At 49.4% G+C, this 121,896-nt stretch overlaps 2 protein-coding genes across 3 annotated transcripts; one reads left to right on the forward strand and one right to left on the reverse strand.

Annotated features, from left to right (window-relative positions):
• Window positions 1–24,605: 24,605 nt before the first annotated feature.
• On the forward strand, window positions 24,606–25,715 carry LOC146338640 (G-protein coupled receptor 12-like). Of its 2 annotated transcripts, XM_084813367.1 has the most exons (2): window positions 24,606–24,712; window positions 24,794–25,715. In XM_084813367.1, exons 1-2 carry the CDS (start codon window positions 24,606–24,608, stop codon window positions 25,713–25,715), a joined length of 1,029 nt encoding a protein of 342 aa, XP_084669493.1. The 2 variants fall into 2 exon arrangements, with proteins under 2 accessions (XP_084669493.1, XP_084669492.1); XM_084813366.1 differs by having other exon boundaries at window positions 24,606–25,715.
• Window positions 25,716–53,634: 27,919 nt separating this feature from the next.
• Window positions 53,635–121,448, reverse strand: LOC146338641 (actin-binding protein WASF3-like). Its single transcript, XM_084813368.1, has 9 exons — window positions 121,229–121,448; window positions 76,066–76,225; window positions 71,270–71,404; window positions 64,838–64,991; window positions 63,656–63,773; window positions 61,980–62,155; window positions 60,822–61,085; window positions 56,093–56,466; window positions 53,635–53,792 (listed from the first exon to the last, which is right to left on the reverse strand). Exons 2-9 carry the CDS (start codon window positions 76,196–76,198, stop codon window positions 53,635–53,637), a joined length of 1,512 nt encoding a protein of 503 aa, XP_084669494.1. The 5' UTR covers window positions 76,199–76,225; window positions 121,229–121,448.
• Between the last annotated feature and the right edge of the window lie 448 nt (window positions 121,449–121,896).

Consider the following 121,896-nt stretch of genomic DNA (forward strand, 5'->3'; position numbering starts at 1 on the left):
AACACACACTTCCACACCAGTGGGACTCTGCTTTTAACCTCTGCTGAGTAGAGGAGCAGGCACAGGCTAGTCTAGAACAATCACAAAGCTAGACACAAAAAGGGAAACGGGGCTATGGAAGGACAAGACTCTCCAGTGGTGGTGACCTGCAAGGTGTGTGCAATGTTTGTTTTCTTGCCTGAGAACAACTTGGCCTACACCTGCAACAAGTGCAAGTTGATCACGCTGCTGGAGGAAAAAGTAAGTGGACTGGAGCGGCGACTGTCGACCCTCCGGGGAATAAGAGAACACGAAGAGTTCTTGGACAGAATGGGGGAACTACAGCAGCAAAGGGAAGACCAGAAGCTTGAAGAGCAACAGCAAGATGAGGCAGTGGGAAATGCTGAGGTGAAGAAAAATGGAATAGAGGATACTCCTTGGAAAAGGGTGACAGTTAGGAGAAGAAGAACTAGATGCCACTCTGCACCAGTGGAAGCAGTGGAGCTGTGGAACCGATTCCAGGTACTTGTGGATGAGACTGGAGGACAGCCTGCAGAGGAAGAATCACAGGGGAACCTGCATGAGAGTGAGCAAGAGGCTAAAGGTCAGTCAAACAGAGGCGATGAAACCCAGGCCTACAAGAAGAAGAAGAGAAGAGTGGTAGTAGTGGGAGACTCCTTGCTGCTTGGGATCGAGACCCAAGTATGTCGCGAAGACCCATGGACTCGCCAGGTATGTTGTCTCCCGGGAGGACAGATTAGAGACGTGACTGAAAGGTTGCCTGCACTCATAAAGCCCACTGACAGGTATCCCTTTCTTCTCATCCACGTGGGAACAAATGATACCGCCAAGCGGAGCTACGAAGAGATCACGTCAGACTTTGAAGCTTTGGGAAGGAAACTCAAGAACTTTGGGGCCCAGAGAGTTTTCTCATCCATCCTTCCAGTAGTTAGAAGAGGGATAGAAAGGGAATGAAAAATACTCCGGGTGAATGACTGGCTACGAAGGTGGTGCCGACGAGAGAGATTTGGATTCTGGGACCACGGGCTATACTTCCTGGAAGATGGGCTGTTGGCTAGGGATGGGTTGCACCTCACAAAGGCTGGGAAGAATGTGTTTGGCCACAGCATGAAGAACTTCATCAGGAGGGCTTTAAACTGAATCCTACGGGGAAGGGAGATGTAACGTTGGGGGTAACAATGGACATAGGCGCATGCACTGCAATGGAGAGAACAGCTCTGATAGCGCCCAATAATAGTCTTCAGACACATGTAGGAAGAAAGCCAGACTATGAAGCACATGGTCTTCGATGTCTATATACTAATGCCCAGAGTATGGGAAACAAACAGAACGAACTTGAACTGTTAATACAAGAGGGAAATTATGACTTGATAGGTATAACTGAGACTTGGTGGGATGACTTTCATGACTGGAATACAGCAATGGAAGGATATAACTTGTTCCAAAAGAACAGGAGGAACAGAAAGGGTGGTGGGGTTGCACTGTATGTGAAAAATACATATCTCTGCACAGAAATACAGGAGGAGGAGCTTGGTAGCCCCATCGAGAGCATCTGGGTTGAAATAAATGGAGCAAAGAATAAAAGGAACCTGGTGGTTGGAGTCTACTACTGGCCACCCAATCAAGGAGAAGACAAGGATGAAACTTTTGAAAAGCAAATAGCCAATGTTTTAAGGAAGCATGATGTAGTAGTAATGGGGGACTTCAATTTCCCCGATATTTGTTGGGAGACAAATTCTGCAAAACATGGCCCCTCCAGGAAATTCCTGACTTGTGTGGCGGATAACTTCCTCCTACAGAAAGTAGAGGAAGGAACTAGAGGATCGGCTATCCTTGACTTGATCCTAACCAACAGAGATGACTTAGTGGATAAAGTAGCAGTTACAGGAACTCTGGGGGAAAGCGACCATGTTGTACTTGAGTTCTTGGTTCTAAGGGAAGCAAAAGCCGAGTGTAGTCAAACGCGTACCCTGGATTTTAGGAAAGCTAATTTTAATAAATTAATTTAATAAACTCAGAACAATGATCAGTAAGGTCCCATGGCAAGCGATGCTAGCGAGAAAAGGAGTCCAAGATGGGTGGGAGCTTTTAAAAAAGGAAATTCTCAAGGCACAATCACAAGCAATTCCAACAGGAAGAAAAGGTGGAAGACAACAGAAGAAGCCAATGTGGCTTCACAAAAAGCTTAGGGATGACCTGAAAACAAAAAAGGACACATATAGGAAGTGGAAAGAAGGCCAAGTAACAAAGGAAGAGTACAGGCAGATAGCACAGAATTGCAGGGATGGAGTCAGGAAGGCTAAAGCTGAGAATGAGCTGAGGTTAGCAAGGGATGTTAAAAACAACAAAAAGGCTTTCTTCAGCTACGTGCATAGTAAAAGGCAGAGGAAAGAAATGGTGGTTCATCTATTAAATAAGGATGGCAAAACGATAACAGATGACAAAGAAAAGGCAGAGGTGCTCAATTCCTACTTTGGCTCAGTCTTCTCCCAAAAGAGGGTCTATGACCCCCCTGGCAAAGGCGAAGTACAGGCTGAAGGGCCAGAATTGCAGCTTGAGATCGACAGGCATATGGTCAAGGAAGACCTCATTACTTTGAATGAGTTCAAATCTCCAGGGCCAGATGAACTGCATCCTAGAGTCATAAAGGAACTGGCAGAAGAACTCTCAGAACCGCTGTCTATTCTCTTTGAGAAATCATGGAGGATGGGGGAAGTGCCAGGTGACTGGAGGAGGGCTAACATTGTCCCTATCTTCAAAAAAGGTAAAAAGGAGGAACCTGGGAACTACAGACCAGTCAGTCTGACATCAATCCCTGGGAAAATTCTGGAGCAGATCATAAAGCAATCCATCTGGAAGCACCTTGACAACAATGCCGTGATTACTCGAAGCCAACATGGATTTGTCAAAAACAAGTCCTGCCAGACAAACCTGATCTCATTTTTTGATCAAGTCACCTCCCTTGTAGACCGTGGGAATGCTGTAGACATCATATACCTCGACTTCAGCAAAGCTTTCGACAAAGTGCCCCATGATATCCTGATGAGCAAACTAGCTCAAAGTGGGGTAGATGAAACAACGATCCGGTGGATCCACAGTTGGCTACAGAATCGGACTCAAAGAGTGCTTATCAATGGGACCTTCTCAAGCTGGGGAGAGGTAACGAGTGGTGGTACCGCAGGGCTCAGTCCTGGGCCCAGTGCTCTTCAACATTTTTATTAATGACTTGGAGGAGGAGGTGCAGGGAATGCTGATCAAATTTGCAGATGACACAAAATTGGGCGGGATAGCTAATACTTTGGAAGACAGAAACAAAATTCAAAGTGATCTTGATAGACTGGAGCGCTGGGCAGAAAACAACAGAATGACATTTAATAGGGACAAATGCCAAGTTCTGCACCTAGGAAAAAGAAACCAAATGCACAGTTACAAGATGGGGGATACATGGCTCAACCACACTACAAGCGAGAAAGATCTTGGAATTGTTGTCGATCACAAGCTGAATATAAGCCAACAATGTGATGTGGCTGCAAAAAAGGCAAATGCTATTTTGGGCTGTATTCATAGAAGCATAGCTTCCAAATCCCGGGAAGTACTAGTTCCCCTCTACTCAGCACTGGTTAGGCCTCATCTGGAGTACTGTGTCCAGTTCTGGGCACCACACTTGAAGAAGGATGCAGACAAACTGGAGAGGGTTCAGAGGAGGGCAGCAAAAATGATCAGGGGACTGGAAACAAAGCCCTATGAATAGAGACTAAAAGAACTGGGCATGTTTAGCCTTGAGAAGAGAAGACTGAGGGGAGATATGATAGCACTCTTCAAGTACTTGAAAGGTTGTCACAGAGAAGAAGGCCAGGATCTCTTCTTGATCACCCCAGAGTGCAGGACACGGAATAATGGGCTCAAGTGACAGGAAGCCAGATTCCGGCTGAACATCAGGAAAAACTTCCTGACTGTAAGAGCAATATGACAATGGAACCAATGACCTAGGGAGGGGGTGGGCTCTCCCACACTGGAGGCCTTCAAGACGAGGCTGGACAGCCATCTGTCAGGGATGCTCTGACTTGGATTCCTGCATTGAGCAGGGGGTTGGACTCGATGGCCTTGTAGGCCCCTTCCAACCCTACTATTCTATGATTCTATGATTCTAATGGCAGAAAGCGAAGAGGATCTAAACAGCCTCTTGTTGAGGGTGAAAGAGGAGAGTGCAAAAGCTGGTTTGAAACTCAACATTAAAAAAACGAAGATCATGGCATCTGGCCCCATCACTTCCTGGCATATAGAAGGGGAAGAAATGGAAGCAGTGACAGATTTTATTTTCTTGGCTCCAAGATCACTGCAGATGGTGACTGTAGCCCTGAAATTAAAAGACGCTTGCTCCTTGGGAGGAAAGCTATGGCCAACCTAGACAGCATAGTAAGAAGCAGAGACATCACCTTGCCGACAAAGGTCCGTCTAATCAAAGCTATGGTTTTCCCAGTAGTAATGTATGGCTGTGAGAGCTGGACTATAAGGAAGGCTGAGCGCCGAAGAATTGATGCTTTCGAACTGTGGTGCTGGAGAAGACTCTTACGAGTCCCCTGTACTGCAAGGAGGTCAAATCAGTCCATCCTAAAGGAAATCCACCCTGAGTGCTCATTGGAAGGACAGATACTGAAGCTGAAGCTCCAATATTTTGGCCACCTAATGCGAAGAGAAAACTCCCTGGAAAAGACCCTGATGCTGGGAAAGACTGAAGGCAAAGAAGGGGACGGCAGAGGATGAGACAGCTAGATAGCATCACCGATGCAATGAATATGAATCTGAGCACGCTCCGGGAGAGAGCGCAGGACAGGGAAGCCTGGCGTGCTATGGTCCATGGGGTCACGAAGAGTCGGACACGACTGAACGACTGAACAACAACAACAATATTGTTGTTGTGTTTCTGTTTCTGTTTCTGTTGTTGTTGTGTTTTGTTTTTCTTTTAAAAAATATTATTAAAAAAAGACAAAAAACAGACTGACTCAGTTTTTGAGGATCACAAGACAGCTAGTGAGGTGTGTGTGTGTCTCTCAGGGGAAGGAATTTTGTGTGGGACCTCCCGTCAGCCCAAGCATACATTTCGCACCACATCTTAATTGCTTACCATGGGCTGGATCCAGATTTTAGCTAGATCAACTGCACTGATGGAAGTAAACTTCCCCACCTCCTCCTTCCCATGGCAGCTCCTCCAGCTGCCTGTAAATGTTACATTGAGTCAGGAGACCAGTGGAGGCTGGTGGCTCTGATTTCATTGCAGCTGTGGATCCATGCTGGGTTTCTGCCAGAACCAGTCAGTCTCTAAAGGAGCTATCCAAGGTGCTGAAGCTATTTTGGGGCTAGGGTTTGGCACCTTGGATAGCTCCTTTAAAGTCTGGCTGGTTTTGACTGAAACCCAGAATGGATTCACAGCCTCCCCAAAATTGAAGCCATCCAACGCCAGAGACTGTGCTGAATGGGGTGAGATGTGGTGTGTGTGAGCATGGTGTTGGGGGGAAGTGGGATTCCCCAAGCCAGGAGGGATTTCCCATGAGCAGAGCCTTTCTCTTTGCATGTCGGTAGTGCTGCTGCTGCAAGCCACCTTGGGTCAGACCACACCCCAGTCCTGGGTCCAAACCCACCAGTTCTCTAGCATCAGGGTAGGCAACTCTTGTACCTTCTGGGTGCTATTATTTATTTAAACTATTTTTATCCCACTCCTCAGCCAAATGGACTCCCAGAGCCACGTATGTGCCACCAGTAAAACAACCCAGTCCCTGCTCGCAGGCTTACAATCTAAAAAGACACAACACACAAGGAAAAAGGGCAGGGGAGGGAAGAGGAAAAAAATGTTTTGGATGATGACTCACATTATCCTTGACCATTGGCCAGGCTGGCTGGGGATGGTGGGAGTTGCAGCCCAAAACATCTGGAGGGCACCATGTTGCTATTCCTGCTTCATGCCCCATTGTGTTGATTCATCTTTAAGGTGCCATAGGGCTCTGGGCCCGACATAGGTGTGATGGGGGATGGCTGGTGCATAGGGGTGTGTGGCTCCCCCACCCCACCTTAGCTCACTTCATTTAATTGCTTCGAGCACTCCACCCAACACCCACACCAGACCAGTTCACTTCCGGTATTGGGGGTGGGGTGAGGGAAAATGACTTGAAGGATAGCGAGGGAAGGTGCTGGAGGGAAGATAAGACAAGAAAGTTCAACCCACTCAAGTGCTCATTCTCGTGTATGCAACAGAACACACCCATCCCATGCCTTGCCTTACATGTGAGTAGGGCAGACAGGTGCATAAACACATAGCTGCTACTCTGGCATCTACTTTGGAAATCATATGACCATATTGTTGTTGTTGTTGTTGTTCAGTCGTTCAGTCGTGTCCGACTCTTCGTGACCCCATGGACCATAGCACGCCAGGCCTTCCTGTCCTGCGCTCTCTCCCGGAGTGTGCTCAAGTTCATATTCATTGCATCGGTGATGCTATCTAGCCATCTCATCCTCTGCCATCCCCTTCTCCTTTTGCCTTCAGTCTTTCCCAGCATCAGGGTCTTTTCCAGGGAGTTTTCTCTTCGCATTAGGTGGCCAAAATATTGGAGCTTCAGCTTCAGTATCTGTCCTTCCAATGAGCACTCAGGGTGGATTTCCTTTAGGATGGACTGATTTGACCTCCTTGCAGTCCAGGGGACTCGTAAGAGTCTTCTCCAGCACCACAGTTCGAAAGCATCAATTCTTCGGCGCTCAGCCTTCCTTATAGTCCAGCTCTCACAGCCATACATTACTACTGGGAAAACCATAGCTTTGATTAGATGGACCTTTGTCGGCAAGGTGATGTCTCTGCTTCTTACTATGCTGTCTAGGTTGGCCATAGCTTTCCTCCCAAGGAGCAAGCGTCTTTTAATTTCATGGCTATAGTCACCGTCTGCAGTGATCTTGGAGCCCAAGAAAGTAAAATCTGTCACTGCTTCCATTTCTTCCCCTTCTATATGCCAGGAAGTGATGGGGCCAGATGCCATGATCTTCGTTTTTTTAATGTTGAGTTCAAACCAGCTTTTGCACTCTCCTCTTTCACCCTCAACAAGAGGCTCTTTAGATCCTCTTCACTTTCTGCCATTAGGGTGGTATCGTCTGCATATCGGAGGTTGTTGATAATTCTCCCGGCAATCTTAATTCCGACCTCTGATTCATCCAACCCGGCATTTCTCATGATGTACTCTGCATATAAGTTAAATAAGCAGGGTGACAATATGCAGCCTTGTCATACTCCTTTCCCCATTTTGAACCACTCGGTTGTTCCATCTCTGGTTCTTACTGTTGCTTCTTGACCCTAAAACAGGTTTCTCAGGAGACAGGTAAGGTGGTGTGGTACTCCCATCACTTTAAGAATTTGCCACAGTTTGTTGTGATCCACACAATCAAAGGCTTTAGCGTAGTCAATGAAGCAGAGATAGACGTTTTTCTGGAATTCTCTTGCTTTCTCCATGATGCAGCAAATGTTGGCGATTTGATCTCTAGTTCCTCTGCCTCTTCGAAACCCCGCTTGTACTTCCGGTAGTTCTCGGTTCGCATACTGCTGAAGCCTAGCTTGTAGGATTTTGAGCATCACCTTGCTGGCATGTGAAATGAGCGCAATTGTGCGGTAGTTTGAACACTCTTTGGCGTTGCCCTTCTTTGGAATTGGAATGTAAACTGACCTTTTCCAGTCTTGTGGCCACTGTTGAGTGTTCCAGATTTGTTGGCATATTGAATGCAGCACTTTAACAGCATCATCTTTTAGGATTTTAAATAGCTCGGCTGGAATACTGTCATCTCCGCTAGCTTTGTTTGTCAGTAATGCTTCCTAAGGCCCACTTGACTTCACTCTCGAGGATGTCCGGCTCAAGTTCAGTGACCGCGCTATCATGGCTATCAGGGACATTCAGATCTTTCCTGTATAGTTCTTCTGTGTATTCTTGCCACCTCTTCTTAATCTCATCTGCTTCTGTTAGGTCCCTGCCTTCTTTGTCCTTTATCATGCCCGTCTTTGCACAAAACATTCCCTTGAGATCTCCAATTTTCTTGAAGAGATCTCTAGTCTTTCCCATTCTGTTGTTTTCCTCGATTTCTTGGCATTGTTCATTTAAGAAGGCCTTCTTGTCTCTCCTTGCTATTCTCTGGAACTCTGCATTCAGTTGGGTATATCTTCCCCTTTCTCCCTTCCTTTTCGCTTCCCTTCTTTCGTGAGCTACTTGTAAAGCCTCATCAGACAGCCACCTGGCTTTCTTGCATTTCTTTTTCTTTGGGACGGATTTCGTTGCTGCCTCCTGAACAATGTTACGGACCTCTGTCCATAGTTCCTCAGGCACTCTGTCTATCAGGTCTAATCCCTGAAATCTATTCCTCACCTCCACTGTATATTCATCAGGGATATGATTTAGGTCATACCTGAATGGTTTAGTGGTTTTCCCGACGTTCTTCAATTTAAGCCGAAATTTTGCAAGAAGCAGCTCATGATCTGAGCCACAGTCAGCTCCAGGTCTTGTTTTGACTGACTGTATGGAGCTTCTCCATCTTTGGCTGCAAAGGACATAATCAATCTGATTTCGATATTGACCATCTGGTGACGTCCATGTGTAGAGTCGCCTCTTGTGCTGTTGGAAAAGAGTGTTTGCTATGATCAGCATGTTCTCTTGGCAAAACTCTATTAGCTTTTGTCCTGCTTCATTTTGTACACCAAGGCCATGCCTGCCTGTTATCCAGGTGATTTCTTGACTTCCTACTTTAGCATTCCAATCCCCTATGATGAAGAGGACATCTTTTTTTGGTGTTAGTTCTAGAAGGTGTTGTAGGTCTTCATAGAACCAATCAACCTCAGCTTCTTCGGCCTCAGTGGTTGGGGCATAGACTTGAATTACTGTGATGTTGAATGGTTTGCCTTGGATTCGTACTGAGATCAATCTATCATTTTTAAGATTGTACCCCAGTACTGCTTTTCCCATCCTTTTGTTGACTATGAGTGCTACTCCATTTCTTCTAAGGGATTCTTGCCCACAATAGTAGATATGATGGTCACCTGAATTAAATTCGCCCATGCCTGTCCATTTTAGTTCGCTGATTCCCAAGATGTCGATGTTTGACCACCTCCAGCTTACCTTGATTCATTGATCTGACATTCCAGGTTCTTAAACAATGTTGTTCTTTACAGCATCGGATTTTCTTTTCACCGCCAGACACATCCACAGCTGAGTGTCCTTTCGGCTTTGGCCCAGCCGCTTCACTCTTTCTGGCGCTACTTGGAAATACCCTCTGCTCTTCCCCAGTAGCATATTGGACACCTTCCGACCTGAGGGGCTCATCTTCCGGCGTCATCTCTTTTAGCCTTGTGATAGGTTCCATGGGGTTTTCTTGGCAAGAATACTGGAGTGGGTTGCCATTTCCTTCTCCAGTGGACCACATTTTGTCAGAACTCTCTGCCATGACCTGTCCGTCTTGGGTGGCCCTTCACGGCATAGCTTATGGCTTCACTGAGTTACGCAAGCCCCTTCGCCACAACAAGGCAGTGATCCATGAAGGGGATATGAGCATATAAAGCTTCCTTATACAATTGTCTTTGCCCATATGAACCTGCCTGAGCCTTAAGATCGGCTTTTGAGGATACAAGGCAGGCTTGTGACAAACTGCTTGTTCTGCAGAGCACTCCCAATGTTCCAGCCAGCCATGCCCTTTTCAGTGTGCACCATTCCTTCCCCCCTACCTCTAGTTTTCCAGTCTCCCTACCCTCCAAAATGCAGTATTCTGTGCCCACTGACCATGATCAACCCCTTTGAGGCTGTTTCTGAAGGGGGGGTTGGCCCCCTTATGGTTTCCTTCCCTAAAGATGTGTTGTCCTTCTGCAAACCTTCAGGTTCCTCCGTGTCTGCTTCTGGTACTTTCCTCTTGTTTCTCAGTGGCCCTGTTTCGTTTACAGACCACCAGGTTTGCTGTTAAAGGGAGTGATTCCAGGGACAGGTACCAGTGGCAGGGAGCTGGATTCAGGATCTGCCTTCAACAAGAGGAAGGGCTCAGCTCACAGAAGTTCACTCTGCCTGATTTGGGGGGGACCCCTCCTCCCCCACACCACGGCTCACCTCATTCAGCAGGGCCCCCAACTCTGTGTAGCATTTTCAGGGGGCTGGAGGGGCTGCCCTAGGAGGAAGGGGTGGGGATGTCCACTTCTGCCAGTGTGGTGAGTCCAACTTAAAACTGGACCCAACCCAGGACCTTCTCTGTGGTGGTGCCACAGTTTTGGAATCCTCATCTGGTGGGTGGTGGGTTCTCCTTCGCTGGATGCTTTTAAGCAGAGGCTGAATGCAGTGGAGGCTGGTGGCTCTGATGTCTGTGGGGCTCTGGGTTTCAGCCAGAACCAGCCAGAACTCTAAAGGAGCTATCCAAGGTGAAACCTGGCGTGGACCCACCGCCCCACTGACATCAGAGCCACCAGCCTCCGCTGTCTGAATGGCCATCTAGCAGGGACACTGTGGCTGCAACTCGCACTCCAAGCCCGCATTGAGCAGGGAGGTGGTCTAGATGATCTCCAAGATCCCTTCCAACTCTATGGTTTTATGATAAGGCCCTGTCCTTTGCTAGAATAAAAGACACAATGGAAGAGATTCTCCGCACATTCCGCAGGGGGCAGGCCCCACCGCACGAACTCCTGGGGGGGACTTCTGAGCGGAGCTGCCTGGGACCGGGCTGCTCAAGGAGGCCGCCAGCTCTATCTGGGGAAACCGGCTGCTGCTGCGTCTTCGCCAGGCCGAGCTGGCAAAGCACACGGAGAATCCTGACCCGGCGCCGCGCCGATCCCGCCCGAACGTGGGGATGAAACCAGGGGATGAAAAGAAAGCGCGCCGCGTGCCGGTGTCTTTCTCTTCCCGGCTGAGCTCGGAGAAAGCAGCTGGGGGCTCACCATCCCCAGGTCTTCAAGCCGAGGCGGCCTTTATTTGTTCGACGGAGCCCAATCCAAGCAGCCCACAAAAGCCCGCCAGGCCGTCCTCGGGGGGGAGCGGCGCTCGGCGGGCTCGCGAGGAGGGGAAGAGGCGGCTGATCTGATGCTCACGGCAGCTTGAGCTGGGCGAAGGCGCGGGGGGCAGCGGGAGGCAGTCAGGCGACGCTGTTTTCCCTGCCACGTGCGTTTTTCAGATGGAGAACAGCTCAGGAGCCGAATTAAAGGCCCCCCGGCAGCAGCGAACTTCCCACGCTGCTTGAGCGCTGCGTTCTGGAAGTGCCGTGGCGGGGCCGGGGGCGGCACGGCTTTCAGCATCCTCTGGAGGGATGTGGAAGCCCAGAGAATGCCTCTGCAACGACAGAAAGGACGCGGCTTCTGCAAAGAGGGAGGGGGAGACTGCGGGGAGCGGGGCCGACGGGGGCGCGGGGGGCGAGGCGGGTCTGTAGACAGAGCCATCGCACCAAGCCAGACCGGGTTTTCTACCGCCCAGAGCCCGAGATGCAGGAATGGAGGAAGAGAGGGGAGTGGTCGCAGCGCCATCCAGGTTAGGTACGTGAGAGGAGCCTGGCTCAATCCCCTCAGAGGCCTGTCGAGTCCGGCTTCCCATTTTGACAGTGGCCAACCTGAAGCTCACCTAGGGATGGGAGGAAATGGCATCCCAGTTCGGTTTTGACCGGAATTGACCAAAATTCGCACATTTCTCCCTATTCAGGGTGGAAAGAACTGAGATTTGAAAGACCTGAAATGTGGGAGAAACCAAACTGAGCGATCCTTCCAGGCTGGGGGCGCAGAGTGCTTAGCACTTCCGAGCCTGGGCCGTAGTCCTGTGCATCCCACCCGGTTACCGCTGGATCAGAGTCGCCCCCAATTCTCTTCCGACAGGCTCCTCGTCTTCACCAGCCACGTGGCAGGCAAGCGCAACGTGACCCGCGCCATGCTGGGAACAGCTGTGCCCATTCGATTTGGCCAGTGCCAATAGTCGAGAATTTCGTTTTTAATAAACTGCTTTGAGATATTTTTAAAAAGATACGCTAAGCAGTATACAAATCTATTCAATAAATAAAAGAGAACACGGCATCATTTAATGTTATTTTAATCCCTGTCAATATATGACATGGCCTTTGATGCCCATTCAGTGGAGGCTGACAACACTGATGTCAGTGAATCTGCTCTGGGTTTACAGTCAGCACCTTGGAAGCACCTTGGATAGCTCCTTTAGAGTTCTGACTGGTTCTGACGGAATGGAGCAGATTCACTGCTCCACCGCCATGGAGCCACCAGCCTCCACTGTGTCTATTGGGTGGATTCCCTGGTCCAGGTTGTGCCCCGGTCCTCTGACCCTTTCACTGTACTTTGGGGACTGTTGCAGATTTGCCATTGTTCCCTTAGCTCCTTGGAGCGGAATTGGCTAACTGTCCATAATTGCATATCATTATCCAAATTAGCTTTCCTTCTGCAACCATAAACATCAGCACCAGCTTCTGAAGGCACTTCGCTCCAACGCCCACAATGCAAAGACGACAGCTGTTCCACTGAAGGTCTCCTGACACTGTTTCTGTATCTCTCTTAAATGCCAGGAAGCCAGAAATGCAAATGGGGGGAGGGGAGAAGAGAGAAATGAAAAGCCCACGCTATTCTTAGATGAGGTAGGATGCTTCTATAATTGTCAAAGCAGAGCATTATGAAAGCCAGATCCCCCATGTAGCCACGGGAAGGCTTGAGGCCTCTTGATGTCAGTTTGTGTTAATGCTCCCTGGCAAGCCGGCTCTGCCGTCAGCTTTCCGCTGCCAAGACGAGAGGCTGCCTCCATGTTCTCCGTCTCTGCTTGAATGCCCCCTGCACCAAATGTATCAAAAGTGCCGCTTCTGGATCTGGCTTTTCCTTTGGCACCACCTCTTTTAAGAACATAAGAAGAGCCCTGCTGGATCAGACCAAGGGTCCATCGAGTCCAGCATTCTGCTCACTCAGTGGCCGACCGGAAGTCGACCAGGAAACCCACAAGCAGGGCATGAGTGCAACAGCAGCCTCCCGTCCATGTCCCCCAGCAACGGGTGTACATAGGCTCACTGCCTCTGGTACTGGAGGTAGCACATAGCCATCAAGACTAGTAGCCATTGATAGCCTTTTCCTCCAGGAATTTGTCCAACCCATTTTTAAAGCCATCCAAATTGGTGGCCATCACTACATCTTGTGGTAGTGAATTTCATAGTTTAGCAATGTGCTGTGTGAAAAAGTCCTTCCTTTTATCTGGCCTGAATCTCCCACCCATCAGCTTTATGGGATGACCTCACTGGGTTCTATTATTGTGAGAGAGGGAGAAAAATATCTCCCTGTCCGCATTCTCCACACCAGGCATAATTTTGTACACCTCTGTCATGTCTCTCCTTCCTCGCCTTTTTCCAGGCTAAACAATCCCAGCTGCTGTAACCTTTCCTTACAGAGAGATGCTCCCGCCCCATGATCATTTTAGTTGCCCCTTTCTGCACTTCTTCCAAATGTACAATATCATTTTCTTCTTTTAATGTGTCTGAAGTTATGTGTTGAATGTTAACCTGTGTATGTTTTTAGAGCGAGTGAACATAGGCCTTTCAGGATCCTTGAATTACTCCAGCTCACTCAGCCCCACCCCCGGGGTATCATCCCTCAGTTAGCTGCTGCTTTTGAGCCATTTCGTGGTTGGAAGCCTGGCCTTGGGTCAGGGAGACCTGGCTTCAAATCCCCACTGAGACATAAAGCACAGCAGCTGGCTTTGGGCCAGTTGCCTCCCCTTAGCCTAAACTACCTCACAGGGTTGTTGTGAGATTACAATGGGCACCGGGAGGGCCATGTATGTTGCAAGGGAGGAATGCTGGGATAAAAATGTAGTATTTTCCCCCCCACACCAAAAGACCTTCAGTGTTATTCTGCAGTCCAGTGATGATGCTACATAGCCAATCAGACAAAGCCAATTCAGAAGGAGGCCAGTGCTTCCTGTGTTGTGTTACACTCTCTCTGAATGTGTGGATACTTTGTGCTGTTGAGCCCCTTCCTCCCAAAAGTCACCAAAGGGGAGGTGCTTTTCATAGCAGATGGACGTGTTTGTGAAAATCTCCTCCCCATTTTGTTTCAAATTATTACCTCTGATTACCTCTCAAGTGTAATCTGGAAGACATACTTTTAAGATTTCCCTCTCCTTGTTCTTGCAATGTTCACCAAGTTTCTGTTCTTTCAGCAGCTGATGCTATTGTTGGAACATGGAGTGGGTATTCTTTAGCGATTGCCCCCATTCGTCCTATGAATACATGAGGCTGCTTTACTCTCAGTCAGAACACTGGTCCATCTAGTTCAGGGGTGGGGAACCCACAGCCAGTAGGCAGTGGAGGCTGGTGGCTCCGATACCCATGGGGCAATGACTCCACTCTGGGTTTCAGTCAGAACCGGTCAGAAGCCTAAAGGAGCTATCCAAGGTTTGGAAGTGCCTTGGATGGCTCCTTCAGAGTTCTGGCTGATTCTGACTGAAACCCGGAGCAGATCCATCGCCCCAGTGGTATCGGAACCACCAGCCTCCACCGCCTACTGGCTGTGGGTTGCCCACCCCTGAACCACATGTGGCCCCCACCATCCTCCAGTACTGCTCCCTATTACCCCCTGCTACGCCACTGTGAAAGAAAAAATAGGGGGGAAATTGGAGTTTCTCCACCAAATTTCAGCAACAACTTGCTACCCCCCCTTTTTTTGCCAGTGGTAGTGCCTGCCACAGCAGAGGCGGCAGCGGGAGTGTGGCCTGTGGCAGGTCAGTGTGTGTGTGCTGAATTGGCCCCTGGACCAGCTGAAGTTGCCCACTCATAACCTAGCTTACTGTCTATGCCTTTTAAAAAAAAAATTATTTTTATTGTGAAATTCCAACAAAACAAAACAAAACAGAGGAAAAGAAAAAAAATGTGGCTACATAAACTTGAATATATCAGTTTCAATGCATGCATATGAAGTGTGTGTGTGTGTGTGGGGGTACATATACAGGGTGGCCCAAAAGTAGGTATACAGTTGTTTAGAATGTTGACGGGAGGGGGAGAGAATTTCCAGTCTTCCAGTACTGCTTTAGAATCCACTTTCTTTGTTCTTGACTCAAGTTTGCTGCCATCATTCACAATATCAGTAAAAAAAAATAACTAAACAACTAAATAACTGTATACCTAGTTAAGGGCCTCACTCCCCTCACTCTCTACACTTAACTGATTTAACTGTCACTCCCTGTCACTCACTCTTCCCAACTGTCATTCTGACTCCACCCACACCTCTTCTACTCACACATTCTCCTCCCCTCCCATCAACATTCTAAACTACTGTATACCTACTTTTGGGCCACCTGGTGTGTATGTATATATATATATATATATATATATATATAGAGAGAGAGAGAGAGAGAGAGAGAGAGAGAGAGAGCTTTCTAAGAATCATACATAAACTTCAACAAAGCAGACCAAATATCCATAGACGTGTCCATTCGCAAGTGGCATTGTGGCCCAACTTCGTGTCATGCTAGATGTTATCTGATTACAGTTCTCACCATCCCTAACCATTGGCCATGCTGTATAAGTATGATGGGAGTTGTAGTCCAACAACATCTACAGACTCAAGGTTGAGAAAGGCTGATCTACATCACTTGGTGGTGGCTCTCCAAGGTTTCAAAGGGAGTCTTTGGCATACACACATGCACACACTGCATGTATTAAAAGGTAACCAAAATGTTCACACAATTGCATATATGTTACTGCACAACTCAGATCAATATAAATTATGGCTGTTGCTTGATTAAAGACATTCTAATTGAATAATGGCATGAGTTTTAGTCCATTAATTGAATGGCTTCTAGTGCAGTCCTATGGATGTCCACTCAAACGTGAGCTCCATTTAGTTCAATGGGACTTACTCGCAGGTATATGGGATTTCAGCCTTAGTCAATTAATTGCCTCAACCTCTGAAGAATTGCTTCCCCATGTGGCTGCCTCTGAGGACATCAAAACCTATGTGGATCAAGCTAGTAGAACTGGTGAAGAATTTTTAAAGTTTTAATATGGAGACATGGATAAAAGATACCAGGTGTCAGTCCAAGGCTCTACCTGGACAAAGGGATAGTAGTTTGGAATTGGAATGCAATATCTGGGTAAGAAGCACTGGCTGATTATCTATCTATCTATCTATCTATCTATCTATCATCTATCTATCTATCATCTATCTATCTATCTATCGTTGCGTTCTAGGGAGTTTCAGGTGTTCTGCTCAATGTCATACTATCTGGCCATTTCTTGATGAAAATCATCAAGAATTCTGTGACAGTCTGGCTAATCAATTTCACTTTGAATAGAATTTTAGTCATAAGTGGGGGGGAACCTTAATATTCAATCTGAATATTTTATGAAGTAATTACTAGAATGTATGTCCCCACTTATTAAATTATCAGGATGGCTTACAATAAAATAATGAAAATACAATAAAGTAACACATATCAATAAGCTAAAAAAGCAGCATAAAAGTCTAGGAGACAAGCTGGGTTGACCATTCAGCGAGGATGAAAAGCCTGGGTAAATAAAAGGTGTTTGCCCAGCACCAAAATGGCAATGAAGTAGTCTCCAGGCAATAAATATACTTGGGGAGAATGTTCTAGAGTCAGGGTGTTAACCACTGAAAAGGCCCTTTCGCAGTAGCTACCCTTCATACCTCTGATGGGAAAGAACCTAGATGTATTGGTTCTTTATCAGAAATACTAGCAGTTAGGAGCCAGTGAAGCTAGTAATTGAAGATGCCTCCCTCCATGGCTAAATCCCACAAAACCATGTTCGTCTTTCTCTCTGGAGTAGCACTTCATGGGTATATTTTCTGGACTCTGGCAGTAAAGGCAGAAAATGGGAAATACTTCCTTAGACCTGGAAAGTCAAAATCCCACTTTGACAACTGAAGGGGTCGTGGTCGGAGTTACATAGTTTTCTTGGTTCTCGTTCTTCTAAATCTGAATGCTTTGTGCTACTCTGGGGTAGAAATAGGTTATTATGCCTCATTCTATGTCCAAACATCTTATTTCCTGAAGTTCCTAATTATTGTTATTATGCCACTTGTTTTGTCCTGTGATTGTACGTTGCAGGGGTGAAAAATCTTTTATGGGGGGAGGGGCAAAAGAGAGGAGCTGTCTCTTAGGCAGGTAGCCATGCCGAATGCCGGCACATCACAAATACCTTCTGGGGTATGTGTGTGTGTGTGTGTGTGTATGTGTGTGCCTGTACCTTTCTAACAGTTGTGTGCCATTGCACAGCAGCCATCCAGGACACCCAGCATCAAGGCTATTTTTAAAGTCAGAATCACTCACAAAAGGAACTTTCTGCTCCCGAGCGAACATAGGAACGGATTCTTACAAAGGCAAGTGGTCATGTCACATGGGAGGGTGATTCAAAAGCCTTTATTGCCGGCCTCACATGCTTCCATTCTTTGGGCAGGTTTCCTCTCCTCTCTCCTGACATACTGGTCAGAGCTTTGATTTTATGAATCAGCAAAGCACTATCAGACCTCAGCATCACACCTTCACATCTCAGCAAAGCACTATCAGACCTCAGCATCACATGATCTCTCCCTCATCCCACTCCCAACAATAAGGTATTTAAGGGTGCAATCCTATGCATATTTAGACAGAAAAAAGTCATACAACTCCCAGGATCCCTCCAGCCAGCCATGCCGTATGACAATTTTTCTGTATGACAATACAGAAATTGTATGACAATTTTTCTGTCTAAGCATGCCCTCAAAGTCTCATTCATCTTGAAATAATAAAAGTCTAAATAATAAAAGTGTCATTCATGTCTAAATAATAACGGTCTCATTAATCTCCATTTAGCACCACTCAGCTACTCACCAGCAATAACAAACCATCAAACAGAGAGACAAACCCAAGAACGAGACACTGCAACAAATCCAGATGCCAATTCTGGCCTTGTCATATGTAGTTGAGCAACATCATTACTGGACTGCATAACATCAGCCATACCACTGAGGGGTCATTTACTTCAGGGGTGTTGAACCTCTTTCACCCTGAAGGACAGATTTAGCCCCCAAAAGGCCAGATTTGCTTGGCTGGATTGTTCCCCTCTATTGCTTGGAAGGCTGGAGCAGGGACACTGTGTAAGTGAATAAAGAGACACAAATCAACCATGGACTGAAATGGTATCATTCAGAAGCCGACAGGAGGAAATGTCGATCTGTGAGATTTCACGCTTAGCTGCAGAGACTGACAGATCTGGTCTTCACTGAGCAAAAACTGCCAGCTCTCTTCCAGATTGTGATGCCAAAATGTACCAGAATGAGGAGAGAGTGAGAAATCCCCTCTTGAGGCAGATGATTAAAATGACTTATTTCTGCTAGAGTTGCTCAATATGAGCATGTTCTTGGTAGTTCTTCAAATCTGTCCCTGTGAATCTGGACTGAAAACTGCATATTGCCACTCAGTAAAATGTATGTCTAGCAACTAATTAGCTTTGATTTCTACATTTTAAAAATATTTGGTACACAGTGCTGATTATTATGCACCCTGGGGTATTAGAAGAAAAAAATGGGAAATCCAGTCCAATCCAAGAATTTCAAATGTGTTCAGGAATTGCATTTGCAAGAACATTCAAGATGTTCTTGCAAGAGAAATTGGTTTTGTACTCTGGACCCCCCCAAACTAGAGGCTACCTGACAACGGAGTAGCGGCTTTAGAATCATAGAATCATAGAATAGTAGGGTTGGAAGGGGCCTACAAGGCCATCGAGTCCAACCCCCTGCTCAATGCAGGGTCTCAATGCAAGTGTCTCTCTTTCTTAGAGACACTTACAATTATACTAAAATTAAAATCCTGTGGCATAAGACCTATGCAGTATTGCATACGTAGTTGGGACTACACTCTACTGAACTTAGAGGATTTAGTTCTGCATACAAATGTGCAAGATTGGGTCGCATGCATGTCCTGCCCCTTCATAGCCCTTAACAATCTCCAGTTAAGTCAGTGTTGGCAAAATCAGCATGCTTATATTTGTGTTTCAGTTTGTACATTCCTGATGTAATGCTCTTGCTTGCTTCCCTGTATAAACCCTTTTCTTCGCTTAAGATGACGCATTTTACATGGAGTTTGGACACCTCCTGTATTTTCAGGGGCAACTGTGTTCTCCAGAAACTTAGGAATGAGCCCACAATCCTCTCTTCTTTTCAATGACAAGGCTGTTCATTAAACCTAGGACCACTAAACAGGTATGAAGCAGCACATGCTCTCAAGTGGTAGCAGGTCCAAATTGGGGCACTTAATTGATGCCATCAAGTGGGAGACTGGCTATGTTTCTTCACCCTTCCAAAATGCCCGAGAGAGAACAACACAACATAATGTATATGAAAGGCACATACGTAGATTCCCAGTGTATATTTTCCTTACAGGTGTAATTGTGAGCAAAGTCTCTTGACACACCTTTCATAGAAACATTGGGGATCAAATCCATTTTTAGGCAATTTAACTTGATGGCCGCCATGGTCAAAAGCTTCATATTTCCCCTTCTTTGACACACTGGAGGAAATGTCTCTGGCATCACATGGGGATGCATGCCTGTGGTACAGAAAACAACATCCCAGAAGAGTTTTCCCTTCTCTCACATGAAAGAGGGAGCTGCTCCTGTGTCACTCCTGTAGTGCTGGATGAAGATGCGCATTCCTGTCACAGCGGCAGCCAGCCTTCATCTTAGAAGAGGCATTCCTTTGGTGAGGGAGGAGGGAGAGTGCGTCTTCTAGCATGGCACCTCCCACCCAAATGTTTGTAAGAAAACTTGCATTTAAAGCAAAAAAACAGAAAACCCTGCTGCCCTGATCCATCGGGTGGAATGTTGCTGTTGCTTTTACAGCACAATCCTATGGATTTATACTTTAAAGTAATTCTCAGGGTGTTATTCCCAGGTAAGTGCACATAGATCTGTAGTCTTAAAGTGCAATCCTATGCATGTTTAGACAGAAAAAAGTCCTACAACTCCCAGCGTTCTCCAGCCAGCATGGCTGGCTTGGGAACGCTGGGAGTTGTAGGACTTTTTCCTGTCTAAACATGCATAGGATTGCGCCCTTCATTATTAGTTCATATTGTTTTTATCTTGTATTACATATGCATTTTAGTGTGAACCACTTAGATATTTTGTTATATTAAGCAGTTTTGCAGTATTATAATAAATAAATAAATAAATTACTATTAAACAAAAGACTTACAGAAAAGAGCAAAAGAATGAATGCAAGGCAACTGCAGTGTCTAGAAAATTCCTTTGGCTGGGGAATGCTGGCTGGGGAATGCTGGGAGTTGTAAGACTTTTTCTGCCTAAACATGCATAGGATTGCACCCTTAATCAATTAATTTTAACTGGACCCTGCATTCTGCTCAGTGGTGTAGTGCAGCCAGACCTTGCCACACTTTGTTTTTATTAGCAGGGACACTGATGTCATCTGCCCCCCACCCCTTGCTCCTCTGAGCTTAACTTTTGAGCATTCCTCACAGTAGCTGGGGGGTGGGGGATTACTTTTCTCGGCAACAATACATTGGTCCCTGCTGTGTTGCAAAATATTGTAGGTTTATTTCTTTATTAGTAATACTTATATGCAGCTTCATAGAATAAAATCCCTAAGCAGTATTTGGGGATGGCTTAGTTTTGAATGGGCACTTAAGGCCCAGTAGCTCCTGGTGGAGACGAAATGTGACAGAGCTGGTTTGTTGAGATGGATCCACACAGCAGCCTGAAGTTTGGGACTCTCCTTGGGGACGTGGCTCTCAGGACTGTTATGATGAACGCCTGCGCTTCCAAACTGACCACTGCACCACTGGCTCTGCTGTTTTTGTTGTTCTGTTCTGTATTGGGTTTTCATGTGATTGACTGAAATCAACTCATAGGAGGTGATAGATCAAGTTTTAAAAATAAGTAAAGCAACGGAAGTGGGGCTGTAAACAAACAGTCTTGTTGTCTGGTCCCAAGGGCCTGGGGGGCGCGGGGATGTGTTGCCCCCAAAGCAGTGGTGGCTGGTGCCCACTGGGGCTGGTGGGGCGGAGGACAGGGCAGATACTCAATATTCCACGGAGATGGTCGGAGGAGGGCAGGGGAAGCTCATGCCTGGTCATCGGCAGCTGCGTGCTATGCACTGGAGCACATCTACCTGGTTAGGGCGGCATTTCTCTGCCACGAGTGGGTAGGGGGAGGCAGAGGGCCGCCAGCCTATTTGCCCCCAAAGTAGAGCCACCTCTGCCCTAAAGGGTTTCCAGCCCCAGGAATTGTGTAGCTTTGGGCAGCTACCTGTACTGCCCATTGCGTGTCCCGCTTTGTTTAAAGACATGGGGAGTGTGCGTGTGCGCGCGCGTGTAAATGTGGTTGTCCTTGAATTGCTCTTTTCCCTCGCAGGACCTGACGGCGCATGCGGTTCGGTCCGGTGACCCAATCTCCAAGTGCAGCTGAGTTGAGTGACCCGCAACTCACTTCCATGCTGCAGGAAAATGAAAACGCGTTCCGATTCCCCACCCCACCCCCGGCGTGGTTTTGCTTTTGTTTTCCAGTTCATAGGGCACGGATCTTTGCCACGCTCCGCTTCCTCTCCCACCAGGCGAAGACGTGGATTTCCTGACCTTGGGAGAGGAGGCGGCGGCGGCGCCTCTCGGAAACTTTATGAATGAAATTCCAGAGGACGCGCGCCAGCGAGAGAGAGGGAGGGAGAGGGAGAGGGAGAGGGGGGGGGTGTCTGCTCGTCTGTGCGTGTATGGGGGGGGGGAGCGCGCGCCTCGTTGTTATTCTGATCACGGCTCCTCTGATTCACAGACTTGGAGCTGATCGTGAATATAACTGAAGACTTTTGACGTCAGAGGGGAGATTTATCAGCAGACCGAAGGGGGCAAGAATACTAAGAGCAACTGGGTTGCCAGCAGCGACCTGCCACCGTTATTAGCCATGTTAACCAAGGAGAGAAGCTTCGACCGCAAAGGCTGAAGGAGGGCTTGGCGAGGAGGCGGAGGGAAACTGACCGAGGCATTAACGAAAGGTAACCCGCCCCCACCCACAAAACCCCAGACCCAACCAGCAAAACTGCATGCCTGTTTCTTCATGGCGCATGAGTTGGCTGGGTGCCCTGTCCCGCCCCCGCCCCCCCGCGCGGCAGTGAGCTAGGAAAGGCGGGGGGGGACTTCGCGTGGCACGCCGGCTCCAGCGCCGCAGGGCTCCCGGCGCGGGTGTGCCGGCTCGCCCCGTCTCCCCTCGGCATTTCCCCTGGGATGCCCAGCTGCACGACGAGCAGCCGAGCCCCCCGCCCCCCGGGTCGCCGCGGTGCCCAGGCCAAACGCCCGCCGGCCTTCGCGCCACTGTCGGATCGCGCTCGCCCCCGCCCCCGGCACGCGACCGCGCGGCGCGGCGCGGGGCTCGAGCGCGGCCCGGGGGCGCGGGCGCGCCGGAGCCACACGGCCGGGGCGCCATGCGCGCGTCGGCGGCCGGGCGCCTTGGGCGCAGATCCCGCGGTTGGCGGCACGCGCCCTGCTCGCCGCCGGCGGAGGAGGGCCGGCGCCGCGGAGCGGACGGGCCTCCCCGCTGCGGGACGGGCCTCCCCGCGCTTCACGGGCGCCTGGCCCGAGCGGCAGAGGGGCGGCGTCTCTCCCGCAAGCGCCGCTCTCCGCGCGGCCGGGCCGGGCCGGGCCGGGCCGGGCGCTTGTCCTGCTCTGGGAGAGGCCAAGCCCAGCCAGTCCGGCGGAGGCCGCTTCCGAACCCGCCCCCAGCCCCGCCTGCCGCCTGCCCGCCCGCCGCGCTCCCGCTGCCCCCGCCGCCCCCCCGCGCAGGGAACTGCCGCGCCGGACGCCGCGCCGGCCGCGATGCGGGAGCCGCTCCGCGCCCCCGCGGGGGGAGGAGCCGGGCTGGCACGTGGCACGGGGGGATGGGCGGGCGGGGGCGCGCGGGGGCAAAAGAGCATTGGGGGCGGGCGCCCGGTCGAGGCGCTCGCGGTCCGCTCAGCTCGGACACGGCGCATTTAAGACAAAGGTCGTGCCCGCTGCGGAACACCCCCCCGCTCCCCGCACCGGCACGCCTCCGCCCGGGGCGAAAGCAAACGCGCGCATCAACAAAGAGCAGGTGGTGACCGGGACCAAAGTAGGGAGGGGAGGGGTCTCAGAAGCCTTCCCCAGTCTGGCGCCCTCCATATGGAAGGACCAGGACTCCCATCGCTCCACGTTGCCTGGAGACGTCTGCGGGGACCCAGCTTAGGGAAAGGCTGCCCCACGCGGGCCCCTTGGCCGTTAGTTGCCACTGGGGTGAAAAATCACGATGGGGCTGGGTTGCGGGGATGTCAGGGATAAGGAGGGATCTCCCCACCCCCCACCCCAACCGCAGGGTGGCCAAGCATACTTTACCCAAACTCAGCGGAGGCTGGTGTCCCCGATGTCAGCGGGGCTGCGAATCCACTCTGGATTCCAGTCAGAACTCTTAAGGAGCTATCCAAGGTGCTGAACACGTTTTGGGGATAGGGCCTACTATCCTAAGAAGCCAACCTGTTCTGAGCCCAGCGAAGGGGCCTTTGCGAGTGGCAGTGGTGCCAAAGTCCAGAGCGCTCCAGCCCAGGGGACCCGCAAATGGGCACCCAGAGATCAGGCGCTGGGGCAGCCGAAGCAATCTCCATTTTATTCTCCTCTTGCTATGATTTAAGTGAGTTTAAAATGCCGAAATGCAAAACTGCACATGCTCAGTGTGTGTGTACAAATCAGGGTTGGAAAACAGTTGCGTGTGCGCGCGTGTGTTCTTGTTCTACCATATCAGGAATATAGAAGCAGTTGTAAAGCGTGGAATGGCCGGAGGGAGGGAGGGAGGGAGCAGAGAGAAATGCAAGGTGTATGCTTCAGAGCAGAAGTGATACACGTGGCCGTCTGCAGCCCCCGCCCCGCCCCAGGGTGTATAATTACCTCGCTGCATCCCTCGCAAATGGAGGCCCCTAGCTGCCGGAACGTTGGCTGGAGGCAATCCCATCGCTGAGGTGGGATGACTGGTTTGGTGTCCAATTCAGGTGGAACTGACATCCCCGACTCCGAGGAATGGTTCAGGGGTGGGGTGGAGGGGACGCCTGCGTCCTCCAGTCCATTGGTGTTTGAGCCAGGGGAGGCTGGAAGCCCTGATTTCGTTGGGGCTGTGAATCCATTCTGGGTTTCAGTCGGAACCAGCCAGGACTCTAAAGGAGCTATCCAAGATGCCGAACCCTATTCCCCAAATGGGTTCAGCACCTTGAATAGCTCATTTAGAGTCCTGGCTAGTTCCGACTGAAACCCAGAATGGAATCACAGCCCTACCGAAATCGGACCCCCCCCCCCCGCCTCCAATGGTTGGAGCCTCTTGCGGTCGGCCAAGTCGGGGGCGGGGGGTGGAAATGCCTCGGATCCTTCCCGTCCCCTTTCCAGGTTAAGGGCCAAGATGTCGGGGGAGACAGGCGGCCATCCGCGACGCCCCTTCTCCCCCCACCCCCACGCACCCCCCCTGCTGGACCTCCCCAGGGCCTGGTCCGCCCTCTGTGCTTCCCCCCGCTTTTCCTCCCGCTGACAGCCTCCCGTGCCTTTTCCTCCCTCCAGCGAATGCTCGGCAACCCTGCAGCAGCCGCGGCCGCCATGGAAGAGCAGTGGCGGCGGCAGCGGCTCCTGGCGCTCCTGCACGCCTCCTCCAGGCCCTTCGCCAGCACCTGGCAGCCGTCGAACACCTCCGCCGCGGCCGGGGGGCCCTCGGACCTCTCCCGCGCAGCAGCGGCGGCGGCGGCGGGAGAGGAGGCGGCCGGCGGCGGCGCGGCCGGCGGGGGCAGCCCGGGCGGCGGGGGCGCGGGCAGCGCGGCGGCGGCGGTCAGCCCGTGGGACATCGCGCTGTGCGCCACCGGCACGCTGGCGGCGTGCGAGAACGCGCTGGTGCTGGCCGCGCTCTTCTACGCGCCCGGCCCGCGGGCGCCCACGCTGCTGCTCGTGGGCAGCCTGGCGCTGGCCGACCTGCTGGCGGGCCTGGGGCTGGTGGCCAACTTCGGCGTGCAGCACCTGCTGCAGCCGCCCCGCGCCGCGGCCACGCTGGGCGCCGCCGGCCTGCTGCTGGCCGCCTTCTCGGCCTCGGCCTGCAGCCTGCTGGCCATCGCGGCGGACCGCTACCTGTCGCTCTCCAACGCGCTCACCTACCGCGCGGAGCGCACGCGCCGCCTCACGGCCGCCGCGCTGCTGCTGCTGTGGCTGCTGTGCCTGGGCGCCGCGCTGCCGCCGCTGCTGGGCTGGAACTGCCTGCGCGCGCCCGGCGCCTGCAGCGTCCTGCGGCCCGTCGCCCGGGCGCACGCCGCCGCGCTGGCCGCCGCCTTCCTGCTGCTCTTCGCGCTCCTGCTGCTGCTCTACGCGCGGATCTGCCGGATCGCCCTCCGCCACGCGCAGCAGATCGCCGTGCAGCGCCACCGCCTCGCCCGCGCCCAGGCGGCGTCCACGCGCAGGGGCCTCGCCACGCTCGCGCTGGTGCTGGGCAGCCTCGCCCTCTGCTGGGGGCCCTTCGCCGTCTACGCCCTGGTGGCCGACGCCAGCTACCCCGCCGTGCTCACCCACGCGCTGGCCCTGGCGGCCGCCTGCACCGCGCTCGCCAACCCCGTCATCTACGCCTTCCGCAACCCGGACGTGCAGAAGCCCCTGTGGCTGGCCTGCTGCTGCGGGCGCGTCCCGCCGGGCTTCCGCGCCAGGCCCAGGACCTCCAGCGACGTGTGAGGCGGGCGCGCGGGGCGGGGACCCGGCCGCCGCCGCCGCCGCCTCGCCCTCATCATGCCCGGCAGGAGGACAGCAGGCGAAGCAGAGCGACAGACAAACCCCTCTCCGGGAAAGGGAAGGCGGCGCCCGCGGAGCTGCCTCTGCAAATGGTTACTGTCGTGCACGTGGTTTCACTCTGATAAAACATGCACACGTCGGGTGTGTCTGACATGCCCCCCTCCCCCGCTCGGCTGGGTGGTCGAGGCGGGAGGGCCGGAACGCTTGCCGGATCTGTGGTCCCCACGGACGTCGTGGGAAGGCAGCTGGGAAAGGACGCTTGTTTGCTTAAAAACGCAACCGTTGTTCTGCTTTTTAAAATTCCTTCTTTCCTTTATCAGGTTGCTTCATGTCTGGCCGAAGGCAGGATCTCAGGAAAGCGCGTGCGTGCGGTTTTTAAAATGCTGCTTTAATTTATTCTGCAGATGCGGGGGGGGGGGGGGTTGGGGCGGTGTCAAAATGGGAATTCAGCCTTTGGTTTTCCTCCAGTTTTGGACACTGGTATCTGAGAAGAGGAGGCGGTATTATGCCTCCTCGGTCTGGGACACCTCACCGCCCCTTTTAAACGAAGCACAGTTTTCTATACGGAAGCAGAGGTGGCTATTTGTTTACTTTGTACCCCACCTTTCTACCAGGAAATGGCACGCAGGGCGGAGTGCCTTTTAATGGCGAGGCCTAGAAATAAGACCCAGATGGCCGAACGCTTGCTTCTCTTTAGCGTGATCCTGAATGTAAAGGTGTTTAAAAACAACCACCAAAACACGATGCGTCTGCACGGAATATCCCCGAGGGAAAGCGTGGCTGGTTCAACTTGGACTTCCTTTTCCACAACAATCAAGTTTCGTTCTGCTATGCAATGACAACAATCGTTTAACGACACAACACAGCAAAGCACAGAGGCTGGACGGGATGCGTCGAGTCTGCCAGGTGGCCTCTTCTCATCCCAGAGACGGCTCAGCACCACCAGGGTTGGACAGCTCCACGGCCGCTCAAGCCGCACCCGTGGAGACGACGATCTTATTTAAAGCGGCAGAGGGGTGTTTATTGGGGAAAGGTGATGCGTGTAATTAGCCCCGGGCTAGCGTGGAGGATGGGCCCGGGTCAGATATACATAGCTGCCATTCCTCGGCATTGCCTGTCCTCGCAGCTCCCAGAGGGTTGCACTGTCCATAGGATGGCTGAGCAGGTTGAAGGGCTGCTCCCATATCCTGCTGTGGAGTAGTTTGTGGGAGTCTACAGAGCTGAATGCACTTTAAATTCATATATCACTGTGTGAGATGATGGGACAACCTTTTATTTCCAGCACATGCACTTAAAGTGATCCCCCCCCCCCATGACTGTTGGGGTGACATAGACTGGCCTAAAATGGCTGCAAAGACAATGGGGGCGGGATGTGGAAACCACTGTAGGGCTGGTATGATTAGGAACCCCAGTTTCTTTCAATTTAATTTAAGGAAGAGGGGAGCGTTGATCTTCAAAACGATCAACTCTATTTAAAAGGAGCAAAGGACTCAAGATATTATTGCAATGAGCTTGGCCTTATGCGTTCTATACCTGAAGTTACTGGAATGACACGTTTGAAAGGGCACAGTTTGCTAAACACACTGTCCTCTGTGCATGATGGTTTTTGTGATCTGGAATGAGAGAGAGAAATGGTGTGTCCTTTATCATGTGTGTTTTATTTTGGCAAGTACAATCCTTGAGAAGGTATCAGTGATGAGACCATGCCAAAGAGGGGCTATAGTTGCTGAGGGAGACCTCACACCACACCAAATTCCCGAATGGCCAGTGGAGGCTGGTGGCTCCAATTTCAGTGGGGCTATGAATCCATTCTGGGTTTTAGTCAGAACCAGCCAGAACTATAAAGGAGGTATCCAAAGTGCTGAACCCTATTCCCAAAATAGGTTCAGTACCTTGGATAGCTCCTTTAGGGTTCTGGGTGGTTCTGATTGAAACCCAGAATGGATTAACAGCCCCACCAAAATCTGAGCCACCAGCCTCCAGTGCCAATGGCTTGCATGAACTTCTTTGTGAAGGCTGCAGTCCTGTGCCATTGAAATTAATGGGGACTTTGCCACTGACTTCAATAGGAGCAGGATTGCCCCCAAGTGTGCTGCTCTTCTTAGAAACAGAATTTTTGGATCAATGAGTGTGCATGTCAAGTATCTAGCTCAGCGGTATGTTGCAATTTCCTAGAAAAGAGACAGAGCATATATAATGCAGTTTTGTGAAGGTCAGGATGTTTTCCCTTCCATATGATATCTGGTTATATCATCACCTTTTACATGCACACAGTTGCAACACTGTTTTATATGCAGATTTGTACCTCTTACATTTGGATAATTCCTTTCGTGGCACTCACAAGCAAATTCCCCAGCAACTCCTGTGGCAAATTTTTACACCTATGGCAGACAATGTTTGGTCTGAAAATAGGTGCCTTTGGCATTCTTGAATATGAACCCTAAATGTTTTTCCTAGACCCAAATTCTATGTACTCCTCCAATACTGCATCCCTGCAATGTTTGCATTGATCAGTTGTTTACACTCACAGCACCCCTCTCAATGTTATCACATCCCAAATGAAGCAGAGTCATGAAGATGCACACCACTTAGGGGAGTCTCTGTTTACTTTGCATTTTCATGTTTATTAGCTTTACTGATAAAACAAATGTTCTCTGTGAAATCTACCCCAACATTTATTCGGTGCAAATGGGGGGATTTACTGGATTATGACATGGGAATGCAGTGCGGCTCTGTCTGTGCGCTGGTGTTCCGTTTCTAGTTCAATGTCCACAAGAAAATACTAATGCCAAATGCATGCAGCAGATGTGGTTTTGGTTTTATAGACATCTGTCTGCAGGTGTCTGTGTAACTGCAAAAATGGCAGTGTGCACAATTTGTAAAGCTGATTTTTTTAAAATAATGTTATATAATATGTATCTGCTCTACTTTTAACCATTCTGGTTTGATTAGCAGAATCAAATTCTTTTTTCCCACCCTGCAATTCCACCCCCTTCGCCCATCTTTATCTGGTGCTTTAGGCAGCACATTTTATAATTTCCAAATCAAGATCAGCAGCATTTGAAAAATGAGCTCTTGGCAACATGTTTAAATGGGATTTCCACATCTTCTTGGATTTCCATCAAGGGGTGTATGAAATCATTCCTGTTCTTACTCAGCATGTCAGTGGCTGTCCAAGAGGGGCAGAGTTAGCTCCCTGCATTTTTTTACCCAATGAAATCTTGACTCCATTAAAGATAATCTTCCACACTGATGAGAATATGGATGTGTATCTGGATACACATCTTTCCTCACTCACACTGCGATTGAACAGTCTGGGATACGCATGCCACTCATTGTTTGGTGCAGCTAGACCTGGATTGGGACCACACATTGTTGTGTGTGTCTTTTTCAAGTAATAATGTCACTGATTGTGCCCTGGTGCTACTCCCACTGGTTTTAATGGGTCTTGCACAGGAAATCTTCCAGGTGGGTTGTACTCCAGTCTGCTGCAAAGCAAGCACACACTAAGAGTGCAATTTTATGCATATTTAGACAGGAAAAAAACCCTACAATTCCCAGCATTCCCCAACTCCAATGCTGGGAATTGTAGGACTTTTTCCTGCCTAAACATGCATGGCATTACACCCTTTATCTATGGGACAGTTTTGCCACTTCTGATCAGGTGCATGAGGTGGTGAAACTCTCCTCGCCACTTGGTAGGATGGTAGAGATGGTTGTCACATCTGTAGGTATGTCACAGTTTAAGGGGCATTTCTTAATCTCACCCCACAACCCTTGTCCTACTTTTGCTCCATTTTAACCAGGACTAAATGCGTTACCACCCTCTCCGTGAATGACAGACTTCATGGGTGGCTCCTTAACAAGAGACTATGTCACTGCTGCTCAGACGTCTTGAGAACTGAAGCCTGAATCAGCCCCCTGTCAGTAGCCATGGATGTAGACAAAACACACTTGAGTGGTGGGTTAGGAACAGACCTTACTTGAGATATAACAAGCTTAACAAAGGCGCACCTTTTCTGAATTAAAATTGGGGGCAGACTTCACTTCTATGCACAGGGTGGAAACTGGTCAACCCAGCATGCATGGTACATTGCCCGGCCAGTTGCTTTCCATCCATGTGAATGCTTTCACAAGAGTAACAAAATGTGTCACTTTCACAAGTATCACTGAAGTGTCTCTCACAAGTTCTTTGTTTATTTGTTTAAACCTTGTGAATATAATCACGGGACTGGTAATGTGGGTGAGAGGATAAAGTCTCTTGAAATGCGGCCATTTGATTTGAGTGATGTGGTGTGCTTGCCCATTCTTGTAGACACAGTCTTAAAGATGCATAGTATTGATTTTGTTCAGTTGTTCAGTCGTGTCCGACTCTTCGTGACCCCATGGACCATAGCACGCCAGGCCTTCCTGTCCTGCGCTCTCTCCCGGAGCGTGCTCAAGTTCATATTCATTGCATCGGTGATGCTATCTAGCCATCTCATCCTCTGCCGTCCCCTTCTCCTTTTGCCTTCAGTCTTTCCCAGCATCAGGGTCTTTTCCAGGGAGTTTTCTCTTCGCATTAGATGGCCAAAATATTGGAGCTTCAGCTTCATTATCTGTCCTTCCAATGAGCACTCAGGGTTGATTTCCTTTAGGATGGACTGATTTGACCTCCTTGCAGTCCAGGGGACTCGTAAGAGTCTTCTCCAGCACCACAGTTCGAAAGCATCCATTCTTCGGCGCTCAGCCTTCCTTATAGTCCAGCTCTCACAGCCATACATTACTACTGGGAAAACCATAGCTTTGATTCGACGGACCTTTGTCGGCAAGGTGATGTCTCTGCTTCTTACTATGCTGTCTAGGTTTGCCATAGCTTTCCTCCCAAGGAGCAAGCGTCTTTTAATTTCATGGCTACAGTCACCATCTGCGGTGATCTTGGAGCCCAAGAAAGTAAAATCTGTCACTGCTTCCATTTCTTCCCCTTCTATATGCCAGGAAGTGATAGGGCCAGATGACATGATCTTCGTTTTCTTAATGTTGAGTTTCAAACCAGCTTTTGCACTCTCCTCTTTCACCCTCAACAGGAGGCTCTTGAGATCCTCTTCGCTTTCTGCCATTAGGGTGGTATCGTCTGCATATCGGAGGTTGTTGATAATTCTCCCGGCAATCTTAATTCCGACCTCTGATTCATCCAACCCGGCATTTCTCATGATGTACTCTGCATATAAGTTAAATAAGCAGGGTGACAATATGCAGCCTTGTCATACTCCTTTCCCAATTTTGAACCAATCGGTTGTTCCATCTCTGGTTCTTACTGTTGCTTCTTGACCCTCGTACAGGTTTCTCAGGAGACAGGTAAGGTGGTCTGGTACTCCCATCACTTTAAGGATTTGCCAGAGTTTGTTGTGATCCACACAATCAAAGGCTTTAGCGTAGTCAATGAAGCAGAAATAGACGCTTTTCTGGAATTCTCTTGCTTTCTCCATGATGCAGCGAATGTTGGCGATTTGATCTCTAGTTCATCTGCCTCTTCGAAACCCCGCTTGTACTTCCGGTAGTTCTCGGTTCGCATACTGCTGAAGCCTAGCTTGTAGGATTTTGAGCATCACCTTGCTGGCATGTGAAATGAGCGCAATTGTGCGGTAGTTTGAACACTCTTTGGCGTTGCCCTTCTTTGGAATTGGAATGTAAACTGACCTTTTCCAGTCTTGTGGCCACTGTTGAGTGTTCCAGATTTGTTGGCATATTGAATGCAGCACTTTAACAGCATCATCTTTTAGGATTTTAAATAGCTCGGCTGGAATACTGTCATCTCCGCTAGCTTTGTTGTTACTAATGCTTCCTAAGGCCCACTTGACTTCACTCTCTAGGATGTCCGGCTCAAGTTCAGTGACCGCACTATCCTGGCTATCAGGGACATTCAGATCTTTCCTGTATAGTTCTTCTGTGTATTCTTGCCACCTCTTCTTAATCTCATCTGCTTCTGTTAGGTCCCTGCCTTCTTTGTCCTTTATCATGCCCGTCTTTGCACAAAACGTTCCCTTGAGATCTCCAATTTTCTTGAAGAGATCTCTAGTCTTTCCCATTCTGTTGTTTTCCTCGATTTCTTGGCATTGTTCATTTAAGAAGGCCTTCTTGTCTCTCCTTGCTATTCTCTGGAACTCTGCATTCAGTTGGGTATATCTTCCCCTTTCTCCCTTCCTTTTCGCTTCCCTTCTTTCGTGAGCTACTTGTAAAGCCTCATCAGACAGCCACTTGGCTTTCTTGCATTTCTTTTTCTTTGGGACAGATTTCGTTGCTGCCTCCTGAACAATGTTACGGACCTCCGTCCATAGTTCCTCAGCCACTCTGTCTATCAGGTCTAATCCCTGAAATCTATTCCTCACCTCCACTGTATATTCATCAGGGATATGATTTAGGTCATACCTGAATGGTTTAGTGGTTTTCCCGACGTTCTTCAATTTAAGCCAAAATTTTGCAAGAAGCAGCTCATGATCTGAGCCACAGTCAGCTCCAGGTCTTGTTTTTACTGACTGTATGGAGCTTCTCCATCTTTGGCTGCAAAGGGCATAATCTATCTGATTTCGATATTGACCATCTGGTGATGTCCATGTGTAGAGTCGCCTCTCGTGCTGTTGGAAAAGAGTGTTTGCTATGATCAGCGTGTTCTCTTGGCAAAACTCTATTAGCTTTTGTCCTGCTTCATTTTGTACACCAAGGCCATGCCTGCCTGTTATCCCGGTGATTTCTTGACTTCCTACTTTAGCATTCCAATCCCCTATGATGAAGAGGACATCTTTTTTTGGTGTTAGTTCTAGAAGGTGTTGTAGGTCTTCATAGAACCGATCAAGCTCAGCTTCTTCGGCCTCAGTGGTTGGGGCATAGACTTGAATTACTGTGATGTTGAATGGTTTGCCTTGGATTCGTACTGAGATCATTCTATCATTTTTAAGATTGTACCCCAGTACTGCTTTTCCCACCCTTTTGTTGACTATGTGTGCTACTCCATTTCTTCTAAGGGATTCTTGGCCACAATAGTAGATATGATGGTCACCTGAATTAAATTCGCCCATGCCTGTCCATTTTAGTTCGCTGATTCCCAAGATGTCGATGATCAATCTTGCCATCTCATGTTTGACCACCTCCAGCTTACCTTGATTCATTGATCTGACATTCCAGGTTCCTAAACAGTATTGTTCTTTACAGCATCGGATTTTCTTTTCACCGCCAGACACATCCACAGCTGAGTGTCCTTTCGGGTTTGGCCCAGCCGCTTCACTCTTTCTGGCGCTACTTGGAAATACCCTCTGCTCTTCCCCAGTAGCATATTGGACACCTTTCGACCTGAGGGGCTCACCTTCCGGCGTCATCTCTTTTAGCCTTGTGACATGTTCCATGGGGTTTTCTTGGCAAGAATACTGGAGTGGGTTGCCATTTCCTTCTCCAGTGGACCACATTTTGTCAGAACTCTCCGCCATGACCTGTCCGTCTTGGGTGGCCCTGCACGGCATAGCTTATGGCTTCACTGAGTTACGCAAGCCCCTTCGCCACAACAAGGCAGTGATCCATGAAGGGGATAGTATTGATAGCCAATCATTTTTCTTGCTCTCTAGAAATACCTTGGGATTTGGGGGAACCTTGGGGGAGCTGGGGGTGGCGAGGGCTGACAGGAAGCTCTGGCGTGGGCTGGTCCATGAAGTCATGAAGAGTTGGAAGTGACTGACCGAATAAACAACAACAAATAGAAATACCATCAGGGCTGCCTTCCTTGACAGATAGAAAACAGATGTTATGGACCCTATTAGCTGTTGCTAAAGGCAGCAGTTCTGTGTCTCTTCCTAATGCCATTCCTGCTTCATTCCTTCTAACAGCAGACTCAGGCTGTGAGTGCCAAGAAGATTTGGAGCCAGGCTGGGCCACTGAGAAACAAGAGGGAGCTATCAGCATGCTCAGCCATCCCCCCGCCCCCAATTTGCAGAAGTAGGAAATACACTTTTAAAAAACCCCTGAGGTTACAAAACAAAAACAAATACCCAACAACCAAACAGCCCAATGAGAACTGAGCATGCTCAGTAGCTGTGGAATGTAGATTGTCAGTTGGAAAAGATGACTGGAAAACAAGGGAAGGAGGTGGAATGCCCCACTAAGAGGCTGGCTTGAGTGCACAGGACAGGAGTGCTCCTTGTTAGGAAACACACTGCAACGTTTTGTTGAGGTCCTGCTGGTGTTTTCTAATGGAAAGCCTGCATGATATGATATCACATGCACTGAGAGATTCTGCACACTTGCAAGCAACAGCAATGAAGTTGGGCTAGAAGAGGGAAGTCTGCAACGTGAAGGTATCACGTCATGGATTTGGCCGTACACGATGTTATGGGGGAAGAGAGGAAGAGGAGATGTGGGGCTGCTGTTTTCAGGAGTGGCAGCTGACGTCTTCCTCTAGAGCAGGGGTGTGCAACTTCTGGGGGTTGAGGAGCACTTCACCCTTCCCAGAACCTACCCCAGTCCTGATGCTGAACGCACTGGCATGGTGGCGGTCAAAATTGCAGCAATCAGGTTGCAGAAGCAGGGCCCGTGGGGAGTGTACCAGAAGCCCAATTCAAGCAGAATTGGGCTTCTGGGAGCTGAATCCTGCTTGCCAGCAAGGTATGTGCTCCCTGCTACATCTTGATGGTTTAAAAAGGTAACGAAGAAATGCAACGTGAGCTGGTACGGCGTCACTGCAGAATTGAAATTCGACGGTGCTGCTCTAAAAGTGTCCCTGTGGTTTCGTGTGTGGGAGCGACATGTGTTGCCATCGCCAGGCATGTGACGCCATTTTCAGCTGGGTTCCTCACGGGGCTCGAAACCGAGGCAGCTCCCATTTCCCGTTCTCTGTCTTTGCTTCCTTTGCCTCCACTACCCAGTTTAGACAAGTCCCCTCTGTCAGAGGATCAGGAATCCCACACTATGGGACACAGATACCCAGGCCATCTGCATAGAGAAGGCTGCCATCCCACCTGCGTATGAACATCTCACCTTTGGGGGGGAAAAAAATCTACCGGAAGGCCTTAGCAAGAGGAGCACTTTCTGATCTAAAAGACTGGTGTCAAAGGGCTTGGCCATATGAGCACATTGGAAACGGGTGGTGGCGTATACAGGTTGCCCTTTATGTCAGACTTCCTCATGTGTTGGGCTCCAGCCCCCATAATCCCCAGCCAGCTGCATGCTGACTGGGGATGATGGAGATTGTAGTCCTGCACATTTGGAGAGTGCCAGGATAAGGAGGGCTGCCTTATGGTCTCACATCAGTGGATGGTGGTGGCCCCAACGTTGGTGGGGCGGTAAACCTGCTCTGGGTTTCAGCCAGGATGTTAACAGAGCTATCCAAGGTGCAAAAACCTTTAGGGCACAATCCTATGCATGTTTAGAGAGAGAGAAGGCCTACACCTCCCAGGCTGGGGAATGCTGGGAGTTGTAGGCCTTTTCTCTGTCTAAACATGCGTAGGATTGTGCCCTTAGAGTACTGACTGAAATCCAGAGCAGATTCACCACCCCACTGACATCGGAGCCCCCAGCTCCCAGCGGCTCTCACTGCTTCACCAATGACGGTTGAAAGGGTAAAATGGTATGACAACGCAACGGTTTGACCTGTAAATGTTCCTTTTTGAGGGGGAATGGGCACATTCATCTGCCAAAGGGAAATGTAGAGCCACCATTCCACCTGGGCTAAACCAAGCCACTGCAATGCACTTTATGGATGAGTGGGAGAAACAAGAAATCAATGCTGTTTTTGCACTGCATCTCTATGGTGTACAATATTATACATTCATCTGTTAAGAGTAATTTATTTTTAGTACTGTACATAAAATGTTTGTGAATTGTCAAGATGATATTCAAAATTATTTTAAAAAAATTAAAAAGCAATGTTAAGTTCTGGGGCATGGTCCCTGGTATGTGCCCAAAGGGTTGTCGCCTCCGTCCTTTTTCAGATAAGACTATCACTGCCAAGCAAGGCCTTGTGCTTCGTGTGGCTTCCCACATCACAGCAGGAGAGCGCGGTCGCAGGGTGCTATAAGCAACAGCATTGGTGAAAAGCCCGACGCGTTTCGGCCTCTTGCTAGTTTGTTAGGGTTGTAACAGTGTCTGCCAAGAGTTTACAACAAATTGGTTTGTGCTGTAGACACTGGGAACAGTGGTTTTGGGAGGCCCTTTGAAGAAGGCCTAACAAAATAGCAAGAGGCTGAAACGCGTCAGGCTTTTCACCAATGCCGTTGCTTGTAGCTCTCTCCTTTTGTTTTTGAAGAGATTTGTGTATATGAGTTACATTCAGCTTCATGAGGTAAGCTATGAAGCTGCCATGTTATACTTTAAAACCACAAGACACACTCCTGGTTATATGCTGTAAGTAGCGAACAGACCCGGATTCACACGGGTGGTAATAGCCCTTACATTGATACCCTGAAGCCTTTGAGCAAACTTAACTGTAGTCAGAGTTGGACACGTTGTGCCTGCTGCAAGCCACACCCACTGACACCCACAGCCCCTGCCCTAGTGCACCCCTATACCCCCCTGAGGGAGGGGGCTGCCCCACAGCAGGGGAGGGTCAGACTGATATAACTGTGTCCTGCTAATCTGCTGCAGCTTCAAACTGTATGAAGTGCAAAGCTATATGCTAGTTAGTGAAGTCTGTCCCTAGTGGCTGAAAATCTAACTGCAGGCTTCAACCACATGGACAACCTTAAATTAATTTAAATCAATGTGTTTTAAACACAAAATAACCCTGAAGCGCACATCCCTAGGGTCCCCTTAGTATACATGCCACATTTCAGGTGTCTAGCTTTCACCGTCTTGGAGCTATGGTGATAACGGACAGACAGACAGGGACACATCCTCTTTCACGATTATAGATAATCATGTGGTTAAAATGTATGGTTAAAATCTATTTGCCGCAGTGCTGCATCACGATGCAAAGTTTGGTTGAAATGGACCAAATGGTATTAAAGCAGTACATCTTTTAAGAATTTTGATTGGCTGCCATTTTGTTTCAAGATGGGGAGGGAATTTTAACTATGCCTGTAACCTTCCCAGACTGAGGCAGAACAAACCCTGAAAATTTCATAACAATTGGATGTATGGTTTTCGAGTCCACTGAGCACGTACAAACACTTCGTTTTATATATATATATATACACACACACACACACACACGAGAATAAGTTATGCAGGAGACTAGTCACAGAGCCGCTGCAATTGCAGGATATTCATAACAACTCAAGAGTGTCTATGAATCCGTTCCACCTTACAACATTATTCATAAGACTGACTTGCGTGGAAGATAAGGCTATTAATGGCTACTAGCCATGATGGCGACATATTACCTCCAGAATCAGAGGCAGAATGCCTTACAAATATCAGTTTCTGGGAGACGTTTATGGGATGGTGCTGTTGTGCCCATTTCCTGCTTGTGGGCTTCCTGAAGGCATCTGGTTGACTGCTGTGGGAACAGAATGCTGGGCTAGAGAGGCCTTTGGACTGATCCTACAGGGCTCTTAAGGGCTATAACCTTGATGAAAAATCACAACAATTCAAAAAGATAAAAATCAATCAATAAAAATCAATCAATAAGCTAGAACTCTTCTTCCTGAGAAGTTAATTTCTATGTGTGAGGACATGCACACACACACACACACACACACCACCTTTCTCCAACTTTGTGCACTCCAGATGTTTTTAGACTACAGTCCCCATTGGCCCCAGCCAGCATGGCCAAGGATGATGGGAGTTGTACTCCAAAACATCTAGGGAGCACAAGGTTAGGGAAGGCTGGTTGAGACAGAGGTTGAGCCCCTCAGTGAGTGCAAGGCCAATCACAAATGAATGTGCACCTGGCCTCCACTGGAAAGCATGGCCTCTGAGAGAGTGGAGTGATATGGGAACTGTTCTTGCAGTGCTCATGTCACACCCACGCAAGGCACTGTGCCATTTGCCACCTCCAAGCAGGTGGCATCCATCTCTGAACTCACCTTTAGGCTGCCATCCTACGGTCCCGGGGAGGGCCTCCCAGGGGCCTTAGGATGCCTTAGACCTCCCCCTCTGAGGGCAGAGGGTGTGGCCTGACCTTGGAGGAGGGGTCCGTCCTCACAATCCTCCTTCCAGCCACCATGGAAACATCGACACTCCTTGCCTCTCCAACATCAGGAGAGACAAAAAGGGCGTGTTTTGTGGGCATGTCTGGGAGGATCAGGGGAGGAGGGGAGGAAATGGATTTGCAGGACTCATAGCCTTCCCAAGCCCACTGCAACCGAAGGGAGGGAAACTGTAAAAGTAAAACATACATACATACATACATACATACAAACCTATATACACACCTACATAAAATGGGAACCGGGGAGAAAGATGCTCTTCCTCTCTTTTGCACTGCTGGCACAAGCTGGAAGAGCTTTGGAAAATGCAGCGGCTTGGCTTTTGGAACTCCCACCAATCTATCCACCCCCCTGCAGGATTGCTGTGCCCGTCCAGATATTAGGGCAGCAAAAGGTCGTTGATCAATCAGTTAGTTGAATCAATATAAAACTTTGTATCAATTAAAGAAGTACCTCCCCATTAGTTGGGCCATAGCATTGCCCCAGACCCCCCTCCCCCCACACATATGCAGTTGCCCACCCCTGGTCAATCTGCATAGCCCCCTTGCCCTATGCACCACCATTTCTCAGCCATGCTGGAACATGCAGCAAAAAGACAGAACCCAGGACCTGAGACAGATTGTGAGCTAAAGGTCTCCCACACTTAGAGTAGAGGAATGGCCATTCGAGTCCAGTTCCTAGTCCCACTTCCCCACTACGCCACCTCATTTCCAGCTCTCCCACCCTCCACAAATACACATTATGGAAAAGTCCCCAGGTCAAATCGCAGCTCTGAGCCGTGAGCTCCCTGGTTGGCCTTCTTCGGCGAGCTGCTGTCTTTCCATCTTGGGACCTCCCCCACCTCGCAGCTCTCTAATATGAGGATAACAATACCAGCCTACCTTACAGGGTTGTTGTAAGGATTATTGAGATAATGTATGTGAAGTGCTTTGAACACTTTGGAAAAGCATTTTATAAATACTAAGTATTATTATTATTATTATTATTATTATTATTATTATTATTATTAAGTTGCAGGAAGAGGGGGGGAAAGGGCAATGGATCTTTACCACATGCGAGATCATGGAACATCCTTGCTGCCACCACCTTCCTTTTAAGGTGAGAACCACTCAGTGGTGAGAATGGGAATCACTGCCATCATTCCCTGAACTGTTTGCTAGAGATGTCCCGTGCAATCTTATGGATGGCTACTCAGCAGGAGTGGTTCAATGGATCTGGTTCTCAAGGAAGTATGTACAGGTTTGCAGCCTAAATCCACCATGTTATGGCAAGCTCCTGTGAGTCTGAATATCCCCCACCCATGTGGGAGGCTGCCCACTGCCTCTCTGCATGTTTTCTTTCTCTGGCCTGCATCATGCCAATCAACCTCCATTCTGGGATGGGGGGCGGGGTGTCATTCTTCCACATCTCTATATTAGGTGTGATGGGATCATTCCTCCTGAGACCTACCCAGAACACAGTGACTCATGCAGAGACACAGGATTGGGTGGACTCCTCCGAGGATGGTCAGTTGTTCTCACCCTTACCTATTCTAAAAGTATACCTTGATGGGTGTCAGAATGAAGTGTAGCTCCAATTTTAATTCAGAAGTAGTGTGTCTTATGTTGCAGAAAAGAAACTCCAGCAGCTTCCCCCCCACCTGGCGCTCTCCAGATGTGAGGGACTACAACTACCATCATCCACAGCCACCACACTCCATGAACATGCTGGGAGTTGTAGTCCCACCCATCTGGAGAGAGACAGGTCAAGGAAGGCTGGCCTACAGTGTCAGCCTACAGCTGAACTTTGCAGGCCAAGATGATTTTGGCAGACTGGGTTGAATGTGCAGGTCGATGGGAGCTCAGTACAATATGAGCTGGTGTACCAAAGCGGAACACTGTTAAATCCCACCCATTTAATGGGAGCATGAAAACAAATGCCTTCCACTGAAATCAATGGGATTTAATCAAAATGCTTCACTTTGCGGCTGGATCCTACTCTTGTTTTTCAAGATTTGCACTGCTGGATTGTGTAGTTCCACGCCCCCCTCCCCATCTGATTGCAGTGGGACTCCAAAACTTGTTAGGGCCAAACTAGATGTGACAGGTTTTTAAGAATGGAAAACGGCATGAGATGGCGGGGTGGGGGATAATTTTCTTCAGATCTGCAACAGGAAGGAGTCAAATTCCCTCTCCATGCCTGTTCTGATCCCATTAATTATCAGCCTTATTCCTCCCACACACGCACAAGCGCACACACACACAAGCGCACACACACACACAGAGCTCATGCAATTTCCATTTTTAAAAAACCTAACAAACCTGCACTTAGATGCAAATATGCATTTCAAGTCTTGTTCAGAAAGAGAGAAAGCCAATAGCCACAAAAACAAAAAACCTCTTAAAATGTTTATTTTTAATTTTTATTATTGTTATTATTACAACATGCATAAAGTGTCAACAGCTTGGGTTTATGTTGTACAACATGTCTTGAAAAAATAAAAAGAACCATAATTCATTACAAGCATTTATTTATTTCTCAGATCTTGTATAGGTTTTCCTCTACAGGCAGGAAAAGAATAAAGTTCCGTTTGCAACCATACAGTACAGCCCTGTTTTGTCAGCATCAAGACAAGCAGAACCCACAATGTCGGGAACACTTGTTTTACAAATAGCAAACTCTGTACGGTAGATAGATACAAGTAGCAAACATCTACTGATCTACGGACTAAAAGCACGCGGTTAGAAGAACACCTCATTAAGACAGTGAATAGCTTCTTCTTGCCATTGTTGCTGTTTTGTCAGCTATATAATAATGTGAATCAATCAAATTAATACATTGAAGCATGTGAGAACCCCCACACATTGGATATACCCCTTGCTTCTCCTGTTAGTCACTCCTTTTGAACAGAAATCAAACTTTTTTTTAAAAAAAGATACTCGTCTGGAAAAAAATCTAAGCTGTGACATGAGCAGAAGAGGCATCAACATAATTCTGAAGCTCGCTTGCTTTGCTTGGTGTATTCAGTGTTTCAGGAAGCCAAACGGAGGATAGGTCTCGATAGCTGCTCACCATGAAAGCTATGTGGAACCTCCATGGCCACAGTGGTGTATACCGCTGAATAACTGATGTTAGGAACATACAACAGGAGAGGGTCTTGCTTTCTTGCCATTCTTGGGAACTTTCCCAGAGGCCTGTGAGTCAGAGGTGGGGGAACTGTGGCCCTCCAGATGCTGTCAGACTACAACTCCCATCAGCCCCAGCTAGAATAAAGGATGATGGGAGTTGTAGTCCAACAACATCTGAAGGGCCACAGGTTCTCCCAGCACTGGGTTAGATGGTCTGAACCAGCAGGATTCTTCTTAACTATTTACATAGTATGGAAATTGAAGTGTTCCAGCTAAACTGTAAACACTGCCTCTGCTGAGACTGTGCAGGCACATCATTCATTCTGGCCTTACATCACAGTGGTATACAGCACCACATGCTGAGCAGATCAGATGTGGGAAGGTAGAACTTTTCACCAGATAAACATCACTTGAGGCCCTCTCTACATAAACAGCTCATGGTATGGTAAAACTGTTCATGGGCTGTACCACCTCAGACGTGGATATCTCAATGCAAGAAAACCCCTACACAGAGAAAACACCATGTCCGGGTAAAAGGTTAGGCTGATGCATTTTTATATGGAAGAGCATTTGGTCATGATCTCCCTCCCTCCCCCTCTCTCGCACACACACACACCACTGAAGTTTGAAGTGGTACAGTCCTGGCATAGTTTTGCTTTGTTTTCTGCAAACAAGGCCTCACTTTGTGATAGGGACATTTCCATACCTGAAAAGTTAAATACATGGCAAGGTTGTGTGTATGTGTACGTGTGTAAACTGGATAAAGATACAGCTCCCATAATCTTGGATAAAGTCTCACCAAGTGCATAAAAAACCCGTTTATAACAAAAAGATCAAGGGTTCACATTTCACAAAGCATCGCACAGAGATCTCCTCACATTCCCATCTTGATGTTTTAGCACTATGGCAAGAGCTCAAGAGAGTATCCAAAACTCTGCATGCCTCAGAGTATGCAGGGCAGGGTAACTGTCACTAAAAGTGGGATGGGATTTTGAGATGCTGCTTTGGGGACGAGGCCGCTGAAATCTTGACCAACAACATTTGGCTTCAACAATATGGGGATCTGATCCCACCTTGTCACTGCCACAGTTTTCAAGGCATATACTCAGATCCCACTTTGCTCTTCTGGCTTGAAAGATCTAAAGATTTAAAGACCTTTTCACTTCTGCTAATGGATAGGGAGATGTAAGTCCAGTTCAATCATTCCTACGAACAAGGCAAGGGGAGGAAAACCTGAGAATGATTTGCCATCATGCCAGTGCTGAGCAGCCTTGACCCAGTTCACCCCCTTTTTATCCAAAGTGGTGGAAAACGTGGCACCCATAATGTGCCGATGACAAGTAGGATATTGCACATGGCAAGTCCCCACCTGTGTCATTTCTCCAGGGCATCCCTCACAGCTGGCCCTGGGCGGCATGTGGGTCTACTAAGGGCCTGGGCCATTTCTGTGAAATGGCCACCTTGAACCGTCTTCATGGCTGCTTCAATCTGTGCAACTGTGCTGGCTCGTAAAAGTGCCTTTGTGACGTAACTAGAGAGCCTCCCAGAGTTCTCGGCAAGCGGGGTGCATTGAAGGGACCTGCCAGCCATCCAAGCCTTCGTGGTGGCAAAAGCTCAGCCCCCACAGCTGGAAAGACAGAGCCTGTCTGGGTGCAGAGGGGATAGCAGCCAGGCTGGCAGACCCCCACCCCAAAGGCGGAGAGAGAATGACGCCCCACACAAGCTGCCCTGACAGAGGCAGCAGTGTCATGGGATCGGCTCTCTACGAGATCACCTGATTCCTAGGGACCAAGAAGATTCTGGGCGGCAGTGTCCGTATCCTGACTTGAATTGACCGCAGTTCTCCCACCAGGAGCCCCGGTGGCTCAGGCAGCAGGGAGTTGGTGCCTGGCCTCTTGGCTGGAGTCCCACAGCACTGGGCTTCTCCCGCACTCCTGGGGGAAACAGTGCAGCAGGAAGGGGGCCTGTCTTTAAATAACAGCACCTGCTGCCATTCAAGTAGCTCAACCACCCAAAGAGCTTGGAAGCAGGGCACTGACCCTGGTAGCACCCATATTTAGGGCTGGACTGGCTGGGGAAACACCTCTCGCCCCTGTCAAGCCCCAAATCCTGTCTCCTATTACAGGGTTTCTGAGGACGCGAATGTTACACCCCTTCCCAAGTGGCTTACATCCGTGTATTTCAGGAGTGCACAGCCACTTTCAGCCCGAGGGCTGGATTCCATTTCAGAGAAACGGGGTGGGAGGGTGCACTCCAGGGGTGGGCGGGGCCAAACGCAAAAGCGGTGGGGCTAAATACCAGCTCATTGTAGCTCAAAGCTCTTACTCCCGGTACTTAAGCCTCGGGGGGGGGGGGCATTTCGACCTTTTAGAATGGGGGGAAACGCTGGGGAAGCAGCAAACAATTGGTGGCTGGTGGAGAGGGGTGGGGCCAGGGGAGGGGGCGTGGCCTGCTGTGGAATCCCAGAGGGTTAGATTGGTACCCCGGGAGGTCCGGATCAGGGTTCAGCACCCCTGATGAATTTGGACCCAACAGCCCTGGGGATCAAGCCACCTAACTTTCTGCTAAGACCCTTGCCATAATCATAAAATTTCCTAATTTCTGTGCATGTTACACAGTGTATTTGTGTGTGTGTGTTGGGTGGAAGGAGCTCCAGGGAATGGGGAGTCTCACAGGATAACTACCTGTGCCCTCCCCCACTTCCAATCTCCTGCTTGTTCCAACTGCATCACTGTAAATTGCAAAAGAGAATCCGGGCAGAGCTATCTTCCCTTTGACCTTAATGCAGGTCATCTCATGTCTCATCATTTCTGCTCCAGGTTCAGTCCAGAAGTACTGACTGTTTCGCTGCAGGGACAGTACGACGAATGTTACCGAGGGGCACAGCTTGGGGTGACAGCATGGAATCAGAGAACTAGGTCTTCTAAAGTGCAGTGCAGGTTCTGTGATCTTTGCTTCGAACTGCAAAATTCCCCCAAGAGCAGAGTCCTTCTCTTGCCCTTTGGGGACTAAATTCACATGATCAGGTCAGGCGGCAATAAAAGTGCGGCATAAGCTTATCACACCCCAGACCAGGTACTATGTTGGGTCTGCAATGGCTGCTAAGTAGCAGTTGCAAACATTCAAGTAAGGCTGCGCCAAATATTTTCTGATTTCAGAGTGTTCTTCAAAATAGCAGATAAGACACAAGCACCGAAAGTAAATTAACTTACTTTGCTGAATATCTGAATTATTTCAGTGCTATTCTGCTCCTATTTGCTGCCCTGGTGGCTGATGCTGCTTCTCAGAACCATTTGCTGTCTTTCTTTTTTTGTTAACAGACGGATAGCACAACTTCCCACTGTTTACATCTTCAAGGCAGCTTACAAACGCATTCAAATAACTTTGCTTATGATCTCAGCAGGGGTTGATCCTCTGCCCGTCCTCCCCCTCTTCTTTGCTCACAGTCCACAGCCTCATATGCCTACACGGATACTTCATTATTATTATTATTATTGGCTCAATAGGCCTACAAGGCAACTTACAAACTTAACTTTAAAATAGAAATGAAAATGATCATAAAATGCATTAAGGTGGAACAAATGAACAGTAAAAGACCAGCCAAGCAAGCAGTCCCCAAGAAGAAATGATCAGAGAGTCCCAAAGACTCTCTGAAAGAGGACTGCCTGAGCCAGCTATCTAAACATACGGAGCAATGAAGCAGAATGGACTTCCCCATGGAGTTCCACAACCTTGGTGCCAATGCCAAAAAAGGCCCTATCGTACATCACCATCCACATACTTTAGAAGTTAGAGGAACTTGAAGAACATCTTAAGGTACAGGTAGGTGCATATGGGAATCTGATTGGCTGTGGCAAACCACGTGATTTTGTTTATAACTCTCCATGACATCACTATGCTGATAGTAGTGTGACACCATCAACACACTGGTTGTCTCACTCCACAGGATTCAATGGTAGTGTGTACAAATGAGTCAAGGGCCATGAGGACAAAAGAGAAGAAAGAAAACGGTGCCCAAGTACAGCATTATCAAAGACCACCCTCCCCCCAACGCACAAATGTGTTCACCAGTACCAAAAAGTGCCAAAACTGGGAGGTGCTTTTTGACATGAAAATAAACATGAAACGAGAGAAGTCCTTTTGGCCCAGCCCTGCAAACCCAAACAGCTGCAAATGAGAGCTTTGGGCAGTATCCAACGCTGTCATTCCGCAAACTCAAATAGCGCTACTGGAGCGCCACTGAACCTTTCCGTTGTGCAAGTGGTTGCCCATGATGCTTGCACAAGCAGTTGTGCAATGGGTTGCACAACGAGTTACACAGGAGTTATGCACAACAGGCTGGACAAGAGTTATGTGCAATCGCTCATGCAACGGGTTGTACAAGCATAATGTGCAATCGCTCGTGCGACCGCGCTTGTGCAAACATAACTTTAGTTGGATTCTTCTCTTGCACATAGTTCGGAACCTGGTTTCTGCGAGCACAAACTCATTCGATACTGCCCTTTGTCTGGGAAATCCTATGCTTGGATGAAAGACTTCAGCAGAACTTGGGTGTAGACACAACTTGTTGCCATTACCTGATAACAGCCTTCCCCAACCTGGTCCCTCCAGATGTGTTGGACTACAACTCTCACAATCCTCAGCCAGCATGGAGTTGTATTCCAGCACACCCGGAGGGCACCAGGTTGGGAAGGCTGTCCTGTCACACTGGGCAAGTCCACTGACTTGGAACCATTTCTGTGCTGCCACAAATCAGGGAGGGTCAGGTGATGCAGCTTTATGGGCTGCAGAACCATCTGTCAACTCTGCCTTGCAAACTTCACAGTTGAGCTGTTCTCTTCCTGTCCTACTGCTGCTATTGGGTTGGGGGGAAGGCAAGTGCCCCCCGCCCAGCCCTTTCTGCAATCAAGTCGTAATCACAGTTACTTTGGTTATTTATTCAAACAGGTGGCAACCCCCTCTCCAAGTGAAACTTCCGTTCAGGTTCACAATGTGTGGATGCAGGCAGGGGGACTGTTTTGTTTTATGATGCCCAAATCTAAGTACAGTCCCCCAATCCATTTATTAATTTAATTTATGCTAATCAACTAGCAGGCAGCACAACACTAACAGAACATGAAATTTTGTGATGGGGAAGTCAGGTGCCCCGTCTTCCACACCCAGTGAGAGGGAGCAGAATTCCACAGTGGCACCTGACAAATATTGTTGTTGGGATGCTGTTGGCAATACTGGTGGGTGTGGCCTGGGAATTAGCATTCTTGATGATGGTCTGGCTAGCAGAAGGGCATTTACTCCCCAGATGGATCATCCCATCTTAAGTGGCTCAAATATTGACAACCCTTGGGGAGTTCGATGTTCAAATGCATGCACTAGCTCATCCTGACTCCCGGGGGGATACGTACCTTGCTGGCCAGGACAGGATAGCAGGTGGTGGCATCTCCATCAAAGACAGGAGAGCAATCACACAATGGGGTTTGCACAATTTCCCTTTTCTGGCACTTCATCTCAACTGCGTCTTCTAAACTGAAGGAAGTGCTGCCAGTCTATTGACACTGTGGCATCTTCTTCCACCTGGGATCACAAGAGCTGAATTACAGCTCCTATCGGCCCTGGCGGAAAATGACATGGACATTTTCCATTAGGGATGGTGGGCTTGTAGTCCAATTCCCATGATCCCAGACAGAAGAAGACACTGCAGTGTCCATAGACTGGCAGCACTTTCTTCAGTTTAGAAGAAGCACAGGGCAAGGAGAGTCACACTCCTGCTACCTGTTAGCCCATCCTGGCCTCCAAGGCAACACCCCCCCCGTGGGTTGGTGGGTGAGGTATGTGCACAGGATCAGGAATGCGAAGGGCAGCTCACCCCGATTCTGTTTGTAAAAGTCAAGCAAGGGTATTTGCCTACAAGAACATCCCTGCTCAGTTTCTTGCCCCTGTACCAGCAGTTACATCTGTGCCCATAAGTGACACAACATCCAGCTTCCTTCAATGACTAAAGAGACATCTGGGGAAAACAGAAGGCTGCTAAGCTGGAGAGGTGGCAGGCAAGCTGGGCAGACAAAAGGTCCGCTTTGTTAAGTATTTCTTGAGGCACAAATGTGGAATAATAGCAAAAATACATGGCTTTATCTAAAGCTTTAGCCCAGTGGGCTCCAACTGGTGCAGGTCAAGAACATCTGTGTTGCATCGGAACCTGAGGTGGGTCGCCCCAGTGGCACCACTGGTATAGTATTATTTTCCCTTAGGTTTTTCTAAAGAGAAGAAAGAAAGAAAGAAAGAAAGAAAGAAAGAAAGAATTAGGAATTAGCAGGAGGTCTCTATGGTCCACATTCTTCAGCTGCAGCCCCAAACTGCACAATTTAATTTAGCAGTACCACCCCCAATGTGGCTTATTGAATCATGTTGCCCTAATGGATGCCTGATATATCAACTGGGCGCCCCCCAGATGTCTTGGACTACAAGTCCCATAATCCCCAGCCACATGGCCATTGGACATTATGGGAGTTGTAGTCTGACACATCTGGACAGCACCCAATGGAGGAAGGCTGTGCTAAAGAAACTATGAGGGGGGGGGGGGAAATACATACATCCTGCCATGGAAAATATGAATTCTTTGACACTGAGACGGATTTCGTTCTCACCATCAAGACATGAATTTGAGGAGAAAGAATACAGTTCCAAATTTTAGCAAGCCAATGAATCCTTGCTTCCTACATTGTAGAGCTTGGGCACCTGGCCCTCCTGGGTTATAAAGGTGAAACTAGAAAGGCTATTTAGTTTGCCTGGCTTTTGTGTTCTCTATGAAGAAGCATAGAAGTGCCTTAGAACAACAGCTGGAAAGCTAATCGTCTTGGGGGTTGAACTCGATGGTCTTATAGGCCCCTTCCAACCCTACTATTCTATGATTCTATGATATGATTAATCGGCCAGAAGAAACATGGTACTCCATGGGAATAAGTAAGCAGACTACAATGATGGTGGGATTCAGAGATCTCTCTGTCTCTTGCATAGCAGTTCTCTCTGCCTCTCAGTGTCATGATGGCCCACAACTCAGAAAATGTCACATTCAAAGAATATTCTGCAGATGTGTAACTGGTGGAACACTGGTCCCTGGTCTGTGCCAGGGATCAGCTACCTCAGACTCTGCCCTACAGAACTCTTCACAGGTTACAAGGGAATGGAACCCATTCCATCACATTTCTGCCTCGGAATCTCTCTCTGCCAATATCCTCAAATGCCAAGTCCTCCCATGAAAATTCCTCACCTTCTGGCATCCCACATCTGCCACTCCGCCAGTTCCAGAGCCAGCAGAAGATGCATTCCCTGACATACCAGTGCTGCTGGAATGCACACCTTTAACTGGGAGCTGATCTTCCCTACAGTAGCTGTGTACATCACATAAACCATGCGCATTCACTGCATCTAGTCTGGCCCCTTTGTCTTGTCTCCCATGCCATTGTGCTCCATCTGGAGCCTTTCTGCCTTGCATGCTGTCAGAGATTCCTCATCTACACCACCTTTTCGCCACCGCTGGCTGATGATTTCTGGCCCCACCTGAACTTGAGACTCAAAATGTACTCTCCCCAGAGGTGGCCAAGACATTTTGCAGCCTGAGGCCAAGGCCAAGATGCCCTCCCCATGCCATGTCCAGAAGCCAACTGGGCTGGCAGTTGAATCTTCAGTGCTGGTGATGGGACAGCACCCTCCACCTCACCTGAGGGCAGCAGGCTAACTTAGGGGTCTCAGGACAGTTCACGAAGGACCGAGAGCTCAGTCCTCCAGCTCCTTGCAGCTGCTCCCACCTCCCAGCATCAGTTGCCTGAAGCAGCCACCTCACTTTGCCTAATGGCAGGGCCGGCCCTGATTCTCCCTAGTCCTAGAACCTCTGGACAACACCTCCTCCACCAGTGTTCTTTGACACAGCTCCATGTACTGTTCTGTATCAAGCCCTGACTTCTATTGAGACAGAATCACTTGCTCCTCTCTGCCTCCCGCCACCTTCGGCTGTTAGGATAAACAGCGGAAGAAAAAATTCTGTACAACTTTTCCCCATCCTGTTCCATGTTCGAGCATATTAAGCCTTCAAATGCAGCCTTTACATTCTGACTCAAACTCCCTCGACTTGATTAATCCTTAAGAGGGAGTCGCTCATCATCTCTGCTCAAATCAAATCCGAGCCCCATGGCATGGGCCCACTAAAATGATTGTTACTTAATACAAAATATAAGCGCAATCCATATATGTCTTTGCTACGCTTCATCTCTTCTCTCTCCGAGTTATATTCTAAAATCTTGGACAAATAAAGGAGGGGGTGATGAATCAATCCAACGTGTGAAGCTGATGCTTCATAGCAAAACCACAGTATAAACACTGTACAATGGGAAATAGTTACAGGTGATTTTAATGGTATTTTTTAGAGAAGACGTTCCTGCATAAAGTATCACTGGATAATTAAGCCCACCATGTGCATGATTAGTCCCGCAATAGTGTAATAATGGCTCCCTCTGTGTCATTTAAACAACTCCATTTCCCCAGCCATTCTTGTTCATGGCTTGGTACTTCAGCCTGCTTATCTACCTCTGCAACCCAAAGCAGCTAACAATCCTTCTAAACCAGGGGTGTTGACCCTCCTCCAGCCCAAGAGCCAAATTCAATTTCAGAGAAGCTCTCAAGAGCTGCCTTCTACGCAAAAGGGGATGGGCCCCTCAATACCAGCACGTCTTAGCTGAAAGCCCTTATTGCCAGCGACTAAGCCTTAGAAGAGGCGTTTCAGCTGTTCAGAATAGGAAAAAAACATGCAAAAGCCAGGAACCCATCAAACGCGCAACTGTCGGGAAAAGTGGGTGGGGCCAGCGGAAGGGTGCGTGGCCATCTGGGGAACCCCAGAAAGCCTAATTTGGCTCATGGGCCTGAGGTTCAACACTCCTGTCATCAACACAATCAACACAATCTGCCACTGGCTCTTGTTTTCCTCCTTCTTTCCTATCATGAAGTCATAGACAATGACCTAATTCTCTCTGAGCTAGTAATCTACATCTGGGCCGTACCACAAGTCGAGGGTCCCATGATTGGATGCTTCGCCATACAAAACAAATTCTTGCCATGTAGGTAAGCATCAGGACCTCCCGATTTTCCGAGCTTGAAGCTGATGGGACCTCAGTGACAGAGGATGGGAACTCCCCTTAACCCGCAATTGCACTCTCCACCTTCACCACGGCCAGTGTTCCACTGCCCTTTGGCAAGGATGACTAGAGGAGTCCCAACTTCCTCTCCGGCTTGGGCTTGAGGAGGATGCACTGATCATTTGTGCTGAAGGGGGACGCAGGGTCCTGGCGATCACAAATGTTTGGCCTGGCTGGCTACCAAGGCCAGCCAAATTTTGGGTGACCGGTGCCGTGGCAGAACCCACACAACGTGGGGCTAGGGGGAGTCAGCACTCCTCAGTGGGGGCTCTGGGACAGCAGCTACATAGAACACCCCATCCAGTGGGAAATTCTACTGTGTTTTCATGGATACAATCACGGCGGAGAGATCAGTAAGGGAACTGAAGGAGTTTTTACTCACAGCTGTGAGAATCCTGGATCGAGGTAGCCCAAGTCCTCGACCGAGAAGAGCTGCCTTTTGCAATGCGGATAAATTGTGCCCATCAAGTCCTTTAAGATGCACACGTCTGAGGATGCTCGTGCACAAGGCTTCTTTTGAGGAGCAGATGCACATGTGCACATAACTGCTCCTTGAAGGGCATCTGTGGCCTGGGCTGAACCCATCTGCTAAAGGGAGGAAGTGAGAGTCCGCATGGGGAAGGAGGTGACCCATGTCATGGGAGAGGCTGCAGCACTGGGGGGCCACCTTCAAAGCTTCTGTACGTCCATCAATCTGACTGAAGCTGCTCTCCCCAACGAGGAAAAAGCAGCTGCTGCCCGACTTAGCAATGCACGGTGGCATTAAAGATGACCTGGATCTGGCACAGCTGCTCTTGCCCTTTCTGAGAATGAGGATTAGACTGCCTCTTCCTCCTCTCTGGGAGATAAGGAACAAGAAGCCCATTCTGCAAACCCCGGTGTGCTGGCAGTAGCTATTATTTATTTATTTATTGCATTTATATCCCACATTTTTTCGTCTTGCAAGGAACCCAAGGTGACTTACATAATCTTCCTCCTCCTCTCCATTTTATCCTCACAACAACGACCCTGTGAGGTAGGTTGGGCTGAGAGTCTGTGACTGGCCCAAAGTCACCCAGTGAGCTTCATGGCCAAGTGGGGACCAGAACCCGGATGTTCTGATTCCCAGTCCAACACTCTCACCACTACACCACACTAGCTATCAGTAGAGAGGATTCCATTCCCCTTTTTCAGCATATCAAAACAGACCAGGGAGGGCATCCAAATTTCCTTCAATAGGATCTTAACCCATGGCCCAGAACATAAGATAGTCATGTCAGACTTTCAGATGCAGGGGTTTCCCTTAAATCTGCAACTTTTACACGGCAACCCATGTTTTGAGGGTCTTTGGGCAATGAGAACTGCTCAGTTGCTCACTGACAGAGAAGGAAAACAGACTATTCATACCTCGCAGAAACTCTTTCATTTGCCCCTTTGTCACAATTTGAGGGCAGAAGGAATTGGCCCTGAAACAACATAGCCCCCATCCAGCTAAAGTTAGTCCTATGTGCAGTGTAATTCTATGCAGGTTGATTCCAAAGTAATCCCACTGTATCCAGTGGGGCTTACTCTCAGGATGGTGTGAAGGGGATTGCCGCCTAAATCCCACTGAAATGAAAGGAATAAGCTAGTCACACCTGCAACTAACTTCAGTCTTATCTGAGCCCCATGTTTTCCTGGGAAGCCATCTTAGGAGTAACCTTGAGATATGGCAGTCAGCACTCACTTTGGCTCTCTTCCCACGTACATGTATGATTATCTTTAAAAGATCAAGACTGCAAGTCCTATGCACACTTAATTGGGATTGAGTCCTATGGAACTCAGAGACCTCCCAACGAAACATGGCATTGGATATTGGCTGGGAATATGAGAATTTTGGCTTTTTTCCTTTGTTCTTTTCACATTTCTAGCTTGCAAGAATGTGCAAAACACTTTATGAGGGCCAGTAATTGAGAATTGGTTAATGTGGGTCTAGGAAAAATTCTTTATAATGAAATGTACACAATTAGTATGGTTCCGAGAAAGGAAAGAAGAGTGTTGATAAACTGTTCTGTTCTGTTAGCGATTGGAATCTTTTTATTGAAAATGGGAGCACACAGTTCAAATCAGAATTTTCCTAGTAGAATCTTGCTGGTTTTGATGGCTCTTATGTACTCTTATGTTGTTTTATTTTAATGTATAGTTCTTTGCAGTGTGTGTGTGTGTGTGTGTGTGTGTGTGTTTCTCCACTGCAACATCCTGAACTCTACATGCAGGAATAGAAAACAGATAAACTAGTCCAGGTGAGTTTGATCCCTACAATGCTTGAAACATTCATTCATGAAGCCACTTTGTCACATGTGTGAATTGGCCACGTAAGTGGGATAGATATATATACCCCTGTGTACAGAAAGTGGGTTTTGGTTTGTTTCAAAGTGCAGTCAAGAGGTCTTGTTATGCCTATTCATTACCAGAGGCTTCTAATTAGCAGTTCACACTTGAAGTCAATGGATCTTATATTCATGTAACTGGATCGGCTATTTGTGTATGCTCCGTTATGACTGCAGCTGCCTCTTGCATTGCTTGGCCTTACTTTGGAAACAAGAGCAGCTTGGGCTTGCTTTGTTTTGAGTTCTTCCCTCTGTATTCAGTCTCTACCCTGTTGGGTGACCATCATGATGCATGTGCTGGAGTGGCCTCTAGGCACATGAATGCTTATGCCCTAACTGTGCTAGTCTTTAAGGTGCTACAGAACTCTCTGTTGTTTTTGCTGCAGCAGACTAACACAACTCCCTCTCTGGAACTTGTCTCTCAAACGTTCAGCCAGCATCCTCCAACCATGTGTCCTCCACTGGCCACAATGGCTAGGGCTGGTGGGAGTTGTAGTCCAAGACATCTGGAGGCTATCAGGTTGGGGAAGGCTGCATTAAGCAATGGAGAAAACGTATGAGCCAGTGAACTGCATTCTTCTAACCTGTGAAACCACACTGCAGTATTTTACACAAGAAAGAAGACTTTCTCCCACTCATCCCAAGAGTATATATTTAGGTATAGAAAGTGCATCTGCTTAAAACATCAGCATTGTTTCTAATATTTGATTGCTCCCTAAATCTGCATGTTGTTATGGCTGAGACCATATCTTAAGCCATATTAAACCCACAACTGGGTGCTGTCGCTGCATTTGTTTCACTTTTCCAGCACATTCAAAGATTCAAATGTCATTTTCACACCTGGGGGGAAAATATCAGTGGCCAATTGGTGTCTGACCACTGATGCTTTTCGAAAGACAAGAGTCACTAATGCACACTCGCCCACAAAGAGGCCACCTTAAAAACAGTTTCAACAACGCAACATGGCACGAAAGCAAAGCTCCTGAACACGAGCTGCTGGCAAACCACAGCAATTTACCTGCAGGGGTGCCCAGTCACACACACCTGGCTGTGGAAAGGTGGCAAGAAGAACTTGGGAGACCCCCTCCACCCCAAGGCAATGCTCCGCCCCGTGCTCAATCTGACCACTCATTCTCATCCAGTTCAGAGTCGTCATCTGATTCGCTGTACTCGACTGCGATCCTGCGGGAGAGGATCGTGGCCACATCGTTGCCCACTGGCTCTTTCTTTGCCTCCTGCTCCCATTGTTCTTGTACCTTCCGGAGCTGAATGCCTGCATTGCAAAGGAAGAAGAAACATCTTTGAGTCAGCCTGAGCAAGCAACTCCCATCATCCTTCACCATGGGCTATGCTGGCTAAGGCTGATGAGAGTTCCAGTCCAGCCACATGTGGACGGCGACAAGTTGCCCACCCCCAACCTACAGACGCAGTTAAGGCAACAAATATTTTCCCTTTCCACGACTAGCCCAAATGGAAGTTGAATGCCACCAAATGCCAGTTCTGTGTTTGCAGATAAATTATGGTAGTCATCTGGAAATTAATGGACTTGCTGTTGGCCTATGAGAGATTTTTACCGGCCTTTCCCAATTTGGTGCCTCCTGATGTTTTGGACTACAACTCCCAGGATTCCTGACCATTGGCTATGTAGGCTGATGGGAGTTGAAGTTCAAAACATCTGGAGAGGAAAGCTGCTTGTATCAATGTCCTCTCCAACAGCATCAAGTTTAATCCCAGCTCTGCTTCTTTAAGGGCTCTTTTTAAAATATTTATTGGACACATTTGTATCCCACCTAGGGAGAAGGCTTACATAAGGTTGCCCCATTATTATTCATTCAACAACCCTCGGAGGCCATTTAATGATCACTTAAAAATATATATATATTTGCATTTATATAGCACTTCAGAAGTGCTGCAATTCTTGTGACCCTGAGGGTCAGCAATATTTTTTATATTGCACAAATGGAGTATCGAGGCTGCAAGATGGCGCCTTCCAGAAGTTAAGAGCTAAATGACATGCTGTGTAATTTAAATATTTACATGTGAACCACTTAGGGATTTTATTATATTTAGCGGTATATAAATATCGCAAAATAAATAAATACATAAATAATATGTAGCCTGTAGCTGAACCTCACCTTTTTTTCCCCTTGAAGTAAGCATGCAAGACCCTGATACGGATCAGAGCCCTGATCTGGACTGGGACCACCACATATGGATAGGGGAGGGGTAAGCCTTCGAACCCAGCCACTTCCCACCCCCCAAATTACACACAGGCACACATATGGGGGGGGGGGTGTTTAGCCCCTGTGTGTGTGTGACAGGTGGGGGACGGGGGGGCTAGGAAAAAAAGTCCATAAGTGCAAAAGAATTTCTCCCCCATCCCTCTTCCAAAGCCAGAAGGAAAGCTGGGGGTTGTCTGAGCTCTAGGTGGCAAAGTGTTAAGAACATAAGAGGAGCCCTGCTGGATCAGACCAAGGTCCATCTAGTCCAGCATTCTGTTCACACAGTGGCCAACCAGATGCCTGTGGGAAACCCTCAGGCAGGACAGGAGTGCAACAGCACCCTCCCGCCCAGGTCTCCCCAGAGAAAGGAATGCCTTCTGCTGACACTCCATTTTCCAATGTGGTAGTCCTGGGAGCATCCCGTCGGTTGGCCATTGTTCAAAACTGGACAAAGTGGACACTTGGGTTCCTCCTATGTTTCAGCGCATCTTAAGATCAGAAGAGCCCTGCTGGATCAGACCAAGGGTCCATCTAGTCCAGCATTCTGTTCACACGGTGGCCAGCCAGAGATGCCGGTGGGAAGCTCACAAGCTGGACAAGAGTGCATCAGCACCCTCCGGCCCATGTTCCCCAGCAACCGGTGCACATAGGCATCCTGCCTCTGATGCTGGAGGCGGTTCTCAGCTCCTCTGCTGCTGATAACTTACATGGCCCATCTCTAGCCTTCCTCTCCAGCTGGGAGCCGCAGACAGGGACGGGGATCTGCCCCACAGCTGCAGTGTCCCTCCCTATGCTCAGAGCAACTGTACAAGACGCTCCTTTCCCCCGCGCCAAGCTGCAGAGGAAGGTGAGGCTCCCCTTGGGGAGGGAACCGTGGACCACTGGCCAGGGTGCACAGGCCGCTTTCAGACCAACCGCTCCCCATCGCTCCCCCTCCGGGCCTTTTGATTCTGCGATCCCTTTCTGGCAGGGGTGGGCAGCTTGTGGGCCCTCCAGATGTTCTGACCTACCACTTGTGCTGGGCTTGGGCCGGGGGGACCCGGGTCCTGGTGGCCCACTCGGCCACGACGCTCATTGGGCGGCTTCGGGCCCGGCCCTGGCTCTCGCTTGACCTACCTCACAGGGTTGCGGTGAAGACAGAACGGAGAGGGGGAGGAGGGTCGCGCAGGCCGCCTCGGGCTCCGTGGCGGGCAGGGGGCACACGAACGCTACGCACGCCGGCGAAGGCGTGAACTCCCCGCGGGGCGAGGCGGCGCCAAGGCTCCGCCGCCGGGCGCCCCGGGAAGCCCGGCCGGCTCCGGCGCGCCCGAGACGCGGGCGCACGAGCGCGCGGCGGCCGGCGGACACTCACCCCTGCGGATGGCGGCCAGCAGGTCGCTCCGGGCGTCGCTCATGGGGATCGGCGGGGCCGGAGGCTTCCGCGGCTCGGCCGGGGGCGACGCCGAGCGCGCCGGCGAGGCGGCGCCCGTCGGGGGCCCGGGCGGCGGCGGCGGCGGCGCCACGGGGGGCCCCAGGGCGCCCGGCTGCGGAGGAGAGGCGGAGTAGGGGCAGGGGGGCGCCGGGGGCGGGGCGGGGGCGTGCGCCGCCGAGGCGGCCGCGCTGGGGGCCAGGGCGGGCGGCGCCGCGATGGGGCTGTCGAAGGCCGTCTGCGCAGAGGGGATGACCGGCGGCGGCGGCGGCGGCGCGGGCGGCGCGAAGTACTCGGCCATCGGCACCGGCTGGGCGCTGCAAGGAGAGAGCAGAGGAGAGGAGAGGAGAGGAGAGAGACCGCTTGAGACGGGCCCCGCGCCGGGCGAAGGCGAGGCGTCGTCTGCGGGCGCCGCGGCGCGGGGCTGCGAGCCGCGCGCCCGGCCCCGCTCCCAGGCTGCGGCGGACCCGCGGCTCCGGTCCGGGCGAGAAGCGACCCCAAGACCAGAGAGGGCCCGCACAGCGGAGAACTCTGCGCAGCCGGGTGGATCTGCGCCCACGCGAGGCAGTCCCACTTGTGGGGAGGAACAAGCCCACCTGGGGGGTCTCTTCTTTGTTTTTAGCAAATGCTTATATTTTATAAGCAAATTTTTAGCAAACGAAATTTCTAGCGAATTTTTAGCAAATGCTTACGCAGGGCGTAAGGAACTCCCCGCCACTAGAACTCTGCGTGCCACAAGCTGACCCTTTTCTGCTGCCACCAATTCTCTGTTCTGGAATTCCTATAGCATCCAGATATGTTGGGCAGAGCTCCCAGCCTTGTCCAGGAAGGGCTGCCCGCCAATGAACTCCTGGGCCAGGGGTGCAGAATGGCAGGCCTTGGGGCCAGATCAGGCCCTACACTGGCCCCACCCCTCTTTCCCCCAACCACTGATGGGCTGGTGGCTTCCTGGCTTTTGTGCAGCTTCAAAGGCTGAAATGCCTCTCCTAAAATGTGAGCTTTAAGCAGCAATATGCTATTTTTGGCCCCACCCCTTTTGCCTTTGGCCCCACCCATCACTGGAGCATCTCCAAAATGGAATTAAGTGCTCAGGCTGAAAAACCCTCTTTGACCCTGGCCTAGGCTAAGCCTGCACAGCTCACAAGCCACAGGCCACCATCCATCCAAAGTGACCTGCCAAGTCCTGGACAGACCTGGCCAAATAGCAAAGCCAGCAGGTTTACTGAGCAGCCAGAGAGTTAGTGGGCTGTGTTTGGCTTGGTTGCTCACAAGTTGTGCAGGCCTAGCTTATGCCGGCTTATGACTGGAGGCCAGTGCCATAGCAATGGAGTTTTCATCCATTGAGGAGGTCTGCCCCCCCCATGGCCACACTTCCCTCCACAGAAAAAATAAATAAAATAATTAAAAATGGCTACAGACAACCAAAAAGGTCAAAATTAGCTTGTATTAGCTTCTATTGCATGTCCCACTGAACTCGTCCTATTCCGCTGTGCCATGAATGCCATGAACCTGCATTTCTGGTTCTATAACATTCACATTTTTTTCAAGCGCAAGTTAATTCTATCCCATTTCCACACCAGTGTGTGAGTTTAAAAGTCCACATGAAAATTCATATGCCTTTTCGTGTGCATGAAAATCTGTATGCATTTTTGCATGCATTTTCCCTAATATGCAGTAATGGCAGTAATGCTACTGCCTGCCTTAATTCATGTTGCTCTTTATTTGCCGTCTGCAGGAGCTCAGAAGGCACTCAAACAGAATGTCTCGTATAAGATTAGTTTCCTACATGGTCACATGGTCACTTTCCTAATCTTGTGCGCAGTTTGCATGTGTGATTAACATGAATCTTTCTCTTTGGCTAACTTGTGATGTGGTGGAAAACTGGTGGTGACTTCCTGCTGTGTGCACACATGTGAAAGGCATAATATGTGATGAGTTACATGAAGTTCCTATACGGAATGACCAGCATCAAGGAAATATCACCCTGCAAGGTATACTTTTAACAGCTCTTTTGCAGGCTGCTGTCAATGGTCCTGAAGAAAGAAGACCTCTTTGGTTATTTCCACACTAGCCATTTAACCTGGAATTGCTATTCTTTGTTCACTCACATTTGGCAGAGAATCCAGACGACATCACTGGCAACCCATTCAATCTCAGCGTTTTCTGCATTGTCCTGTCTTTCTTTAGCCTCGATCTTGTGAAGATCGCTTTTTGTCTTAAAATGCAGTAGCAACACTTGTTTTGTGTGGGGTGGCAAAGCACTATTTATTTTATTTATTAATCAGATATTTATTGATTGATTGATTTGATTTGTACCCTGCCTTTCTACCAAGATTTGTACCCTGCCTTTCTACCAAGTACTTAAGGTGGCTTTATATACCACTTTCCACAAAGTTTAGAAGCAGTGAACAGTATCATACCATCAAAACAACAATAAAATATAACAAAACTACACAATAATAAACATTCTAATCAGTAATAAAACCGCACACTTTGCTGTGCACTACAGATAATGCTGGCTGGGTCACACTTCAGGGAAAGCCTGTGTGAAGAGATGTGTCTTGAGGAGATGTCTAAACATCAGAAATGTGGGGGCCTGTCTAATGACAGTTGGTAATGCATTTCAGAGGGTGGGTGCTGCGACACTAAACAGTCTACTGAGGTGAACCTCAGGAGCATGTGGAACCCTCAGGAGTGCTTGCTCTGATGATTGCAAAGACTGAGTAGGAACATAAGGATCAGGAGATACCTAAGAATATCCCTAAGATATTGAGGCTCTTCAGGTCTCCTGTGACTTTAATTTGAAGCTTCCTCCTGGTGGCTTCTGTTGCTGTAATTGCTTCCTGTTCAACAACACCAGGAATTAGTAAATTTCCGTGTGTGTGCATGCACACACGCGCACGCACACACACACACACACACTTTAGTCCCTGGTTTCCACACATTTTTTGCCTGTTTTTTTTTTTTTTTTGCCAAGTGGCATTCTTCCACAATAAAAAAGAAAGGTAAAATAATGGGAGGAAATCAATACCTGAACCTCTCTCAGGAAATGAACATTGGGTAATTAAGGGATCAATTAATCAGTCATGCCATGGCTACACTGAACAGGAATCCATTAGAGACAGAAGCCACAAAGAGGAAGCTTCTAGTTAAAAGTTGTAGGGAACCTTTGCTGAATGGGACGTACTTCTGAGTAAATATTATAAAAAATATAGTGGCCACAGGGGTAGGCATTGCTGGATAACAGAGCACTAAATTAAGTGCTGTGTGGAACCCCTGTTTTAATTCCACTTCCAGATGATTGCAGCAATGCAGTGCCTCAGCACCACTCAAGGGCCAATGTAGAAGCAGCCTTCACAAAACCTGAAGGGCCAAAAGCACATTAACAAAGGAGAGGGGAGAGGCTGCTCTCTCTATGGCAACTGCCTCCCCACAATAACAGCTTGCCTGCAGAGACTTGCCACGCAGTGAAACCTCCTGTCTCCACATCACTGCAAACCTATATTTCTGTGCATTTACTGTGAGTCCATCTCAGGATGGAAGGTCATGGAAGAGGGAGGAATGGCTCGCTGCATGGAGGCAGCTGTCAGAAAGGGGTGACAGGCCCTGACCTTTGTGAATATCAGCCCTTTAACCTTGATCCTCCAAGGACTAGCACATCCACTAATGTTTCCAGTGGTAATGCCTTTGCTTTCAAAGGAGAGAAAAAGTAAATTGGCACAGAAGCTCTTTCAAATGAACAAAGGCAGAGCAAATTCTGCCCACGGGCCTCCATGCAAAAGTGTGTTTGGGGTTGGGGAGAGAGAATTGCATGGAAATGGCAGGATTTGATCTCCAAGATTTGTTGGCATTAGTTGAATGGCAAAGGCTAGTAGCACCCAGGGCAGTGCCGAACAAAGGGAGACAGAGCTAGATAAGTAAAGGATGGAGGAGGGGGAGGAGGAGGAGGGGCAAAAATCGCTCAGTCTAATGGACAGACGTCAATGATCCTTTGTGGGCACTAGAAGGCTGACAGTACCCAGTCCAGTTTCAAAAGGTGTCAGTGCTTTCCCACATTAAGCAAGATGGGTGTGGACTTCACACAAGGCAGTCGTGGCGGTGTTTGCAGGAAGGGGGAAGGGGCCAAAGGCACAATGATGAAGATTCAGCTAAGTTCTCTTTCAGATGCCCTGGCAGGATTTTAAACATAGATGCTCACTTGTGTACGGCCATTCCTCTGCACAGTTGTATTCTAGTCTTCTGGTTTTACAGAATGACAACCTGTAAGCGTCTGTCATGCCACAAGGCAAACCGGAGTTGTCTCCCAACAAAGGTGGAATAAGAGGAATAACAATCTATTCCTCATATTCCCCAGGATTGACAAATACTACTCTGTTCCTACGAGTGAGCTGATCTCTGGATGGTATTTTCCAGTGGGGAAACCAAGGCACTGATGTCATACTAGACAGCAATGGCAACAAAAGGTGCTGCAATCGGGCTTGCCAACTCCTTGCCTACTTGTTGACCCACTTGTGTTAACACTTCTCTGCACCTTTCCTGCGCTAATACCAGGGACAGAGAATTTTGCTTTTCAACAGCCACCCACCTGGTATCTTTAGAAAATGCTAAGCTCTTTCTACTGAAGAGGAAAGTCACAGCTAGCAGAGGAAGGAAAGCAGGCAGGAGTCCATACCCATAATCCTTGACCATCTGAGGTCTCGGTCCATTTAGCATAGTCTCTGGCGGTTGTGGCACATGGGGCTGTTGGACCCGGTTGAGACTGTTCTGCCGGCTTCCTGCCGCTGAGGGCCTGTAGGCATGCTCCTGCACCTGGCTAGCCACCAGGACGACCTCTTTGTTGTCTGCTGACAGGTGTGAGGCTGGAGCTAAGATCTGCTGGGCAGGATGGTTAGGACTGGCCGGGTAGGAGTGGTCAGCTGCATCGGACGCGTAAGATCTGTCACACACAAAAACACCAAAAGATTGTATGCCTGGATGGCAGGGGTGGGTGGGAAGGACCAGGCTGAAGGGCGGGATTCGGTGGCACCTCTCAGCTGCTAGGATCAAGGTCTCGATGTGCAAGACACACGGCACAGGCATGGAACGAAAGGAATGCAGGCATGCAGCAAGCTGGGCCCAGGCGGGCCTGGCTTAGAGAGGCAGTGTGGCAGCTCCAGAGACCGGCCTTCTGCAGGGGCTGAAGTCCACCTAGCTCCGGTCCCAAACAGCCAGTAGAGGCTGGTGGCTCCCAAGTCAGCGGGGAGGTGGATCTGCTCTGGGTTTCAGTCAGAACTCTAAAGGAGCTATCCAAGGTGCAGAAGCACGTTGCATAGCTCCTTTAGAGTTCTGACTTAAACCTGGAGGGGATTCACAGCCCTACATCACTCCTTTAAGGTTCTGACTGAAACCTGGAGCAGATTCACTGCCCCACATAGGTCTTTTGGACTCCTGACAGAAACCCAGAGTGGATTCACTGCCCCACATAGCTCCTTTAGACTTCTGACTGGTTCTGACTGAAACCCGGAGCAGATTCACTGTGCCACTGACATGGGAGCCACCAGCTCCACTGCAAACAGCACACCTCTCTTCTCATCTCAGCATCACGCGAAGCCCATGCAGGGATGAGGCAGCACCTGAGCTACAAGCAGGGCAATTCCTTCCTTGGAAGAGTTTGCCAATGGCCTCGGTTTCCCTGAACCTGCCTCTAGCCAGGACAGAGCCCTTGTTGTCGTCAGCGACAAAAGGCATCCAGAAAAAATAAGTGAAAAACACACAGAACTGAAGCCAAAAAAACTCAACCAGCAAAAGAAAAGGAAAAGGTCAAGCAAAGCGTGTAATACATAAAACCTGCCTATTATCTGGGGATAGTGATCCTTCCGATGAAGCCATGTGATATGGGGATGGTGAGAACCTGTTATCGGGTCGGAATTCTTTATCATACGCCATCATGTTCCACTCCAGCCGTCGATTGCGAGCTTTGCGCACTTTCTTCACTTCCCGGGTTGAGTCCTCTACGAGTCGTTGCTCCTGGGGGAGCAAGGGGAGAAGCACCAACCATGTCAACCAGCTCCCTCCTGCTTATGTGAATTGTAACGTTTGGTTGGTCCACACATGCAGCGGAAAGAGAAAAAATGGATTGTACCACTTCAGAACTGCAGTCAGGGTAGGGGGAACATTTCTGAATCCTCTCCCATCTAAACATAAACTCCTTGCAAGTGAGAAAACTAGGAAGAAAGCTTCCAGCCCAACTCACTTCCCTATTCTGCTAGTTTTCTACTTGCAGGGAGTTATGTTTTGTTTTTGTTTTCATATTTGTGTGGATTCAAAAATGTGACCCTGAACTAGTTTCTATCCCTGCTGGTCATGATAACAACTTTGTAACTTAAGAAGTGATGCCTTGTTTGTTTGCTTATCCTCTCCTTTCCTGATCCTTTTCCCTTTTCTTTTGTATCTTTTGGATTGTATGGTACTGTCTTGTTTTTTAATTGATCTGTAAGCCACTCTGGAGCCTTTTTGGCTGAACTGCGGGGTAAATAACAACAACAAAAACATAGTTCTGCCTTGGAGTTTGAGTTGCCTTGGTATGGAAGCAGAGAGTTTGGGAAAGGGAATGCATCATTGGATATGTTAAAGAAACAGCCTTTTGAATATCTCAGGGCTGGGAATTCAAGGTAGTGGGGCTTTTCACATAACATGCTAATCCACACTCAATGGTTGTGTGTGGGTTGTTGTTGAACTGTGGGTTGTTTGTTGAACCATGGGGTAGCATGTTGTCTGAACCCAGGATATTTTCTGCAGGGTGGCTTGTTAACCACCCCGAACAACTCAACAACAAACCATGGGTTCTCAAGGTGGCTTGTCTGAGAAAAATAAGCCACACTGCATGGTTAACAAGCGACCCTGTGAAAAATGTCCTGAGTGCAGACAACACGCTAACCCACAGTTCAACAACAACCCACACTCAATCACTGAGTGTGGGTTAGCGTGTTGTACAAACCCAGTCACTTGGACACTGTCAGAAACAGGAAGCAAGTGGATCATGTACCGCTGCTATTCTCAGTCCTTTTGTTGGTAACCACCTGAGCCTCTGTAAGGTGGCTACTTGATCCTACCACCTGCTGGAGCCTCTGAACTCTCAATAACTGTTGGTAGTATCTGCATAGACAAGGACCTAGCAGTTCGTGCCCAAGAGGACTGAGCCCATCAGTATTTGCAATATCAGTAAATGTCCCTTGATAATAGGAAAGTGCAATGCATCAAAACTACCTCCCATTCTGCATTTTTAATAGTGTGATGCCAACAGCACACTCTAGATAGTACACATTAACTCTGCATTTCCAGGCATTAGGCTGTGACATCATATAGAAGTATATTGTTTTTAATTAACTGTGTAGGGCTTTTTTGCACTCAATTAAATATCAGGGTGCGTGTGAATGTTCTCCTTTTTCAACCATCTCTGCTTACATGACCTGTACAAATACTGCCAAAATTCCATATTCTGAAGATTCCCTTTCACCCCTGTTTTACCTTCTGCCGGCGTTTCTCTTTCCTCTTATCCTCGGTTGCCTGCAACATCTTCTCTTTCCACAAGTTGAAGAAATAGGAAGGATCAGTGTAGAATTTTAAACCGTCTTTCTTGTCATCTCTGAAATGAGCAAGTTGGTGGTGGGGGCAGTCAGGAGAGAGAGAGAGACTCAGTTGTTATCAGTGATTGTCAAGAATGTTATCAATAATCAAATCCACGGAAAACCAGTGTGGTGCAGTGGTTAGAAAGACTAAGACCAGGAAATCCTAGACTCACCGGGTGACCATGAACCAGCCAGATCTCAGCCTGACATACTTGATGGGATTTTAGTAAGGATAATGGGGGGAGGGGGCACTGTCCTGAGCTTGTTGGAGGAAGGGCAGGATAACAATGAACTGAAATAGAAACTTGCTTTACTAGATAGATACTTAGCATTTATCATATATATTTTATATCACCATGTATATTAAGGAACCCTAAGGTTTGCCAAAGTACAAACAAATCTTTAAGAAAAAGAACTGGGGGGGGGGGGGAGAACCCGCCAAAATCAGCCCAAGGAGGACATGTAATGCTGACCGACTGTTGAGGGCGGGGCACAGAAAACTGTGTGTTGGGCAGGAAATAGAATGGAATAACCTGAAAGAACATTGAACAGGAGCTCTCCACACTGCAACATTCTCTTGGAGGTCCCACTTGCAGAGTTTTATAATGTTCAAAGCTCTTCACATAAAGTAGGTTTGTATTATTATACCCATACTGCAGATGGGGGGGGGAGGCTTAGAGAGAGCAGCTCACCTAAGGCCAACTGAGTTGATGACAGGGACAGAGCGAGCAAGAGAGACTGACCTGGGCCCTTATCGATCCATAGCCTATATTCTCAAGATACGTATACACTGAATTTGTGCAATTACTGTTGAAGCTAGATTGTACGCTCCTTGAGAGCAGGGAACTGTCTATTCTTTGTGCATGAAACTCTGCTAAGTGCCATATGCCATTCTACTATAATAACTAACAGTAATCATCATTTTAAAATGCCCATGAGTAATTTGTTAGCAATACTACTGGGTTATATCCTTCTGAGACTTGAGGTCTATTAGAACTGAAAGATCGTTTGTTTCCATAAGTTAACCATTGGTTTACGGACAGAAAGTCAGTAGCAGAGTCCCTTTTGCTGAAGGCTGTACCTATATGGCGTGAGGATGTTGAGTGGCGGAGGTTTATCACAGCGCTGGTACATCTCCATCACAGGATTAGGAATGGAGTTGCGAGATACCACCTGCTGGTTCTGAATAGTAGAGCTCTTGAACGCTTTCCGCATATTGATATCCTGCAGCGAGACTGGAAAAACACAAGACAGAAACACACCATGGATGAGAGCAAACTTGGGAGCACTCATGATTTTCACACACAACACAGGCTTGGTTTCCTACAAGGCATGCTGGTTCAGTTGTCTGAATTATTTCCTTCCATGTTTATCCTGCCAGCTCAGGGCAGGTTACCATATAAACACTTTTTTATATAAAAATGCAGTAATTCTTTATAACCAATATTTAATTTAGATAAAACAAGGTTAAAAATCCTCAGCAGATTCCCATCTGTTCTGTGTGTGCCATCCACCTCAAAAACCCAAATGCCCAATCAGCTCCATCCACTGTCCCCCCTCACACAGACACATATGAGGCGCGTGGGGGGGGGGGGAGGTTCTCCTTGGCAACCTACAATACCAATTTATAATGCCACCCTCAGAGGTAGTTTGCAGCTACCTCAGCACTCAGGTTGCAACGCTATAATAGATTAATCAATCAACTGGTCTGCAAATTTTACCACTTTAAAACACTTTCTTTACAAGTTCTTATAACAATATGTCTGTCTGCCCCCCCGCCCTTTGCAGGTGGTAAAAAAGGGACTGGGTTTTTCCCCTTTGATTTTGTCTGTTTTCAGGAGGTGAAATGAGGCAATACTGGTGAAATATTGGTACTCTCCCATTGGCTGCCAACTGATGCCACAATTTTTTCCCTAGGATCCCACCCCAACTCCCAAAAATGCTATGTGGTTTTTTTAATTAAATTTCTTAATCGCCCATCTGGCCGGTCACCCAGCCATTCTGGGTGATGTACAACAGTACAATTTAAAACAGTAAAATTACACATTAAACATTATTTAAAAATACCCTAACCCACCCCAAATGCCTGTCTGAACAACCAAGTTTTCAGTGCGTGGCGGAAGCTCGTTAAAGAGGGGGCATGGCGGAGTTCCCTAGGGAGGGAGTTCCATAGAGTGGGGGCCACCACAGAGAAGGCCCTCCCCTCGTCTTCACCAGCCTAGCTGTCCTGGCTGATGGGACAGAGAGGAGGCCATCCGAGGCTGATCTCACTGAGTGGCCTGTCTGGTGTTGCTGGAGGTGCTCCTTGAGATAGGCTGGGCCGGAACTGTATAGGGTTTTAAAGGTCAAAACCAACAACTTGAATTTGGCCCGGGAAACAACTGGTAGCCAATGCAACTCCTTCAGCACCAAAGTGATGTGATCACGCTGGCAGCTGCCTTTAATCAGGCGAGCCACTGCAATCTGCACCAGCTGCAGCTTCCAAACAGTCTTCAAGGGTAACCCCACATAAAGTGCATTACAGTAGTCTAGACGAGAGGAGACCAGGACATGTACCACCGATGGGAGCAGATGGTCGGGAAGTTAGGGGCGCAGCTGCCGTATCAGATGGAGTTGACACTGGCTGACACCTGAGCCTCCATGGACAGCTGGGAGTCTAAAATGACCCCCAGGCTGTGCACCTGGTCCTTCAAGGGTAGCCATACCTCATTCAACACCATGCTATGTGAGGACATAGCATCATCACAGGGGCATGAAGGGTGGGTGCCAGCCAGCGCCCACTGGAAGACCACCATCCTCGCAGTCTGGCAGCAGCACCCAAAATGGAAGGTGGTTTCACAACTCACGGGTGTTCCACAGCTTGGACTAAAGAGAGTAGATCCATAGGACCAGCCCAGGAAGTAGTGATGACCACCAACCTGGATGGCTTTAAAAGGGATTAGACAAATCCATGGAGGACAAGGCCAGCTATTAGTCACGATGGCTATCTATTACTTCTAAATTCACTGGCACTATGCCAGTTGCTGGGGAACACAAGTGGGCAGCTGCTACTGCACTCATGTCCTGCTTGTGCTGGACAAGATGGACCCCTGGTCTGATGCAGCGGGGTGGTTCTTACGTTCTTAATGTGCCCCAGGTGAAGGGCAAGGTGGTGTCCCCTCCCATTCCCCCCTCAGAAGCCGAGTGGAAGGGCAACTGATCTTACTTCAGCACTGGTGACTGGATAGTGTCCTCCACACCTGAGGCATCAGGCTAATTAAGGGGGCCCAGGCCTAGTCTGGTGGCACACACAGCTCTGTTCTCCTAGCATCTGCCACCTGTGGTAGGTGCCTCACTCTGCCTAATAGGCCCTGAGGAGGAGGAGGAGGAGGAGGAGGAAGAGGAGGAGAAGGAAGAGGAGGAGGAGGAGGAGGAGGAGGAGGAGAAGAGGAGGAGAAGAGGAGGAGGAGGAGGAGGAGGAAGAAGAGGAGAAAGAGAAGGAAGAGGAGGCAGAGGAGGAGGAGGAAGAGGAGGAGGAGGAGGAGAAGGAAGAGGAGGAGGAGGAGAAGAGGAGGAGAAGGAGGCAGAACAGGAGGAAGAGGAGGAGGAAGAGGAGGAGGAGCAGGAGGAGGAAGAGGAGGAGGAAGAGAAGGAAGAGGAGGAGGAGGAGAAGGAAGAGGAGGAGGAGCAGGAGGAGGAGGAACAGGAGGAGAAAGAGGAGGAGGAGGAGGAGAAGGAAGAGGAGGAGGAGGAGAAGAGGAGGAGAAGGAGGCAGAACAGGAGGAGGAGGAAGAGGAGGAGGAAGAGGAGGAGGAGGAGGAGCAGGAGGAGGAAGAGGAGGAGGAGGAACAGGAGGAGGAACAGGAGGAGGAAGAGGAGGAGGAGGAGAAGGAAGAGGAGGAGGAAGAGAAGGAAGGGGAGGAGGAGAAGAGGAGGAGAAGGAGGCAGAACAGGAGGAGGAGGAAGAGGAGGAGGAAGAGGAGGAGGAGGAGAAGAGGAGGAGGAGGAGGCAGAACAGGAGGAGGAGGAAGAGGAGGAGGAGGAGCAGGAGGAGCAGGAGGAGGAAGAGGAGGAGGAGGAGGAGGAGAAGAGGAGGAGAAGAGGAGGAGGAGGAGGAACAGGAGGAACAGGAGGAAGAGGAACAGGAGGAGGAAGAGGAGGAGGAAGAGGAGGAACAGGAGGAGGAGGAACAGGAGGAGGAAGAGGAGGAGGAGGAAGAGGAGGAGGAGGAGAAGGAAGAGGAGGAGGAGGAGGAGGAGGAGGAGAAGGAAGAGGAGGAGGAGGAGAAGGAAGAGGAGGAGGAGGAGAAGGAAGAGGAGGAGGAGCAGGAGGAGGAACAGGAGGAGGAGGAGAAGGAAGAGGAGGAGGAGGAGAAGGAAGAGGAGGAGAAGGAAGAGGAGGAGGAGGAGAAGGAGGCAGAACAGGAGGAGGAGGAAGAGGAGAAGGAGGAGGAGCAGGAGCAGGAGGAGGAACAGGAGGAGGAGGAGGAGGAACAGGAGGAGGAAGAGGAGGAGGAGGAGAAGGAAGAGGAGGAGGAGGAGAAGGAAGAGGAGGAGGAGGAGAAGGAAGAGGAGGAGGAGCAGGAGGAGGAAGAGGAGGAGGAGGAGAAGGAAGAGGAGGAGGAGGAGAAGGAGGAGGAGGAGAAGGAAGAGGAGGAGGAGGAGAAGGAAGAGGAGGAGGAGCAGGAGGAGGAACAGGAGGAGGAGGAGGAGGAACAGGAGGAGGAAGAGGAGAGGAGGAGGAGGAGGAGAGGAGGAGGAGGAGGAGGCAGAACAGGAGGAGGAGGAGGCAGAACAGGAGGAGGAGGAAGAGGAGGAAGAGTAGGAGGAGGAGGAGGAAGAGGAGGAAGAGGAGGAGGAGGAGGAAGAGGAGGAGGAGGAAGAGGAGGAGGAGAAGGAGAAGGAAGAGGAGGAGGAGGAGGAGAGGAGGAGGAGGAGGCAGAACAGGAGGAGGAGGAAGAGGAGGAGGAAGAGGAGGAGGAGGAAGAGGAGGAAGAGGAGGAGGAGGAGGAAGAGGAGGAGGAAGAGAAGGAAGAGGAGGAGGAGAAGGAGGAGGAGAAGGAGGAGGAGCAGCAGGAGGAGGAGGAGGAGGAGGAAGAGGAGGAGGAGGAGGAGGAAGAGAAGGAAGAGGAGGAAGAGGAGGAAGAGGAAGAGGAGAAGAGGAGGAGGAGGAGGAAGAGGAGGAGGAAGAGAAGGAGGAGGAAAATGAGGAGGAGGAGGAGGAGGAAGAGGAGGAGGAGAAGAGGAGGAAGAGGAGGAGCAGGAGGAGGAGGCGCCGCCACAGCACACTTGCTTGGGTGGCAAACAAATGGACTGGTGTGCACTGTGTGAGGGAGTCAGAGAGAAAGAGAGAGCATTACGCAAGAGGCATCACGCGCATTTATTCGCAAGGATCCATTGCCCGTTATTTCGCTGCCGTGAAACAGCAGCTATAGGCAGGGCTGTTTAATCTGCCCATCTGTCATAAGTGCTCATCAAAAAAAATTCCCTTTCCCTCAGTCACGGCTCCCTGATTTTCCGTCAAGGTTAATCTTTTAGAGAGAGCTGATGAAGTAATTGCTTGTGATCGCAAACTGGAGAACTCTTTGCTCGTCCATGGAATGAATGGGGTGATTCAGGAGCGAGAGAATTTCCTGAAGAGTTTTCCTTACACTCTTTGGAAGAGGCTAAATGGGCATAACAAGTCTGGATCAAGAAACCTATGCCTGGGCTGTACCACTTTAGTCTTCAAGTGGGGGCTCCAACAACAGAATGCTCCTCCATACAAAAAACATTCCCTACCCACAGAACACTAGTATGTCAGGGAGAAGGCTGGGTAGGCCTCTGCTTTCCAACATGCTAGTTTTTTATGTGGAGGGATTTAATTTTATTCAATCATTCATACAGAGGATCATTCATTGAAGTGGTACAGTCCAGACTCAGGTGGATTGCCTCAGCAGAACTAGGCCAACGATCAGGCTTGTTTTGAGAAAAGTTGTCCAGTTGCTGAAGAAAAAACAGGACTGGCCTTCAGGGCTTATCCTTCACTCTCCAAATGGTTCACTTTCCATCCTTCACTCTCCTAGAAAGCCAAAGCTAATCCTGCACAGGCACAAATGTCATATCACCTCCCCTTTGACTGCACAAAATGGCGGCGGTGGCAGCAGGGGGGCGGGGACAGCATTGCAAGCAGAACTAGACACCAGGATTCAGAAGGACAGGGGCTGCCAGTTACAGACAGTTAACTGTTCTTCTGCTTCATCTCAACGTACATAGTATATTCCTCCCTCATGGTTCCCTCTTGTATGTGTGAGGGCTCGCCTCACTCATCAATGCCCTTCGAACCCCAAGGCTTGACTACTCGAAGGGGTTACACATGGGACTTCCTTTGATGATGGTCTGGAAGCTGAAGTTGGGCATAGGGGACACATCTCGCCAGTGCTGAAACATCTGCGTTTGTGCATGTATGTATGTGCGTGTGTTTGCATGCACAAGCATCTTGTGTGTGTGTGTGTGTGTGTGTGTGTGTGTGTAAAGGTGGTCACTGGGTAATACACTTTATGATCATGCCTTTTTGTAATTCCCAGGGAGGGTAGTGGGGGAGGGAGGTGAAGCATGCAAGGACATTAAAAAACCACCTTCTATAAGTCCCGGTGAAATCACCAGGACACATTTCTGAGCAGGGGAGGATAAGACTGGGCTGTTGAGAACACCAGGTCTCAATTCACAAACAATTCTCTTGGAGACCAAACATGCAGTTTCACAGCAGACGGTATTGGAATTCAAGGTCTTGTTCCTTTATCATGTGATACTGAAGGCAGGATGTTTTCCAAGCTTCCATTTGCAACTTCGTGAAGAAAAATCCTGTGCCTTGGTGAAAGACCATCCACAATAGCACGTTTGGGAAAAGGGGATGCCAGAAATCAGAACTCAATGTCGTAATGAAGTATGGTTATAAAAATCTAGTGCTTAAGAAATTAGTGTTTGTTTTCCTAGAATTTCCTTTTCCCTCCAGTGTGTTTTGCCTGTTGCACGGCTGGACTTTGCTTTAAGAGGTCACAAAGAGAAGCCTGAAAATGACACACCTTCAGTAGCACTTGTCAAAGGTCCTCCAACAGCAACTCTACCCTCTTGGACTAAACCAGGGGTGCAGTACCTCAGGGCCAGGGGTCAAATCCGGCCTTCTGGGGGTCCCGGTCTTGCCCTCTGGGGTTTCCCAGAAGGCCCTGCTCCTTCCACTGGCCCTGCCCCCCTCTCCCCCAACCACCAATCATTTGATGGTTTTCTGACTTTTGTGCAGTTTCTTCCCCCCAAGGCTTAGATAATGGCAACAAGAGCTTTAAGCTAAAAAAATGCTTGTATTCTTGGAATTTTGACTCCCTCCCCTTTTTTGCCTTTGGCCCTGCCCACCACTGGAATGTGGCCCCCGAGAGCTTATCCAAAATGGAATTTGGCCCTCGGACAGAAAGAGATTCTGCATCCTTGGATTAAATGTTCTCTCAGATAGCAAGATGGACAAAGAAAGGCCGTTGCCCCAAGGAGCTGCTACTGATTACCTTCTTCCACAGTGGAATCCAACTGAGTGACCTTGATCACCAGAAGATCTACTCGCTCCTGCAAGGAATTCATCCGCATGTAGAAACTATTGGCTTCGTTGAACAGTTCTCCAAAAATGTCTTCAGCATGTCTGCCTGAAAGAACACGAGACAAAAAGGGATGACCATTTCAGCAGGTCCACAGAGGTGGAGGTGGCTTTCAAGAAGGAGCCAGAGGAAAGTGAAGGATGTTCTCATGTTAAATAGAAGGCAGAAAAAGTCATGACTAACAAGTGAAGACTTCTTGCTCATTCCTGAAATGCATAATACTATTCTTCTGTACGATTCTGGCAGGCCTTTAATTTGCACCCAGCGGGAAGCATTTGTGCAAGAACATCAGAAGAGCCATGTTGGATCAGACCAAAGGCCTATCAAGTCCGGCGTTCTCTTTCCCACCATGGCCACCCAAATGCCTGTGAGAAGCCTTCAAGCAAGACAGGAGAGCAATGGCACCCTCTCGCCTGTGGTTCCCAGCAACCGATATTCAGAAGGGGGTAGCATATAGCCATCATATGAGAGCCAGTGTGGTGTAGTGGCGAGAGTGTTGGACTAGGAGTCAGGAGACCCAGGTTCTAGTCTCCACTCAGCCATGAAGCTCACTGGGTGACTTTGGGCCAGTCGCAGACTCTCAGCCCAGCCTACCTCACAGGGCTGTTGTTGTGAGGATAAAATGGAGAGGAGGAGGATTATGTACACCACCTTGGGTTCCTTGAGGAGGAAAAAAGGCAGGATATAAATGTAATAAATAAATAAAATAAATCATGCCTAGTGGCCATTGATAGCCGTAACCTCCATGAATTTGCCTCATTCCCTTTTAAAGCATGAACTAGTAGGAATCACCACATCTCAGTTCTACAGTGTGCTGTGCAAGTATTTCCTTTTGTCTGTCCTGTATCTCCTGCACTTCAGCTTCATTGGATGACCTCATGTTCTAGTATTTGGAGAGAGGGACAAAAAACTCTGTCCACTTCCTACATGCCATGCATAATTTTATAAACTTCAAATGTGTCTCCCCCTTTTTTTCTAGACTAAAAAGTCCCAAATGTTGTAACCTTTCCTTGCAGTAGGGTTGCTCCAGCCCCCTGATTATTTTGGTTTCTCTCGGCTGCACCTTCTCCTGCATTTCTCAGCCTAAGAGATTATTTAAACGTAACATGTATTTTGGCCTTGGAAACCACATCAACTTTCCCCTAGCTAGCTTTTTTAAAAAACATAATAATCTTAATTATATTATTATGCCAATGGGAGGTAAAAAATTGCCCAGTAGTTCCCTCTTTTTAGGAGGAGGTTATTATATGGATAAACCTGGTATTGGAATACTCTTTAATATTTACTGATGGAGAGGTCCTCCTAAATTATCTACCTGTTTCCTGGAAGTTAATGCATGGTCAGCACAAATGGATTCTCCAGGCCCTTTTGACAGCTAAAAGACTGATATTACAACATTGGAAGGATAAATACTCATTTCCCATAATGCAATGGATTGAGGAGCTAACACACTTTCAACGTTTGAACAGGTGGTATATAGACACCACTTGTGAATTGATACTTATATGGATATTTGGTCTGCTTCTGTTGACGTTTATGTATAATTCTTAGAAAGCCATATTTTCAGGTAGATAGATTTCATATGCATGAATTGAAATTGATATATTCAAATCTATGTGGCTACATTTTTTTTCTTTTCCTTTTTTTGTTTAGTTAAGTTTAGATTAGTTGAAATTTTACAATAAAAATACTTTTGGAAGGAAGAAAGGAAGGAAGGAAGGAAGGAAGGAAGGAAGGAAGGAAGGAAGGAAGGGGCTTTTGTGGCTGGAAGGAGTGAGGAGACGTTTCCACAGGAGGAAGAAGCAAAGGAAAAAGCCAGTGGTGATATCTACGCTACCAGCAATGGAGCATCAATTTGCTATACTAGGAACGGATCATGCACAGAAAGCCCCTTGAGAGTTCCTTCCTGCTACAGGGCTACTCATCTCTGGACTCTCCTAATTTTCTAGCTCTTCAATAAAGGGGGAAATCAGTGGCAGGAGAGGGATTAAGCATCCCCCTCCCTTCCACCCGTTCTCCCCACAGATGCCTCCCATCCCCACATCTCAGTTTATGAGGCACATGGGTTTAGCACCCTCATCTTTGCCTTCTACCGTGTAGAGCAGGGGTGTTCAACCACAGGGTCAGGAGACAAATCCAGCCACCTGGGGGCCAAATCTAGACTGGCCAGGGTTCCCCAGCTGTCTATGTCCCCTTCCCCATGCCAGTCCCCCCAAGCAGCCATATATTGGTTGCTGGTTTCCTGGCTTTTGGACAATTTCCCCCCATTCTAGAAGGTTGAAACATCTCTCCTAAGGCCATTTTACTGGCAGTAAGAGCTCTAAGCTAAAATATGCTGGGTTTTTTAATGTATTTTTGCCCACCCCATTTGCCTTTGACCTCGCCCACCAGCCGAATGTGGCCCCAAGAGCTTCTCCAAAATTGAATTTGGCCCTGGGCTGAACAACATTCAACATTCCTGGTGTAGAGAGCTGTGTCAATCAGCCCCCAACAAAGTGAGAAAGAACAGATGAGCTTAAAATAGTCTCATGGCCACACAGACAATGCAGATGGGATAAAAGGAGCAAACGGAGATTGTAAATTGAATGGAAGCTCCCTCTGAGCAGCTCCAACACCAACTGCCGCAAGCAGCCTCCATGTTGGTTTGGTTTGGCTCTGCTTCTGATCCTTTTGATGGGCCGAGCAGAGCGATTTTCGGAGAGGGTCGTCTCGGGAGAACAACAAAGCCCGTCTTGTTCGAGAAGACGGCAAAACAGCAGCAGGCTTTGTCAGTCACATGTGCTCACCCAAGGAAACGGCTCAAAATAACACACGATATTGAGAAAAAGAATAAAAGAAGCTGCAAAACAGATTCTTACTCGAATGGGAGGTGACTGTCACCTTTGGCGTATCTTGTTGCCCAGCTAGCAGCGAGAGAACACATTGTGCAGGCCCTGCTGTGGACAGCGCTCTCTCTCTCTCTCTCTCTCTCTCGAAAAATGTAAATGGTCTCCCATGTGATTTACACATAATACTGAATAGCCAGAGTTTTATATTTCAGCTTGGGCTGGGTCCAAACTACCAACCGTGTTTCATGAACATTTTTGCCCGTGTCAAAAGCAGGCACCATTTTATTTCTATGTATTAACTTTTGTCCCAACCCTCCTTGTGACAATGGGGTTCATCACACTGAGCCTTTATCCTGCTACTGAGATGGCTCTCTCTCGGAAGTTTGCCGGCTCTTTAGATGACACCATTACCCTCCAGGGTGTCTCCTGCCATTTCCCCCAGCCTATCCCGTGTTTTCCCCAAACGCAAAAAATGTAGTATTTTTCCCAGCCCACGGAACAAGAGCGCCTTGACCTCCAGGTGAAATTCTGCCATAGTGGAAGAAACCACTCTGTCTGCCTGCTGTGGGTATTTGTTTTTGGTTGCTGGGGGCGCAGTCAGGATGATGAAGGTACTGAGGATGGGAGCAGGGTTGCAGGGAAGGAGACCCAAGCAGATTTGACAGGCGTGAGGGCAAGAATCGCCTGCCGATTGTGTCTCCTGCCTCTGCATTTCTCAATTGGAGGGACAAGAGGGTGAAATGCCTCCCTGCAACGAAGGGAGACACATCTGGCCCTCCACCCCACCACTCTCAGAAGCAAAGTCCTCTGTTGTTTCAGAGCACCCTATTAAGTTCAATGGGGCTTACTCTCAAGTAAGTGTGCCCAGGATTGCAGACTTATACCATGGTATTATCTCTACTCAGAAGTAGGTCAGAGGTTTCTGGGGGCTGCCAGAAAACAGTACAGCAGAAGTTGAGCTACGAAAACAAGATTCCCCCGCCCCCTCCTTTGCACACATGCCAGGGACGGAGGAAGGCACTCCCTCAGTGCAAACCACGTGGCCGTCATATAGAGAAACCCTTCCTAATCCCGCAAAGAAACCGAAAGCAGGAAGCTCCGGAAAGGATGTGGGGGTTTGCGGAGTTTTTGCTTAATGTAGAAACACCCAGTATTAAGAAGATAGTAAGCATTTTCCTGCTGGATGAGACCAAAGGCCTACCTACTTCCACATCCTGCTGGCCAAACAGATGCCACTGGGAACCCCACAAGCAGGGCAGGAGGGCAATGGCCACCCTCTCCTGGACTACATTTCCCATCATCCCTAGCCATTGCCCATTCGGGCTGGAGCTGATGGGAGTTAGAGTAACAACACTTGGAGGGCCCCAGGTTCCCCACTGCTGACCTAGAGATTCCATATAGCCCATCATGCCTCACAGTCTGTTCTGGGTTTTAGGAAACAGCTGATTTTGCTTTATTGGACTTGCTAGGAAGACTATTGAGAAAATACTAACCCTCCTCTCCTAAAACAATATAAGATGTCCTACTACAAAATGCAAACACCAAATGTTAATGATAAATAATTGAGAATTTGAAAATGTAAATAAGTAAGAGGTCAAGAAGGGGGGTGTTCCAGTGGGTGAGCAGAGAAGAGGAACAGCCTGGATTCGCAGGAGGCCTGCCTAGCTGAATTGCTTTTTGAGGAGAGGAACACTTCCTCTACCGTTCCTCCTGCCCTGCCTGGCTCTTGCTAGCAGGACATAGGATAGATGGAGAATTCCAGTCTATTACTGAAGACACTACAGGCAATGATGGCTCTCCCATAGCATGTCCAGTTCTCCAAAATCCTACTGTCTTAGGCATCACGGACATGCACGCACACACACACCCCTGCCAACTTACTGAGGCTTCCCAGCTGCTTGATGATGGCCGCTAAAGTGCTGTTTGTCACGCATTCCAGCTCGCTGGTCACGCCATCCGGAAGGGCCCCCCGACAAAGGTGTCGGGGTTCGATGTTCCTCTTCACCAAGGGCATCTTGGCAAGGAATCAGCGGGGCTTCACCTTGAATAAAGGAAGAGAAGAACAGAGATTGATGTGTTTGGCTTTGAAAACTGTACTTGTAGAGCACCGGCACCGGACTTGACAGTGGGTTTGGGAACAAAAGAAAGAAAAGGTCCCTGCCCCGTAGGACCTCACAATCATGGGCATCTGCTCACAGGGGCAAAGGGGTGCAACTCCCCCGTGCTCCCCGGATTCCAGCCATGACATTAGTCTGACAGCGGCAACAGCAGTTGTGCATGTTCCACCTGCCCCGTCGATGTCCGCTTTCAGTGTCCAGCCATATAGGCCAGGCTCAGGACAGGACAGCAGGTCAGTAAAGTAAACACGGGAGGGGCGAATGTCCCTGAGTTAAACCAGCGCCGCAGAAGCACCTCCTCGTACGGAAAAGCGGCAGTAGCAGGCCGCAGATGGCAAAGCGGCAGCAGCAGGCCGCAGCGGTTGTAGCAGGCCGCAGACGGCAAGCGGTAGCAGAAGGCCGCAGCGGTTGTAGCAGGCCGCAGACGGCAAAGCGGTAGCAGCAGGCCGCACTGGTAGTAGCAGGCCGCAGATGGCAAAGCGGTAGCAGCAGGCCGCAGACGGCAAGCGGTAGCAGCAGGCCGCAGCGGTAGTAGCAGGCCACAGACGGCAAAGCAGTAGCAGAAGGCCGCAGCGGTAGTAGCAGGCTGCAGACGGCAAGCGGTAGCAGCAGGCCGCAGCGGTAGCAGCAGGCCGCAGATGGCAAAGCGGCAGCAGCAGGTCGCAGGCAGCAAAGCGGTAGCAGCAGGCCGCAGCGGTAGCAGCAGGCCGCAGATGGCAAAGCGGTAGCAGCAGGCCGCACTGGTAGTAGCAGGCCGCAGACAGCAAGCGGTAGCAGCAGGCCGCACTGGTAGTAGCAGGCCGCAGATGGCAAAGCGGTAGCAGCAGGCCGCAGACGGCAAGCGGTAGCAGCAGGCCGCAGCGGTAGTAGCAGGCCACAGACGGCAAAGCAGTAGCAGAAGGCCACAGCGGTAGTAGCAGGCTGCAGACGGCAAGCGGTAGCAGCAGGCCGCAGCGGTAGCAGCAGGCCGCAGATGGCAAAGCGGCAGCAGCAGGTCGCAGGCAGCAAAGCGGTAGCAGCAGGCCGCAGCGGTAGCAGCAGGCCGCAGATGGCAAAGCGGTAGCAGCAGGCCGCACTGGTAGTAGCAGGCCGCAGACAGCAAGCGGTAGCAGCAGGCCGCAGCGGTAGTAGCAGGCCGCAGACGGCAAGCGGTAGCAGCAGGCCGCAGCGGTAGTAGCAGGCCACAGACGGCAAAGCGGTAGCAGCAGGCCGCAGCGGTAGCAGCAGGCCGCAGATGGCAAAGCGGTAGCAGCAGGCTGCAGGCAGCAAAGCGGTAGCAGCAGGCCGCAGCGGTAGCAGCAGGCCGCAGATGGCAAAGCGGTAGCAGCAGGCTGCAGGCAGCAAAGCGGTAGCAGCAGGCCGCAGCGGTAGTAGCAGGCCGCAGACGGCAAGCGGTAGCAGCAGGCCGCAGCGGTAGTAGCAGGCTGCAGACGGCAAGCGGTAGCAGCAGGCCGCAGCGGTAGCAGCAGGCCGCAGATGGCAAAGCGGCAGCAGCAGGTCGCAGGCAGCAAAGCGGTAGCAGCAGGCCGCAGCGGTAGCAGCAGGCCGCAGATGGCAAAGCGGTAGCAGCAGGCCGCACTGGTAGTAGCAGGCCGCAGACAGCAAGCGGTAGCAGCAGGCCGCAGCGGTAGTAGCAGGCCGCAGACGGCAAGCGGTAGCAGCAGGCCGCAGCGGTAGTAGCAGGCCACAGACGGCAAAGCGGTAGCAGCAGGCCGCAGCGGTAGCAGCAGGCCGCAGATGGCAAAGCGGTAGCAGCAGGCTGCAGGCAGCAAAGCGGTAGCAGCAGGCCGCAGCGGTAGCAGCAGGCCGCAGATGGCAAAGCGGTAGCAGCAGGCTGCAGGCAGCAAAGCGGTAGCAGCAGGCCGCAGCGGTAGTAGCAGGCCGCAGACGGCAAGCGGTAGCAGCAGGCCGCAGCGGTAGTAGCAGGCCGCAGACGGCAAGCGGTAGCAGCAGGCCGCAGCGGTAGCAGCAGGCCGCAGATGGCAAAGCGGTAGCAGCAGGCTGCAGGCAGCAAAGCGGTAGCAGCAGGCCGCAGCGGTAGCAGCAGGCCGCAGAACGACTGGGCTCCTCCACGCCAAAGCAGCTCCATTCTGAGGGCGGCAACAGCACCTCACACTGTGCACACCAGCCCCATGTATCTCTACTCTCCGGTTCCCTGCAACAGGGGCGGGTGAGGCCCAGCCAGGGACGTCAGTAAATTAAACCTGGGGTGGGACTCCGTCGAGCTCACTTGAGAGCGGCTGCCGTGCAAATGGTGAGATGCGGACCTGGAAGGGGCGGTGAGGCTGGCTTTCTGGTGGGCCCAGCCAGGCAGCACCACGGCCTGTTAGGCCTTCGGTTGGGTAGCCTGTGGGAGCGCCTGCCTTGTACAGCGTCCCTCGCTGATGGTGACTACGGAAATCACTGGCTTCCCAGCCTGTTCCATCTGGCACGGGCCCTTGGCTGAGTTCGCGTTCAGTTAAAGTGAACCAATGAGTTGTTTTCCAGCCCACAAGTGAGGTGAGGTGGGGGGAAAACCCAGGAACGTCACCCATCTGGGAAGGGGTGGGGTGTTGTTTGAAAGACGGACAATCCCTGCCCGTCCCAGACTCACAAGGGAAGATGCTCTCCTAATGTACTCCGGCTCTTTGTGGTTTAACACCCCACCTCACCCTGGTAAACATTCGTAGAATTGGGCCACTAACGTTGGTATGTGAAAGCACCACAAAGCCCACAGCGGCTGGGCAAGTGCTGAAAGAGAACATAAAGGGAACATCAGAACATCAGAAGAGCCCTGCTGGATCAGACCAAGGGTCCATCTCATCCAGCATTCTGTCCACACAGAGCCAACCAGCTGTCAACCAGGAACCCACAAGCAGGGCATGAGCGCAACAGCACCCTCCCACCCATGTTCCCCGGGAACTGGTGCACATAGGCTCACTCCCTCTGGTACTGGAGGTAGCACATAGCCATCAAGGAGAGATGGCTACTGTCACATTATGAGGATAGCCATTCCAAATTTTATCCATGCTCATGGGAATTCACAGGAAGGGGCAAGGAGGGGCAGTTGACCTCCTGGATATGAGCCATAGTGTCCACTATTTTGCTTAGTCATTTTGTGAGAAACTAGCCTGCTCCCACCTTGTAGTATTTTAGTCAATGAATGAAGTCACAGCAATGGTTAAGACACCCACTGCCTAGGCGTGTTAACCCTCCTGGGTGTGTTAAGCCTTTCGGGGGTTTTCCTTGTTCAGAAGTCTCATAAAAGACCATTTAGAAATCCAGGAGTTTCCTGTAGCTGGGTTTGGACTGTAGTGTGTCTACCGCTACAGGAGTCCATGAAGACAGGAGTTCATGATCTTTCTAACTCAGATTCCTGTTAATATGTTTTGCCTGAGTTTATAAACATTAAAAATTACTTTGACAATGTGTGTAGATAAAGTTCATCTTTATTATACCCACATTGCAGGAGGCAGGGCTGTGGCTGAGAAAGTGTGGGTTCACAGGATCATAGGATAGTAGGGTTGGAAGGGGCCTACAAGGCCATCAAGTCCAACCCCCTGTTCAATGCAGGAATCCAGGTCAGAGCATCCCTGACAGACGGCTGTCCAGCCTCGTCTTGAAGGCCTCCAGTGTGGGAGAGCCCACCACCTCCCGAGGTCATTGCTACCTCCCTAGGTTATAGCAGTCCTGCAAAGTAGCCCAGTTTGTCATTCTTATTTTGTGGAGGGTGTATGTGTTAGAGTGTGACAACTCTGCAGCATAGTCCAGTGGCGCTGGTGTTTTAGGAAATGCAGATGGGGCTGTGAAATTGATTGTAGCAGCAGTGCAATTTATTAAGGGAAGGGTTAGAATGGGTTAAGAGAGAGAGAGAGCGCTTTAAGAGAACGTGCCATTTTGGCTCAAGTGGAACCTGTCCCCATCTCTCTCTAGTGTTGGCCTTGGAGCTGAGACAGTGTGCCATGCAGCTCCACAGTGTTTCCTTATGTACTGTAGAAATAAAGACACCTCTTGTGAAGGTACCTGACTATTGTTGCCCACTCTGTATACCAGAGCCTAGCAATGGGTTGCAAGCTGAGCAAATCACACACCCCCACTCCACCCCAACATTAACCATCCCCTTCAACCCTGCAATGGCCTTTGGCCCATAGGGAGTCACGGAAATAACCAAGGGTTTCAGCTATGGGTGGAAAGACACTGTCTGGACACCAACTCTACCCACTGAGAAACAACAGAGGGGAAGGCCTCATATGCACATTTCTCAAAGGCTAGATCTGCCTCCTATCTCGGTAGACCTGGTGACCAGACCTTATCACGGCTCAGTCACCAGATCTACCAGAAATGGTGAACCTGTTCGCTGATGCTATCAGGGATTTTTAAAAAGGTACAACCATACGCAAAATGCACAGTTCAAGGAAAAATATGCAATACCAAAAGAACATTGCTGCAGTTCAAATTCAAACCATGCAAAAGTAGTGTTGTTAGCTGATGTAAAAAGTGGCTGATAGCAAGGTGAAAAGTAAAGTGAGCCATCCAGGCTCCTCTCGAACCCTAAATTCTGATCAAGCATTTCACCTTCCGTTGCTACAGACACTCCCCACAGACTCCACTGCTGTTCTCTAGGGCTGCCTTCCTCAACCTGCTTTTTTTTTTTTTTTTTTCATTTCGATACCGCCCAATAGCCGAAGCTCTCTGGGCGGTTCACAAAAATTAACACTCTTGAATATAACACTCTTCTGTGCTAGGGCGGTTCAATTCCCAGGACTTTCTGCTACTCTGTGTAGGCTTCTAAATGTCATAGAATGTGATGCTCAGCAACAAAGAGCACACACAAGGAAAGTGCACGGGTGTGTTGTAGCGGTATGCGCTATGCACATCAATTACAACCACAAACTGTGCAGCTTCCCCCCCCCCCCGAAAAATTCCAGTGGATGCCCATGCATGCGCACAATCTGTAATGGACAGTGAGGAAAGGAACTGCAGGAGAAGAAGTCAAGACAAGAGCAAACAATGAATGTGAACACAGGCACAAATCCTTAAGTTTGGGCATGAGGAGGGATTTGAAGGGAGTAAGAGAGAGGGGCATCACAAAGGCGTTCTGGAAGGGCGTAGAAGGCACAGGGAGCAGTGAGGGGAAATGGGTGGCCCCTGGGCCTTGGGGGAGGAAGAGTCCCCAGAACCAGAACACTGGTGTGCACACACTTCTTGGGAAGGCACATTTCTCACAGATGGTGTTTTAAACCATTCAAGCTATTCATAGCTAATGCAGCAGTCCCAAAACACCACTAGTCTGACAGCTTCAGCAATGGACCGCCTCTGTCCAAAATACGTATTTGGCACAGATGGCACGAGCCAAGTTTCCCCCTTATGCCCTCTTGCCAAAGCGCCTCAGCTCCAAGGAAACACCTTTACAAAGCAAACGGCCACCATGAATGATTCAGCCCTCAGCCTCCGAGAATGCTAACAAGGAGAGCAATTAGTGGCAACTTGCAATGAGGGGGATTTTTCATACAGGCACCTGGAGACTAAATAAATACCACATTGCAACTGCTTTCTTCCTACTCACCAAATAATTTGACAAGTGATGATGAGAGTGTCCCAGCATTGCAGCATTGGTTCATACAATCATGGAATAGTAGGGCTGGAAGGGGCCTACAAGGCCATCGAGTCCAACCCCCTGCTCAATGCAGGAATACAAGTCAGAGCATCCCTGACAGGTGGCCATCCAGCCTTGTCTTGAATGCCCCCGATGTGGGAGAGACCCCCACCTCCCTAGGGAATGGGTTCCATTGTCATATTGCTCTCACAGTCAGGAAGTTTTTCCTGATGTTCAGCCGGAATCTGGCTTCCTGTTACTTGAGCCCATTATTCCGCATCCTGCACTCTGGGATGATCAAGAAGAGATCCTGGCCTTCGTCTCTGTGACAACCTTTCAAGTGCTTGAAGAGCGCTATCCTATCTCCCCTCAGTCTTCTCTTCTCAAGGCTAAACAGGCCCAGTTCTTTCAGTCTCTCCTCATGGGGCTTTGTTTCCAGTCCCCTGATCATCTTGGTTGCCCTCCTCTGAACCCTCTGCAGTTTGTCTGCATCCTTCTTAAAATGTGGTGCCCAGAACTGGATACAGTACTCCAGATGAGGCCTAACCAGTGCTGAGTACAGGGGAACTAGTACTTCCCGGGATTTGGAAGTACTAGTTCCCCTCTACTCATCACGTGCCTTTACTAGGGATGGACGAAAGTCCCTTACCTGTTCTCGAAGCTTGCTTCGCAGTAGGGGGGAGGCACTTCGGTTCTCCCTGCGAAGTTCAGGCGAGGGGGGGAGGCGCCCTGCCCCGCCCAGCCGAAATTCAGGCCGGGGGGGAGGTGCCCCATCCCTCGCCGCCAAAATTCAGGCCGGGGAGGAGCGCCCTGTCTCCCCGGCCGCGAAAAAAAAAGTAAAGTAAAAAACAACAACACACACCCATGATAGGCTACGTGACGATTTACGTAGCCTATCCCGGCTAGATTTCCAAAGTCAGCCGTGACAGGCTATGTAAATAGTTACGTAGCCTATCACGGGTGACTTTGGGGGGAAAAAAAAAAGCACGTACGCAAATGGCGGCCCCCATGTGTGCCGCCATTTGTGTTACTTATTTTGGCACGTCTAGTCTACGTAAACATTTACGTAGACTACGGCGAAAATAAGGTCAACGCAAATAGCGTTCCCTTATTTTCGCCGTAGTCTATGTAAATCTTTACGTAGACTACCCCTGTCCACATAAGGAACGCAAATGGCGGCGCCCATTGGGGCCGCCATTTGCATACGCGCTTCCCCCCCCCAAAGTCACCCGTGATAGGCTACGTGACAATTTACGTAGCCTATCACGGCTGACTTTGGAAATCTAGCCGTGATAGGCTACGTAAATCGTCACATAGCCTATCATGGGTGTTTTTTGTTTTTTTTTAACTTTACTTTTTTATTTTGTAAAGGCGGCAGCGGCAGCCGGTCAAGAGACCGGCCGCCGCCGCCCCCGCCCCTGCCGAAACACCGCCGAAACCTGCCGCCGAGAGGGACATTTGGCCACGGTAAGTCCCATCCCAGGAGGGGGAGGGCCGGCGAATTCCCCACCAATTACGGGGGGCCGAATGCGTTGGCATTTGGCCTCCCAGAGATTCGTGGAGAAATTCTCCGCCATCCCTAGTCTGCACCATGCTACCTGGAGACTCAGAGTTGTGTAGCAGGGCCAGCACCAAGGGTAGGCATGGTTGGGCACCTGCCAAGGACCCACACCCCAGCGGGGGCCCACTGAGAAGAACCTCCTGGAACTGCTTCTCCTCTTCCCCCTTGCAACCATCTTGTTCACCTGCCTCTCTCTCTGGGCCAGACAACGGTGGAGGTGAGCAGGCGGAGCAGGAGATGCCGCGGCCTCCCTGCTGCCCGGCTCTCTGCCTGGCAAGCAAGCAAGTGGCAGCAATGGTGAGAAAGAGGAAGAGGAGCAAGAGCAGCTGGTGACGGTGGAGGTGAGAGGGGAGGGGCCCATGGAGGGGGCCTTTCCCAAGGTCCTCAGAAACCTGGAGCCACTGCCGATGCGTTATTCACTTTTAGAGTGCATCCTCGGCAACACTCCAGGGAAGTTCAGTTGCCATTTATTGCCCCTTGAACCACAATCAGAGTCATCAAAGAATAGAGTTTCCTGCCTTTTGATCCATGTTTATGGACAAAGTGGAAATTCCAATCAGAGTTTAGCAGCTGCAAGCACAGAATTGTTGGGGTGGAAGTTAAGGCTTGGCTAGCGATTGTGGACTCCAAAGGCATGAGCCCAGGTCTGAGGCTTGGATCCAGATTTACTCAGACCTAGAGTAGACCCACTGACTTCAATGGCATGAGTAAATCTGGATCCAACCTGTAAGCAGCTAGTTTTACGCAACAGAGTACTTGAAGGATTACCTTCTCCCACATAAACACGCCTGTGTGCTGCCACTGGCAACGGCATGGCTGGATGAGGCATGGAATAGGGGGCCAATCTACACTTACGTTTTTTTCCGCTTCCAATAAGGTTTCACTGCTCTTTGTTCACACTACGCAGGGCCTGCCCCGAATTGGGACCGGAATTTTCCACTTCTGTGCTCCCGCTTTCAATACCCTGATATCCCGGTATTTCCCATTCACGTGTTCTTCTCTTCCGAGTTCGTCCCCTTATAAGGTCATAGTCCCCTCCCACGCCTGTCCATATACGGCGGTGTTTGTATTTCCCTCCTGTCCAGTCACAGCTCTAGATTCCCCCATCTGGTCTTCCAGCTACTGATAGCATAGCTTCCTTAGCACTGGAAGTTTTATCACCAACCAACAGAGGGCTAGAGCTGCCAGTTGTTGTTTGATCTGGGAAGCTCAGCTGGGTCAGCCCTGCTCAGAATTTTGGATGGGCCACCGCCAGGGAATCAGGCTTCAGGGGGTTGTTCTCTCCCTTCAAATGACACTAACTTTTACCTCCTTCTATCCCCTGCTTTGGCTTAAAAAAAAAAAAAAATTAAGGATCACAACTGAGTGCCTTTACACAAGCTGTCTTCCCCCACCCTTCCCCCAGCCATTCTAGCTTAACTGGTGCTGTAATGTTTTCTCATGGCCCCAATCCTGGGCACTCACTCAGGAGTAAGCCACATTGAACTCAATGGAACTAACTACTGAGTAGACAGAAGATCACCCTGTAAGTGATCTTTTTAAAAAAAAAATTAAGGCATTATCTTCAAATCTTCAGATCTTCAAATCTTCAAAGAATAGGGCTTCTCCAGCCTGATGTCCTCACGCACAAGCATAAATTTCTTCACTGGGCAGTCTTTGAAGATACAAGCAGCCCCCCTGCCGACCTGAGCATCTCCTGCCTCTGCATTTCTCAATCGGAGGGAGCAGAAGGTAAAATGCCTCCCTGCAATGAAGGGAGACACTCCTGATCCCCCATCCTACCAAGCTCAGAAGCAATGTCCTCTTTTGTTCCAGAGCACCCTATGGGGCTCAATGAGGCTTACTCGAGGCTTGCAGACTTACAGGCCCCTTTGAGAACAGACAAAATAATTTATTTACTACATTTGTATTCCACCTTATCTCTAAGGAGGCATCCATAGTTCCTTCTCCCTCTAATATATCCTCACAACAACACTGTGAGGTAGGTTAGGCTAAGAGATGGTGACCAGCCCGAGGTCAACTGGTGAGTTTTGCCACTTAGCTGAGATTTGAACCTGGGACTCCTCGGCCCTCGTCTAATGTTCTAACCACTACACAACCCTACCTCTCTTTTATTTTAAATCAACTATATAAACAAACAAATGCTGGCCCAGGATGATGGAGGTCCCCATCCACTCCCTGCACAGAAACAGGCTTACATGCACAGATCATCCTTGCTGAATATAGGTTGGAATATTTGTAGGACTGTGTTTCTCTGTGCAGAATTGCACCATAAAGTGCAGGATGTGCAAAGATCCACTTGAAAGAGTATGAGCAATGGCTGCAGACAGCCCGGAAGTCAAAAGGGGAACAGAATAAAACTTCCAGTGTGGTAGAGGACTCCTGTGCCCTGCATGGGTCCTTGTCCCTCCCAATGAGAAGCAAAACCAAATAAAGTATGCGAAACAGTAAAAGTTGCAGAATTATGCAAAGGAAGAGAAATTCTGTGTGATTTCTATCAATTTTCAGGTTGCAGAGTTCAATTTTTCTTGTTTAAGAATTTGGATTGCAGAATTTTGTTTTATTTTTAGCATACGCTGCCCTAACTATGAAGCAGGACTAATGACAAGAAAGGGGAAACTACCCCTTGTATGTTGTTTCCATTTGAGTAACAACAGCTGCTTAAAATGGGGTTTTACCTGGATGCACCCATAATGGTTTCCCCCAGAAACGAAGGAGTTAATGCTCACTTTTCCCTTGCCACTCATAACAAATCATGCTTTGAAAGGGACATTTTGTGCATTTGTGTGCATTCCTTCAAATGATCCAGAATGTGTGCTGAATCCCAAAATCTTTCCCTCTTTTTGCTCATTCTGAAAGTGGGTTATTGTCCGTCACTAACAAGGCCCCAGCTGCTTCCACTGATGACTGGCATATAAATTGCACTCACATGGTTTGTCAATTCTGTGACGGCCTGTGGCAATGAACACACTCTATTAGCTGCAATCATCATTACTGACTGGCAAGGAAACTGAGGGACCGCTGGAGAATCAACTGACATTTAATTTCCTGATGGGTTCAATAAGACACTGGGGACCCTTGTGTCAAACTAGCTTTAATGAACTCATTTCCGAAGCTGCCTTCTCTCATCTAGGCATGGACAAATCTATCCATTTCCAGTCCGGGTACTTTCACGTTTTTTTTTTTTTACCCTTTATTCTATTCTGTTTCATTCCTACATTAATCTGTGAATTAAAAAAAAACTCTGAAAATATTTATTTAAATAAGTATTTTCTCACCAAATGCATATGTATTTCCACACTTCAACATAAGCATTTACATGCACATTTCGATACATTTGAATTGCCAAAAAAGCTGTATTGCAACATCTGGAGCGCAGGAACAAAGAGAGAGGGCTTTTTCGGTGGTGGCCCCCCCAGCTCTGGAATGCTTCCATAAAGGAAGCTCACCTGGCACCCACAGTGCTAACCTTTCAGCACCAGGCTAAGACTTTTCTGACATCCTGGGCTTTTTAAGTACTTTTGATATTTTTAGTGTTTAAAATCTATTATTTTAGTCCCTGCAGTGTGGTTTTAACTTTTATACTGATGGTAATTTTAGTTTTTGTATTAGATTGTATGCTGTGTTGGCATGTTTATTATTTTTATATTGCTGATTTTTACTGGGATTTTGTTTGTATTTTTGTGTTGCTGTTATTATGTTTTAAATTGTACAGCACCTAGAAAAAATATTTATGAGGTGTTTAATTAAGTCTCATTGAGCTCAATGAACTTACTTTTCAGTAGAGATATATGATTGCACTGTCAGGTTACAATCCTACACACCCTTACCTGGGAGCAAACCCCATTGCATTCAATGGGATTTACTTCCAAGTAGACATGTATAGGATTGTACTGTTAGCCTGCAATCCTATACCCACTTTCCTATTAAGACGTATTGAATTTAATAGGACTTACATCTGAATACAGATGCATAGGATTGCATTGTAAGTAATAATACTAATTTGGAGAAGTGTGAAATCCAGTGGGTAGCTACATTCTAGCCCATGTCTTAATCCAACAGGTGTAGATCAAGTGATTTCATATAGAAATTTATGAAATTTGGATTCCTCATGCATCCCTCATCTCGGCATTTATGCATGAAGCATCCAATCCTATTTGCCAATGGAACACTGTTATGATGGGAAACCCAAAACCTATGATTGCTCAAACAAATTCCCTCATTTTCCCCCATGGTAGCCTACGCCGGTTGCAAAACACTGTGGGGAACATGCCAAGCCCCCAGCCCAGGTGGGCTCCTCTGTGTTCCAAATCCAACAGATCTACCTTAATTTTGTACAAACAGAACCAATGTGGTCAGGGTTTGGAAACACATTTTCTTTTATCATTTTAAACATTTTAATCCCATCTTTTCATTGCAAATTTCCAAGTCAGCTTCTAAAAACAAATAAAAATAGTAAGCACCGTATAAAACCCTTTAAAACAGTCAGTTCAAAAAACCTTTCAGATAAAAACAGCACAATAGGAACTCAACATATGTGAAAGTGAAAGCAGTAAGCACTCATACCAATTACCATTCATTAAAATCCTGGATAAATAGGAACATCTTAATCTTTTGCCTAAAATTCAGTAAGGATGGCCCCAGAAGAGCAGCCCTGACTAGGCTGTTCCAAAGCTGGAGAGCCACCACCTCAAAGGCCCTCTCTCTGGTTGCCACCGGCCTGATTTCAGATGGTGAGTGGCACCCAGAGCAGGACCACCTGAGGTGGCCTCAAAGAACGGGCACGTCCAGCACGGCCATTGGCCATTGTGGTGTTCTTGCCTATTTACCAGTGTGAATTCCTTTTCTATAAGGTCTTTCCCACCGCAGTCAACACTTTCCACCACATACACTGTAACTCTGCCACCAAGACCTTTACCTCAGTTGCAACACCTTTACTTCTCAAGATGTGAGGACACATTGGCTTTTTATTCTGACACACATTACTCTATGATCACTTTTACCCTTTGGTAGCCACGAAACATAGGTGTGGGATTTTGAAAAGCGGAGTATGAATGTATATTCATACATATACACATTTATTATTTACAGAAATAAGGTGTTAAACTGTAAATAACCACTTTACTCTCCCCTTGCACATAAATAATAATTATTGTTACAGTAATAAGTCACTTTAAAACCTTCTATATAACCTCTCTCACACAACTCTCTCAATCATCACTTTAATCCGATAAACACAGACCCTAGGCACTATTTCCTCACAAACCCTATCTATCTCTTCCCTATCTTCCTCTTCCCTATCTAAAGCTCCACAGGCATGACTCCCTGTTTACATGCCACACACCATTTTGCCCGCCCCCTCCTCACTCAGCCAATCATCTCACATATGCAAATACAGCATACCTCCGGTCACTCATACCACTCACTCTCTAGATCTACTTATCAGAAATACAGAGTCATAACATTTATTCACACATATACACAGATTCATAACATATATACATGTGACATCACAGCCATGCTGGGTGGGAACGATGGGAGTTGCAGTCCAATCCATCTGGAGGGCACCAGGTTGATGAAGGCTGCATCTCTCCAGGATTAGAGAGAGTTGTATTTACCAGCTCTACCTGGAAATGCCAGGGATAGTGTGTGGGGTCCCCTTGCTACTGAACTGAAAGAGAAAGGTTGATAGCACTGCAGAATTTTCATATACACGTTAGAATAGGGATGTCGCGGGAGAAAGAGAGGGGGGTGCAGTTCAGTGGACTCCCCCCCCCCGCTTGGCCTCCTGAACTGCGTTTGCCGAGCCGCCACACACTTACTGGACCTGTTTGCTGAGTGCAGCATGGTCCGTGAGCACCTGGTGGCCGCCTGACCCCTTAGTGAGCTGCACCATTTTGTACGCAAAAATGGTGGCTCGCCGAGGGGACGGGTGGCCCCGCAGTGTTCCCCGGGCACTTGCCAGACTGTCCAGCGGCTTTGGGTGGTGTCAGTTCGGCGAGCGTCCAGAGAGTGCGGATGGAGGCAAGTCCATCCATCCCTACATTAGAACTTCTATGGCGCTTTTGATCCTGGGCTCTATATACCAGGCCAATTCTGATCCTAGTTTATTTGAAGGGAAACATTTCCAATTTCTGGGAAATGAACTGTTCAACATCTCTTATCGAAACAGTTCCCATGACCCCGCCAATCTTGTAACCATTAATTTTGCATTTCACAGATGGGATACTGGACAGTACAGTGACAGGAAGGGTGAGAAACAGAAAGCATTTAATGAGCTACTTGAACGAGTGGAACAACTGAAAGAGCCCAAATAAAAGAGCTACTCCTTCCACCTGCCAATTAAGGGGGAAACAAATGCCAGCAGCCAGGGCTTCTGCCCTCATGAAACCATCTTGCAGATGTCAGTCTAAAAAGGAAAGTATGAAAGAGAACAATGGGATTGAACTGAAGAATTAGAACAACGGACAAGATGAAAAGGCAGCACTGGGTTTCATCCAACACTGGCTGAGCTCAGCAGAAAGAGGCCAAGAGCTTTGGGACCAGGCTGTGCGTGGTGATAATGGCGTTGCTGAAGTAGCTGTCCCTCAATGGGCCACCTTCTGCTCATTAAGCATCTGGAGAAAAAAACAGGCAAAGCAGCTAGTCCTGAGTGACTGTCACGGCTGAATGCAGAGTCAACCAGGTACCATTCATCCACGTGCTTGTAATGCAGTAGCATGTCCACAAATAGATCTTACAGCCTACTGTAAATCAATGCAATTTAGATCTGAAAATAATGAAGCATAGATCACCTGGACTATGATGGCAAAGTTATCTGAAGGATTGCCTCCTCGCATATGTGCCTGCATGGACCCTAAGATCATCTTCAGTGGTCCTTCTCCATGAGCCCCTGCCAAAGGAAGTGAGGCGGGTGGCTACCAGGAAGAGGGCCTTCTCTGTTGTGGCACCCCAGCTGTGGAATGAGCTCCCTAGAGAGGCTCACCTGGCACCTACATTGTACTCCTTCTGGCGCCTGGTGAAGACCTTTTTATTCTCCCAGTATTTTAGTATTTTAGCTTCCTAGTCTTTAGCTTTGGTGTTTTAAATCTGTATTTTAAATCTCTGCATTGCTGCTAGGTTTCATTCTGATTGTATTGTCATATTGTGGTTTTAATGTTTTTGTATTTATATTGTTTTATCCTGTGGTTTTTGGTTTTAATTTTTGTGAAGCGCCCAGAGATCTTCGGCTATTGGGTGGTATAGAAATGGAATAAACAAATAAATAAATAATCTTCCCTTCCCTCAAGGGTTGTTTGTTTGAAGAGCTTTGAGGAGCTCCCAACCTACATCAAGGGAGACCCCTTTCAACATTGGATGCTAGAGACGCAGTGCCAGTGTATAGGATTGGGATCTGTTTAATGACAGTATGATGGGGACACGAGCATGAAACTAGTTAGGAGAACGTGGGGTTATTAGGGCTGCAACACCGAATCGGTTAGATTAAAACTGTCAGTCCACTAAAATGGGTCACAATGAATCAGGCAGCAGATATTTCTTTTTCTTTTTTGTAATATTATTTTCAATACTTGTACTGAGGAAGCTGCCCCTTGGTTCATCTCGCCCAGCATTGTCAACACTGATTGGCAGCGACTCTCCAGGGCTTCAGACAAGAGTCTTTCCAAGTTTCCAGCCTTACCTAGAAATGCTGGGGATCGAACCTGGGACCTTCGTCGTGCAAAACAGGGGCTCTGCCTCTCAGCTGCAGCCCTTCCCCTGAAAAACAAAACCCTGCAGATAGCATCCTTAGTCGAGGCACCCACTCTTTTCTCTCACAGATGAGAGAACGCCTTTCTAAGATGATGCTTCCTATGACATACCATGCATCATCTTAAAATAAAGAAAGTATGGTTATTATTCTTTTGCAAATGTAACTGATCTATTAATCAGCTAGTCAACTGAAAAAACATACAATCTATCAACAACATGCTTTTTCGTCCAGCCGTTATGCATCCAGCCTTCAGAATTCAGGTTGAAGAGTTAAATTACAAAGGGGGAGGGGGGAGCCAATGCTTCAAAAGAAAAATTTCAGAAACTGACACCTACAGAAAATGTACAGCTTTAGCACAGTACAAGCAGAAATGGCGTTACAGAGCGGTACAGAACTCGACATGCTGCAGGCACTGCCAGTTCTTGTGGTAAGCTAGATGGCATCGTGTAATTAAGGCACCAAGCGCAAGCAAGCATCTCCAGAAATGATTAAATAATTAAGTCCCACAATTAATTAAATAATGATTGCACATTATGGGCTTACTTATGCAAAGGCCTTCTGACATAAAAGAGACTGGAATGGGGAATGGCTCCAGCAGCCGGGTATGCTAAACCTGCCACTTCCCACGAGGCAGTCCAAAGGTTCCGAGTTCGGGGCTGCCTTCTGTGCTTATGCTACATTCTGCTCACCGCCAGGCCTCAAACCCTGCACGTAGGGATGTTAGAGAATTCCGCCACGGATCCCAGGGGGGCCGAATTCCAGTGAATTCGCCCCCGCGGAATCCCTGGCGGAATGGAGCAACCCGCCCCACCACCCCGCGAAAGCCCCACAAAACGGAGCCTACCTGGCTGCAGCTCCGGCTGCGGCTCCAGCAGCGGCGGCTCCGGCTGCTGCCGGGCTGCTGCGGATGCAAATGGCGTCCTGAGTAGGGGACGCCATTTGCGTCCCTACAGTAACCCGTGATAGGCTACGTAAATATTTACGCAGCCTATCACGGCTAAAGCAGGGACACAAATGGCGTCCCCTACGCCATTTGTGTTCCCGTTTTCTCCGTGATAGGCTACATAAATATTTACATAGCCTATGACAGCTAAAGCGGGAATGCAAATGGCATAGGGAACGCCATTTGCGTTCCTGTTTTAGCCGTCATAGGCTACGTAAATATTTACATAGCCTATCATGGGCTACCATAGGGATGCAAATGGTGTCCCCTACTCAGGACGCCATTTGCATCCGCAGCAGCCCAGCAGCGGCTGGAGGCCCCCCTGCGGGTTGGCCAGGCCGGCAGCTCTGTGGCCTGGCTGCGGAGCGGAGCCAGCCAGGCAGGATTCCGGGGGGGAGGAACGGATCGCCTCCCCCCCCATCAAGGATTTCGGGGGGAGGGACGGAGCGCCTCCCCCCCATCGCGGATGTCCCTGGACAAAACCAGGTAAGTGTTTCGTACATCCCTACGGCTGCACGAGGGATGTCGGAGAAATCCACAATGGAATCAAATGAGTTCAGATTTCTATGAATCTGACCCATGGATTCTACAGCGGACTGGCTTTTCCCATTTTGCATGGATTCCACGGACTTGGGGGCCATTTTTTTTTTTTTACTTTACGCAAATGTAATTGTAGAAAAATAGGTAACTTAAAAAACACCGGCCAAAAATGCACATTTCCCTCATAGGCTAAAGCATGAAAATGCATGGGATTTGCAAATTTCCAGAAGTGCGCGTTTGCACAAATTCGGAAAATTGGGGGGAGAAATCCAATTCCCCCAGTGAGCAGACAGCAGAACAAAAAGCACCTGACACTCCATGAAATGCAGACACAACAGGTTTTACAAAGTCCGCGCATCCCTACGTTGCACCAATTGCCTGTTCCAAAGGTGCTCATGTAGAGCTCCTTGCAAACGTTCTCGTGCATACAGCTGCAAGGATCTGTGGATGGAGATCGCAATCCCACACTGGTATTAGCAAAGGAATAGCTCCCTCCACCCTCTGAAGGCTTCATTGTTTTGACACTCTGGCACAGAGAAACAGTAGGACAAAGTGTCAGGTGTTTCTGAATGCCTTTCCTTCCTGAATCACATTGATGTAATGGAGCAATCCATGGCATAGCGGAGCTGGGATGCACAGGGATGCAGCACCAGTACTGTTTTAATAGCGTTACTGATGTCATCTGCCAACCCCCACAACCCCCCAGACTTCCCTGTTCCCTCTGAGCTTACCTACAGTCCTCGCAGTAGCTGGGGAGGGGGAGGGATTTTCCCCCACCAACAAAATACTGTTCCCTGTTGTAATGCAAAGTATTTGGGGGTATCCTGGTCTGGAAAGGGCAATTCAGACCCATTAACTTTACAAAAGACCTGCTCCTGGTGGGGATGAAAATGGCTAGAACCAGTTTGTTGATGTGGATCGCACCGCAGCCTGAATTTCTGGACTTTCCTTGGGGGTGTGGCTAGGGGGACTGTCATGAGGAGAGCCTGCACCTCAACATTTACCACTACACCACTGGGAGCAATGGGGGCGCAGTGAAGTTGCCCCGACAAATCCAGTTTTAGGCAGCACAGATCTGCCTCCAAGGGCATTTAGTCTTCCCAGGTGTTGTTTGACGGGAGGGAAGGCATTGCCTGCCTCAGGGTCCGCTCCCACCCTGGAACTTTGGGCCTTCTCCCTCGGATGCCCAGTGCTCCTCAGAGGGGCAGGAGGCCACCCCACAGTTTGAGAGCCACCGCCCTAAGGAGATGCCCGGCAAATGGTTGTGTCTCCTTTTAAGTTCGGGGTGGGCAGCGTGGCCCTGCAGATGAGTTGGACTGCAAATCCCATCAGCCCTAGCCGGCATAGCCAATGGTGCGGGATGAGAGAGCCAGCATGGTGTGGCGGCTAGAGTGCTGGACTGGGAGTCGGGAGATCTGGGTTCTAGTCCCCACTTGGCCATGGAAGCTCGCTGGGTGACTTTGGGCCAGTCACATACTCTCAGCCCAACCCACCTCACAGGGTTGTTGTTGTGAGGATAAAATGGAGGAGGGGGGGGGATTATGTACGCCACCTTGAGTTCCTTGGAGGAAAAAAGGCGGGATATAAATGTAATAAATAAATAAATAAAATGATGGGAGTTGCAGTTCAGCATCATCTGCAGGGCCACAAGTTGCCCATCGCTGGTTTTAGTAAAGAAGAGACTGAGGGTGCAATCCGTTGCACTGGGGGAAGTTACCTAGGGAGGTGGCGGGCTCTCCCACTCCAGAGGTGTTCAAGACAAGGCCGGACAGCCATCTGTTAGAGATGCTCTGAGTTGGATTCCTGCATTAAGCAGGGGGTCGGACTCGGTGGCCTTGTAGGCCCCTTCCAACCCTACTATGCTATGATTCTATGAATTAACATTATAGAAAGATCTTGGTCACAAATAAGCACATTGTTGGTCAAAATAGCACTAGTCCAGGACATGGAATTATGGGCTCAGGTTACGGGAAGCCAGATTCCGGCTGAACATCAGGAAAAACTTCCTGTTAGAGCAATATGACAATGAACCCATTACCTAGGGAGGTGGTGGGCTCTCCCACACTGGAGGCATTCCAGATGAGGCCGGACAGCCGTCTGTCCGGGATGCTCTGACTTGGATTCCTGCATTGGGCAGGGGGTTGGACTCAATGGCCTTGTGGGCCCCTTCCAACCCTACTATCCTAGGATTCTAGGATTCTAAGTGCCATTGAAAACAATAAGATTGACTTTAGAGTAGACAAGTATAAGACTGCAGTGCAAGCCTCACTTTTCCTGAATTTTGTGCACCTTGATTTTTCTTTGCAAAAGAAAAATTGGAGGTGGAATGGGATAATTATACGCTCCCCTCGCTCCGTCCCCAGCAATCGATGTTCCTGATGCAGGGCTTGTTTTCTAGCAATGTAAACTGGGAAGCTGCAGGACAGAAAGGAAGTGTCCAGTCACAGAGGCCAAATTCAGATCCTCGAGCCACTTTTTTAAAGATAAAGATCCTAGGTAGGCTTATGTGACGGCAGGCTGCCTTGAATTCAGGGGGGTTTCCCTTTGGGGAAAGATGCATAATAGCGGGACATAATCCTGCCAATGTTGGGGTTCAGGCCTTGATTGACAGGGAGCCTGCTGGGTGGACAGAGCCCCCTCCGTGGCTCCACCAGCATAGAGGCCTTGCCACCAGTACCAGCTTCTTCCATGCGCCACAGGGTTCAGCATTTCATTAGGCAAAGAAAAGCACGTAGAGTGGAGGGAGGACATCAAAAGAGCCCTGCTGGACCAGACCAAAAGCCAATCCAGTTCGCTCCACTGCTCCCAGGTGCCTCGTAGGAGCATCGGAGGCTGCCTTACACCATTAGTCCATCAAACCTGGCATTGTCTGTATTTGAGATCTAGATTCTACACCCACCTTCCGCACCTGGTTGCCCTCCAGATGTTTTGGACCTCAACCTCCATCAGCCGCAGCCACCATGCCCAATGGTTGGGAATGCTGGGAGTTGTCGTCCAAAACACCTGGAGGGCACCAGGTTGGGGAAGGCTGCCCCACACTGGCTGGCAGCAGCCGCTGTCCAGGATTCCAGGCAGGGGTCTTTCCCAGCCCTACCTGGGGGTCCTGGGAATCGAACCCGGGAACTTTTGCATGCAAAGCAGCTGCTCTACCACTGACCTACGGCCCCTCCCCTCACAAAACCCAGAAGCAGCTCGTGAGGTCAGGAGCCCTCCGCTGCAGTTGCCACTGGCATTCAGAGGTTCACTGCCTCTAAACATGGAGGTTCTATGAGACAACCATTAGGACGAGTAGCCATTGATGGAGGTCTCCTCCTCCTCCATGAATTAGTCTAAACTCCTTCATACACTAGTGGCCATCACTACGTGCCGTGACTGTGCATTCCAGAAAATTAATTACATTAATTAAAGGCACGTTTCCTCCCACATGTACCTGCTTGGACCCTTAGGTTATTTTCAGACACCCTCCTCCAGGTGCCCCTGCCAAAGGAAGCTAGGCGAATGGCTACAAGAGAGAGGGCCTTCTCCATGGTGGCACGCCACTCATGGAATAAACTCCCTAAAGAGGTTCCCCCGATGCCTACGTTATCTTTTGGTGGTGCTGGGGGACTTTGGTTCCACCCCATGGCCATTAGCCTGTGGGGTGCCACAAGGTTCTATCTTGTCCCCCATGCTTTTTAACATCTACATGAAACCGCTGGGGGAAGTCATCAGGAGGTTTGGGCTGAAATGTCATTAGGACGCGGATGATACTCAGCTCTACCTCTCGTTTCCTTCTGCACATCCCAGGGAGGCTGTGGAACTCTTGAACCAGTGTCTGGAGGCTGTCTGGGGATGGGTGCAGGTGAAAAAGCTGAAACTTAATCCAGACGGGGGTACTGTGGGTTGGGAAACCAACTACTTCGGATGGAGGTTTACAACTGGCCTTAGACGGGGTTGCACTCCCCCTGAAAGACCAAGTGCGCAGTCTGGGAGTCCTCCTAGACTCTGAGCTAACTGGGGAAGCCCAGGGGGCTGTGGTGTCCAGGAGTGCTTTCCCCAGCTTAGGCTGGTTGGTACGCCAACTGCAGCCCTATCTGGAGAGGATGGACCTTGCCTTGGTTATCCACACACTAGTCACGTCCAGGCTGGACTACTGTAATGGGCTATACGTGGGGCTGCCTTTGAAGACAGTTCAGAAACTCCAGCTTGTGCAGAATGCGGCCACCCGAGTATTGGTGGGGGAAGGCGATTCAATCATATAACGCCTATACTGCGCCAGCTGCACTGGTTACTGGTGCGTTTCCGAGCCCAATTCAAAGTGCTGGTTTTGACCCTTAAAGCCTTAAACAGTTAGGGACCAAGTTACTTGAAGGCCCACCTACACCCATATCAACCTGCCCACACTTTAAGATCAGAAAGAGAGGCCCTTCTCATCTTCCCACCCGTGAGAGCAGTCAGGTGGGTGAACACACGTGAGAGGGCCTTCTCTGCAGTGGCCCCACACCATTGGAACAAGCTTCCATCGGAGGTCCGCCATGCTCCGTCACTGCAGATTTTTAAGAAGGCCTTGAAAACATATTATTTTACCTTGGCCTTCTATTGATATGACTGCTACTGTTGCTGCTGTTAACAGCATTGTTGGTTTTATTGTTGGTTTTGTTGTTTTAATTGTTGGCTTTTATTGTTTTTCTGTTTTTAGTATTTTAAATATTTTAACTGTTTTTATGTATTTTATTGTTGTAAGGTGTCTTGGGAGGGCTTCTGCCCTGAAAGGCAGCCAAGAAATATTTTAAATAAATAAATAAATAAATAAATGGACTCGATGGCCTTGTAGGCCCCTTCCAACCCTACTATACTATTCTATGAAATAAATAAATTTTCAGCATCAGGCAAAGACCTTTCTTTTCTCTCAGGCATTTTAGAGGCCTAGTGCTAAGCTATTGCAGCTGTTTTATCGATTCCTGTGCTGTCTATTGTTTTGCATTCTATTGTATTTTTTTCTTTTAAACCGTTGTACTGCACTGAAAAAGAACAATCTGAGGAAAATCGAATCATTCAAAATGTGGATATACCGACACATGCTGAAAATACCGTGGACCGATCGAGTAACACATGAGAACGTACTATGCAGAGTAAGCAAACAAACAGAATTGGTAATGACAATCAAAAGAAGAAAGTTACAATACCTTGATCATATTATCTGAGGCGAAAAATATGCCATACTCCAACTCATTATACAAGGGGAAATGATCAATAGGAAGAAGACGAACATCATGGTTAAAGAATCTGAGGGAATGGTTCACTTGTACTTCTGTACAATTGTTCAGAGCAGTGGCATCAAAAACAAAAATAGCTGTAATGATAGCTAGTCTCCAACAGGAGATGGCACCTGAAGAAGAAGAAGAAGACGACGACGACGACGACAACTGCATTTTATTCGTTTAACTGTGTTTTAAAATGGCATTTTAGTCTTTTAACTGGTTGTAATCTGCCCAGAGAACATTAGTTATTGGGTGGATTAGAAAGCCAATAGATAGATAGATAGATAGATAGATAGATAGATAGATAGATAGACAGACAGACAGACAGACAGATAATTAAAGGCTCTGTGGAAGCCTTCTGCATGGAGAGCCACTGTCCATTGGAGCAGACTCAACTAGGCTGGTCTCAATGGACTAATGGCCAGCCCTTGAACTGTTTGCTACACGTATCACTGGAGAATAGGATGGCCACTTACACACCACCAAAACAGAGGACAGAGGAGGACACCAATTGGTGTAATATTTGCATATGCTAATGTATATATATAGGTGCAAATTTTTAAAGTATTGCTTAAATAGAAATACAAGACATCACACCATAGTGGAGGACACCGACTGGGCAACCTGGGTGCCTGTCCGGTGCTGACTTCAAGGCCTCTGGCCTGCTCTTCCTCCTTATGGATCTCTGACTTTAAACCAGACCTGGACTGGACAGCCCATCAAATAGAGGAGACCTTTAAACAGAGGACAGACCTCTGTAAAGCAGGATGCCTGGCCACCCTAGGAGAATGCAACCCAAACATCCCTTGATCACCGGCTCTGCTTCTGCAGAGATCGCGCTCCGCTGCCTGCCATCTTCCCAGGTGGATTTTCCTGCGCTATGGGGCAACCTCACACCCGGAGGCTATGCAGCGTGTTCCTGAACAGTTTCCTCTTCACACCAGAGCCCATTAGCCATGTTTACCTTGAGAATCTCATTAGCAAGTCTGCAGGGGAAATGGCATATTATGGACAAGCTGATTAATCAACAACACCCAAAGCTGCTAAACTAAATGCAGGCATTTTCAAAGCGGCCACAGAGCCCTTCCTTCCACGAGAGAGACTATAAATGCCGAAGACAAGGAGGGTGGCACAGATGGTTTCAGATAACAGCCTCTGCAGAACATCAACAATGATGTTAGAACAAAATTGACATGCCTGCATGCTGTTTCCATAAGCAGCCATCTTGCCCAAGACTCTGGCTGATGTGCTGAGAGAGAGAGAGAGAGAGAGAGAGAGAGAGAGAGAGAGAGAGATTATTGTTGTTGTTCAGTCGTTCAGTTGTGTCCGACTCTTCGTGACCCCATGGACCATAGCACGCCAGGCCTTCCTGTCCTCCGCTCTCTCCCGGAGTGTGCTCAAGTTCATATTCATTGCATCGGTGATGCTATATAGCCATCTCAACCTCTGCCGTCCCCTTCTCCTTTTGCCTTCAATCTTTCCCAGCATCAAGGTCTTTTCCAGGGAGTTTTCTCTTCGCATTAGGTGGCCAAAATATTGGAGCTTCAGCTTCAGGATCTGTCCTTCCAATGAGCAGTCAGGGTGGATTTCCTTTAGGATGGACTGATTTGACCTCCTTGCAGTCCAGGGGACTCGTAAGAGTCTTCTCCAGCACCACAGTTCGAGAGCATCGATTCTTCGGTGCTCAACCTTCCCTATAGTCCAGCTGTCACAGCCATATGTTGCTACTGGGAAAACCATAGCTTTGATTATATGGACCTCTGTCGGCAGAAGCTTTGTCTCTGCTTCTTACTATGCTGTCTAGGTTTGCCATAGCTTTCCTCTCAAGGAGCAAGCATCTTTTAATTTCATGGCTACAGTCACCATCTGCAGTGATCTTGGAGCCCAAGAAAATAAAATCTGTCTCTGCTTCCATTTCTTCCCCTTCTATATGCCCGGAAGTGATGGGGCCAGATGCCAAGATTTTAGTTTTTTTAATGTTGAGTTTCAAACCAGCTTTTGCACTCTCCACTTTCACCCTCAACAAGAGGCTCTTGAGATCCTCTTCGCTTTCTGCCATTAGGGTGGTATCGTCTACGTATCTGAGGTTGTTAATTCTCCCGGCAATCTTAATTCCGACTTGTGATTCATCCAACCCGGCGTTTTTCATGATGTACTCTGCATATAAGTTAAATAAGCAGGGTGACAATATGCAGCCTTGTCGTCCTCCTTTCCCAATTTTGAACCGATCGGTTGTTCCATGTCCGGTTCTTACTGTTGCTTCTTGACCCTCGTACAGGTTTCTCAGGAGACAGGTAAGGTGGATTCCCCCCAAGCCTAATTGCAGCACACCGGGCAATCTGGGGAAGTTGCAGCGGGGGAGAGAAAGGTTAATGTGCCCCCACCCCCAATCCCATACACACAGCAGTTAGGTTTGAAAAAGGCTTCTCACTGGAGCCCTAAGTCCTCGTTGAGCCACTGCCAGTCACAGCAAGCAGTCATAGCAAGGTAAACCATTGGTCTGACTCCACATAACGCAGCGTTGGCCAGTCCTTTTGGCATATGTGCCCCCACTCAAGCCCAAAGGGCGAGAGTGTGCACAGATGCAAGGTATGTGCAGCCCCTCTCCACCACTATGTTGTTGTTGCTTTTGCTCAGTCGTTCAGTCGTGTCCGACTCTTCGTGACCCCATGGACCATAGCACGCCAGGCCTTCCTGTCCTGCGCTCTCTCCCGGAGCGTGCTCAAGTCCATATTCATTGCATCCGTGATGCTATCTAGCCATCTCATCCTCTGCCGTCCCCTTCTCCTTTTGCCTTCAGTCTTTCCCAGCATCAGGGTCTTTTCCAGAGAGTTTTCTCTTCGCGTTAGGTGGCCAAAATAAATCTACCACTATACACACACACAAGATGGTGCCTTGGTATGAATTTGCCTGTAGCGTACTGAGCTGGGGAACATGCAGCAGCACAGCATGGGAAAGCAGGGCGACAGGCTTGAGTCTATGCCAATGCCAGGCCCTGGGACCTCCACTTCTGTCTAGGAGTTTGACCTCTCATCGAATAAAGAACCTGATGTGTTCATGTGGAGCCCAGAATTTTTATTTTTATGAGATCGAGAAGGTAAGCAAACACCAGTTTAAGGGGGGCTTCCAAGCATTCAAAATACAGAAGCAATAAAGTCAGTATAAATAAAACAATTTAAAATACAATCAAACCAGTGACAAAACACTAAGAGAAGCAGTTGAGCAAATCAGTCAATAAAAATGTCCACAAAATAATACTCATTCCAAAGTCTGCTTAACAGTGGGCAAGGAGGAGGGCAAATGTACCTCCATGGGAAGATCATTCTGCTATCTAGGCACCACAATGCAAAAGGCCCCTATGATGGTTTGAGGCCTAGAGAGGCAAAGGGAAAAGGGGTCAGGCCTGGGTTTTTTGTTGGGAGGGAGCATGCCTGGGAGGAGGAGTTTAATTTCCCTGATTGGGTTTCAGTTTCATCTCCCCAGTTAAGTTTTATTTCTTCAGGTTTGAAACAGTACTTTCAGTTTTGAGGGAGGAGGTTATAAAGAGAGAGTGAGAGAGCAAGTAAGGCAGAGTCAGGAGACCAGAGCTTGAAGAGGGAGCGGGAAGAAGCAGCCTGGAGAAATCTAAGTACAACTAGGGCAGAGGAACTTGCATTTTGCAACCTCTATTTTCTCTTAATGCCTCTTGTATCAGCTCTATTGTGTAAATACCTTTAGTTGTGATTTGCTTGCTTTAATTCACCAGTAAACTGTTGTGGTTAAACCCTGTGTCTAGAGTGTCAGTCATCCCACACCCCATGTTATTGGAAAGGGGAAGGTAAAAGAAGGGAGGTGGGACTCTTAAGGAGGCAAGAGAGCCTTAAGGAGTTGCTCAGAGGGTCTAGGTCATAAGGGGAACCCTGACAGCCTTTTTCTCTCATCCCCATCAACTGAATAATTTCTGTCATTGGGGAGGGACAGTTAGAAGGCTCTCGGAAGCTGAACAGAGTTCTTGAGCAGGCGATTCCTGAAAGACCCAGCTCTCTAGCCATTTAACTTTAAAAATTAACACCATGAATTGGGGACAGAAATGAACTGGCAACTGTGAATCTGCAATAGAACTGATATAACACAATCCTTCCTGCTTGCTCATGATATTAATTGGGTAGCAGCATTTTGGACCAAAGGAAATGTCTGGACTATCTTCAAGGCCAGCCCCACACAGAGACCACTGCAGTAGTAAGTCCAGGAGGTGACTGTGGCTAAGGCCAATGTCTCCAGTAAATGGTCCAGTTGGCAAAGTTGGCAGAAGGCACTGCCATCAGCAACAGTGCATCCCAAAGCACCCTCTCAGGAGTCCCAGGTTCAGTCCCTGGCATCTCCAACTTAAAGGTTCTGAAGCAATAGGATTGAGAAAGAACCTCTGCCTGATCCACCTCCAAAGCAGGACAACAGGCCCGAAACTATGCCAGAAGTGGAGGTCACATGTAAAGTGAGTGTATAACTATTTTTTCTGCTACAGCTAAAGTAGTGAAGCCTTGGTGGCCTCCAGATGGGTTGGGTTACAATCCCCATAATCTCCTGTTGACTGGGGATTATGGGAGATGTAGTCCAATCCATCTGGGGGGGCACCAGGGTGGGGGAGGCTGATGCAGTGCGTGGAAGACTATTAGCAGCAGTATCCATCTGACAGGCTGTGTGGTGTAGTGGTTAGAGTGTTGGACCAGGACTCAGGAGATCCGGGTTCTAGTCCCCGCTTGACCATGAAGCTCACTGGGTGACTTTGGGCCAGTCACTGATTCTCAGCCTAACCTACCTCACAGGGTTGTTGCAACAGAAATGGAGAGGAGAAGGAGGACCACGTAAGCCACCTTGGGTTCCTCACGAGAGAAAAAAAGGTGGGATATAAACGTAATAATAAAATAAATAAAACCAGAGATGTAAAAAAGCAAAACAAGAGTCGGGACGCATTCACAACGTGCAAATGCTTCTTGTCTTCTTCTACACCCGTTGTGTGATGGAAGTGTCACTCCACCGCTCTGCATCCTGGGCTTCCGACAGATTTCACACTCAGATGCCATGCGGCAATAGTCCGCCCTGATCCAAATAGGCCACCTCAGGCTTCGTAAATGGACTTTGCAAAATCCAGATGGGATGTGGGATTTCTGACCTCACGGTACCATGAAGCAGCAGCCCGAGTGAGCGATTCCTTCCTGTGGTGGTGGTGGTGGGGTCTCTTTCCCCAAGAACTGAGGCAGGCTCAACTGACCCATCAGATATGGTGAAATAGTAGCCCAGTGTTGAAAGTGTGAATATATTAACACAATTACAGAAAAAAAAGAGCTCTGTGCTGGTGGCAAAACTACCGTCATCTAGAGCAGGGATGCGGAGCATGGGTCCCACCAGATGTGGTTGGAGTGCAATGCCCATCATCCCTCACCATGGGCAATGCTGGCTGGGACTGATGGGAGTTGCAGTCCAGCCAAATCTGAAGGGGCACGTGTCCCCCACCCTTGTTCCAGAGCAGAGCTGGGGCACTTCTAGGGATCAGGGCCCTCACTGCTAGGGATGGGAGAACCAGGGAGGTTTGAGCACACTGACATTCTCCACACTCCGCTTCAAAGCACAGTTCTACTCGCTTCTGTTTTAGGATGTGCCCTGTCTTCCAGTTCATTCGATCAAGAAAAGTGCCCATTTTGAACGGGAAAATGCACATTTCTGTGTGCATTTTTCAAAAGTGTACACTTTCCCCCCACTGACTAAAGTGTGAAAATGCATATTTTTCTGGAAAATGTGCATTTCAAGTGCACATTTTTTAAAAAAAATGCATTTCTCAAACACAATTGCAAGTTTGGAATGTGCAAACACTTTTTGCAAAAATGTGCCCCCATTCACATTCGCATTTGGGGCTGTGAATAGGGCAAGTTTAGATAATTTGTGAAGTGAAACAACATTCTTGTACAACCCTACTCATTGCAACTCCAGAACCCGCCAGGGGGTGCAACTTCCTCCTTCCCTGTTGAATTTACAGCTGTTCCCACTAAATTTGCTGCAGTGCTGGCAGTAGCACCGTCCCCCGTGCACCATTTTAGAAGGAAAAGAAAGGATGCAGGAAGCATGCAGCTTCTCTACAACAACAATCATGCACCCAGGTGTCTTCTGGGAGCCCAATTGTGCTTCAAAACACTCCATGTACCATGTTTTCTTCCAAAATCACCACTTTTTTGCCACCATCTCAGCAAATTTGCTGGCAGTAACAGCGTGGGAAGGGGGCACCAGAAAAATAGCTGGGGGGGGGCTGCATGCAGGCCGTGTGTTGCCCGTCCCTGTTCTAGAGAGTGCACACATGACACTAGAACCTGCGATCACCCAATGAAGCTGAACAGTGGGAGATTCAGGCCAGATAAAAGGAAGGGCTTCTTCACACTGCTGATAGTTATAAAACTGTGGGATTCACTGCCACAAGATGTACTGACCACCATCAACTAGGACAGTGGTAAGAGGGGATTAGACAAATTCATGGGTGATAAGGGTACCAATGGCTCCTAGTCATAATGGTCATATGGAACCTCCGGAGTAAGTGGCAGCCTACCACTAAATACCAGCTGCTGGCAACAACAGCAGAGTATTCTTGCCTTCAGTCCCTGCTTTGGGGCTTCCCAGGGGCATCCAGTTGAATACTGTAGGAAGCGGGATGCTGGACAGGCCTTTGGTCTGATCCAGCAGGGCTCTTCTGATGTCCTTAAGACTCCCGTCCCTCCCAGAAACGTTATGAAGGCTTCTCTTCCTCGCAGGAAATGCAATACATACAGTAGCAGGCCTGACTCCATGGCATTTTGTGATCTGTACTGCGGTATGGTGATTCTTTGTGCATGTGTGTATATGTTATATATGTTTCATGAGTCTTCCTGAACCCCATGCTCCAGTATCTGTTCTGAGATGCCTGGAGTCACAGCATATGGCCTGCAGCAGACGCTGGACCATGAGACTTAATTAGGAGTCGAGAGGGCAGGAGAGAGGGGCAGAGCAGGGAGGGTCTCTCCCTAACATTATGGGCATATCCGTGTGCGACTCTGATTCCTGCAGGGCCATCAGCCATCACTGTCAGAAGCCCACCTTGAAGCTACAGAAGTGCCACAAAGCTCTTCTTGATGTCATGGAACACTGGACCACACTGGGCCACGCTCAAATAACAACAGGCTGTCAACTGACAATACATGACTGGTCAACTGACGAGCGTCCCAACCGCTCTAAAAATTGGACCAGAAGCACATCATCCAGCCTTCCCCAACCTGGGGCTTCCCAGATGCATTGGAACACAACTCCCATCATTCCCAGCTAGCATGGCCAGTGGAGGCTGGTGGCTCCGATGTCAGTGGGGCGGTGAATCCGCTCGGGGTGTCAGTCAGAACCAGTTGTGACTAGTTGGGATTGAAACCTGGAGCAGATTCACCGCCCCACTGACATCGGAGCCACCAGCCTCCACTGGCCATTGGCCACATCTGGAGGGCACCAGGGCAAGGGTGCCATAGTCCAATTTTTCCCCAAATCATAGGAACATCAGATGCTGCCTTCCACTGAGTCAGACCCTGGGTCCATCTCGCCCAGTACTGTCGACACTGACTGGCAGCAGCAGCTCTCCGGGGCTTCAGGCAGGAGGTTTTCCAGCCCTGCCTGGAGATGCTGGGGATCGAACCCAGGACCTTCTGCCTGCAAAGCAGGGGATCTGCCACTGAGCTACGGCCTTTCCCCATCTGGGAGAACTCCGCAGTTCTCCCCTAGAGGCAGAACCCTCCCATTCGAGACAGAGAATGGTGTCTGTTTCCTAGCAGCATACAGTCACGTCCTCCACGGGCATTTTTCAGCTTCCAAATATGCATCCATCAGGCCTCTTTGGCATCTCAGCTCTGTCAGCTGCACTGACCTCCCCAAGCCGTTTCTGCTCCAGGAGATAAATCTGTGCTCAGTCCAGCCCAATGTACTTGTTCAGTCGGGGGGGGGGGGAGGGGAGGCAGCCTGGCACAGGCAGCCGAGACAGGCTTTGCAAGATGGACTTTCCCCCCTCCCCAATACGCAGAGGCTCAGCCATTTCCCTGGACTGTAAAATGTCAGGGATGACTCCGTAGGGGGATTCTGAAAAAGAACTCCCTTCCTTTGCCTTTCAGGATAACTTCTCATCTCTAGCCTCATTCCGGCAGTGGCTCTCCAAGGCTCCGGCAGAGATCTCTTCCCAGCCCTGCTCCTCGAAGTCTTTGAGCTGAGGTTTCAACCTGGGACTCTCTGTTTCTTCACTCTGATCCTTAAAAAATGCTCTGCTGAATGGAGGCCTCTGTGGAAGCACCAGCAGAAATGTGTAACTCTGCTTCTCACTCTCGAGATCTGGGGGCTCTTTCCTCCTGCGTTGTCCTTTAAAGTGGTTGCCCATGGAACTCTCCCCGAGATTATTTTTAAAATCTCTATCCTGCTTTTTGACAGAAGCCCTCACTATATTCATAAAATGCAACGAACACATTCAAAGCCATACACTTAAAACAACACAACAAGCAGCCCAGCTGGGGCAGGAACACCTGGCGTAGTCTTCACCTGCCTCCCTCTCTCTCCTGGACTCCTCCCCATGGGGCAGTTGGTGGCACTGTAAGGCGGGGGGGAGTGCTATTAAGAGATGCCTTTCTTTCACTTCACTCTGATGCTGTACAGTCTTCAGCCTTAGATCCTGTGGACCATGACCATAAAGCCAGCATACGCCAGGTACAGTGCAGGCAAAACCTTAAAAACCCTCTATTTGCTTCCAGTAATGCATGCTGCTCCGACTGTCCCACCATCGTCTGCTCCAGTAATATGGCTCCATTAACTAAGAATCCACCATGCATGAGGGAGGGGCCGTGGCTCAGTGGTAGAGTGCCTGCTTTGCATGTAGAAGGTCCCAGGTTCGATCCCCGGCAGCATCTCCAGGCAGGGCTGGAAAAATTCCTGCCTGAAACCCTGGAGAGCCACTGCTGCCAGTGTCGACAAAACTGGGCTAGATGGACCCAAGGTCTGACTCAGTGGAAGGCGGCTTCCTATATTCCTATGATCAGCTGCAACAAACCCAGTAATGGGTTGTTAATGTGCAGAAATGGAGGTCAAGCCACAAGGGCCCTGATCTGGTATGGAAGATGGGTGTGTGGAAAAAGGCTTGTGTGTGTGCTGCTGAGGCACAACACAATCCTATGCAGGTCTACTCAGATGTCCAATGGAGTTCAACAGGGCTTACTCTATGGTAAGTGTGTATGGAATTGCAGCCACAGATACTCATCTGGGCCCTATTGAAGTGGCTGGAGATGTCGCTCTTTTCCAGATCAGGTCTCTGTTTGCTTTGCATGTATAGTTCAAGGATGTATAGCACGTCTTTTAAAATAAAGTGTCCGAGCAGCACACAAGTAAAACTGGCAAAAAAACACACAAAAGAAAACAGGGAAAATCCGATCAAACGGCAGCGCTGGAAAAATGTCAATGCAACAGCAGCAGCAGCACACAATAAGACAAGGGGGCAGATCTGCAGCAGCCTGTGTAAACCTTCTCAGCGGAGAAGATCAGGTTTCCTATTCATTAAAGCTTGGGTACAAAAGAAAGGGGCCGCGGTGGCTTAGTGGTTAAGACGCTGAATTGCAGACCAGAAGGTCAGCAGGACAGCAGTTCGAGACCCGAGTGCTGCGTGAGGGAGTGAGCTCCCATCTTCAGTCCCAGCTCCTGCCAACCTAGCAGTTCGAAAGCAAGAAATTGCAAGTAGATAAACAGGTACCGCCTCGGCGGGAAAGGTAACAGCGTTCCGTGCACCTCGGTGTTCAGTCATGCCGGCCACATGACCACGGAAGCGTCTTCGGACAGCGCCGGCTCTTCAGCTTAGAAATGGAGATGAGCACCACACCCTAGAGTCGGACACGACTGGCTGGTGACACCTTTACCTTTACCTAAGGAAGAGGCCTAAATGGCATCTCAGACATAGGAAGGAAGGTACCAGGAAGACCTCTCAATGGAAGATATGCCATAAACAGGCATTTTCCCAGGCATTTTAGCATTTTAGCTTTCTAGACGTTTAGCTTCGCTGTTTTAAATCTGTATTTTAAATCTCTGCATTGCTGCTAGGTTTTATTCTAGTTTTACTCTGGTTGTACTGTTATATTGTGGTTTCAATGTTTTTATATTTTATATCATTTTACTGTGTGCTTGTTGGTTTTAATTTTTGTGAACCGCCCAGGGATCTTTGGCTATTGGGTGGTATAGAAATGAATGAATGAATGAATGAATGAATGAATAAATGAAGGCACCACCACTGGGAAGGCCCTCGCCAGGCTTCCACCCCACTTACCTCCAAGGCCAGGCCAGCAGCACCTAATGAAGTCTCTCTGATCAAGATCTCGGAGCTCTGGTTGTTGTGCCTGTCTAGAGGTGGATCTGGCAGTGGAGGCTGGTGGCTCCAACGTCAGTGGGGTGGCGAATTTGCTCCAGGTTTCAGTCAGAATCAGTCAGAACCCTAAAGGAGCTCTCCAAGATGCTTTGCACTTCGATTCACTGCCCCACTGACATCAGAGCCACCAGTCTCCACTGCGACCTGGGCCACGGTCTCTACCTGTGAAAGGCTGTGCGCTACTGAACAGCTTCCTGCTCGGGGTTCACAGCGGAACTCTCCTGTAACCCCACCTTCGAGAAGTAGAGAAGAGCTGGTGATGGCAAGAGATGAATGGCATTGCGTCAGCGGTGGAGGAGACTGTAAACATGGACCTGATACAATTTGGCATTCTTGTTCGATGTGTGCATCAAGAGACAAGAAGCACCAAGTATTAAATCGATGTGTAGCCAGGGTAGTGTTTAAAACAAGAGTGAAATACGATGCAAGGACTCGCTGAATTCCAAATTCTCCAACAGCCCCCACCCCTGGTAATGCAGTGTCCCTATTTTTGACAGTGTTGCTGCCACCACCTTTGGAGATGACCTTGTTACATTTTGATATTGTGATTTGCTAGCATTTTCATTCCTCAGGATCCAGCAACCTCAAGAACATAGGAAGCTGCCTTATACTGAATCAGACCTTTGGTCCATCTGGCCCCGTATTGACACGGACTGGCAGCAAGGGCGTTCCAGGGTTTCAGGCAGGATTCCTTCCAAGCCCTACCTGGAGATGCCGGGGATCGAACCTGGGACTTTCTGCATGCAAAGCAGGTGCTCTAGCACTGAGCTACGGTCCCTCCCCCAAGGTAGGAGCCATAGCTCAGTGCTGTTGCGCTTGCTTGCCGTGCAGATCATCCCAGGTTGTCCTCAGCATCTCCAATCAAAAGGAGCAGACAAAACTGGCCCATGTGAACCTGACTGTGCTTTAAGATAGGTGCTGGAAGCCCTACTGGTGGACTTACTTTTAATATCAGTTAGATTGGCAGCCACTACAGATAGGGCCTTCTCAGTCATGGCCCCTTTCTTGTGGAACTCCCTTCGAAGGAATGTGCAGTTAGTCCCTCAGCATTCAAAAAGGCTTTGAAAACCCAGCTGTTTTGAATGGCTTTTGACCAATGTCTTTTATTGGTCATGCAGCTGTTTTATTGCTGTTTTACTGCTGTGGTTGTACAAATGTTTTATACTGACTGGATTACATTTTAATGTATTGTTGTTGTTTGCTGAATTTTAAAGTTTTATTACATTATTGTATCATATTTTTATTCTTGTATTATTATTTTTTTGCTGCCTTGGGCAGATGTGGTCCAGAAAGACAGCTTATAAATATTTAAAATGAAATGAAATGAAATAGATGGGCCAATGCTCTGCCACAGTAGACAGCGTCTTCATAGGTCTCTAGAAGTTAAATCTCATCCACAGTTTTTTCCAATGACACATTTGAGGCTCTTTCCACTAGAAAGAGATTCAGGAAAGCTGTTGTGCTTAGCTGAGCAAGAAGCCACTCTGATCTTTCATACTACTTCAAGCAGAAACCAATAAGCATCTGTTTAATGTCAATCAAGGGCAATATTTTTCCTATCTTTTAAAACTAATCGAATCCCGTAATGCCCAAAGCCTGCAATGTATCTGTTTATCTTCAGAAGTAAATCTTTCAGGGGTGTTATATTCAACATTTTGGGTCAAAATCCCAAATTCTTCTACCAAATCAAACTTTATATATTTTAAACAATTATATGCTTGCTACCTTTCAGTCTAAAAAACAACAACACCCACACATCAAATTACATAAAATCAGAGCATAAAAACACCAAGCAGGAGCAAAACAAAAAATGAGGCAGGGATCACTGAAGAAAAGCAACTACACCTTTTCTCCCCTCAAAATCTCAATGAAAAAAAAAATCTCAATGAAAAAATTTTTTTTGACCCACCATCTCTTGAAATTTAAGAGAGGAAGCCAGACAAGAGGTTCAGGCTTTGATCCTATACCCACTTAACTGGGAGTAAGCCCCATTGAACTCAATTTAACCCAAGCTTATACGTGTCTTCTCAGAAGCAAGCCTAATTGAACTCAGTGGGACTTGCTTCTGAGAAGACATGTATAAGATTGCACCATCAAAAAGGATTTCATGAGTCCACAAAATGGTGCAAGTAAATCAGAAGGTGCAAAGTTTTAGCTAATATAATTGTTCTTGCAATATGGAGGTTTTCGTCCGGCACTGGAGCGGAAGATGTACAAGTGGGAAGGAAGCTGTGGAAATGTTGCAGAGCTGAACATTTTCTGCCTGAACATTCTGCCTGGGGGCAACCCTGGAATCCCTGTTGCTACCTGATCTGCTTGTTTGGAAGCAGCTGGTCAAGTGACAGACATCGCTCTCTCATCTGAGGATCCTGAATGTTCCAAAGTCGCTGCCGTGTATCAAGAGACAACTAGGAACTCTGCAACCTTTCTGATGAGCTGATCTACATATTCAGAAAAGGCATGTGGTATAGCCCACCTGTCCCACTTCAGAATGCAGGTAGGGAAGAACATCAAGGAGATGACCTGGGCTAGATAGCTGCCTTCAAATACCTGTTGGGCTGTCACATAGAAGATGGAGCAGACCTGTTCCCTGTTGCTCTAAAAGGCAGGAATAGAACCAAGGGGGGGGGGATTGCAGAGAAGCATATTCTGGCTAAGTATTAGGAGAATCTTCTTAATGGTAAAAGCTGTTCGACAGTGGATCGGACTGCCTCAGGAAGTGGAGGGCTCTCCTTCACTGGAGGTATTTAAGCAGAAGCTGGGTGACCATCTGTCAGAGATACTGCTGTAGCAGGGGGTGGACCAGATGATCTCTAACACACCTTCCAATGCTACGATTCTACAGTTCTAGAATGTCACTCCCTAGCACATTTACTTTGGAAATATTTTTTGACATGAGAGAGCATTCAAACTTGCCCTCCCCCTCTACATTCTGAAGTAGTCTGGATCCAAGACCATCGCACATGCTTTTTCTGAACATGTACCTTATATTAAAGAAAACTACCTTTGCATTTCTTCAGCTTGCATCACTCTTCTCCCCACACACAGTATAAATATACGAGTTCCTCTGCAACATGTAATGCTGCTTTACTGATGTCGTCTTAGATAAGACACGGTATTTATTTAAGAACATTTTAATCATGCTATTCCATCCCTCCAGGAAGCTGACAGCCAGCATTTAAAAACACACACGCCACATAATAAATAAACCTGAATAATAAAGCTATTAACCCAGGAACCAGCAGCAACTCCACTATATGGGCACCACCACAAAGAAGGCCCTGCCTAGAATGTCAATCTGCTACACCAGGGATGGGGAACTCTTTCAGCCTAGTGGCTGAATTCAGCTATCGGGGGCACCATTCCAGTGGTTGGAGGGATGGGGCCACCCTCCCCCAAAGCATATTTTAGCCTGAAGCTCTTCCTGCCAGTAAGGAAGCCTTAGGAGGAGTATTTCAACCTGTTATAATGGGGAAAATGTGCAAAAATCTGGGAAACAGCCAAGCAACTGGTGGACAATTGGTGGCTGGGAGAAAGGGGTGGGACAGGAAAAAGGGGCATGGCGATCTAGGAGAAGCCTGGAGGGCCAAATTGGGACCTTATTCCCAACCAGTGCCCAAAGGTCGGTGGGCATGGAGCCAGGCCTTGGCTGATGATGGGTAGATTTATCTGGGAATGTGTCCAAGCATCTGAGAGCTCCAGGCTTTTCCCAGTCTGGGGTCTTCCAGACGTGCAGAACTACGACTCCCATCACATGCACACACCCAGACAGGCTGGGCAATGCCTGAAGGGGAGAGGCCATGGCTCAGGGGCAGTGCACCTGCTCTGCATGCAGAAGGTTTTGGTCCTCAGCTTCTCCAGGCAGGGCTAGGGAAGACATCTGCCTGAATCCCTGCAGTGCCGCTGCCAGCCAGTGCCATCAGTACTGGGCTTAGATGGACCAAGGGTCTCAGTGTAAGGCAGTTTCCCATGTTCCCATGTTCCATGTGGCTGGGGGCAGTGGGAGGTGTAGTCCAACACTTCTGCAGGGCGCCAGGTTGTGGCTGGCTGGCTTAGGCATACCTTCTCTCCACCCCAAACTAAAACCGGAGGGATCCTTTATTCTTACGCTGCCATTGGGTCTGAACACGATGAGCAACCCTGTGGAATAGCTACAGTGTGAGCTGTTCCATTTAATTTCTTCATGGTCTGGATCACTAACTAAGTTTTCACATCCATCAGCATTTTACCTAACTTTTTTTTAACCTCGAAGATGCAACATGCTTTAATCTTGGCCCGGCGATGGGCAAGATCCACCCAATATAGGGTCTTGAACCTTGTCATCAAGAGCCACTGGGGCTCGAACTGGCAAGCGTCAGATCTCTGTTCTGCTGGTGACCCATTCAGGGCTGTACAGCAAGGACAGACAGTGTGGTATAATGGTTACGGTGCTGGACTGGGGCTTGGGAGATCTGGGTTCTAGTCCACATGCCACCAGGAAGGTCACTGAGTGACTTTGGGCCAGTCACTGACTCTCAGCCTAACCTACTTTACAGGGTTGTTGTGAGGATCATGTAAGCTGCCTGGGTTCCTTGCAAGAGGAAAAAAGGCAGGATATACATGTAATAAATACAATAAAAAATAAATAAAACTTCCTACAGCTGGCCTTCTGGATTCCCCACCTAGTCAGCCTGTATTCTTCGCTGACCTGGCAGGGCTATACAATAGGGTGTTTCAGCCTGAGGGACAAATTCCATTTTGGAGACGCCCTTGGAGGCTGCATTTCAGTGGTGGGCAAATGGGGTGGGGCCAGAAATACCGGCATATTATAGCTTACGGGTACAATCCTATGCATATTTAGACAGAAAAAGGTCCTACGATTCCAAGCATGCCCAGCCTGCTATGCTGGCTGGGGCATGCTGAGAATTGCAAGACTTTTTTCTGTCTAAACATGCATAGGATTGCACCCGTAAGCTATATCACTGCCAGTAACTAAGCCTTAGGAGAGGCATTTCGACCTTTTAGCATGGGGGGTGGGGTAGGGACTACACAAAAGCCAGGAAACTACCAAATGACCAGTAGTTGGGGAAAGGGAGCCATCTGGGAACCCTGGAGAGCCAGAACCAGGCCTAAGGTCCTGCACCCTGCTATAAAGCCTTCCAAGTCAGCTGATGTTTTCCCTGAACACCCATCACCTTGGCCATTTCTCCCTGCCTGCCTTCAGCAACTAGAGGCGAACCATGCAATCCCCTGCACGCACGCACACACGCACACACGCACGCACGTGCCTCAAGGGCAGCTCTAGGCTGAGGTTTGGGGTAAACAGGGAAACATTTTGCCCCATTTTCCATTTAATGTTTTTAAAGCGTATTTATTTAAACAAAGTCATCATTATTCAGTTTTTCCATCCATCCATCTGTCCATCCAGCCAATGTTTCTGAGATCAGATGGAATAGAGATACAAAATTTTCATGTGTATTTGTATTTTTAAAAATTTGTACTTTTCCCCTCAAATTTGGCACCCACTTAACTTGCCGCCCTAGACGACCACCTAGTTGTCCTATATGGATGGTCCACCCCTGCCTTCACTTCTTCTTAAGCCCTGGTCCAAGGGTCTCATCCATCCAGTTCCCCATCTTGCCCCATCTTTAAGATGCCTCTGCTCCAGCAGCATCACAACGGGGGGGGGGGGTCTTCAAGGGCAGTGTTAAAAAAGCACACACCACGATCTGCCACCCCCCGCCCTGCACTGGGGGTAAACAGGATCTAAACATGCCTCCCTTTGGTGAATCGCGCCCACAGCTACATCAGAAACATCCCCTGAATGATGAAGACAAGCTGACGGGGGAGGAGGTGAATAGTTTATGCTCCGATTTCTACTTGCATTAGGAGTGCTGAGACACCACAGAGAAGGGAATATAGGCGGGAATGGAAAAGGGATTAAATTACCCCTGCATGGCAGCAGTGATGAGCAAACAGACGCCTGCGCATTCAGAATGATGGCATCTGGGAAGGTGCAAAGGGGAAGAGACGGGGGCAAGCAGGAGATGGGACGGGCCCTGAAGACCAGCCTGATAACATTGCCCCCCCTAGGGAGGGCAGGGGCTGTTTATCCTGCCAAGGCAACAATAAGTAATGCAACCAGCAATTCAAAGGGACAGGGCAGGAAGAGGGAGAAATAACAGAGGAATTTAACATGGTTTGTGAATGGTTTAGAGCAGCCTGGCCCAACCCAGCACTCTCCATAGGTGTTGGACTACAAGTGTCATCATCCCCAGCTTCTGGCTGGGGTGATAGGATGTGTAGTCCAACACCTATGGGGGGTGCTGGGTCAGGCCAGGCTGGTTTAGAGAGTGTAGGCTGAGAAGGTAGGCAGAGTGGGGCGGGCTGGGGGGCCCTCTCTGAGAGAACCTTGGAGCCTCCGGTGGGCCCGCGGCACGGCAGCCGTTTCAGGGCGGGCGGAAGGGAAAGACTTCTTCGCATGACACGGACATTCGCTGCCACCAACTGAGAGAACCTTTCAAGAGGATGAGACCTGGGGTTCCCGAGGGGGCGCCCGTGGGGAGCAATGCGGCTGCAGACCCCTCTCTCGATGCTCGCCAGGCTGGCCACCAATCCTGACCTTAGCTTTATTAAGATTTTTTAAATGATCATTGCTTCTAATGGGCAGGCGGCTTGACTGGCCTGCTGCAAAGCAAAGGGCTGCCCTCCAGCGCCATCTTCATCCGGGTTCAAAAGAGTAGTTTTGTGCTTTGGAGCTCAGGCCCTGGACTGCAGAATGTCACACCTGGGGGACAAACCCACCCTCTAGAGGTCTCCATCCAGCCTTCCAGGGTTTCCCAGAAGGCCCTGCTCCCTCTCCTGCCCCTCCCCTTTGCCGCAGCCACGATCATTTGGTGGTTTCCCCAGCTTTTGCGCAGTTTCTCCCCTATTCTCAGAGGCTGAAATCCCCCTCCTAAAGCTTCATTCCTGGCAGTGAGAGCTTTAAGCTAAAGCATGCTGGTATTTGGGGCCCCACCCCTTTTGCCTTAGGCCACGCCCACCACTGGAATGCACCCCGCAAGAGCATCTCCAAAATGGGATTCAACAGGTTCAACAGCCCTGACTTAGTTTCTTGGGCAAGGTACTTTTCTTTTAGTCTGACCAGTTGCCTTCTGGAAAATGATGGTTCTGTGACTGACCACGCCCACCATAGCAACTATTTTATGAATGGGCAAGCCCCCGCCCATAAAATACATTTTGTGAGAGTGCCCACAACACTCTCTCAAAATTCCAAAACATGCCCACTGACCCAAAGAGGTTGGGGACCCTGGATTAAGGCAAACTCATGGAGGAGGGGCTAACTGGAGCCTCTGTGTTCAGAGGCAGTGTATCTTCGAACAGCAAAAACTGGGAACAAACAGGGGAGAGGGGTTTCCTTCAAATATCTGAAAGGCTGTCATGCGGAAGATGGAGCAGACTTGTTCTCTGTTGCTCCAGATGGCAGGACCAGAACCAATGGATGGAAATCGCAGGGAAGCAGATTATTTATTTATTTGTTTCACTTTGTTTCTATACCACCCAATAGCCGAAGCTCTTTGGGTGGTTCACAAAAATTTTCAGCTTAACGTTGGGAGAACCCACCTACCCAGTGGAGGCTGGTGGCTCCAGTGTCAGTGGGACAGTGTATCCACTCCGGGTTTCAGTCAGAACCAGTCAGAATTCTAAAGGAGCTATCGAAGGTGCAACTGGTTCTGACTGGAACCCGGAGCAGATTCACCGCCCGCTGACGGTGCTCCTAACACTGAGAGCTGTTCACCAGAGGAAGAGATTGGACTCAGGAGTTGGTGAGGTCTCCTTCACTGGAGGTATATACGCAGAGGCTGGGATGTTGTAGTTGCAAGATTCCTCCATTGATCGGGGGTTGGACTGGATGACCTCTGAGTCCCTCCCAACTCTGAAAATTCTGACTCATGCCCTGCTTTGTGGGTCATCTGGCTAGCTTCAAACAATGCTGGTCTAGGTGGACTCCTGGTTTGATCGAGCAGATCTTGCATTTGCAGGGTGACATGTTGTCCATCCTGCAAGGAGGTCAAATCAGTCAACCCTAAAGGAAATCAACCCTGACTGCTCATTGGAAGGACAGATACTGAAGCTGAAGCTCAAATATTTTGGCCACCTAATGCGAAGAGAAAACTCCCTGGAAAAGACCCTGATGCTGGGAAAGACTGAAGGCAAAAGGAGAAGGGGACGGCAGAGGATGAGATGGCTAGATAGCATCACCGATGCAATGAATATGGACTTGAGCACGCTCCGGGAGAGAGCGCGGGGCAGGAAGGCCTGGCGTGCTACAGTCCATGGGGTCACGAAGAGTCGGACACGACTGAACGACTGAACAACAACAACAATGTTGTCCATCATCAGTAACTCTGATGAAGACTGTCATTTAGGCACAGTATACCGAAGTCTAAAACCTAGGGCACTAGGGACTCCTGCCTTGGATACAACTTGGAGAGGGATGCAAAATAGGCATTGCATATCATGCATCATATCAACAGTTATTAAAATATTTATTTATTTATTTATTTCTATACTGCCCAACAGCCGAAGCTCTCTGGGCGGTTCACAAAACAAAAATAATGTTCCATTAAGTTACTCTTGCTTGCTCAGAGGATTAATAAGGGCAGCAGGCCAGGCTGAAAGGCAGCAGTACTGCTTCTCTTCAGCCCTGCGTCTACCATCTACCACTTGAAACAGTAAAGCACCAAATGCTGTTGATGACGGAAGAGAAAACCAGAGACCCTGCGATATCGAAGATCAGCCAGCAGCAGATTTTGGGAGCATCAGCTTCTGAGCAGAATTAGTCCAGCTGCATAGTAGGAACTTGAAATTTCCTCAGCCACAGGGTTAAAGGCGCATGAATATCCTTAAATCGTCTCCGTGCTGCTTCCTGGGGGAGCGGAGGGGAGGGAAGAGGGAGGAGGGAGGGAGGTTGGAAAATTGGCCGCCTGCCCTGGGTCAAGAAACAACTAGCTACAGCACTGACTCTATCCCCATAATCTCACAGAACAACTATGTCATTATGCACAGTATGTTCACTGTAACCATGCTCAGTGTTGGCTGGACCCAAAAGGCAGCCTAGGAGGATGCTGGCATGGTAGAATTCCAGAGCAGGCTGTGTGCTGATTGGGAAATTCCCCAAAGGTGAACATGATGTCCCTGCTCTTGCCCCAGATCCTTAAGTCAACAGGTCCATGGGCTGAATTCATAGAATCATAGAACAGTAGGGTTGGAAAGGGCCTACAAGGCCATTGAGTCCAACCCCCTGCTCAATGCAGGAATCCAAGTCAGAGCATCGAATTCTCATGAACAGAAGATCCGGATGCAAATCTCTTTCTGGACTGGATCACTGCAGCCTGCAGGGCAGAACTTGTCTGATTCAGCCATTGTGAGAACAAGATGTCATCCCTCCTTGGACTGCCTGGATGGAGACTGTAGCCCTCCGTGTCTCTTTCAGTACAGGTGAACGGAGCAGGAGTGCTCATTGACTTCTATGGAAGCAGGGGAAATGGTCTGCAACTAGGCAAAACATTTGAAGGGAGGACGCTGTCCCCCCCCCATCTCAGACCTGTGGCCCCCTTTGAAGATGAAACCATTGTGTCCCCACTCCTAAGGCCCAAACGGCGCATGAAATGGTGGGAGCGCCACCATGATCAGATGACATGAAAAGAGTCCTGCTGGATCAGACCAATTTCCCTCTACTCTCTCTTCCCACAGAGGCCACCAAATGCTCTGCAACCAGACATGAATGCCACAGCACCCTCCCGCTCCTGTTCCCCAGCAACTGCTATTCAGATGCAGCCTGCCGTTGATTTTGGAGGAGACAAATATAGCCATCAGGAGTGGTAGCCATTGATAGCCTTACGTACATCTTTGCTTATGCACTCAAGTGTCGGGGGGGGGGGTGTTTCTTTGGTTTGGATCAGAAGAGCGGTCCTGGAGAGGGGGTGTTCAGCCCTTTCCTCAAGCTATTTTTATGGCCTGAGTCCCCACTCCCATCCCAGATTTTATTTTCTTTATTTACTCATACAAGCACATTCCCACTCTTCAAATAAAACGTATTTCAGGGCTTTTAAAGTTGTGCTCAGAACCACAGGGGGAAAAGAAAGCTTAACTGCTGTTGGGGGTGGTTACATTGCCAAAATAGCACTGGGGAAAGGGTTAAGCACTCTCCCCCTGCCCATCTCCTGCTCCAAGCAAAAGTGGAGTACCCCCACACACCCCACACCCCTGGTGGAAGCTTAAAAGTACAGACAAAAACATGGGGAGATCCAGTCACTGTCTCATGTATTAGCTTGGGCCTTAGAGGGTGGGCACCCAACGGAGTCCAGGGGTAGTCATCATAAGAACATCAGAAGAGCCGTGCTGGATCAGACCAAAAGCCGCCCTCGTACAGCATTCTGTTCCCATGGTGGCCAACCAGATGCAAGTGGGAAACCCAAAAGCAGGACATGAGTGCAACAGCACCCTCCCACTCATGTTCCCTAGCAACTGGTGTTCATAGACCCACTGTGGAGGCAGCACAGAGCCATCAGGACTAGAATCCATCGAACACCTTCTCCATTTGTCTAATGCCCTTTTAAAGCCATCCAAATTGGTGGCCATCATCTTGTGGTAGCAAATCCCATAGTTTTAACTATGTGCTGTGTGAAGGAGTCTTTCCTTTTATCTGTCTTGAATCTCCCACCATTCAGCTTCATGGGATGAGCCCATTAGGTTCTAGTATTATGAGAGAGGGAGAGGGTGAAAACCTCTCCTCATCCGTTTTCCCCACACCATGCATAATTTTGTACACCTCTGTCTATTACTCACTTTTTTCCTAAGCTAAATAGTCCCAGATGTTGTAACTTTCCTCCTAATGGAGTTGCTCCAACCCCTTGATCATTTGAATTGCCCCTTTCTGCCCCTTTCCAACTTTACAATAGTTTTTTGCGGTGTCCCCACCACTTAATGTTTTTTTCTAGCTTGAAGCCCATTCTCCCTGGTAATGGATGCTGCCACAGTGCCCCACTCCCAAGTACAGGAAAATCAGAAGCACGTGGGAACGGGGATTGCTTGTTGGAAAGTAAAATGAACTTTCACCTGAAGGATGAAAACAAGCTCAAAGTGGCCCTGAGTTGGCTTGCAGGTGCAGACAGGCCGCGTGTGCGTGGGCTGGCAGTGGCTGGCCTTTTCTCATCCTTAACTAGCCACCCAGTCAAGTCTTCCACGTTTCTCAGGATCTAGTCCTCGGGGGACTGAGGGTGCATGGGCTGAAGAGGTGGGAAAACCAACACCCCTACAAGAGCAAAGCCACCAGATCAAGGGGTCAGTAGCTGTTCAGTGGCGCCATCCGGGTGGGACGTTGGGGCAGAAGACCAGAGCCCCAGGCAACAGAATGAGCAGGGGAAGCCATGAATGCAGCAGAGCTGGCTTGCCCCATTTTGAAGTAAGGGAAGCAATACATATTGCCATCTCAATAACCGCCCCCCCCCCCACACACACACAGAAGGCCATGAAGTCCGGAGTCTAAAATTACCCAGCTGTGCCCCTGTAACTCTTGGAGTGGGGCGTCAGTCGCCATAGAGTGTTGAATCCCTTGGTGAATAATGTCCATGCAGCGCGTCCTCACTGAGTCTCACCGGTGGTTTCCTCCAAGGGAGGCTGGTGGCACTGATGTCAGTGGGGCGGTTAATCCACTCTGGGTTTCCGTCAGAACTCTTAACGTTCTCACCTTGGAGAACTCTTTTAGAGTTCTGACTGGTTCTGACTGAAACCGGAGCGGATTCACCAGCCCACTGACATAGGCGCCACCAGCCTCCACTGGTTTTCTCATCCCACCCTATTACGAACTCAGCGGTGAGACCCTCAGTATGGTCTGTCCGTTGTATTTATTTGTAAATGTTAGCTCTTCCCTTCCCCACCAGCCATCGCCTCCCCCCCCCCGCCCACCAGCAAGGTATCTATCTGCAAAGTAGCCAGAAAATCCCAGTCCCAGATCCGCAGCCAGCCTAACGCCCCCGAAGGCTCAAGCCCAGCGCGAAGGCAAAAAAAAGAAGGCAAAATCGCCGGCGGTGGCTGACCAGCTCCTACAAATGGGCCGGTCTAGAAAACATCACCTCTGGCCCGGAAAGTCCCTTCGGCTCAACCAGGATGCATGGAGCGCCCCCCACGGTTACAGCGGCAACAGTGAGACAGCGCACTCTGCACATGCTCCGAGGCCCCCTCTTCCGTACACCACGTGCGCTGCAACGAGCTGTGCCCTGGGCACCCATTCAAGCACACGCCTAGTCCTCACACACACACACGCACACACACGCACGCACACACTGAGCCTTCCTGCGGAGAGACACCCCCCCCCCCCGCCGCCGGGCGTGCAGTTGGAAAGCCGGCCTCCCGGCCCGTCTCGCCACCTGCGTGTGGGGAGCGAGGGGTGCAGGACCCGGGGCTGCAGGGCAGAGGCCGGGGAATGACATGCGAAACGGGCTGCGCCGAGCCCTGCTCCCCCGGGGCGCCCTGCCCGGAAGGCCCCCAAGCGCGGGTGCCGCGGCCCCCTCCCCCGGAGCACCCCGCTCGGAGCCCCCGCGCTCCAGATTTCCAGCACGGCGATCGCCCCCCCGCCCCGCGCTGCCCGCTCCCCCCCGCGCGGCACGCAGGTCCTCCTGCCCACGTCTGGCAGCCGGGGTGCGCCCAGCCTCGCGGCAGCGGCGGCCCCCCTCGCCCTGCCCTGCCCTCCCCTCGCGCGGCGCGGCGCCCCGGCCCCCCCCGGCCGAAGGCGGCCGCCCCCGCCCCCGTCCAGCCGAAGAGGGCGCCCCCGCCAGCCCGGCCAGCGCGTCGCGCCCCGCCCCGCCCCGCGCCCCGCGCCGCTCACGTCTGGCGCCCCCCCGACACGCACCTGCAGGAGCGATCCAGAAATCACGTCCGCCCGGGAGCCCGCCGGGGCGCGTCGCCCGGCCGCTCCGCCACCTGGCTCGAGGCGGGAGGCGACGGCGACGGAGGTGGCGGCGCCGCTGCCCCCCGCCGCGCCCGTCGAGGAGGCTGCGAAGATGCAGCCGCCGCTCCTGCCCGGCGCCGATCGCAGCCGCTCCTCTCGCTCGACACGCGCTCGTGCGTCTGAGCGCGCGGGCGCGGGCGCGGGCGCACCCGCGCGGGCGCGCCCGCCAGATTCGCCTCGTCCGGCTCCGCAGTGCGGTCGCGGCGCATGCGCCTCCATCCCTCCAACCCCCCTTCGCTCCCCTTGCCGGGAGGAGGAGGAGGAAGCGTCGCCTCCGTCGCGCCGGGGAGGATGCTCCTGCGCTGGAGCTGGGGATGCCGCGCAGCAGCGGCGGGGGCGGCAAGGGGAGGTGCCCCCGCCCCGGCCCGCGAGCTGCTTGGCGTCCCGAGCCAGGTCAGGACCTGGTGAGGTCGAGACGTCCAGCGCAGGGCTGTCGATTTGTGGGAACACGAGCCTGGCCGGGTCAGCCCAGTCTCCATCTAATTCAGGGCAGGAGTGGCCGGCCCACAGAAACCGGCGCTCAGAACTCCGCGGCCACTGGTCATGGCTCCGATTTCGGTGGGGCCGTG

The sequence above is a fragment of the Heloderma suspectum genome, chromosome 9 (genome assembly GCF_057233095.1).
Source record: "Heloderma suspectum isolate Gila_16-S chromosome 9, 16-S_ref, whole genome shotgun sequence".
NCBI lineage: Eukaryota > Metazoa > Chordata > Lepidosauria > Squamata > Helodermatidae > Heloderma > Heloderma suspectum.

Excerpts from the sequence above, each read along its gene's own strand:
- LOC146338640 (XM_084813366.1), top strand. The coding sequence starts at position 24,606 with ATGGAAGAGCAGTGGCGGCGGCAGCGGCTCCTGGCGCTCCTGCACGCC.
- LOC146338641 (XM_084813368.1), bottom strand. The coding sequence starts at position 76,198 with ATGCCCTTGGTGAAGAGGAACATCGAACCCCGACACCTTTGTCGGGGG. Across the intron at positions 71,405-76,065 it reads CAAGCAGCTGGGAAGCCTCA|GCAGACATGCTGAAGACATT; the intron begins GTAAGTTGGCAG and ends GTGTTCTTTCAG. Across the intron at positions 64,992-71,269 it reads GGATTCCACTGTGGAAGAAG|TCTCGCTGCAGGATATCAAT; the intron begins GTAATCAGTAGC and ends GTGTTTTTCCAG.